This window comes from Syngnathus scovelli, chromosome 18, assembly GCF_024217435.2.
Source record: "Syngnathus scovelli strain Florida chromosome 18, RoL_Ssco_1.2, whole genome shotgun sequence".
Taxonomy (NCBI): Eukaryota; Metazoa; Chordata; class Actinopteri; order Syngnathiformes; family Syngnathidae; genus Syngnathus; species Syngnathus scovelli.
This window is the reverse complement of record NC_090864.1, coordinates 754,728-898,906: the sequence shown is the minus strand read 5'-3', so window position 1 is coordinate 898,906 and position 144,179 is coordinate 754,728. Positions and strand designations below refer to the sequence as shown.

At 47.5% G+C, this 144,179-nt stretch overlaps 1 protein-coding gene, 1 long non-coding RNA gene and 1 pseudogene across 2 annotated transcripts; 1 reads left to right on the top strand and 2 right to left on the bottom strand.

Moving 5' to 3' along the window:
* Positions 1 to 23,451: 23,451 nt before the first annotated feature.
* On the bottom strand, positions 23,452 to 129,579 carry LOC125985993 (janus kinase and microtubule-interacting protein 3-like; annotated as a pseudogene).
* On the top strand, positions 35,405 to 36,715 carry LOC125985989 (janus kinase and microtubule-interacting protein 3-like). Its single transcript, XM_068648780.1, has 3 exons — positions 35,405 to 35,979; positions 36,059 to 36,184; positions 36,552 to 36,715. Exons 1-2 carry the CDS (start codon positions 35,767 to 35,769, stop codon positions 36,173 to 36,175), a joined length of 330 nt encoding a protein of 109 aa, XP_068504881.1. The 5' UTR covers positions 35,405 to 35,766; the 3' UTR covers positions 36,176 to 36,184; positions 36,552 to 36,715.
* A 3,640-nt stretch (positions 129,580 to 133,219) lies between the features above and the next one.
* LOC137839647 (uncharacterized) lies at positions 133,220 to 141,516 on the bottom strand. Its single transcript, XR_011085680.1, has 4 exons — positions 141,395 to 141,516; positions 141,047 to 141,217; positions 134,838 to 134,915; positions 133,220 to 133,310 (listed from the first exon to the last, which is right to left on the bottom strand). It is a non-coding gene; the product is annotated as an uncharacterized lncRNA (long non-coding RNA).
* Between the last annotated feature and the right edge of the window lie 2,663 nt (positions 141,517 to 144,179).

Sequence of the window (144,179 nt, the reverse complement as noted above, 5' to 3'; positions counted from 1 at the left end):
TCAAATTTTAACTTGCAGGTTGACTTTTTTGTCTTATCGGGAAATGGGGTCAGGTTAGGGTTAGGGTTAGGGTTAGGGTTAGGGTTAGGGGTTAGGTTAGGATGGGATAGGACCAGTTTAGGGGACAGCACACAGACGTAACAGGAGCTCGATGGAAACCGGAAACGTGGGGGGGGGGCCACTGGAGGTGGCACAGGCGAGTTAGGATTAGGTAAAGAGTTCCTCCCCCGAAGGAGAGGAACAAAGGCACGGTCCTACCATCCTGGCCCGCACCCCACAACCAGCTCCAGAGCATCCTGCCCGTTGCGGCCGCGCCCGCCATGCTGGCCAGGACTAATTAGGGCTTAATAAAGATCGTTTTTGACCTTTAACACGTGTTTGTGCTTATTGTATGTTTGTTTTTGATTGCTCTTTACCTATCCGGTCGCCTTTGTTATATAATTAATAAGTGAGTCTCGATTTGGCATGTAAGATTGACAGCTGCGCTTGCGTTCAACTAAATATTCGTACCTCGCACCTAATTCATCGACTCCCCTATCTGGGTGGAGCGAGAGCATCTTGCTCTGTGCGGCATCCATGCGCTCTCCTATCTGGGTAGAGCGTGGGTAAATTACTATTTGTTTCCAATTGGTTTTGTACCGGCGTCATTTTGCGCTGAATTTTGTTCATCTGTGTGGCCATCGACAACGTTTCGGCACTTTTGTGCCTTCTTCAGGTCTGGCACACAGGAATTGCATCTAAATTTAGTTTAGTTCCATCACATGGGGAGCTGCTTCCTCCTCCACGGCTGCATCGAGACTTGACCAGCATGACCAGCATGGCTGGCGCAGCCACGACGGACAGGTGCTCTGGGGCTGGATGTGGGACGTGGGCGTGGATGGTAGGACCGTGCCTTTGCTCCTCTCCTTCGGGGGAGGAACTCCCTTCCTAACCCTAACCCTAACCCTAACCAGGATAGGTAAAGAGCAATCAAAAAACAAACATACAATAAGCACAAACACGTGTTCAAGGTCAAAAACGATCTTTATTAAGCCCTAATTAGTCCTGGCCAGCATGGCGGGCGCGGCCGCAACGGGCAGGATGCTCTGGAGCTGGTTGTGGGGTGCGGGCCAGGATGGTAGGACCGTGCCTTTGTTCCTCTCCTTCGGGGGAGGAACTCTTTACCTAATCCTAACTCGCCTGTGCCACCTCCAGTGCGCCCCCCCCCCCACGTTTCCGGTTTCCATCGAGCTCCTGTTACGTCTGTGTGCTGTCCCCTAAACTGGTCATATCCCAGCCCTAATCCTAACCTATCCCCCATCCTAACCTAACCCCTAACCCTAACCCTAATCCTAACCCTAACCCTAACCTGATAAGACCAAAACGTCAACCTGCAAGTTAAAATTTGAAAATAAACAAGTCAAAATTTGAACGTAAACACAAATTTGAACAATAATTGCAAATAAGCGCTATTTGAGACCAAAAGGCAGTTAAAAGTAAATACTTACCTCAAATAAAACCACAATACTCACCCAAAACAAAAAAATGTGCATACCTATCAAATTTGAATGTAAACAATTGCAAATAAGCATTATTTGGGACAAAAAAAAGCAAAAAAAAAGCAGTTAAAAGTAAATACTTACCCAAAACAAAAATATACTTACCTAATCCGGAGATCACAAATCCACGCCCAATCGGTGCCTGCAAGAAAACAAGTTACTATGCTAAAGAAACAAGCGCAAATCGCTGGCTCCGCCCACTTGGAGGAGTGTATATAAGCACCGTTCGGAGCAGGAGCTCTCAGTCTCGATGCGGCCGTGGAGGAGGAAGCAGCTCCCCATGTGATGAAACTAAACTAAATTTAGATGCAATTCCTGTGTGCCAGACCTGAAAAAAGCACAAAAGATGCCGAAACCTTGTCGATGGCCACACAGATTAACAAAATTCAGCGCAAAATGACGCGGTACAAAACCAATTGGAAACAAATAGTAATTTACCCACGCTCTACCCAGATAGGAGAGCGCATGGATGCCGCACAGAGCAAGATGCTCTCGCTCCACCCAGATAGGGGAGTCGATGAATTAGGTGCGAGGTACGAATACTTAGTTGAACGCAAGCGCAGCTGTCAATCTTACATGCCAAATCGAGACTCACTTATTAATTATATAACAAAGGCGACCGGATAGGTAAAGAGCAATCAAAAACAAACATACAATAAGCACAAACACGTGTTCAAGGTCAAAAACGATCTTTATTAAGCCCTAATTAGTCCTGGCCAGCATGGCGGGCGCGGCCGGAACGGGCACGATGCTCTGGAGCTGGTTGTGGGGTGCGGGCCAGGATGGTAGGACCGTGCCTTTGTTCCTCTCCTTTGGGGGAGGAACTCTTTACCTAATCCTAACTCGCCTGTGCCACCTCCAGTGGGCCCCCCCCCCCCCCACGTTTCCGGTTTCCATCGAGCCTCTGATACGTCTGTGTGCTGTCCCCTAAACTGGTCCTATCCCATCCTAACCTAACCCCTAACCCTAACCCTAACCCTAACCTGACCCCATTTCCCGATAAGACAAAAACGTCAACCTGCAAGTTAAAATTTGAAAATAAACAAGTCAAAATTTGAACGTAAACACAAATTTGAACAATAATTGCAAATAAGCACTATTTGAGACCAAAAGGCAGTTAAAAGTAAATACTTACCTCAAATAAAACCACAATACTCACCCAAAACAAAAAAAAATGTGCATACCTATCAAATTTGAATGTAAACAATTGCAAATAAGCATTATTTGGGACAAAAAAAGCAAAAAAAGCAGTTAAAAGTAATAACTTACCCAAAACAAAAATATACTTACCTAATCCGGAGATCACAAATCCACGCCCAATCGGTGCCTGCAAGAAAACAAGTTACTATGCTAAAGAAACAAGCGCAAATCGCTGGCTCCGCCCACTTGGAGGAGTGTATATAAGCACCGTTCGGAGCAGGAGCTCTCAGTCTCGATGCGGCCGTGGAGGAGGAAGCAGCTCCCCATGTGATGAAACTAAACTAAATTTAGATGCAATTCCTGTGTGCCAGACCTGAAGAAGGCACAAAAGATGCCGAAACGTTGTCGATGGCCACACAGATGAACAAAATTTAGCGCAAAATGACGCCGGTACAAAACCAATTGGAAACAAATAGTAATTTACCCACGCTCTACCCAGATAGGAGAGCGCATGGATAACGCACAGAGCAAGATGCTCTCGCTCCACCCAGATAGGGGAGTCGATGAATTAGGTGCGAGGTACGAATATTTAGTTGAACGCAAGCGCAGCTGTCAATCTTACATGCCAAATCGAGACTCACTTATTAATTATATAACAAAGGCGACCGGATAGGTAAAGAGCAATCAAAAACAAACATACAATAAGCACAAACACGTGTTCAAGGTCAAAAACGATCTTTATTAAGCCCTAATTAGTACTGGCCAGCATGGCGGGCGCGGCCGGAATGGGCACGATGCTCTGGAGCTGGTTGTGGGGTGCGGGCCAGGATGGTAGGACCGTGCCTTTGTTCCTCTCCTTCGGGGGAGGAACTCTTTACCTAATCCTAACCCTAACCCTAACCCTAACCCCAAACCCTAACCCTAACCCTAACCCCAACCCCAACCCCAACCCTAACCCTAACCCTAATCCAAATCCCTCCCTGACTCCCATTATGAAAAAAAATTCAACCTGCAAGTCAAAAAATGGAACTTAAGAAGTCAAAAATTTGAACACAAACACAAAACTGAATATAAACTAAAAAGTGGTTGAAAGTAAAAATTTACACTATCAAAAAAACAATACTTACCTGGATAACCTGAAACAGAAAAACACACAGTTATACTTACCTATGCCGAGTTCACATATTCACACCCAATCGGTACCTGCAAGAAAAGAGCAAAAACAACAAGTTAATAAGCTAAAATGAGTAGATGGAAAATTATCCGGAACGAAACGCAAATTGCTGACATGAAACACATATAAGGTCCGCTCGGAGCAGGAAATTCAGTCTCGATGCGGCCATGAAGGAGGAAACAGTACCACATGCAACAAAACTAAATTTAGCTGCAATTCCCGTGTGCCAGACCTGAGGAAGGCACAAAAGATGCCGAAACGTTGTCAATGGCCACACGGAGGAAATAAAAGGGAGCGCAAACTAGCGCCGATAGGAAAACAAGTAGTCAAAGTCAAAGTCAAAGTCAGCTTTATTGTCAATTTCTCCACATGCCAAAGACACACAAAGAAACCGAAATTTCGTTCCCCCCTATCCCACGGTGACAAGATATGGCTCACAACAGACAAACAAGTAAACAAGTATAACAAAAGCGTGCTGAATAAATAATGAATAAATAACTGTCACGGATCAGAGACAGGACAACCAAGTGCACACGATCCTTTATTGAAAAGGGGGAAAAGGGGAAGTGGAACACTGGACTTGCGGTCTGGCGTGGCTGAGCAGCAGAGCACAGCGCGTAGTTGTAGTCGGAGGCAGGCAGGTTGTCAAGATAGGCGGCGATCAGGCGTGGTCGGTCAGTTTACGGAAACAGTTGGCAACAGAGATCGTTCAGGGGACCAAAAGGCAGTGGTGTCAAGGGCAGGGTAAGGAGACGAACTGACAACCACTGGCAGAATGCATAGAGGTTAAGTAGTGGACCTAACGAGCTGTAGCAGGTGCTGGCAATTCCTTGATTGGGGCTTGGCTGGGAGTCCGGTGACGCAGGGACGTGACAATAACACAACAATAAATAAATAAATAAGAGGAGCAGAACAAAAAGGAGCAAGTGCGCGTACAGCAGACATTCCCGAAAATAGCGCAACAGTGCCGCACGCTACGCAGAAGGGGGTAGCGAGTCCAGGGCCCTAACAGCCTGGAGAAAGAAGCTGTTGGCGAGTCTGGTGGTGCGGGAGCGCAGGCTCCTGTACCTCTTCCCAGAGGGCAGAAGGTCAAACAAAGAGTGAGCCGGGTGACTCACATCTCTGGCAATCGAGGTTGCCTTGCGGGCGAGATGGGAGGTGTAAATGTCCTTCAGGGAGGGGAGCGAAGCACCAATAATCTTACCAGCCGTATTCACTATGCGCTGCAGGGCCTTCAAGTTCTGTTCAGTGCAGTTACCACCCCAGACAGCGATGCAACTGGTGAGGATGCTCTCAATGGTGCCACGGTAGAATGTAGACAGGACTGCCTGAGGAGTACATGCACGCCTGAGCTTCCGCAGGAAGTACAGGCGGCGCTGAGCTTTCTTTGCCAGTGACGAGGTGTTTGCGGACCAGGAGAGGTCCTCACTGATGTGCACCCCCAGGAACTTGGTGCAGCTCACCCTCTCCACCACAGCACCATCGATGATCAGCGGCAGGTGTTAGAGATTTGCTCACTCCAACTTATTTTGCAAGAACCACACGGTAGACAAGCAAGTTCTTTTAGACACCTGCAGGTGGAGAGTTCACTCGTTGAAGGAATGAAGTCTAAAAGTCTCCTCCCTGCAAGGGCATATTTATTAGGAGGAACAGAGTGGGGGTGGGAGTTGACAGGTTTGGTGAACCCCTGGCCTCTGATAAGATCAGAGCAGGGGGTGTTTTACACTATTGTGGGAAACAGACTCTGCATTGTAAGGGCCAGACGTGATTGATTTAATTATCACATTGTGAGGGCCAGACGTGGTTGATTTAATTATTACATTGTGAGGGCCAGACGTGATTGATTTAATCATTACAGTCTACATTCCAACATAATCATAGGATCAAACTAACCTGAAAACCCTAACATCTCCCTCCTGATTTATCATATGATTATGCCACCCCAAACAACAACGATAAGCAAGAAAAAAAACATATATACGTATAATGAAGAAAGTAGAATGGTAAAAATAAAAACAACAAACAATGATAGCAACACTTTCCAGTGAAGATGAGGCATTACCTCAACACCCCAGATCAAACTTATTGTGTAAGCGAAAAACCTGCTGGCCAGATGTTATTAGCAGGAAAATTCTTACACGGCCCCGTTGCCACAGGCGGCCAGAATGCTATGAATAACAAAAAATAAAAAGAAAAACACAGAAACAGTACATCATTGTATCCATCACTTGCGAAGCATTTTCGATGGTCAAATCATCAAGTTTCTGTAAAACATGCTCAACAGAACAGCATCTACGCAATCCACGTCTCATTATCATTATCACAACTGTCACGTCTAAGAAGTTGTATATGTGCCCGTGTTTTCGTCAGCTGATGATGTTCTAGTCTGTAGGTGAGGTCAGTCACACACACCGGCGCACACACTCTTGTCCAGTTGGCAGGCAGCATCGGACAACTCCTTGAAAACGGCTCTCTCATCCTGGCACACAGCGGTGATGTCCAAAGCTCCCATCCAGTTTCCTCCTGGAGAGCAGTCGTCGTTAATGCATTTGTGGGTCCTGCAACCTTGGATGCAACATGTGTAGTCAGCAAGACTTGGAATGGTCCCTCCCGTCGTGGCTGGCCCAGTTCTTTCCTTTGATGACCTCGATGTAGACCCAGTCTACTGGATTTATGGGGTTATCGACCTGTGAGGAGGAAAGATCAAGCGGCAGTAAATTTGTCTTTGACACAGTTTGAGCGTCCTGATCATATAATCTGCCAAGGACTGCTCTTCATCTGTTGTTTGCAACTCTCGTAGTCAATTGTAGTGCCCATTTAACTGGCAAATAGGAATGTTTGCGGGAAGAGTTTGAACACTTCCTAATGATTCCCTTTAACCAAAAACTATTTATGACAGGGGCGTTCCCATTTATTGCCTCCTGGTTTAAAAGAGATTGTCTTACCCATGCCTTCTTTCTCCTCACACGCTCGCATCCACACAGGGTGTGAACACACACACACACGCACACGCACCCACGCAGACAAAGAGATTCTAATCCATCTCTCATGTAGCTTCTCTTGATAGAATCTCCTATCGGTAACTGTATAGCAGACGTTTTAGCATATAATCCCATACTCTGCTCTCTCACTTCTACTTTTTCATGTCGGTGCAGTCGTAGGTGGCCCCTATTGCAGTCATTGTCTTGTTAACTGTCGCCGTGTGGCTCCTATGCATGATTGTGTGAATGTCAAAAATTGAACGTACCTAACTTTCTGACCATCCAACCTCCACTGTGGTATAAAAAGAACTTACTATTGTATTGAGTAGGTACATCGAGCAACCTAGCTTCCTCCTGACTGCCAAATGTCCTGTTCTAAAATTTATATAACTCGACCTCTACGTCTTAAGCTTGATGAGCCAAAATATAAGATCTTGCTCTTGTTTCCTACCGTTTTAGCCTATTTGTTATATCCAAATCCGTTCAATCTCTGATTATAATCTGTACCCCTACGTATTTTTCAAATTTTTAATTATTTATTTATCAAATCTCCTCAGTTCTGTCAAACTCAGTGCACAATGAACCTCCCTTCCACTTTGAACCAAGCTTCACCAAATTTGGGAACGCCGTAGCAAGGAGTGCGATTTGGTTGTCAGACACTCCAAGTCCATATCTTTTTGCCGCACTTCACCCTATCAAGTTGGTGTTCTTTTGTTGTTGCTTCAGAGCGACCCCATCCATCACTCTTGAATGAGTCCATTGTTCAAATGAGTCAATTTTCATCATTGTGAGTTCCTCCGCTTTTCACTGTCTTTTCCGTCCCCGAGGATGTTGTATTTCCTCCGGAGTGTACTTGTCCTCCTCCAAGCACAACAGCAGTCTTTTCTTGTCCTTCGCCAAAGGTCAAAGGTGCTTCAGAGCCAGGCACCATTTTGTAGTTGTTCACGGCTGCAGGCGAAGTCTCGGATTGGGTTTCAGGGACTCTGACACTGAGAATGACAGACTGGTTTGAACACTTGTAAGACTATCTCCAAATGTAGCTGCTTCCATCAATTTGCTGGTAATGTTTGTTTACCAAACTTCAAATTCTCCTAATAACAGCGGTCTCGTTTTTATATCGTAAATCCTGCAACTCATCCTATTTTTGAGCTACATTTTATCTATAGTTCCAATTTAATCGGACAGTATGTTGTCTTCAGTATCATTATTGAAAATCAACTCATCGAGGTCTGCTTTCCACATCAAGCCCTGATCTGTATGTCTTGACCTATCACATGTTATTGTCATGCTTGCTCAAAAATGTGACTTAGAGTATGGTGCTGTGAATTCTCAATCTCCCCAATGAAATTGGATCTCCCCTCGTAGTTCTTATCGTTCTCATGTTCCTGTTAGCCTGCAATTGTCCAAATCAAAAATGTTTTCTTTTAACTGTCTTTCTTTTGAACCTCTAAATCTCTCGTGTTGCTAACCTATCTACACCAGAACAAAAAAATTACCACAATATAACACCAAATGTATTCGAAAATTCATTGTCATAAAGTGTTGTATTATTACTATCTTCCACTATCTGTCCTACTCACTCCCCCCCTTTTTGAGGCTTGGCAACGCCCATGCCTCACACCTTGACAAACTTTTTGGGAGAATGTGTTCTTTACTACATACGATTCCATCATTATTTAATTTGACTTTCTTTCCAAAACGCTTCTCAATTTCTCAGTTCACACATCTTCTACATGTGTTACTGGTTCTCCAGTTTTTTTTTTTTTTTCTAGTTAATTATCAATCCAAAAGCTATGTGTTTCTTTCTAACATTCAACCTGCTCAAAATCACTCTTTCATTCAGGCTATCATTCATCAATGTTCATTTGCATCTCACACGCAGTCTCCAAAAAGGAGTCTTTCTATCACATTGGTCCCAATTCATCCAAGCTCACCACACAACATTCATATATCATTTTCAACTTAGCTTTCCTGGTAGAACAATCCACCAATTCAAAAAAAAATTAACTAAAACAAACAACTGGCAAATTAATCTGAATTTTTTCTTTGTTTTTAAATTTGAAGAACTCAATCTCTCAGATTTAGCTTGCATTTAGAGTTTTGTATAATCTTATAACACAACCAATCAATTATTCCTATTAAATGTAGCATTGCAAAATCTTAAATTCACAATTTAGCTTCTTCCAATTCCTGAAAGCATGTTCTGTCGTTTTTTTTTTTTTTTTTCTTCGAATTTCTCATGTGGGCTCGACACTTTACATGCACTAGTGTGGATTAGTTTCTGCTTGCAAACAGATTTCTCTCTTTTTCCTCTTATTTTTATCTTTCAAAATCATTTCTGTTCTGTGGTGCTAATTGGATAGACCACAGTCTAGCAAAATTTTTTTTATACTAAAACTTTAGCCAATGTTCATCATTTTAACATATACGCACACACATGCACAGCTCTCGCATGCAAAAGGTAGTTCCCAGCAACAATGATTCGTCACAGGCTGGCCATTTCCTGTGGTCGATCATGAGCTGGTCCCTCCCATGCACACGAGGACAGCACATTCTAATTTTATTTATTTATCTTCTAGAAGCAAGTTGCATTTCTTTACCACTTGATTTGCATATTTTAACTTCAGTGTAACACAATTTGAGCTCTAGTCATTTGTAATTTGGGCATACAAACAGCATTGTCATACTTCTTGGATGGACAGGACTTCTAATAATCTAAAAAAAATTCTAATAATCTGACAATGACATGTTTTGCTGTCATATGGGCATCTATTCTTTCTTTCTCTGTATGAGCATAAGCGGTCAAAGAGGAGGAAGCTTGTCATGCTAAAAATGAGGCTTTTCCTCTTTTCCTTCCTCCACCCTTTGATTGATATTGTTTTGCAAAACGACACTCTCGTGCGAAGTGTCCTCGTCTCCCACAGTTCCAACAGTTGTCAGAATCTCGTGGGGGTTTTGAATTATATGGCGGCCTGCGACCTTGTTGGCCTCTACCTTTCCCTCTGCCTAGCTGGGACCCTTGGAAGAAGACTGTTGTATCTTCATAAAGTTCATCATCATCATTATCTAGATGAAATACATCAGTCTTTTGCCTTTTTTTTTGATCACTTTTCCAGCATGTCTGGCCCATTGCATAGTTGTTGTCACACTTGCAACATCCACTTCCACCAAATGTTTCCTCACCCAGTTGCCTATTTCAGGGCGGGAATTAATGAGGAGCGCATTTTTAAGCTGTTGTTGATAAGCACTCTCAGCTGTATCATTGAATGGGATGCCACTATGCACCCTGAATTCTTTTACAAATCTCAATTGAATGGCGGCCTCATCACTTTTCAACTTTCTATCTTTTGTCTTTTGGATTTGTTCTCTTCTTTCTTGTGAAGCTTTCAACCACATTTTAGCACAATCCACTTCTTCCACATTTCAAATTTCCTTGTACTCCATACATTTTCTTCCACTTCAGCATGTATTGCATACAATTAAGAAATCTACTTGCCATGAACTTCTCGTTTTAAAGAAGAGCAGAGCAAGAGATTTACCGTTCTTATTTCCCATCTTAATTTTAGTAGCTTAAGGTTTTACAATTTTTTTTTCAATTATTTTTTCTTTGAGGATCCTCAATGCAGGTTTAAATTGACCTTTCAACAAATTACTAGCCTGTATCAATGCTAGAACTGCTTCTTAGTCAACTTATCCTACCAGTCACACACTCAATCACACAAACTCCAGCGCTTTTTTAGGCCTATCCAGGGATGGGTGTAAAACCCTCCCAAACAGCTTTGGAAAAACGGACAAAAGAAAAAATCTACGCCCTTCTTCAATTAAGAAAAAGAAGCTCTGTTTTTCTTAGCCCGTTTCTTCCACTGGGACTTGAACCCAAGCTATTCTTTGGCTTGGAAAAACATACAAAGAAAAATCTACGCCCTTCTTTGATTAACAAAAAAGAAGCTCCGTGTTTCTTAGCACGTTCCTTCCACTGGGACTTTAACCCAAGCCAGATCCCTCAGCTCGGAAAAACAGACAAGGAAGAGTCTACACACTTCTTCGATGAACGAAAAAGAAGCTCTGCCTTTCTTAGCCTGTTTCTTCCACTGGGACTTGAACCCAAGCTATCTCCCGTGCACCTCTATGTGTTACGCGTTTAACAACACAACACAATTTCAAGAACTTACTTGTCCCCTGGTTCGTTGCACTGCCGGGTCCCGTCAATCCACCTCTGTCAGACGAAGGCAGACCTAAGATGCTGGCCCAGCGAAGAATTTCCTTCCCAGGTCTTTCTTTACCAGGTCCGGCTAGTGGACGCTGGCCCGTCGACGGTGTACAGCGCGTCGTCCTCCGTCAGCCAGATGATGGGTATGAGGGTCCCGGGTTTCGGCACCAAAATGTTAGAGATTTGCTCACTCCAACTTATTTTGCAAGAACCACACGGTAGACAAGCAAGTTCTTTTAGACACCTGCAGGTGGAGAGTTCACTCGTTGAAGGAATGAAGTCTAAAAGTCTCCTCCCTGCAAGGGCATATTTATTAGGAGGAACAGAGTGGGGGTGGGAGTTGACAGGTTTGGTGAACCCCTGGCCTCTGATAAGATCAGAGCAGGGGGTGTTTTACACTATTGTGGGAAACAGACTCTGCATTGTAAGGGCCAGACGTGATTGATTTAATTATCACATTGTGAGGGCCAGACGTGGTTGATTTAATTATTACATTGTGAGGGCCAGACGTGATTGATTTAATCATTACAGTCTACATTCCAACATAATCATAGGATCAAACTAACCTGAAAACCCTAACAGCAGGTGTGTTGTGTGACCCTTCCGGAAGTCAACAATGATTTCCTTGGTCTTATTGACGTTCAGCGGGAGGTTGTTGTCCCTGCACCACGTGGTCAGAAGGTCAACTTCCGACCTGTACCGAGTCTCGTCGCCCTTCGTGATGAGACCCAGCAGAGTCGTGTCGTCAGCAAACTTCACTATGCGGTTGTCGCTGTAGGTCGCAGTGCAGTCATGCGTCAGCAGGGTGAAGAGCAATGGACTGAGCACGTAGCCCTGGGGGGCCCCCGTGCTCAGCGTGATGCTGGCGGAGATTTTGTCGCCAACACGCACCACCTGAGGCCTCTGACAGAGGAAGTCCAGTATCCAGTTGCAGAGGGAGGTACTGAGGCCCAGCTCGTCGAGTTTGCAGATGAGTCGCTGGGGCACAATGGTGTTGAAGGCAGAGCTGAAGTCCACAAACAGCAACCTCACATATGAGTCCTTTCTCTCCAGGTGGGTGAGGGCCGAGTGGAGGGCAGAGCAGATGGCATCCTCAGAGGACCGCTTGGCACGGTACGCAAACTGGAAAGGGTCAATGGTGGGGGGGAGAACGGACTTGATGTGCTCCATGACCAGCCGCTGAAAGCACTTCATGATGATGGGCGTCAGTGCCACAGGGCGGTAGTCATTGAAGCAGGACGGTGCAGGTTTCTTCGGCACAGGAACGATGGTGGCAGCCTTGAAACACGAGGGGACAATGGCCTGCTGCAGGGAAACGTTAAAGATGTCCGTGAAGACACCCGACAGCTCCCCAGCGCAGTCCTTCAGCGCTCGCAAAATTAAATACAAATTAAATAAAATTTAATTAAAAATTAATTTAATTTAATTTAAAATTAAATTAAATTAAATTTAATAAAATAAAAAATTAGACGCAAAATTATAATTTACCCACGCTTTACCCAGATAGGAGAGCGCATGGATGCCGCACAGAGCAAGATGCTCTCGCTCCACCCAGATAGGGGAGTCGATGAATTAAGTGCGTGGTACGACTAATTTGACCGCAAATGCAGCTGTCAATCTATCATGCCAAGTCGAGACTCATTTATTACATATATAACAAAGGCGACCGGATAGGCAAAGCGCAAACACAAAAACAAACAACAAATACAAAGCAAATACATGTTTATTAAGCCAACCTTGGCCTGACCAGCATGGCTGGCGCAGCCACGACGGACAGGGTGCTCTGGGGCTGGATGTGGGATGTGGGCGTGGATGGTAGGACCGTGCCTTTGCTCCTCTCCTTCGGGGGAGGAACTCCCTTCTTAATCCTAACTGGCCTGTGCCACCTCCACTGCCACCCCACGTTTCCAGTTTCCATTGAGCTCCTGCTGCGTCTGTGCGCTGTCCCCTAAACCGATCCTACCCTAACCCTAACCTAACCCCTAACCCTAACCCTAACCCCAACCCTAACCCTAATCCAAATCCCTCCCTGACTCCCATTATGAAAAAAAAATTCAACCTGCAAGTCAAAAAATGGAAATTAAGAAGTCAAAAATTTGCACACAAACACAAAATTGAATATAAACTGTCATGCTGTCATGTGTCGTCCGGATCACTTCCTGTTTTATTGTGTGATTTTCCTCTCGTTCCAGTCGGTGTGTCCTTCCCCTGTGCGTCCGGTCACGTGAACCCCTGATTCCAAGTGTGTGCACCTGCGTCAATGACCAACTGTCTTCACCTGTGTTCCCCTCCTGTGTCCATATAACCCGCGTCTTTCCCAGTATCCAGTGCCAGTGCGTCTTGCCTTGTAAGAACACTAGCGATCACGAAACCCTCGAGTTCCACGTAGAAGCCTTGTTTGAGCGACTTTGATCCCCGATGTTAACTTGGTTACATCACTATCTTGTTTTTGTATTTCCCTCGGTTCGAGGCGCTTTGATTTCCCCTTTTTCTCCCTCGGTTCGAGGCGCCTTAGTTTTCCCTTTTGAGGCGTTTTTTGTTCGACTATCAGTGGAGACAATAAAAGCCTTTTTGGACATTGAAATCTCTGCATTCGAGTCCTCTCCCTGCTCTGCACCTGACATTGCGCACTGGCCAGACATGGACTCGGCAGAGACAGCGCAGCTGGTCGCCCAAGTACGCTCCCAGACTTCGCAACTGGGCCAACAGCAGAAGCAGGTAGACGCTCTGAGTGTTGGCGTTCAGGAACTGGTGAAGAACCAGGAAGGCTTCAGAGAGGCGGTGGCCGCCCAGGTGGATTCGCTGAGTCGTCAGATGCAAGACGTCCTCGCTCTGCTGACCACGGGGCGAGCTGTGACGCCCTGTTCCACAGCGGCGCCCCCTGTGGACCACCCGGCGCCCGCGCCTATGGCGAGGGGGATCAGACTGGCTTCCCCGGAACGATATGCAGGTGAACCCGGGCTGAGTCGAGCCTTTATAACGAATTGTGAGATGCAGTTCGAGCGAGCTCCCGGCGACTTCCCAACGGAACGCTCCCGGGTGGCATACACGATCTCCTATTTGACGGGAAGAGCCCGGACGTGGGCGACCACAGAATGGGCCAGGAATTCCGCTACCTGTCACTCGTTTTCCGGATTCATCGAGGCCCTGCGCATGGTGTTCGATCCAGTTCCCACGGACCGAGAGAAGGCACGAGAGCTGTCCCATATCACCCAGGGTCGAGAGACGGTCAGCGACTACGCGATCCGCTTCCGCACTCTGGCCGCGGAAAGCGGATGGAACTCGACGGCTCTGTACGATGCTTTTCTCCGGGGTCTTTCCGGGACCATCCAGGACCAACTCATTCCCCTTGATCTTCCTGTGGAACTCGACGCTCTCATTGCGTTGGCCGTCCGAACTGACAACTGACTACAGGAGTGGAGGAAGCAGCGCGCAAGCCGGGGTGCGATCATTACTCCTTCCGCATCATTGGGCGGGCGGTCATCCCACGAGACGCACCACCAAAGATCGATCCCGGCAGGGCCACTCGCGGGGAGGGAACCCATGCAGCTCGGCAGGGCCAAATTGAGCGAAGAGGAAAGACAGCGTCGACGCCAGGAGGGCAGATGCTACTACTGCGGGGCGCTTGGTCATCTCTTCCTCTCCTGCCCGGAGCGGAGTGCGCTGAGGGTAAGCACCTTCTCCGTGGTCCGGCAGAAGAATAGGGTTCTACCCGTCGGGACGCTAACCTGCCAAGGCAAGGAAATCGAGCTCGGGGTGTTGATTGACTCAGGGGCCGACGAGAATCTGATTGACTGGGCTTTTGCTCGCAGCATAGGTGTAAAGACCGAACCCTTGAACACGACCATAAAGGCTAAGGCACTTAACGGACAAGCCCTTTTTGACGTATCCTATATAACCGAACCCCTCTCATTGTCGTTTGGCACTCATCATGAACTAGTAAGACTGCATGTAGCCACCTCCCCCCTGAATCCGCTTATCCTATCTTAACTTTGCCGTTTCAGATATGCGGGTATTACACCGCGGAAATGACGTCAATAGGCTGAACTCTCGCCAAAATTCAAATCTGTGGGCGCAATGGCCTAGAGCGAGACAACGGATACAAACACGACGATTATCAACAGAAATATCTTTATTTTCTGCTTGCAAGTGGACCGTCTAGAGCGTACACGGTAAGTACAACTCATTGTGTTTAAAAAGATTTACGTTTGTGAATGTTGGTTGAGGCTAAATGTTAATGTTTAATTTCATTCCTTTAGGTTCCACGGTGTTTGTTGGCTGTATGTTTTCCACTGCAAGAAGAGGCTCGTATCATTGACCAGCAGGAGCTAAAATGGTGAGTACCCCTTTCGTCGTCCATTTATGTGAAACACTTCCTATTTCATGTCTAACAGTACTCGATTTAACAAATAACCATAAATAAATACAGTGTGGGCAGTCAAGTTAACATATGTGATTATCCTGCCTAATATGTTTATCACAAATATGTCACTAATCACTAAAATGTTTATTTGTTTATCACAACACCTTTGGACCTTCAGCAATCGATTATTTCCCTTCATCTACATAGAGACAGAACGATGGTGTCTTAAACATCTCATTAATTTCACCAAATAACTTCACGCAGGTGGATAACGGCCGTCTTGGTCACGCTATGTTGTGTGATGCAGTTTTGAAGAACTAAATGCATTTATTCAATGAATAAGTCAAGCTAGATCTATGTTTATGATGTTGTAAGTTACGGTACCGATTGAAGTTGAGTCTGAAGCCAGTGGAAAACAGCACTGCGTTTGTGCGCTCCAGGTACAAATGTTGTGATCTCTGACTGACGACCGGGCGAGACTCGAGTAAGAGATGTCCAATGAGATGTTCAGGCCGCCAATGACGAGCTGAGAGCCAAACTGATGGACGTCCAGTTAGAACTTCAGCAGGAGAAGAACACGGTGAAAACCTCAACAGACAGACACTGCCTGCCTCCCTGCCTGCGTGCCTGCCTGCCTGCCTGCCTGCCTGCCTCCCTGCCTGCCTCCCTGCCTGCCTCCCTGCCTCCCTCCCTCCCTCCCGATGTAGATTTGACATGCGTGTGCCATGACTGTGTCAGCCTACGTCAACAAATGCAGCGAGGACGTCAGCACCACTAAGAATATCATCACCCGGGGCAACCAACGACCCTGGATGACTGAGGAGGTACGTCAAACGCTACGAGCGCCATGACTGTGTCAGCCTACATCAACAAATGCACCGAGGACGTCAGCACCACTAAGAATATCATCATCCGGGGCAACCATCGACCCTGGATGACTGAGGAGGTACGTCAAACGCTACGAGCGCGGAACTCTGCCTTCAAGTCTGGCGACAAGGAGACACTGAGGACAGCGAGAGCCAACTTGAACCGTGCCATCAGGGTAGCGAAGCGAGACCGCAGTCGAAAAATTCAGGATTGTTTCCACGATGCCAACAACAACAGGAGTATGTGGCAAGGCATACGGGCGATTACAGACTACAAATCACCCCCCCCCACCCCAACCCCCCCCCCTAACCCCCCCCCCGGTGGGTGAAGTTGATGCTGACTTTCTAAATGGTCTAAATAACTTCTTTGGGAGGTTCGAAGCACTAAACGGCACTCCAGCAGTTAAAACTGTCCCCCATCAGGAAGAGGAGGTACTCTGCCTTGACTCCGCCGATGTGTAAGACCCTGAGGAGAGTCAACCCCCGTAAGGCCCCTGGCCCCGACAACATTCCTGGGCGTGTGTTCAGGGAATGTGCAAGTCAGCTGGCTGGGGTCATCACAGACATTTTTAACACCTCGCTGGGCCAAGCCACAGTGCCAGCGTGCTTTAAGACTGCCTCCATCATTCCGGTGCCGAAGAAACCTCAAATCACCTCATTTAATGATTACCGACCTGTTGCACTGACTCCGGTCATGATGAAAGGCTGCTTAAAGGTCACATCGTTTCCAGACTCCCCCCATTATTTGACCCGTTCCAGTTTGCCGACCGGCAAAACCGCTCCACTCAGGACGCCATCTCCTCCGTTCTTCACCTGAGCCTGGCTCACCTGGAGTAGAAGAACACCCATGTGCGGATGCTGTTCCTGGACTTCAGCTCAGCGTTTAACACCATCATCCCACAGCATCTGTTAGGAAAATTGGAACACCTGGGCTTCAACACCCCCCTTCGCAACTGGACTGCTAGACTTCCTCACCAACAGACCTCAGTCAGTCCGGGTCGGACAGAACACCTCTGATGTCATCACCCTCAGCACAGGCTCTCCTCGGGGCTGCGTCCTGAGCCCCCTGCTGTTCACCCTGATGACACACGACTGCGTCCCCAGGTTCACCACCAATCACATCGTGAAGTTCGCAGACGACACAACGGTGGTGGGGCTCATCAGAGAAAACAACGACCTGGACTACAGAGAGGAGGTGGAGCAGCTGGTGGGCTGGTGCAGAGACAACAGCCTGATCCTGAATGTGGAGAAGGTGAAGGAGATCATCGTCGACTTCAGGAAAAAACAGCCTCACCACGCTCCACTGATCATCAACAGCTCAGCTGTGGAGGTGGTCAGCAACACCAAATTCCTGGGGGTCCACATCACAGAAGACCTCACCCGCACTATGAACACTATGGCACTGGTCAAGAGGGCACAGAAGCGCTTGTACTTCCTGCGGAGGATGAGGAGAGCCCACCTGCCCCCACCCATCATGAGGACGTTCTACAGGAGCACCATAGAGAGCATTCTGACAAGCTGTCTCTCTGTGTGGTGTGGAGGCTGCACCGCCTCCGATTGGAAGAACGTGAGGAGAGTGGTGAGGACAGCAGAGAGGATCATAGGGGTTCCTCTTCCCTCCATTCAGGACATTTCATCTCAGCGCTGCATGTCCCGTGCCCGTAACATCATCCATGACCCATCACACCCCCACCATGGACTGTTCTCCCTGCTGCCCTCTGGGAAGAGGTTTCGCAGCATCCGCTGCAGGTCCACCAGGTTCTGCAACAACTTTTTCCCTGCTGTCATCAGACTGTTGAACACTAGAACTGTTGAGCTCTAAACTGAACTCTGCATCACACATTCACAGAACTGTACTTTATGACACTACGGACCTCTATCTTGCACTATCTCGCACTACCAACTTTACTGAACTTGTATAAACCCTTTAAATAGAAGTTTAATACATGGTTTAGCATTCCTCTGCACACTCTTGAATACTGTTATGCCTACTTGCACTATTGCATAATTATCACTGCTGCACTTTATACTTATTTATATATATATATATATATATACAGGAATAAATTGGCAGAGCTGAAATTCCAAATTTGTCCAAAAGATGGCGCCAGACCAAAACATGAGACCAAAAAGGGGCCACAATAAGCTAAATTAGTTAAAATAGAAATAAAACAGGAACACGGTGTCGGATTGTGATTTTTACTTTTTGATTTCTTTGCTTGGCTAAAAATGTATTCTGTAACAGCTTAAAGCAATATTGTTAGTCAATTTGATCAAGAGGCCCACCACTATGAGAATAGTGGCGTGACATAAATTGTTTGGAGAAGCACAAATGTGATTTTTACTTTTTGATTTCTTTGCTTGGCTAAAAATGTATTCTGTAACAGCTTAAAGCAATATTGTTAGTCAATTTGGTCAAGAGGCCCGCCACTATGAGAATAGTGAAGTGACATAAATTGTTTAAAGAAATAGATCAAAGGTTTGGATTTTTTTCAGTGCGGCATAATGTTGTTCAGTGCGGGATGGTGTTGTTCAGTGCAGGATGGTGTTGTTCAGTGCGGCATGGTGTTTTTCAGTGCGGGATGGTGTCTTTCAGTGCGGCATGGTGTCGTTCAGTGCGGCATGGTGTCGTTCAGTGCGGCATGGTGTCGTTCAGTGCGGCATGGTGTCGTTCAGTGCGGCATGGTGTTGTTCAGTGCGGCATGGTGTTGTTCATTGCGGGATGGTGTTGTTCAGTGCGGCATGGTGTTGTTCAGTGCGGCATGGTGTTGTTCAGTGCGGTATCGTGTTGTTCAGTGCGGTATCATGTTGTTCAGTGCGGTATCGTGTTGTTCAGTGCAGTATCGTTGTGTTGTCCGTATTGTGTTGTGTTGTTAGTAATGTGTTGTGTTGTTAGTAATGTGTTGTGTTGTTAGTAATGTGTTGTGTTGTTTGTATTGTGTTGTGTTGTTCGTATTGTGTTGTGTTGTTCGTATTGTGTTGTGTTGTTCATATTGTGTTGTTCGTATTGTGTTGAGTTGTTCGTATTGTGTTGAGTTGTTCGTATTGTGTTGTGTTGTTCGTATTGTGTTGCCTTTAACACTTAGCCTCTAACACTTAGCCTCTAGCACCTAGAAGGTAAATAAATAGGAAGGAAGGACTCACCGGTGACGTCTTTGCCCACGTCCAAGCGTTGTACTTTGTATTTTCATCCTTCTGACATTGGAAAACATATAGCCAACAAACACCGTGGAACCTAAACGAATGAAAGAAAACTATCATTTGGCCACAACCAACATTCACAGATACAACACAATGTGACGTGCGGTGGTAGAGGTTAAAGGTTGAGTGAAGGGCCCTCGTTTTAAACTACTTTAATACTAACTTAATATTTAATATTACTTAAAACTTAATATTAAACACTTAGCTTGTTATTATCTTCAAGGTAATCAGATTTGTTTATTATTCTAATGGCCTTTTCAAAACTATTCTGGATTACTACTTTGGATCTATTCTACATTACTTGGCAACAACATACTCTGTAACAGATTAGGCAGTATAATCACATATGTTAACTTGAGAGTGCCCACACTCAATCTATTTATCGTGATGTGTTAAATCAATTACTGTTAGACATTATTTGTCTGATAATCTACCAAATCTTTGAATTGAAGAATTTGTGATTTTTATTAATAGCTTGCTATTATGTTCAGGGTAATCAGACTTGTATATAATTCTAATGGCCTTCTTTTGAAAACTATTCTGAATTACAACTTTGGATCTTATATTACTTTGCAACAATATACTCGGTGACAGATTAGGCAGTATAATCACATATGTTAACTTCAGTGCCCACACTGTATTTATTTATGGTTATTTGTTAAATCAAGTACTGTTAGACATGAAATAGGAAGTGTTTAAGATAAATGTTATGGCTACTCACAATTGTAGCTCGCTCCTGGTCAATGATACGAGCCTCTTCTTGCAGTGGAAAACTTGCAGCCAACAAACACCGTGGAACCTAAAGGAATGAAATTAAACATTAACACTTCGCCTCGACCAATATTCACACGTACAACGCAACGCGGCTACACTTCTGCTAGGGTTAGCGCCTCGGCTACACGTTGCTATTACCGTGAACGCTAGCTACATCGACAACTTTAGTAAATCTACACAAACGTAAATCTCCTTAAACACAATGAGTGTTACTTACCGTGTACGCTCTAGACGGTCCAGTTGCAAGCAGAAAATAAAGATATTTCTGTTGATAATCGTCGTTGCTCAGTGGCTCACGGCCATCGCGCCAACAGATTTGAATTTTGGCGGAAGTTCCGCCAATTACGTCATATCCGCGGCACATGACTGCGAAGTAATACCCGCTTATCTGAAACGGCAGTTAAAAGTAGAGTTACATCAAGTTTTCTTGGAACCTAAACGAATGAAAGAAAACTATCATTTGGCCACAACCAACATTCACAGATACAACACAATGTGACGTGCGGGGTTGAGGTTAAAGGTTGAGTGAAGGGCCCTCGTTTTAAACTACTTTTTTGAAAAGGAGTGGGAACAAGTAAGACGTATTTAATTTATTTAATGGGAAGTAGTAAGACTTATTACATTTATTTAATCTACTTTTCTTCCCAGGCAAAATTTGATGTGCTGCAATTCCAAATTTCCAAAGTGAATGAAGGAATGAAGTCCTTTAAATTATGATTTTGTATAAATACTAGGCATAAACACAAAATCTACGGCACAAAATGGGCAGACTTTACTTGTTTGAAAAGGACTGGTTACAAGACATACTTTTTTAAATTTATTTAATGGGAAGAAGACTTATTTAGTTTAATTGATCTATTTTTGTTCCCTGGCAAAATTCGATTTGCTGCAATTCCAAATTTCCAAAGTGATTAGGCAGTATAATCACATATGTTAACTTCAGTGCCCACACTGTATTTATTTATGGTTATTTGTTAAATCAAGTACTGTTAGACATGAAATAGGAAGTGTTTAACATAAATGTTATGGCTACTCACCATTGTAGCTCGCTCCTGGTCAATGATACTTGTAGCTCGCTCCTGGTCAATGATACGAGCCTCTTCTTGCAGTGGAAAACTTACAGCCAACAAACACCGTGGAACCTAAAGGAAGGAAATTAAACATTAACATTTAGCCTGAACCAACATTCACAGATGTAACGCAACGCAAACTACACAAACGTAAATCTTTTTAAACCTAATGAGTTGTACTTACCGTGTACGCTCTAGACGGTCCACTTGCAAGCAGAAAATAAAGATATTTCTGTTGATAGTCGTCGTGTTTGTATCCGTTGTCTCGCTCAAGGCCATTGCGCCCACAGATTTGAATTTTGGCGACAGTTCAGCCTATTGACGTCATTTCCGCGGTGTAATACCCGCATATCTGAAACGGCAAAGTTAAGAGTAGAGTTAAATAAAGTTTTTAATCAACGCAATCATTTACAACCGTTGACCAGTCGAAATAATCGTCGAAATTCGACGTTCCCCCCAAACGCCACACTCACTCGCTTTTCAGGGCAACAAAAGTACTTATTTTTAAAAACGATGAGTTGTACTTACCGTGTACGCTCTGGACGGTCCAGTTGCAAGCAGAAAATAAAAATATTTCTCTCGTTAGTCGTATGTTACCATCCGCTGTGTCTTTGTCAACATCACCATTTTCCTACTTCCTGTTGCGAGCCACGCCCACGGATTTAAATTCTGGCGGAAGAGCCCGCCCATTGGCGTCGTTTTCGTGTATAGCAAATCCGATTGGTTGGGAAGGGGGCGCGGTTATGCAGCCAAGGGGTCCTGTGATCGGTGGGATGTAAAGTAGGCGTCGACGTCACGTCCGCGTCACGTGACCACGACGTGGCAGACGTCATATAGCAACCGCTGTTTTGTTTAGTAGACTTACAGTTGTTATGCATTGACATAATGGCGCACACTCCAAATGGATTTGAATAAATTAAATAATTCTTCTGCCCACTCCCTTTTAAACAAGTTAACTCTCCCCGCGGATTTGAATTCCGGCGGAAGTTTCGCCCATCGACGTCACGTCTGTCACGTGACCACAACGTGGCAGATGTCATATAGCAACCGCTGTTTTGTTTAGTAGATTTACAGTTGTTATGCATTGGCATAATGGTGTGCACTCAAAATCCATCCATCCATCCATTTTCTGAACCGCTTAGTCCCCACGGGGGTCGCGGGCGTGCTGGAGCCTATCCCAGCCGTCATCGGGCAGTAGGCGGGGGACACCCTGAACCGGTTGCCAGCCAATCGCAGGGCACACAGAGACAAACAATCATTCGCACTCGCACTCATACCTAGGGACAATTTGGAGTGATCAATCGGCCTACCAAGCATGTTTTTGGGATGTGGGAGGAAACCGGAGTGCCCGGAGAAAACCCACGCGGGCTCGGGGAGAACATGCAAACTCCGCACAGGGAGGGCCGGAGGTGGAATCGAACCCGCACCCTCCTAACTGCGAGGCGGACGTGCTACCCAGTGCGCCACCGAGCCGCCGCACTCAAAATAGATTTAAATAAATTAAATATTTCTTCTGCCCACTCCCTTTTAAACAAGTTAACTCTGCCCACGGATTCTAATTTCGGAGGAAGGTCCGTCCATTGATGTCTTGTCTGCGTCACTTGACCACGACGTAGCGACGTCACATAGTAACCGCTGTTTTGATCAGTAGACTTAGTTATTATGCGTTGACATAATGGCGCACTGGTTAGCATGTCCACCTCTTAAGCATGATGTTGCGGGTTCGACGCCTGATCAATGGAGTGAGCTGAAGTGCATGGCGCTGAAGATTTGAATCTTTGAAATGCCCTGAGGTCTGACATATCAGGCAGAATGGTTTGCCATCACGTTCAACAAAAAATAGAAACTTTCCCACTCTGATAAAAACGTCCTGTGTTCATCTACATATTTCCGTTTTGCTGTGCATCTTTTCCCTGCCATTTCGAGAGCCCAATTGACACTAATAGTTTACTGGAATGTGTTTGCCCATCCTACTTTGTGGAATTTCACCACATGCGCTTTAGACCAAAATACCAAATTGAACTCAAGTGAAGCCAACACGCACAACCGCCCCCCCCCCCCACACACACACACACACAAATGTTGATATGAACATAAAAGGGCCGCATGAATCCAAGCAAAGAGCCGCATGCGGTTCAGGAATTGCGGCTTGGCCAAACCTGTACTATACAACTTTATTTGTATAAAATTTTCACAACAGCTGTCACACAAACAAAGCGGGAAAAAACGAAGACGTGCGTGTTCCGCCCACGCTGGATTTATTTGCACCTTTGAAAAGACACTGTATTGCCGCAGATGTGGCAAAGAGTACTTTTGGGCATCTGAGACGGAAGGATGTCCAAAGCATCACGTCACCTGCTCTGGTCGGCATGGTGGTGGGACGTTGAGGTCAACCGCTTTGGGGTTGGCTGAATCTTTGGTCGCAGGATGCCACACACTTGAAGACAGAAGCAGAAAAGCAGAGCTAAATGCAAAATGTACTCACCGGTGACTCCAATTTTTTCCCCCCCTGAAGAAATGGATGGACGGGTGGCCCCGGCTGGCCGGTGGGACTCTTGTTATTCTGACCCTTTTTAGTGCGCGTTTGGGGCAACAACCGTTTTTTGTGGCGCTCTCTTCTGGTTCAAGAGTGCCCTGCATGTGAATTTGCCTTTCCTGCCTTCTGATTGGATGAGCGCCGGTGTGACGCGGTGCCTCTGTCACCGTGGCGGGGGGTATACGTCGGCATCGGAGCGTCTGCCAACGTCTGAGACCGGCTGGCAGTGTATCGGAGGTGTCGAGTGCGGTGCCGCTGGAGCTCACTCACCAGCTGGTGTTAGGGCCACAGAATGAAGGCCAAAGAGAAGAATAGAAAGAGAACCAGAAACTTCTCCTCCAATTGTTTGATTTGTCTCTTCTGAGCTTCGATGAATTCTTTCAGCTCTTTGTTCCTCTAGGACGGACAAATGGAAAGTGGCCTTCAAAAGCCAGTAAGCGTGCAAGTAAGTGCCGGGCTGGCTTTGGGCCCTTACCTGTTGCGCGCTGTGCAGCAGATCCATTCTCTCTTGGAGGATGCAAGCGTCGCGCTCCCTCAACTCGCACATCAGGGCTCGCTTCCATTGGTCCACGGCGCTCCTAAGCTCTTCTCTCTGATCCGCCGTCAGCACGTCATTCACGCCAGCGTGGCTGGCTTTTTCGCCGTCCGTGGCAGGGCAGTCCCGCTGCGCTAGCGCCTTGTACAACATGGCCTCCAGCTCCAGGATCCTCTGGGCCGCAATCCTCGTCCATCAGTGGTCCGGCGGGAGATTTGAGGGCGGCTTACCTTATGAGCCTGGTCCATGGAACGCTTCCTGAAGTCCAACTCTTCATCCAGGTAGCCCTTCTGCTTACAGAACATATCCTAGCACAGCTCAAAGTCAGAATTGTTGGGGCACATTGCCGGAGTTCCCCTTGGCTGATGTCGCGTGTCTGTCTACCTTCTCACTTTCAATGTCCAACATCTACTGTTGAAGTGCTGACTTGGTCACTTTGATGTATTCTAACCACTGAGGAAAGGCTGCTGTCACATAAGCAGAATGCGAGAGCGTGCGTGGACGTGCGCGTTACCTTCTCGGCTAGGGTGAGAAGGGTCCTGGCGTGAATCACGACCACCTGCTCCTCGTTGGTGAGATTCTGCAAGAGCCCAAAGGCACAGCGTCAACAAGCTTCTTTCAGCGCAAAGCCTTCCAAAAGTCACATTTGAGCCGCCGAGTCTCGTGGAGTGCGAACATAAGGAGTTCGACATACACTTACGGCGTTATCGCCCAGGATGTCCAGCTTCTTCATCAGATCACTGATGACGATGTCCGGGGGAAAGGCGCAAGGAGCAATGTAAGGTGTTCTGGGACCTCGGGTTAAGGTTAGGGTTGCGAGGGACGCCTTACGTACGCTCACGCCCTCGGCCTCGCAGTAGATCTGCAAAGGGCTGAGGCCGTCTGGGAAACGGACTTGCAGAAACTTCAAGACGGGGGAGCGCCACTCCCTCTCCTGAAAGGCAGAGGCATGCATCCGTCCGTCCGTCCGTCTGTCACATCTCTGGCCTCAACACGCTTGTGCGAGTCTTCCCACCTCCAGCTCCAGGATGCGGAACTCAAGCAGTTCGTTTTGGTCTCGGATATCCTGGATGTGCTCTTTCAGACGCGCTTCTTCCGCCTCCATCCGCCTGACCTGAAAAGACAGTCAGACCTCATCTGCGGGGCTTCCCGACGGGTGTGACGCCAAGCGACTCCGCCCAGCGCCTTTCTTTCCGTCACCTTTTCGGCCAACTGCTGATTGCTCTGACGCAGCAGCTGCTTCTCCTCCACCCACTTGACATTCTAGAAGAGACAAACGCGTGGACAGCTTTGGAATGTTGTGTCATTTTCATCCACAAATTCTTTGGTTGACTGGAAAATGACATTTGCTTTTCTCCGCATTTTCCCAGCCACGTTCAGGGGGGGGGGGGTTGGTCCAGTAATGCCAGACGAATGAGTGACTGAAGAATGTAGCTATTTTGTCTGAGAAAAAGGTGTGCTCATTGATGAGCTTACCTGTCCTTGTTGCTTCAGCGCTGACTCCAGATCTGCTACTTTGCTTTGATAGTGACCCATTTCTACCATCAGCTTTTCTCTGGTCTGAAAGGAGGAGGAGGGAGGCTCCTCCTCCTCCTTTCAGACCAGAGAACACCCGAGGCTGGGTGAGAACGGGGAGGCTGCGACCCGGCCGGGGGTTGCGGGAAGGGGCGCCACCTTGATCTCCTTCTCGGCGTCGTAGTCCCCTCCGCTGGTCTGGGCGAGCAGAGCGTAGGCTCGTTGCAGCGCTTGATATTCTTGCGTCAGCTGGCGGTAGCGAAGCTCCGCCTCCTCATGCACACACCAATGCAACACAGCACTAGTACCAGAATCAGTCAGACCGGCGACAAAGCACCCGCGACGCAAAGACGAGTCCGATTCCAGGCTGAAGAGGAATGTTTGGCGCCAATACGCTGGCAGAAATGGCGGGCTACCTCTTCGGGTTCCGTGTCGGGGGTTCTGTCGGTGTGAAAAGACAAGGACGATCCGTCCGAGTCCACCAACACGTCTTCGTCGTAGCCGTAAAATGTTTCGATGACCTGCGGGCGCGGAAGCAAACATCTCTCTGAACAAACTGAAGCGACACCTCACGATGAATCGACGAGAGGAACGATAGCGAGAAAAAGGCCATTTCATCTTGCGCAACACCAAGCAGCCGCAAACAAACAGACTCACCTTGCAGGACCTCACGCTTTGTTCCTCCTCAGAGATTTTCGACGTCGGTATCGTAGCAGCAAATCTCTCTCCTGTCGACACAAATAATCCGCCTTTGAGATTCTTTGGATGCAAAGGGAACGAACGGCTCCGGCGCAGAAACAAACGCGACTCACAATGACATTTCTGACATGAGCTCCTGTCTCCAGAGCCTGAAAAACACGTCACCGGCGATGATTGGAGGGACGCTCGTCTTTTCCAAAAGTGACAACTACAGGGTGTGTCAGGGTTTTCCAGATTATCTTTATCGTATGATTATGTTGCTTTGACTTTGACTGCAACCTGTAATAAATAATATTATTTATCCCTTATTTATCCCTATCATAAGCGATAGCAACTTCCTACACAAAGTTGTAAAACACCCCTTGCTATGTTTTGACTAGAGGTCAAGGGCTTTCTCCATTCAATCCACGCTTACACCCACCCTGTTTCTCTTAATAAAAATGCTCGTGCAGGAGCCGAGAGTCAGACTTCATTCGTACAACGGATGGACTCTCCACCTGCAGGTGTCCAAAAGAACTTACTTGTCTCCCGTGTGGTTCTTCCAAAATAAGTTGGAGCGAGCGCAACTCTAACAGGGTGCATTTTGCCGCTAGCTGCCTACGGACAATGACGTCGCGCTCGCGGCTAATGGTTGACGGGCTGAGCAGCCGGGCGAGTCCGTCGTTTTCAGCGCACAGCGAGTGGCAAAGGCGCTGACAAAACGGGAGCTTTGAGCTGCTGAAAACGGCAAAACAAGTCTAAAGCGTGTTCAAACGCGTGCGCACAATGCTCCTGCTTGAAAGGTCGGAATTTAAGGGGCCAATCTTTTGGATGAAGGCCGCCGGCCAAGCTTTGGACGGAAAAGGTTTCCTGGCGACAGCGAGCGAGCGCGGCGCAGCCGTACGTGCACCGAGTCGCCTGCCTGAAGACCTTGGACAAGTCGTCGATGATGTGCCGCTGCTCCACAACTTGAAGGAACTCCATTTCACCGTCCTGCTGGCCGCAACCACGGTCCAGGTCATTGAGCGAACTAGGCCTTCTCTGTGGAACACAAATGCAGTGGACTCTGTTGGCACGCCGCCGTTGTCCACGTCGACTTACCAAGCTTGCCATCTCCTCGTTCTCCTGGGTGACAAAGCGCACTTTGTTTTCAAGGCGACACAGCACCAGCGAGAGTTCTTCATTCTTCCTGCTCAGGCGTTTGTTTTTGTACAGGAGTGGCAGAAACTGGCTTTCTGTTTCTCTCAGTCGCTTTAGCTGCAAGCATGAAGTGCAGGATGTGAAAGACGCACAACACGCGGGCCAGAACGTATCCATTCCTTTTGCATCTGTTTGAACGGAATCGTGGCATTGGCTCCCAATAAAAGACATCTACCAGGCAACCGACTCGCCGCGCCGCTCAACTAATAAGCAAGCGCAATGGGTGCCTCGCTGGATGGCGCGCATCAAACGTAGCGCAAACCTTCAAGCGTGCCGTCAATAAATTACCAGTTCATCGCGCTCTTCAGAAAGCAGGGCGTTTCGATCCTCCAGTTTCCTGATGACTGCGCTGAGCTCAGCGATTTTCAGATGAAACCGTCGCGTGTCCCGATCCTCCTGAGACTGAAAACGCCCCGCAACACACACACACAACCACTCGTTCAAAGTTCAAAACTGTTTTTGTGCTACCTTCCCCCAGCAACGAACTAAGTCATGCGTACTGCAAGTGTGTGATGAGGTGGCTTACGCTATGAAGAGGATTGCTAGTAGCGGCGTTCACCCCACTTCCAGGGTAGTTTAGGCCCGCCCTTTGGGAATCCCTCAGGGCAGCGATCTGCTGCTCGGCAGCCTGAGTCTGCAGCTGAAGGCGGTGGACGTGGCCGGCCCCAGGGCTTTATCCAAAACACTAACCGCTCTGTCTTTCAGCTTGATCTCATCCATCTGGATGTACAAACGGGGAGCGTTCAGGCAGGCGGGCAAACTCAGTTGCCAGAATTGTGACAAAAACAAAGAGAGCAACCGGCCAATTTTTTTCTTGAATCGACTAGAACACCTTTGCTGTGACAAAAGCGAAGCGAGCAACCGGACATTTTCTTCCTGTGAAATAGAATAGAATGCCTTAGGTGTCATTGCACTGCAGGTATACGACGAAATTGGGAACATAGCCACGCACCGCGCATCTGATCAGTCCTACCAGTCAGCGGATCTCCCTCTCGCAGTCTCTCTTGGTTCGGCTCAGCTCCTCCCGATGCTGGTGATGAGCCGATCGGAGCTCGGCCGCTCGGGACTGCCAGGCCTGCTGGGCCGCTGCCAGGGTTTCTTCCGCGCTCCTGGTGGAGGCGACACCGCTCGGTCTCCCGACACCGCCGCGTCTCCTCCACTTCCGCCAGCAAAGCGCCCCCGCTCCTCACCTGAGCAGACATTGCGCCACACCGGGCCGTTGAGACCGCAACGGAGCGCCGCTTACTTGGGACAAGCTACACAATACGGTAGCGGCCGCATCGGAGCCCGACGTGGCGTGCGGATAGTCAGACACGGATTGAGCGGATCACCTTGTCCATGGAGTCGTCCCTCAGGCTGAGGACCAAGGTATTCAGTCGCTGGATCTCTCCATCTTTGATTTTGATCACTCTCATCAGCTCCATTTCATACTGCCGCAGTAATGTCTCCCTGGTAACGGCTAACTCTTTCTGCTTCTCCTCATGGAGTTTGCTTTTGAGTTCCGTCATAGCGGCGGTGGCACGGTGGTGCTCCGCCCGCAGGTCCTGACTTCTCTGTCTCTCCAGACAGCTGACCTGACATGACTTAGACTTAGACAAACTTTATTGTCATCTTGTCTGCACACGGTGCATACAAAACGAAATTTCGTTGCATACGTCTTACAACAAAGTAGTGATATTGCAGTTGAATAGAAGTAACATATCCTATGAAAATATATTGTCAAACGCATCTCTTTCAATAAGGTGCCCCCGGCTTCCCGGTAACGGGTTTGTCTTAGCCGGGTTCGGAGATTCGTCCGTAATCTAACCACCAGAGTTAAATTAACTCCACCGGAATCAATCTAATTTCTGTACGACGCCAATCCCTCTCAAGTCACCCGAAGCTCGAGCCGAGTAACTCAATTCGAGGCAAGACTTCGAAGTGACCGCATCGTATTGATGGCTCCCCGCTAATGTTTGAAGTTCTTATGATGTTACGGATATTTTTAGATGTCTTTGTTAAGGCCTCAGTTAAGGCCGAAGTAAATGTTGATATGGATCCGTTCCACTTGGTCGCTCATGCAGCGAGCCGACCAACTTGTTTATTCGAAAGAGAATCGAATTAATAAAAGTGTGACAATAATAGCATTTAAGAAGAAAATTAATGCACTTTATATTATTAATTCTAACTTCTTATATGTAAATCTAGCACTTAACTGTCGGAGTGCTTCACCCCACTTGATTGCTTTAAAAAGAGTAACAACTTTCTTAAAACGAATAAAAATGTCTTACTCTATTTAGATTTGCCCAGTAATTAAGTTGGAAGGCAAGTCTATTTTTCGATCGTGTCCTGTTTAACTTTTGACGCGGCCCGACAAATTTAGGAACTGGGCCGCGCCCGACCGACAATCGAAATACTTTTATCCTTCACCAATTCTAATAATCTATTTTAACCATCGTCGTTATTTTATTTAGAGGAAGTACATTTTCAAACAAATTCACTTTTAACGAAATTCACTCTTCCCTTAAATATCTACGAAAGTTATTTAATTCTCTAACATGTTCGGAGTTACGTTTTACGCGGCCCGTCAAAAGGGGGAACGGGCCTGCGCCCTTCAAATAATTAAATTACTTTCAGTTCTACACCAAACTAATAATCCAATTTAAACACTTCCGTTAATTTATTCAGACGAAGCAAACTTTCAAATGAATTGAAATTCACTCGTGTCTCAAATAACTACGAAAGTTATTCAATTCTCTACAATTGTCTGATGTTACTTTTATTTATTACGGTCCTATGTTATACCATAATAACCCCCCGCACATTAATCAAATCGTCAAATCAACCCCAAACCATCGATTGCACATTCAGTACAAATCAGAGCACAACCAAGTAAATAATATACGAAACACATTTATTGAAGAAACATGAAATAGAATTACAAATCTCAATTACTCCAGAAACCGAACAATTTCACTCACTGATACCCGTGTTATTAAAATCATTCAATCCCAGAACAATTCGATTGCAAAACACAGTTCATGAAAGAGGGAAAAGGTAGATACCAGCTGCGTGCTATTTTTGGTGGAAGCAAAGTCGAGTGATCAATTCGATCTTACTTCTAAAATCCAAATTAGAGAAACAGGCTGGCCTCGAGGGGGCCGGCGGCCCGATGACTATTCCCCACTCTCGCTAAAATACATAAAAGTCGTTTTCCCTAACATAGTTTCTCCTGTAAAGTTGTCCAGTCCAATTTTTTGGAGTAAATCCAAGTTAATTTCGGACCAGCGATCCTGCGTCTCACACAAAGATCCCGGGACTCTGGAAAAATCTTGAAGCTCCTTCGGGCTTCTTCACGTATTCTTTGGGGGAAAAAGCCTCTTAGCTGCTCCTGCAGGACTTTTTATAGGCTTGTCTGGTACCTATATCCTCTCTATAGGGTAAGACCGCCTAGTTTCCCACGCCTTATAGATTTTGGTCAGTTTTCCCACGCTGTATAGGGTTTGGACAATTTTCCCACGCTCGTACACCTGCTGTCCTTCAGCAGATGTTTCCGCCTTGACCATGCATTACTTTCCACCAATGTACAGCTAGCCCCTGGTAAAGCCTTTCACTTCCCCTTTTCTTCACTTCCTGTTTCATGAAAATAACTTTTTAAAGTTACGCTTCAATTAACTCTGAAATAAAAATCCAAACCTTTGATCTATTTCTTTAAACAATTTATGTCACGCCACTATTCTCATAGTGGCGGGCCTCTTGACCAAATTGACTAACAATATTGCTTTAAGCTGTTACAGAATACATTTTTAGCCAAGCAAAGAAATCAAAAAGTAAAAATCACATTTGTGCTTCTCCAAACAATTTATGTCACGCCACTATTCTCATAGTGGCGGGCCTCTTGATCAAATTGACTAACAATATTGCTTTAAGCTGTTACAGAATACATTTTTAGCCAAGCAAAGAAATCAAAAAGTAAAAATCACATTTGTGCTTCCATGCGTGACTCACAATCCGACACCGTGTTCCTGTTTTATTTCTATTTTAACTAGTTTAGCTTATTGTGGCCCCTTTTTGGTCTCATGTTTTGGTCTGGCGCCATCTTTTGGACAAATTTGGAATTTCAGCTCTGCCAATTTATTCCTGTGAACAATCCATATTTTACCATTTGCACCACCTTTACCCCCCATGTTACATGACAATATATATACATATACTATATATATATATATATATATATATATATATATATATATATATATATATATATATATATATATATATATATATATATATATATATATATATATATATATATATAAGTACAAAGTGCAGCAGTGATAATTATGCAATAGTGCAAGTAGGCATAACAGTATTCAAGAGTGTGCAGAGGAATGCTAAACCATGTATTAAACTTCTATTTAAAGGGTTTATACAAGTTCAGTAAAGTTGGTAGTGCGAGATAGTGCAAGATAGAGGTCCGTAGTGTCATAAAGTACAGTTCTGTGAATGTTCAGTTTAGAGCTCAACAGTTCTAGTGTTCAACAGTCTGATGACAGCAGGGAAAAAGTTGTTGCAGAACCTGGTGGACCTGCAGCGGATGCTGCGAAACCTCTTCCCAGAGGGCAGCAGGGAGAACAGTCCATGGTGGGGGTGTGATGGGTCATGGATGATGTTACGGGCACGGGACATGCAGCGCTGAGATGAAATGTCCTGAATGGAGGGAAGAGGAACCCCTATGATCCTCTCTGCTGTCTTCACCACTCTCCTCACGTTCTTCCAATCGGAGGCGGTGCAGCCTCCACACCACACAGAGAGACAGCTTGTCAGAATGCTCTCTATGGTGCTCCTGTAGAACATCCTCGTGATGGGTGGGGGCAGGTGGGCTCTCCTCATCCTCCGCAGGAAGTACAAGCGCTTATGTGCCCTCTTGACCAGTGCCGTAGTGTTCATAGTCCAGGTGAGGTATTCTGTGATGTGGACCCCCAGGAATTTGGTGCTGCTGACCACCTCCACAGCTGAGCTGTTGATGATCAGTGGAGCGTGGTGAGGCTGTTTTTTCCTGATGATTTGTAGTCTGTAATCGCCCGTATGCCTTGCCACATACTCCTGTTGTTGTTGGCATCGTGGAAACGATCCTGAATTTTTCGACTGCGGTCTCGCTTCGCTACCCTGATGGCACGGTTCAAGTTGGCTCTCGCTGTCCTCAGTGTCTCCTTGTCGCCAGACTTGAAGGCAGAGTTCCGCGCTCGTAGCGTTTGACGTACCTCCTCAGTCATCCAGGGTCGTTGGTTGCCCCGGGTGATGATATTCTTAGTGGTGCTGACGTCCTCGGTGCATTTGTTGATGTAGGCTGACACAGTCATGGCGCTCGTAGCGTTTGACGTACCTCCTCAGTCATCCAGGGTCGTTGGTTGCCCCGGGTGATGATATTCTTAGTGGTGCTGACGTCCTCGCTGCATTTGTTGATGTAGGCTGACACAGTCATGGCACACGCATGTCAAATCTACATCGGGAAAACTGGGAGGGAGGGAGGGAGGGAGCCAGGCAGGCAGGCAGGCAGGGAGGCAGGCAGGGAGGCAGGCAGGCAGGCAGGGAGGCAGGCAGGCAGGCAGGCAGGGAGGCAGGCAGTGTCTGTCTGTTGAGGTTTTCACCTTGTTCTTCTCCTGCTGAAGTTCTAACTGGACGTCCATCAGTTTGGCTCTCAGCTCGTCATTGGCGGCCTGAAGGGCGCCCGTTCACTCCGCCTTGGCCCGCCCTGCCGGAGCTCGTTTGGACATCTCTTACTCGAGTCTCGCCCGGTCGTCAGTCAGAGATCACAACATTTGTACCTGGAGAGCACAAACGCAGCGCTGTTTTCCACTGGCTTCGGACTCAACTTCAATCGGCACCGTAACTTACAACATCATAAACATAGATCTAGCTTGACTTATTCATTGAATAAATGCATTTAGTTCTTCAAAACTGCATCACGCAACATAGCGTGACCGAGACGGCCGTTATCCACCTGCGTGAAGTTATTTGGTGAAATGAATGAGATGTTTATAACACCATCGTTCTGTCTCTATGTAGATGAAGGGAAATAATCGATTGCTGAAGGTCCAAAGGTGTTGTGATAAACAAATAAACATTTTAGTGATTAGTGACATATTTGTGATAAACATATTAGGCAGGATAATCACATATGTTAACTTGACTGCCCACACTGTATTTATTTATGGTTATTTGTTAAATCGAGTACTGTTAGACGTGAAATAGGAAGTGTTTCACATAAATGGACGACGAAAGGGGTGCTCACCATTATAGCTCCTGCTGGTCAATGATACGAGCCTCTTCTTGCAGTGGAAAACATACAGCCAACAAACACTGTGGAACCTAAAGGAATGAAATTAAACATTAACATTTAGCCTAAACCAACATTCACAAACGTAAATCTTTTTAAACACAATGAGTTGTACTTACCGTGTACGCTCTAGATGGTCCACTTGCAAGTAGAAAATAAAGATATTTCTGTTGATAATCGTCATGTTTGTATCCGTTGTCTCGCTCAAGGCCATTGCACCCACAGATTTGAATTTTGGCGAGAGTTCAGCCTATTGACGTCATTTCCGCGGTGTAATACCCGCATATCTGAAACGGCAAAGTTAAGAGTAGAGTTAAATAAAGTTTTTAATCAACGCAATAATTTACAACCGTTGACCAGTCGAAATAATTGTCAAAATTTGGCGTCTGTGGCTGGAAGCAGACGCCAAGTTCGACGTTCCTCCCAAACGCCGCACTCCCTCGCTTTTCAAGGCTACACAAAAAAAAACATATTTTCCAAAACAATGTGTTGTTATTACCTTGTCCGCTCTAGACGGTCAAGTTGCAAGCTGAAAAAAAAATTATTTGTCTTGTTAGTTGTCGTGTTACTAACCGCTGTGTCTTGTTTGCCAGCATTGCCGCTTTCCTACTTCCTGTTGCAAGTCACGCCCACGGATTATAATTTTGCCGTGAGTTCCGCCTATTTACGTCATGTCCTCGTCACATGACTGCGACATAATATAATCTAAAACTGTTTGTGCGGTATTGTGTTGTTCTGTGCGGTATTGTGTTATTCTGTGTGGCGTCGTGTTGTTCTGTGCGGCGTTGTGTTGTTCAGTACGGCGTCGTGTTGTTCAGTGCGGCATGGTGTAGTTCAGTGCGGCATGGTGTTGTTCAGTGCGGCATGGTGTTGATCAGTGCGGCAAGGTGTAGTTCAGTGCGGCATGGTGTTGTTCAGTGCGGCATGGTGTTGTTCAGTGCGGCATGGTGCTGTTCAGTGCGGCATTGTGTTGTTCAGTGCGGCATGTTGTTGTTCAGTGCGGCATGGTGTTGTTTAGTGCGGCATGGTGTTGTTCAGTGCGGCATGGTATTGTTCAGTGCGGCATGGTGTTGTTCAGTGCGGGATGGTGTTGTTCAGTGCGGGATGGTGTTGTTCAGTGCGGCATGGTGTTGTTCAGTGCGGGATGGTGTTGTTCAGTGCGGCATGGGTCAAATGTGACTTTTGGAAGGCTTTGCGCTGAAAGAAGCTTGTTGACGCTGTGCCTTTGGGCTCTTGCAGAATCTCACCAACGAGGAGCAGGTGGTCGTGATTCACGCCAGGACCCTTCTCACCCTAGCCGAGAAGGTAACGCGCACGTCCACGCACGCTCTCGCATTCTGCTTATGTGACAGCAGCCTTTCCTCAGTGGTTAGAATACATCAAAGTGACCAAGTCAGCACTTCAACAGTAGATGTTGGACATTGAAAGTGAGAAGGTAGACAGACACGCGACATCAGCCAAGGGGAACTCCGGCAATGTGCCCCAACAATTCTGACTTTGAGCTGTGCTAGGATATGTTCTGTAAGCAGAAGGGCTACCTGGATGAAGAGTTGGACTTCAGGAAGCGTTCCATGGACCAGGCTCATAAGGTAAGCCGCCCTCAAATCTCCCGCCGGACCACTGATGGACGAGGATTGCGGCCCAGAGGATCCTGGAGCTGGAGGCCATGTTGTACGAGGCGCTACCGCAGCGGGACTGCCCCGCCACGGACGGCGAAAAAGCCAGCCACGCTGGCGTGAATGACGTGCTGACGGCGGATCAGAGAGAAGAGCTTAGGAGCGCCGTGGACCAATGGAAGCGAGCCCTGATGTGCGAGTTGATGGAGCGCGACGCTTGCATCCTCCAAGAGAGAATGGATCTGCTGCACAGCGCGCAACAGGTAAGGGCCCAAAGCCAGCCCGGCACTTACTTGCACGCTTACTGGCTTTTGAAGGCCACTTTCCATTTGTCCGTCCTAGAGGAACAAAGAGCTGAAAGAATTCATCGAAGCTCAGAAGAGACAAATCAAACAATTGGAGGAGAAGTTTCTGTTTCTCTTTCTATTCTTCTCCTTGGCCTTCATTCTGTGGCCCTAACACCAGCTGGTGAGTGAGCTCCAGCGGCACCGCACTCGACACCTCCGATACACTGCCAGCCACTCAGACGTTGGCAGACGCTCCGATGCCGACGTATACCCCCCGCCACGGTGACAGAGGCACCGCGTCACACCGGCGCTCATCCAATCAGAAGGCAGGAAAGGCAAATTCGCATGCAGGGCACTCTTGAACCAGAAGAGAGCGCCACGAAAAACGGTTGTTGCCCCAAACGCGCACTAAAAAGGGTCAGAATAACAAGAGTCCCACCGGCCAGCCGGGGCCACCCGTCCATCCATTTCTTCAGTGGGGGGGAAAATTGGAGTCACCGGTGAGTACATTTTGCATTTAGCTCTGCTTTTCTGCTTCTGTCTTCAAGTGTGTGGCATCCTGCGACCAAAGATTCAGCCAACCCAAAAGCGGTTGACCTCAACTTCCCACCACCATGCCGACCAGAGCAGGTGACGTGATGCTTTGGACATCCTTCCGTCTCAGATGCCCAAAAGTACTCTTTGCCACATCTGCGGCAATACGGTGTCTTTTCAAAGGTGCAAATCAATCCAGCGTGGGCGGAACACGCACATCTTCGTTTTTTCCCGCTTTGTTTGTGTGACAGCTGTTGTGAAAATTTTATACAAATAAAGTTGTATAGTACAGGTTTGGCCAATTCCTGAACCGCATGCGGCTCTTTGCTTGGGTTCATGCGGCCCTTTTATGTTCATATCAACATTTGTGTGTGTGGGGGGGGGGGGGCGGTTGTGCCTGTTGGCTTCACTTGAGTTCAATTTGGTATTTTGGTCTAAAGCGCATGTGGTGAAATTCCACAAAGTAGGATGGGCAAACACATTCCAGTAAACTATTAGTGTCAATTGGGCTCTCGAAATGGCAGGGAAAAGATGCACAGCAAAACGGAAATATGTAGATGAACACAGGACGTTTTTATCAGAGTGGGAAAGTTTCTATTTTTTGTTGAACGTGATGGCAAACCATTCTGCCTGATATGTCAGACCTCAGCGCATTTCAAAGATTCAAATCTTCAGCGCCATGCACTTCAGCTCACTCCATTGATCAGGCGTCGAACCCGCAACATCATGCTTAAGAGGTGGACATGCTAACCAGTGTGCCATTATGTCAACGCATAATAACTAAGTCTACTGATCAAAACAGCGGTTACTATATGACGTCGCTACGTCGTGGTCAAGTGACGCAGACAAGACATCAATGGACGGACCTTCCTCCGAAATTAGAATCAGTAGGCAGAGTTAACTTGTTTAAAAGGGAGTGGGCAGAAGAAATATTTAATTTATTTAAATCTATTTTGAGTGCACACCATTATGCCAATGCATAACAACTGTAAATCTACTAAACAAAACAGCGGTTGCTATATGACATCTGCCACGTTGTGGTCACGTGACAGACGTGACGTCGATGGGCGAAACTTCCGCCGGAATTCAAATCCGCGGGGAGAGTTAACTTGTTTAAAAGGGAGTGGGCAGAAGAATTATTTAATTTATTCAAATCCATTTGGAGTGTGCGCCATTATGTCAATGCATAACAACTGTAAGTCTACTAAACAAAACAGCGGTTACTATATGACGTCTGCCACGTCGTGGTCACGTGACGCGGACGTGACGTCGACGCCTACTTTACATCCCACCGATCACAGGACCCCTTGGCTGCATAACCGCGCCCCCTTCCCAACCAATCGGATTTGCTATACGCGAAAACGACGCCAATGGGCGGGCTCTTCCGCCAGAATTTAAATCCGTGGGCGTGGCTCGCAACAGGAAGTAGGAAAATGGCGATGTTGACAAAGACACAGCGGATGGTAACATACGACTAACGAGAGAAATATTTTTATTTTCTGCTTGCAACTGGACCGTCCAGAGCGTACACGGTAAGTACAACTCATCGTTTTTAAAAAGAAGTACTTTTGTTGCCCTGAAAAGCGAGTGAGTGTGGCGTTTGGGGGGAACGTCGAATTTCGACGATTATTTCGACTGGTCAACGGTTGTAAATGATTGCGTTGATTAAAAACTTTATTTAACTCTACTCTTAACTTTGCCGTTTCAGATATGCGGGTATTACACCGCGGAAATGACGTCAATAGGCTGAACTGTCGCCAAAATTCAAATCTGTGGGCGCAATGGCCTCGAGCGAGACAACGGATACAAACACGACGACTATCAACAGAAATATCTTTATTTTCTGCTTGCAAGTGGACCGTCTAGAGCGTACACGGTAAGTACAACTCATCGTTTTTAAAAAGAAGTACTTTTGTTGCCCTGAAAAGCGAGTGAGTGTGGCGTTTGGGGGGAACGTCGAATTTCGACGATTATTTCGACTGGTCAACGGTTGTAAATGATTGCGTTGATTAAAAACTTTATTTAACTCTACTCTTAACTTTGCCGTTTCAGATATGCGGGTATTACACCGCGGAAATGACGTCAATAGGCTGAACTGTCGCCAAAATTCAAATCTGTGGGCGCAATGGCCTCGAGCGAGACAACGGATACAAACACGACGACTATCAACAGAAATATCTTTATTTTCTGCTTGCAAGTGGACCGTCTAGAGCGTACACGGTAAGTACAACTCATTAGGTTTAAAAAGATTTACGTTTGTGTAGTTTGCGTTGCGTTACATCTGTGAATGTTGGTTGAGGCTAAATAATGTTTAATTTCCTTCCTTAAGGTTCCACGGTGTTTGTTGGCTGTAAGTTTTCTACTGCAAGAAGAGGCTCGTATCATTGACCAGGAGCGAGCTACAAGTATCATTGACCAGGAGCGAGCTACAATGGTGAGTAGCCATAACATTTATGTTAAACACTTCCTATTTCATGTCTAACAGTACTTGATTTAACAAATAACCATAAATAAATACAGTGTGGGCACTGAAGTTAACATATGTGATTATACTGCCTAATCCGTCACCGAGTATATTGTTGCAAAGTAATATAAGATCCAAAGTTGTAATTCAGAATAGTTTTCAAAAGAAGGCCATTAGAATTATATACAAGTCTGATTACCCTGAACATAATAACAAGCTATTAATTAAATCACAAATTCTTCAATTCAAAGATTTGGTAGATTATCAGACAAATAATGTCTAACAGTAATTGATTTAACACATCACAATAAGTAGATTGAGTGTGGGCACTCTCAAGTTAACATATGTGATTATACTGCCTAATCTGTTACAGAGTATGTTGTTGCCAAGTAATGTAGAATAGATCCAAAGTAGTAATCCAGAATAGTTTTGAAAAGGCCATTAGAATAATAAACAAATCTGATTACCTTGAACATAGTAACAAGCTAAGTGTTTAATATGTCCTATGAAGTCAAAATTGGGCACCATCATGTGGTGAAATTTGGAATTGCATCACATCCAATTTTGCTTGGGAACAAACAGATTAAATAAATCTTAGTTTTGAATAAGCCACTCCTTCTCAAACAAGTAAACTCTGGCCATTTTGCGCAGTAGATGTTCTGTTAATATCTAGTATTTATACAAAGTCATAATTTAAATTGCTTTCAACCTTCATTCATCGGTTCAACCAACATTACTCGCTCTTATTACCAATTTGTATTGATTTGACTAAGCGTTTAATACTTCCCATCAGGTCTCAAGTCAAGATTTGGCAAAATACAATTTCAGCAAATCCAATTTTGCCAGGGAACAAAAATAGATGAAATAAACTAAATAAGTCTTCTTCCCATTAAATAAATCAGAAAAGTTTGTCTTGTAACCAGTCCTCTTCAAACAAGTAAAGTCTGCCCATTTTGTGCCGTAGATTTTGTGTCTATGCCTAGTATTTATACAAAATCATAATTTAAACGACTTCTTTCCTTCATTCACTTTGGAAATTTGGAATTGCAGCAAATCGAATTTTGCCAGGGAACAAAAATAGATCAATTAAACTAAATAAGTCTTCTTCCCATTAAATAAATTAAAAAAGTATGTCTTGTAACCAGTCCTTTTCAAACAAGTAAAGTCTGCCCATTTTGTGCCGTAGATTTTGTGTTTATGCCTAGTATTTATACAAAATCATAATTTAAAGGATTTCATTCCTTCATTCACTTTGGAAATTTGGAATTGCAGCACATCAAATTTTGCCTGGGAAGAAAAGTAGATTAAATAAATTTAATAAGTCTTACTACTTCCCATTAAATAAATTAAATACGTCTTACTTGTTCCCACTCCTTTTCAAAAAGTAGTTTAAAACGAGGGCCCTTCACTCAACCTTTAACCTCAACCCCGCACGTCACATTGTGTTGTATCTGTGAATGTTGGTTGTGGCCAAATGATAGTTTTCTTTCATTCGTTTAGGTTCCACGGTGTTTGTCGGCTATGTGTTTTCCACTGTCAGAAGGATGAAAATACAAAGTACAACGCTTGGACGTGGGCGAAGACGTCACCGGTGAGTCCTTCCTTCCTATTTATTTACCTTCTAGGTGTTAGAGGCTAAGTGTTAGAGGCTAAGTGTTAGATGCTAAGTGTTAGAGGCTAAGTGTTAAAGGCAACACAATACGAACAACACAACACAATACGAATAACTCAACACAATACGAACAACACAATACAAACAACACAATACGAACAACACAACACAATACGAACAACACAACACAATACGAACAACACAATACGACCAACACAACGATACTGCACTGAACAACACGATACCGCACTGAACAACACGATACCTCACTGAACAACACCATGCCGCACTGAACAACACCATGCCGCACTGAACAACACCATGCCGCACTGAACACCATGCCACACTGAACAACACCATCCCACACTGAACAACACCATGCCGCACTGAACAACACCATGCCGCAACAGGAGGAGGACAGGAGACCAGACAATTAGATATTAATTTTTGATTTAAAATAAAAAAGGGAAATTTTAATTGAGGAGAAAATTTTGCGTAGGGAGGGTTCTTTTTACAATTTAATATTGTATGTTTTATGTGTGTGTTGTGGGATGACAGTTTGTCTGTAATGCTGTATGAATGTCAAGTCTGTACTTGGGATGGGGTTTGTGTATTGTGAATGGTTAACATGATTCAAGGTTGGGGTGATGTGATCACAGCAGAGGATAACATTCCTCTCACCTGAAAAATATAGAGATACTACAGATTTGAAAAAGCAAGATTGATCAGGGCTCATTTTGGACTAAATATGGGTTTAGGATGACTCTGGGGCACCATTGACAACAAAAGACTTCAATGGAGAAGGCCCATTTCAAGATTGTGACCAGACGTGACTATACCAGCATTGACAGTCAAGACTCTGAGCCAAGACAGTGTATGACAACAACTCTGGACTTGCCTGACAGTGTGACGAAATGTATGTGACGGAATTTGTGATGACTTGCTTTGTTTTGATGTTTTACCTAATTGTATTGCAGCCTCTAACAGCAACCCAGGGAGCAGATTGTGCTTTATTTGTTAAACTTGCTTTACTTTGCAGGTTGTCAACTACAGTCTTGGAGAATTTTGTGTCATGTCTGTGAACATGCATTAACAACTAACCCCTTACTTTTCATAAGGAGTTTGTAAATGTGATTGGTTTCATGACAGGCTCAGCAGGCTCCAATTTTCTATTTCATGTGTTTGACATGCGCCCGTGTGTGGATTATTATTTTTATCATTATGAATTTTATTTGTTGGTATTATGGATGTTTATTGTACGGAGAGCTGCATGCACAGCTACAGGTGGGTGGTGGCTTTTGTTCATACAGCCATGTGAGATGCTGCCAGTCGAGTTTCAGGGACTGAGAATTGGTGATTCCAGGCTAGGATGGCATCTGGAGGTACACCGAAGTCCAGCTGGCGATGGGTATGTCACCATGGACATTGTTATTTTTACTTTATAACCATTGTGACACATTTTTTAGAATGTGTCAAAAGGGGGAGGTAGAAAAAAAAACAAAAAAACAAAAAAAAACAAAGGGGGGAATTGTGAGATTTTAAGTGTTTTCAGATTTGATGTTTTTTAAGTCTTCAACATGCTGGACGGAGGAGAAGAAGCAGCTCGGCAGAAATGAAGTGAATGGGAGACAACATCATGAGATGGAGCCAAAGCCTGGTAACAAGTGTGAAGAGTTTCAAAATAGCTTATAATAAACTGTAGACCTTCACAAGATAGGATCAAATAGGTGGGAGAGTATTAAATGTAAAAAATTAGAACAAGAACATACAGACTCCAAACAAATTGGGAACAGGTGGATTATGAACGTTAAATATAACACATTATTCACGTGATTCATTTGCAGGATAAACAATGGAAGGGATTGATAAACTGAACAAATTTAAGATGATTGCGGAAGTATTACGTCGGAAACAAATAGATTCGACAAGTTTTTTCCCTATAAAATGGTGCCGTTTGGGTTTGAAGTACATAGTCGCTTCAAAGGAGGAAAAGCATGATTTAAGATACGTGATTAATCAATGAGAAGGCTATCCCTTGTACCAGAGGGGTCAAACTCATTTATTCACGGGCCGCAGTGTAGTCATAGCTTCTTTCAGAGGACCGGTATGACTGTCATACCCAAATAAATGTGTGAGCACCTCATATTATATAGAGTAAAAGCTACAAAACAAACTGACAAGTAACTCGCTTTCAAATCAGACAAAAACTGGTCTAATATTTAAAGATAAAATATTATTAAAAGTGAAGACAATTTGCAATTCAAGTAATGACACATGAATAAAAAGCACAATTTGTCTTCGCGGGCCGCATAAAATCATGTGGCGGGCTGCATCTGGCCCCCAGGCCTTGAGTTTGACACCTGTGCCCTATACAAAGGTAAAATAGGATGAGAATTTGATAAAACAGATATGGACATCATCATATTCCATTAGAGTTTAAATTGCTTGCAATACAATTACAAATTAGTTAACACCTGTGTGATTGATTGATTGATTGATTGATTGATTGATTGATTGATTGATTGATTGATTGGTTGAATGATTGATTGATTGGTTGGTTGGTTGATTGATTCATTGAGTGATTCATTGAGTGACTGACTGAAGGGCTGAGTGACCGAATTGGCAATCGTTCGATGTCTGTCTGTCCATATGTATGTACTATATATGTATGTATGTATGTATTTCGTTATTTGTTTTGCGTATGTATTTCGTTATTTGTTTATGTATTTCTCGTTCGCATTTTCTTTCTTATCTTCCACTTCTTTCGGCTGCTCCTGTTAGGGGCCGCGAATGCAGAGCGATCGTTTCCATATCTTTCTGTGCCACCAACCATCTGCATGTCCTATCTTTGTCTCTGCCACACTCTCCATTATTTTGGCCAGTAGATTTCCAAGCCTCGCTTCTAACATTCTTTCCGATAACTTCATGCTTTGCTTAATCAACATAACAACACCTCTGTATGTCACGTGCTGGTGCCACCTGCGGCGGGACCACGCCCCCCCCTGTCAGTGGAATCACCGTCACCTGCCGGGTTCATGGACAGCGCTATATCAGCGCCACAAGCGCAGAACCTAGTGCCAGTCTGTCCCTTGATGCTGCTTCGCTCATCAGTCCCGGAAAAACTTGACTCGCGTGACTATTCGAAACCCCCGCAGAACCGTTTGTCCTCTCCAGCCCGATCGCCGCTCCAGCGCCGGCTGTTCCCATCATCCCCTTCCAATAAAGTCCGTCGTCATGCACTTGGCTGTACTGTCCGATCCTTAACAGTACAGACTGGCCAACGCTATGCAGTCAGCGAACGACGAGACGGCATTGAGCCGACTGGAGCGAGCCGAGACCGCCATCAGCAGCCTGTCCGCCGACATCCGGAACCTGATCGAGGTTGGTCAGCAACAACAGCTGCAGTAGCAGGAGATGGTCCAAGCCCTCCAGAGACTGTCGGTGGCTGCGTCCCCGGCTGTCACGGCACCCCAGCACCGCCCGTCTGCCGAGGCCAGGAGGCTCGCGGACGTCCCGGAGCCCCGCCTCGGCAACATCGAAAAGTTCAACGGCGATCCCAAGTACGTGAGGGCGTTTGTGACCAACTGTCGCATAATGTTCAGCCTCCAGCCCGTCACGTTTGCGTCAGAATCAGCCAAGGTCGGGTTCGTCCTAACCCACCTCACGGGCGAGGCGCGGCTATGGGGTTTGGCAGAGTATGAAAGGATGGCCCCGGCATGCGATTCCTTCGACGCCTTCGCAGAGGAATTGCTCTGCCTGTTCGACCTGGGATCCGCCGCCAAAGACGCCGCAGAGGAACTGGCGACGCTGCGTCAAGGTAGCCGATCGGTCGCGGAGTACGCCCTTAAGTTCCAGACGTTGGCCGGCAGCAGCGGATGGAACGCGCCAGCGCTCGTTAGCACATTCCTAAACGGCCTCGCCGAGTATATGAAAGACGAACTGGTGTCTTACGATCGCCCGCGAACCCTGAAGGGCGCGATGGACTTGGCGGCCCGAGTAGACCGGCGGATCCGGACGCGGCGGCGCGATCGGGAGAGGAGGTCCCCGCGGAATCCGCGTGGCCACATTCCTCCGTCTGCTGGGGACCCGTCACCCACACCACCCGCCGAGCCCATGGATCTGGGAGGGGCTCGGGTTCCCTCGGAGGAGCACCGTCGATGCCTCTCGCTGGGCTTGTGTTTTTACTGTGGGGAGGGGGGCCATCGGGTGGCGGGGTGCCCGTTAAAAGGCCGGAGCTCACGCGGCGTCGGGGGGATCCGCGTGAGCTCGACCAGCACCGGCTCTCCCAGTCCCAGCACGCTCACGCTACAGGCACGTGTCCAGCTTGCGGCGGGCGACCAGAACGTGGCGGCCTTGGTGGATTCCGGCGCGGAGGGGAACATCATGGACATTAGCCTGGCGCGTCAATGGGGTGTCGGCTTCCTCCCGCTGAGCCCGTCCATTCCCGCGCGTACCATTGATGGCCGTCTGATTGGCGAGGTGGCTTTCGTGACGGAACCGGTTAAGGTAATGCTCTCCGGCAATCACCACGAGACCATCCAGTTTTTTCTTCTTTCCCTCCCAGGACAGCAGCTCATCCTGGGGCACCCTTGGTTGCGGCAGCACAACCCGGTGCTGGACTGGGAGGTGGGGGTGGTACGGCAGTGGAGCGAACGCTGCCATCGAGTGTGCCTGAAGGCGGCCACCAGCCCACTCGGCAGAGCCCCGCCCAGGTACAGTCCCGACATCTCCAATGTCCCAGCAGTTTATCACGAACTCGAGGAGGTTTTTAGTAAAGCCAGGGCCGCTTCTCTTCCTCCACACCGGTCCTACGATTGCGCCATCGACCTGTTGCCCGGCACCTTCCCTCCCAAGGGACGCGTCTACTCCCTGTCCGCTCCTGAGCGCCGGGCTATGGAGGAATACATCCGGGATTCCCTGGCAGCCGGTATCATACGGCCGTCCTCTTCACCTGCGGGAGCGGGGTTTTTCTTCGTGAAGAAGAAGGAGGGCACGCTCCGCCCGTGTATCGACTACCGGGGAATAAACGAGATCACCGTAAAGAACCGATGCCCTCTGCCTCTTCTTTCTTCCGCCTTTGAGAGCCTTCAGGGTGCCACCATCTTCACAAAGCTGGATCTTCGCAACGCCTACCACCTGATCCGCATCCGGGAGGGAGACGAGTGGAAGACGGCTTTCAACACCCCGAGCGGACACTACGAGTACTTGGTGGTTCCGTTTGGGCTCACCAACGCCCCAGCAGTTTTCCAGTCCCTGATAAACGACGTGTTACGAGACATGCTGGACAAATTTGTGTTCGTTTATTTGGACGACATCCTCATCTTCTCCCGCTCGCTTCCTGAGCACATCAAGCATGTTCGGGCGGTGCTGCGACGCCTCCTAGAGAATTCGCTCTACGTAAAGGCAGAGAAGTGCGAGTTCCACGCCTCCTCTGTCAAATTCCTCGGCTACGTGGTGCGTGAGGGATCCATCGAAATGGACCCTGGGAAGGTGGAGGCGGTCACGTTATGGCCTGTTCCCGAGACACGCAAGCGGCTGCAACAATTCTTAGGTTTCGCAAACTTTTATCGACGTTTTATCCGTGGATACAGCACGGTGGCCGCGCCACTCACCGCCCTTACCAGCCCCGCCTCTCCATACAAATGGACAGAACGGGCGGAACAGGCATTTCAGGAGCTTAAGAGGAGGTTCACATCCGCTCCCATCCTCAGAGTTCCCGATCCCGACAGACAGTTCGTGGTCGAAGTGGACGCCTCGGACGTGGGTGTCGGGGCGGTGTTGTCTCAACGTAGCCGCCAAGATGATCGTCTCCATCCGTGCGCCTTCTTTTCTCGCCGTTTGTCAGCCTCAGAAAGGAACTATGACATCGGTAATCGGGAGCTCCTCGCCGTCAAGTTGGCTTTGGAGGAGTGGCGACATTGGCTGGAGGGTGCCACCACTCCGTTCATTGTCTGGACCGACCACCGCAACTTGGAGTATCTGAGATCGGCCAAGAGACTGAACGTGAGACAAGCACGGTGGGCTCTGTTCTTTGACCGGTTTGAGTTCTCTCTTTCCTACAGACCGGGTTCCCGTAACGCGAAGGCGGACGCCCTGTCGCGTTTGTTTCCTGGTGGGGAGGAGGGACAGGGTCCGTCTCCCACTATCCTCCCGAGCTCGGTTCGGGTGGCGGCTCTCACATGGGAGATCGAACGCCAAGTGGAAGCCGCATCACACGATCAACCCGGCCCCAGCAACTGCCCGGAGGGTCGCCTGTTCGTCCCTGAAGGCCTGCGATCGGCCGTGCTGCAATGGGCGCACGACTCACGCCTGGCCTGTCATCCCGGCGCTGCACGCACGAGGTACGTGGTGGCACAGCGTTTCTGGTGGCCCACCTGGCAAGTGGACACCAGCGATTACATCAGAGCCTGCTCAATCTGTAACCGCTACAAGACGTCTACTCATCCTCCGGCCGGGCTGCTTCAACCCTTGCCGGTTCCCCAGCGTCCCTGGTCTCACCTGTCAATTGACCTTGTCACAGGCCTCCCCCCCTCAGAGGGAAACACGGTGGTCCTCACGGTGGTAGACCGTTTTAGCAAGATGACGCATTTCATCCCTCTGCCTAAGCTCCCATCTGCGAAGCATACGGCGTCCATCATGGTGCGGGAGGTGTTTCGTCACCACGGTCTTCCACAAGACATCGTGTCAGACCGAGGACCTCAATTTGCGTCCACCTTCTGGATGGAGTTCTGCCGACTCCTCGGCGCCACGGCCAGCCTCTCCTCGGGGTTTCACCCTCAGTCCAACGGTCAAGCGGAGCGCCTGAACCAGGAACTGGCCAGGGCTCTCCGATGCATGGCCGCCGGGGACCAGCGCGGGTGGGTTCAACAGCTTCCCTGGGTAGAGTATGCTCACAATTCCCTTCCCAGCTCGGCCACGGGATTTTCGCCTTTCCACTGCGTCTTCGGGTACCAGCCACCCTTGTTCGCCCACCAGGAGCGTGGTGCGGCGTGCCCGTCGGCCCAGGCTTGTGTCCGCCGTTGTCATCGTGCCTGGGCGAGGGGCCGGGTCACTCTTCTCCGCTCTGTTTCAGGCTACGCCCGCCAGGCGAACAAGCACCGGACGCCGGCTCCGGAGTACAGAGTGGGGCAGCGTGTGTTGTTGGACCGTTCCCTATCCAGAAGGTGATTGGCCCGGCCGCAGTCCGTCTGCTCCTTCCAGACTCCATGAAGGTTCATCCCACGTTCCACGTGTCCCGTGTGCGGCCCATCCATGAGAGCGCGTTGGCGCCGGCGCCCGTTCCGCCGCCCCAGCTCGTCGATGGGGGCCCGGCTTACGCTGTCCGCTCCCTGCTCCGATTGCGGCGGCGTGGTCGGGGCCTACAATATCTCGTGGACTGGGAGGGTTATGACGCGCACCGCTCCTGGGTTCCGAGCCGCTGGATACTCGACCGTTCGCTCATCACGGAGTTCCATCGCTGTCATCCGGACCAACCGGGTCCTCGGCGCGGGCGCCCGAGGAGGGACGAGGGGACCAGGGGTGAGGGTCCGGGGGGGTCTTGCCCACCGGTACCGGGGTCTTCTGCCCCCGCGCCCGTCAAGCCTGCGTCTGGCGAGGTGTCGGAAGTTTCAGCGGTGTGCTGACCCCTCCACCTGGCCGCCCGGGGTATTGCCTTCCTTTTTTTTTTTTGTTGTTTTGTTGTTTTCGGTTCCTGGGGACGTCGGGAGCCGTCCCTTGTGGGGGGGGTTCTGTCACGTGCTGGTGCCACCTGCGACGGGACCACGCCCCCCCTGTCAGTGGAATCACCGTCACCTGCCACGGGTTCATGGACAGCCCTATATCAGCGCCGCAAGCGCAGAACCGAGTGCCAGTCTGTCCCTTGATGCTGCTTCGCTCATCAGTCCCGGAGAAACTTGACTCGCTTGACTATTCGAAACCCCCGCAGAACCGTTTGTCCTATCCAGCCCGATCGCCGCTCCAGCGCCGGCTGTTCCCATCATCCCCTTCCAATAAAGTCCGTCGTCACGCACTTGGCTGTACTGTCCGATCCTTAACACTTGAAGTCACATCTCAATGTAATTTGGCTAATATTGGGGTAATGTGATCAAATTTTCTTGACCGTGAGAGCAGCCTCGCAGCGGCATTTTGCACTAACTGTAGACTTTTGATACTGGACTTAGGAAGACCAGAGAATAATACACTATAGTAGTCCAGGCGCGACGTGACGAACGCATGTACAATAGTTTCCGCATCCTTGGTCGAGAGAATCGGACGAACCTTAGCGATATTACGAAGGTGAAAAAACGCAATCCTGGTTATATTCTTAATGTGTTTTTGAAAGGAGAGCGTTTGGTCAAATATTACCCCGAGATTAGTTACAGTATCACTCTGAGTGATAGTACGGTTATCTATAGTTATAGTGGTTTCCTTAAATAAGTGTTGATAACGAGTAGGACCAATTATCAACATCTCAGTTTTATCTGGGTTAAGACGAAGGAAATTGAGAGACATCCATTGCTTGATCTCCGCAAGGCACGCCTCGAGATTACAACAGTCCCGCGAATCTGTCATCGATAACTATATAACTGGGTGTTGTCCGCGTAGCATTGAAAACTAATATTATATTTACGTATTATGTCCCCAAGCGGAATCATATAAATATTAAATAAGATCGGTCCGAGTACCGATCCCTGTGGGACACCACACGTAACATTATAGAGTTTAGAGGACGTATTGCCATGGACCACACGGTGCGTCCTGTCTGATAGATAGGAATTGAACCAGCTGAGTGCTGACCCTGAGATACCAACACAACTTTTAAGACGCCCTAATAAAATATTGAAGTCTACAGTGTCAAAGGCAGCACTAAGATCGAGTAGTAACAATACAGACAACGTATTTAAATCCATAGCTATGAGGAGATCATTAGTCACTTTAGCAAGTGCTGTCTCTGTGGAATGATTAGCTCTAAAACCAGACTGAAAAGCGTCATATCGATTATTAGCGATCATGTACTCAATAAGCTGCTGCGCTACTACTTTTTCAAGAAGTTTTGCTATGAATGGGAGGTTTGAAACTGGCCTATAGTTACTGAGACAGTCCGGTGGCGGTGACCAGTGAAGCTTTGGCGGGGAATTACCTCCCTCTGGCGGACACGGTGAAAAATTACACCACCTCTCGCACTCAGCGCATATGTGCACTGATAACACCAAACTGCAGTTGGCAAGCAGCAAAACGCGGAATAGATTCTAATCCTGCTCTGTCTTCTCTGTTTGTGTGTCATTTTTTGTGAGCGCTGTCTGCTCAATGTCGTCTGTTTGAGATTGTCTGCGCGTGCAGAGACGTGTGGGATCCCATGTGTGTGTGAGTGTTCCCATGGGTGTGTGTGTGTGTGAGCGTGTGTGTGTGCGCGTGTGCGTGGTCGAGAGTACGAGTGTGTGGGTGTGCTCCTGAGTGCGCACTGTCAAACGCACCTCTCGGATTAAGGTGCCCCCGGCTTCCCAGTAACGGGTTTGTTTTAGCCGGGTTCGGAGATTCGTCCGTAATCTAACCACCCGAGTTAAATTAACTCCTCCGGAATCAATCTAATTTCTGTACGACGCCAATCCCTCTCAAGTCACCCGAAGCGCGTGCCGAGTAACTCAATTCGAGGCAGGACTTCGAAGTGACCGCATCGTATTGATGGCTCCCCGCTAATGTTTGAAGTTCTTATTCGTTACGGATATTTTTTAGATGTCTTTGTTAAGACCTCAGGGATTCGTTTGTATAGCGCACCCAAGCACTAGTTTTGCCGAAGTAAATGTTAATATGGGTCCGTTCCACTTGGTCGCTCATGCAGCGAGCCGACCAACTTTTTTATTCGAAAGAGAATCGAATTAATAAAAGTGTGACAATAATAGCATTTAAGAAGAAAATTAATGCACCCTATGTGATTAATTCTAACTTCGTATACGTAGATCTAGCACTTGACCGTCGGAGTTCTTCACCCCACTTAATTGCTTCGAAGAGAATAGCGACTTTCTTAAACCGAATAAAAATGTCGTGCTGTCTTTAGATTTGCCCAATAATTAATTTGGAAGGCAAGTCTATTTTTTGATCGTGTCCTATTTAACTTTTGACGCGGCCCGACAAAAAGGGGAACTGGGCCGCGCCCGACGGACAATCGAAATACTTTTATCCTCCACCAACTTCACTGATTTATTTTAATCATCGTCGTTATGTTATTTAAAGGAAGTAAATTCTCAACCGAATTCACTTTCAACGAACTCAACTCTTCCGTTAAATATTTACGAAAGTTATTTAATTCTCTAACTTGCTCAGAGTTACTTTTTACGCGGCCCGTCAAAAAGGGGAACTGGGCCGCGCCCGACGGACAATCGAAATACTTTTATCCTCCACCAACTTCACTGATTTATTTTAATCATCGTCGTTATGTTATTTAAAGGAAGTAAATTCTCAACCGAATTCACTTTCAACGAACTCAACTCTTCCGTTAAATATTTACGAAAGTTATTTAATTCTCTAACTTGCTCAGAGTTACTTTTTACGCGGCCCGTCAAAAAGGGGAACTGGGCCGCGCCCGACGGACAATCGAAATACTTTTATCCTCCACCAACTTCACTGATTTATTTTAATCATCGTCGTTATGTTATTTAAAGGAAGTAAATTCTCAACCGAATTCACTTTCAACGAACTCAACTCTTCCGTTAAATATTTACGAAAGTTATTTAATTCTCTAACTTGCTCAGAGTTACTTTTTACGCGGCCCGTCAAAAAGGGGAACTGGGCCGCGCCCGACGGACAATCGAAATACTTTTATCCTCCACCAACTTCACTGATTTATTTTAATCATCGTCGTTATGTTATTTAAAGGAAGTAAATTCTCAACCGAATTCACTTTCAACGAACTCAACTCTTCCGTTAAATATTTACGAAAGTTATTTAATTCTCTAACTTGCTCAGAGTTACTTTTTACGCGGCCCGTCAAAAAGGGGAAGCGGGCCTGAGCCTTTCAAATAGTTAAATAACTTTCCGTTCTACACAAAATAATAATCCGATTTAAACACTTCCGTTAATTTATTTTATTTAAATCGGCCCCAAACCATCGGTTGCATATTTAGCACAAATCCGCGCACAACGAAGTAAGTGATATACAAAACACATTTATTGAAGAAACATGGAATAGAATTACAAATCTCAATTACCCCAGAAACTGAACAATTTCACTCACTGATACCCGTGTTAATAAAATCATTCAATCCCAGAACAATTCGATTGCAAAACACAGTTCATAAAAAAGGGAAGAGGTAATTACCAGCTGCGTGCTATTTTTGGTGAAAGCAAAGTCGAGTGATCAGTTCGATCTTGCTTCTAAAATCCAAATTAAAGAAACAGGCTGGCCACGAGGAATCCGGCGGCCCGATGACTATTCCCCCCTCTCGCTAAAATACATAAAAAATACAAATCCCTCTCACCTATTCCTCCTATAAAGTTGTCCAGTCCAATTTTTGGGAGTAAATCCAAGTTAATTTCAGTCCAGCGATCCTGCGTCTCACACAAAGATCTTCGGGACTTTGGAAAAAATCTTGAAACTCCTCCGGGCCTCTTCACGTATAAGCGCTCTTTTGGGGGAAAAAAGCCCTGAAGCTACTCCTGCAGGACCTTTTATAGACCTCTCCGTCCCCCCCCTCCCCTTTCTTTTCTCCTGTACTTTCCCTATAGGGTAAGACTGCCCAGTTTTCCCACGCCTATAGAAGGGACTGGCCAGCTTTCTCACGCCTATAGAGGGAACTGGCCAGTTTTCCCACGCCCATAGAGGGAACTGGCCAGCCTCCCCACGCTTTGTTATCTGTCGCCTTCAGCAGCTGTTTCCGCCCTGACCACGCAGTACTTTCCACCAAATGCACAGCTAGTGGTAAAACCTTTCACTTCCCCTTTTCACCCTTGACCTACTTTCTGTTACATGAATTGATCGAATTGACAAATAATATTGCTTAAAGCGGTTACAGAATACATTTTTAGCCAAGCAAAGAAATCAAAAAATAAAAATCACATAATAAAAATCTCATTTGTGCTTCTCCAAACAATTTATGTCACGCCACTATTCTCATAGTGACGGGTCTTTTGATCGAAATGACAAATAATATTGCTTAAAGCGGTTACAGAATACATTTTTAGCCAAGCAAAAAAATCAAAAAATAAAAATCACATAATAAAAATTTCATTTGTGCCTCCATGCGTGACTTACACTCTGACACCGTGTTCCTCTTTTCGATTTTAACTGGTTTAGCTTATTCTGGCCCCTCTTTTGGTCTCACGTTTTGGTCTGGCGCCATCTTTTGGACAAATTTGGAATTTCAGCTCTGCCAATTTATTCCTGTGACCAATCCATATTCTACCATTGGCACCATCTCTACCCCCATGTTACATGACACCACCTCCTTGGATTGAAAAACAGGTATAAATTTTCTCTGCTCACTCCCCCCCCCGTTACGAGCTAAGCAGTCATGTCGTCGTCTCCGTCTGAGATATTCACAACCTCAGCGGTTGTTGAAGTAGGGCAGGCCGCTGCCATATCACCTTGTCTGGCGATCTCTGCGAGGGCGTTGATCAGGCGCGACAACCGACCAGAAGCGTTGTCGACGTCAGCGTGGTCCTCCACCGCGAGGGCTCTCAGCACCGGTGGCGTTGAATCCCCTGTGGCCACACTCTCGACATCTGCTTCCTCATCCTCAGCCCCGAGGTCGCTCTCGCGTTCTCCGTCTTGAGCCTCATCGTCGTCCTCAGACTCAGAAGGAGCTGCATCCACATCCAGCGGGCTTATCAGCCGTACGGGGCTGATGGGCGAGTCGAGGGGAGGATCATCATCGTAGCCAGGCCCTCCATACATACGGCTGTCGTCTGAATCCCGACGCCTCATGCAACCCTCGCCTGGCTCTCTGCACCGGACGTAAGACCCATCCGGGGTCCAATGTCCAACACACCGTCCTCCTCCCCGACGCGCAGGCCGGACAAGCCCCACAGGGGCCTCGCTGGGTATCACCATAGGTCGGTGTGCTCCATACTCCGCGTTCGGGTGGGTGTAAAAGTCAGCCGGGAGAAAGCGATGAGGAGCGCTCACCGCCAGACAGCGCCCACATTGCCAATGCGAAGTGACGCATCGAGTGCCGTTCCGTTGACGCCAGGTCATGTGAATCAAAGGCCAGATGGTGCCGTGGGTTCTTCCTGCTCCTTGCGTGAGAACCGTACATGCTGTTAGGGGCCCTCGAGTTGTCTCGAGCAGAGTCGCGGTGATCATCAACTCCGCACATCCTTCCCATCCGAGATGGTCCAAGCTGGACTGCTCTCCCTCTTTTACATACAGACCGTCAGGGACCAGCCAAGTCAAACTAAAGCCGGCCTGATAACAACAGCTTCCCACATAAGATCTCCCGATCACCCAGGCCAATTTCATATGGCTCATTCCGCACAGGATGCATTTAGGTGCATCCCCAAACCAGTGTACAGTCTGTAAAACATGGAAGCACAAATTTTAACATTTTTCATCAAACAATCACCCCTCTGCCAGCCCCTTGGTATACAATAGGGGGGCTTCTCTGCGGCCGTCCTCCCGCCTCTCGGGGCGGGAGGGGAAAAAAAACAGAGTATGTAAAAAACCAGGTTATCATTGTCAATTGGTCCACCACTTCGATCCAAAGTAACACAGACAATGACCCCCATATCACGCACCAGAGTACGAGTTTGGCCGTACGCCATCTCCACGCGACAGAGGTGCGGGCATGCTGGTCAAGTCCGGCTACCATCTTTATAACATACATGGCCATTCCTATCACCAATATCGCTTCCAATATGACAACCCCGAAAACAACATAATAAACAAAAATTGACACCACTTCCAAAACACTCATCGTGTGTCTTGTGTATAAAAATCTCAAAATCAAAACCTTGAATATTGATATGACCAAAATCACAGGGCGAGTGAGTTGTTGCAAATCCCAAGACCCAGAACAGCAATAGGCTGTCCAGATACTGAATAAAACCCAATATTGAACTTCGTTACTCACTCTCATCGCTCCTGGCCTCCCTCTTGGATCTAAAAACCCGCTTGAGCTGTTTGTTGCCATTATTAGTTTTAGTTCCTTTTTTTTTTTTTTTTCTTTTCTCTCTCTTGTAGTCCCAGTCTCTGAGCTGTCAGGCTCGAATGCCCGACGGCTGCCCGACTTCTCCTTTTAATAAGACGTTCCGACCACCCCTCTTGCGGGCCGTCATTTGCCTAACTAGAGACGCCCCTCTTTCGCGGGGGTCGAATAAAATCTTCTTAATGCTTCCTTTTATGGCAATGCACAGAGTCGTTGCTATCCCTATCAATGCAAACCCTACTAGCACCCACGCCCAGATTGGCCCCAGTACCATTTCCAACGCACCAGTGATCACGTCCCCAAAGGCCTCAACCGCGGCACTTGTCGCTGACTGCAGCGCCGCCCCTATCTTCTCATACCAAGTGCAATCATGAATGTTTTCTCCATGACCACATTTTATCCAATGCTCTGACGGGGAGAAACATGTTCCATTATTGAAAATTCTATTGGGGCCAACCCAATCAAAACCTATAAACTGCCGCCCCTCACACAGACTCTTTCGGAACGCACGCCCCTCAGCAATCTGCATCAGCGCAGGCAGCCGATAGGGGATAGACACTGGCTTGCCTAAATTTAGCAATCCTTCATTTTGTACCCAGGTACTACAAGGCACCCGGTCTCTAGCGGGCTGACGCCTCCACCTGTTTTGTGGCGAGACGTACTCCCACAAAGCCCCTTCCACACTCCTGTATCTCTCATCTTGATATTTATCTAAACAATATTCTTTCCAATTAGGCAGTGTAACACATTGTTCACGAGCTAAGGTAATCAAACATTTTGTTTTCTCAGTGTTACAAGTCATCGCCCAGGGCCGAGGATTCACATAGATATATGGGGAATATATTCCTGTGGGCTTGATATCAGTCTCTTTTGAATATACTGTTGACATAAATTGGTATTGAACCCAGTAATTTGTTGTTACGTTTAAACAGGGTATAACCCATTGCTTCATCTCATACCCGTTAAATCCCCACCATGTCTTGGCGGGGTCCCGAACGTTTATCTCAGACCATGCCTGTAAAATTCCTTTCACTGTTTTGTTTACTAAGAGACTGGCACAGTTGTGAACCCACCTGGTGCCCAAGACGGATCGCTTGATCTCATCCAGGTCACATCTTGGTGACTTCCCAACTGTCCAATCCTTCCCATGCAATCCAGCATAAATTTTGCCCACTACACATTGGTCAATTTTATCAAATTCTCCCGGAGTTACCGTCAACAAATCGGCAGGAGTGGGTAACCGTTGAACCCATAAGTGCCTTGCCGATGGGTACAACCGGTGTCTGCCCTGGTCACTGCTGGGCACAGCAATTTGTCTCTGTACCTGCCATAACCATGGAAATGAACTATTTAGCCAAAATTCAAAATCCACTGGTTCCTTATTTGGGTTGAACTTCCTCCCTCCCCTTGTTGACACTGCGACAGGGGACTTCATCTTTTGGAATTCATAGGCCCACATTATCACATGATAATTATTCTCACAAAATTGTCCCACGTTAAAGTAACACGCATTTAACCTACTAAAAACTCTCTGACAGTCCCAAAATACTGGCTTCTGGCTGTCGGACAGGCTTCTCGGCACCCGGTTAAGGCGACGCTTACTTGAATAATACTGAGTTTTTTCACAAACCAAATCTAAACAACTCCAGCACGGCTCCCATCCGGGATAAGTGCCACGGCACGTGGAGTTTTTCATTGGGGCCGGGAATGAAAATTCATCCGGCCTTTTCCCACTCTTTTCCCAATACCCTCCTTTTGATTCGGGCAACGGGACACACGAGGCATTGCTATACCATTCCGCATGCTCCTCGCCCACTTTCAAAATCCAATTTCTTTTAACAATTTTCTCTTCACGTTTGTTCTTGCAAATCAAGCTTATCGTTAGATTAGCAAAGTTTTCTGGCGCTTTGAAGTACCTCATATCACAAGCACTGATGTTACTTATTATTTGCCCTGTCCAATTCACGCGACCCAAATGATCGGGAAAGTGAGTTACTTCACTCACTATTTCCCTTTTTGTCTTATACCGTCTTTCCTCCTCGTCTCCTGCGCGCGGAATTGCTCCTTGTTCCAGTGGCAAGGCGATCATCTTCTCTCGTCGTCGCAGCACCGATGTCCAATATTGTCTGGTAGCGATGTCTGGTGCTATGGATGTATTCCATTTCACGGTGACGCTTCCAAAGTCCACTGCCCAACAGGTTTGATTGAAGAGCTTCGTTCCATCGTACTCGATATTGATCATCTCCATCGGATCATAGCGGGCCGCGCTCTTCCAAAGTGTGAAGCTGAGTAGGATGCCTGTCAAAATGACTGAAAGTATTATAGCTGTCAGCCAATCCGTCATCAGGGTCTTCTTCCATGATATCGCCGGCTGAGGAAAAATAGATGGTCTCCATTCAATTGTGTTCCAATCCATTGGAGGGTTGTCGGGTAAATTCGGTGGTTCGTCGCAAAAAGGCGAAGTGCTGGGAATCTCATACCCGCCGTCCGCACATAAAGTTGTTCTTCGCCTTTCAAAATTTGGCTCTGGATTCCTGCTCACGGGAACTGCATTCGCGTAGATTGGCTCCAGAGCTATCCATTCCCGGTTTGCATAAATCTCTTGCTCCTCCTGCGCAAAAAACGGATTCCTCCCGTTTTTCCCATCGTTGTCTGTGGAAGCCCCGGTCCCGGGGCTCAGCCTACCCGCTGGTTCCACCGGGTTGCAACCAGCGGGATCATTCGTGTAGCCTGGGGGGGCCATTGGTGACTCCCCACTCTCCAGGCTCATTGTTCTCTTTCTCTTGACTCCGCGCGGGAAGTTCATGGTTGGTCACTTCTCAGGGCTGAATGAAGATCTGGTTCTTCTCTCCTGGCTTTATAGGGGATCTTCCAGCCCCTCCTCCTTCCCTGGCTCCTCCCTTGTGCCAAGGAAAACGTCCACCTCCTTGGCCAAGGTGGTCACTCCTTCTGCTGTCCCCGTCAGGTTTTTTTTTTCTGTTATTGGTTATGTACAGTCCATTAATGATACATTGTTATCATACTTTTATATACACATGTATACATACACAATTACATGCCTATCCATTTACATATACACGTATGTACACATTCTTCTCTTTTTTTTTCCTCAGTTGTCTCCCCCCTGGGAATCTGGCCGCCTCCACAGCTTAACCAACCCCTCCACTGCGGCTCGACCCCTTTTTTTCTTTTGAGGGTCTGTCTCTTTAGACCGCAGTGTATAGTAGGAGGCCGCTTGAGCCAACGTTCCTAGCGGCCTATCAGAGGTGGACGGCCCTGGTTCCCCCGGCCTGGTGTCTACCGCATCTTCTGCCATGTTGCTCTCTTGGCCACCGGCTTGTTTTCTGGTTTCGGAGGCTTTGCGCTTCATTTCTGCCAGCACTGGACATGTCTTAAGGGTGCGGTGACGCTCCGGACCCCATCTGGTGTTTCCTTTTCCATCACATCCCGGCGTGGGACACACCTCGAGGCTCCCCACATATACCGGACAAGCTCTAAATGAGCGGTGGTAAGTTGCCCCTGGTCGGGTGCTACCGCTCCCGTCGCAGCCAGGAGTAGAGCAATTTGCCGGATACAACTTCGTCCAATCAAAAGGGGTCCAGTCCAGTAGAATCTTCCCGGGTCGGTCACTTACGCTACCACCTTCCGCCTTTGGAAACAGGTTTTCCTTCTGGACTCCTGTCTCTGGCGGGAGAGAAGTTGTTTGAATTTCCACTTGGACTCCTACTTCTGGTGGGAGAGAAATAGTTGGATTTTCCACTTGGACTCCTACTTCTGGCGGGAGAGAAGTGGTTGGATTTTCCACTTGGACTCCTACTTCTGGTGGGAGAGAAATGGTTGGATTTTCCACTTGGACTCCTACTTCTAGCGGGAGAGAAGTGGTTGGATTTTCCTCCGTCACCAACGATTGGAACATACTTCCTCCAGCTGGACATCCCTGTGTCCACTCCTGGCTGGGACCTTTATCCCATTCTCTTGCTTCCGACCGGTCAAGGTCATCTGTCTCCTTGGCCTTTCCTTGAGGTTCTATCGCCGCTACTGTGCCGTGCTCCTTTCTTGTTTGTATTTGTTCACTAAGAACATTCCGTATCTGGGACCCGGCGTTTCTTATGGCTACAACTTGGCTAAGCCTTTTGGCCTCCAATTTGATTCCCAGTGAATATATTCCTTCGTAAGGAATGATGGCCATTTTCACTGTAATCCCTACCAGTGCTGCTTCACCCTCATTCACTATAAGGACTGATCCAACTTTATTCCCAGGGGCAAAACAGTATATTCCTTTTTTTGTCACATACTGGAAGTCTTTGTTACACATGTCCAAAATACTTCGATAGCAGTACATGTTGCTCACAGTCGGGCTTGTCTCCGCAGGAGCTGCCGCCACTCTGAGCAATGGTGCGTCTTTGCACGCCACTAATTGGGCTATAGCCCGAGCCCAAGTCATGGGCCTCCACGGTCCCTCAAGTAGGTCCCCAAGGACTGCGGTTCCTCCCGCGGAAAGAACCGACTCACGAGCAAACAAAGCCATTTCGTTGGCCTTTTCTGTATAACTGTCGGGGGCAGGCCGGCCGTCTGGCCTTGGCCAAGGCCAACAATGGCCCAAGGCCACATAAAGGTTCCTCATGGCCTGATTATTATCATATGCCGGCCAAGATGCTCCTCCCAACACTGGATAGAGGGTCGCCAGGGGAGTCATTGCCCTGGTGATTTGCCATCCCTCTGCTTCTCCGACTTTCAATAATTTTCCTCTTGCCATGTGTTCTAAACACATGGGGCAATATTCCAGCTCATCGCCGTCCCAAACACACGTGCACGAGCTAATTTGTCGAGCCCGTACATCCGTAGTTGGTCCGATCTCCCACTGTGAAAAGAACACCATTCGTGTCAAAATGGTAATTCGACACTGGTGGCATACCATGGCATCTAACACTTTGACTGGAAGCTTGTCCTCATTCCTCTGGGCAAATTCCAGTTCTCTTACATCGGTGGTCAGTACCGGTGGCATCATGAAGCCTACTCCCGACCACATAGTAGGCAACAGGTTGGGTGTCAAACAAATGACACAAGCTTCGTCGACCCATGTCCAGTGAAAATGTTCTGGTCCACCGGGTGTGCTACCCCGCTTGGCCAATCTCACCAGATTTAGGGCCCTTCCGGTTTGGATCCCATTTGGCGTTCTTCTTACGATGACCGCACCTTTGTGTGCGGCCATGCGCACGAAGGCCGGGATTATTCTGTAGTCCGTTGCCATATGTTATTTAAATTACTTCTTGGCTTGAATCGGGTCGGCCGATAACGGCTTCAGCTGTTCAACTCCTTGGATACCTTTCTTCTTTAGTCGTACTGTGTTCCTGTCCAAGACTTCACTAACGATGTCCGAGCAGTCGTACTTGGCCTTCACTGCCGTGTTGCTGTTCAGGTCCCTTGACTTGATCCACACCTTCTGTCCAACGCTGAACCGACACTTCTCTTTATCCTGGGACGGGCTGTCTTGGGTTCTGCCCACTTCCTGGGACACAAAGAGTCGTTGATTGAGTTCTTCGGACGGGGAGGGCCGGCTGCTCCTACTCCTCCCGTTCAGGTCTGCAACCAAATCAAGTAGTTTAGTACTCCACTCTTTCCCGTTTGCATTTTTCCCCAACCAGGTTTTGACTAGGCCAATACTTCTTTCAGCCACCCCGTTTGCTTGTGGCGTATAAGGGGGCGAATAGACTCTGACTACTCCCCACCTACGACACCACTCGTCTACCTGGGCGTTTTTGAAATGAGTTCCATTGTCTGTTCTCAACTCTTTTGGGATTCCTAGCCACATGCACCCATCTTCTAGTGTCTTGATCACACTGTTTGCATTGGCTTTTCTCACTGCTTTCAGCCCGACGTGTCCTGACATCGAGTCTACCAGCACAACCAGGTATTTTTCACCCTTTGCGCCACTTATTCCCATGGGGCCAGCTACGTCCATACAAACCGAGCCCCACGGCACAGTACTCCTGATCGTCAATCCGTCCGTGCATCGTCCTCTTCGCCCTGCGTTGTATTTGTTGCACGGATTACAATCCCGCAGAACCGCACGAATCATTCGGTCAGGGACCCAGAGTTCCAGCTTCTCTAACTCTTTCCGCGTAGGCAGTGGACCCGCGTGGCCTAGTGCTTCATGCACTGCCGACACGACTTGCCTCACGCTCTTGTCTGGGACCACTTTTCCGCGAGGGGTCTTGTCCCATTTTTCTGCTCCTACAACTATTATTCTTCTTTCCTGGACGTATCGATCAACTTCGTTATTCCCTCTCCAATGAGCTCCTTCTTTTACATGAGATTTCTGGTGAACCACATCCAGACTCAAATTTAGCCGTAACTCGGCTATTTTTTTCCACACTTCATAGTGGGCCACTAGTTTTCCTTTCGCGCCCTCAAAGCCATTCTCTTCCCAAATGGCTAGATCGAATTTGAGAGCTTGCGCGCAATAATGACTGTCAGTTATAAGTCTTACGCGTCCAGCGTGATTTTTTTCTGCTTCTAACAGTCCTTCCAGCACTGCCGTGGCCTCTCCTGCTTGCGCGCTGCCGGGTGTCTTTCCTTTGCGGCGGCAACGCTCCACTCCATTCTGCTTCAGAATAAACCCCCAGTGGGCATTCTGCTCTCCTCCCTTTTTTGACCCATCGGTGTAAAGAGTCCATTCATAGGGCTTCTCTTCATCCATACTCTTTTTGGGTATCGGCTTCTTTGTGGAGGTTGTATTTGGTCCAATTTCCAAGTCGGGGTCTAGTAGGATGTCTTCCCATCTGCCCCATCGGATGTTGGTCGCTTTAGTGCTCTCGATTGTAGTCTTTCTTAGAAAACGATGCACGTTACTTCCGGTCTGGACTTTGATACCTTGTCCCTGGGCCAGGTCTTTTAAATTACTCCAGTACCTTGCCAACACTGCAAGTTCTTTCTCCTCCTGGGGGAATTTTTTCTCGACGCTGGACAGGGTGTAGGTCCACAAGGCCACCAAACCGGCACCTTCGTTGCTGACCGACACCATTGCATCATTTTCTTCGCACTGCACCTTTGCGACCAGTCTTACTGTCAAACTTCGTGGCTCAAGCCGCACGGCTTCTCGGACGGCCTGTTTCAAATTATTCAAGTTCTCATTGTCTTTGTCTGACCACTGCCACTTTGTTGGTTTTTGGCCCTCCGGTGTTTTCTTCAAGCGGCCGTACAGTGGCCTTGCATGTTTCTGATAGTGAGGAACATGATCCCGCACATAATTGCACAGTCCAAGTATTCGCTGCAACTCTGTTTCTGATCTCGGGGGCGAAATCTGTTCAATTTTCTGTCGAAATCCTTCTGAGATTCCTAGGTTCTCAGTCACTTGGAATCCCAAGTAATCCACTTGGAATCGAGCTAGTTGGCATTTCTTGAGATTCAGCTTGAGGCCGGCAGCGGAGACTCGTTCCACCACTTTCTGCAGCAAGTCCAAATGTTCTTCCTCTTCGTCATTTGAAACAAACACATCATCGATGTACACCGTAACATCCAAACCACTCAAAACTTGTAAAACCGCTGATTGAAACACATTTGGGGAGTTTTTGTATCCTTGTGGCAATCTTTGCCACACGTGTGATTTCCCTTTATGCGTGAATGCTGTTTTTCCTTGTGATGTTTTGGCCAGTCGTAGTGAAAAGAACCCGTTTGCTAAATCAATGCATGATTTGTATTTCTTCACTCTTAGCGTCTTTAGGGATGCCTGGGGATTTATGAGGCTCGCTCGATTAGCCACCGTCCGGCGGTTAAGAGCTTTAAAGTTGATAACTGGCCTCCATCCTCCCCCGGACGCCTCTGGTTTTTTCACTGCCTGAATCGGGCTGTTGGTCACTGGATTTGATTCTTCCCGAATGATGCCAAGCTGTAGAAGTTCCTTCACGATTGTTTCCATTTCAGCCACTGCTTCGGGATTCAAGGGATATTGTCTCACCGGTGGATGCACTCCTCCTTCAATTGTGTGGATGTATTTTGATCCAAGGTCACCACAGTCGTTCTTGAAATACGCCACAGCTGCCCTTTCCAATATGGCGGTCAGTTTCTGCTTCCCATCTGGAGACAGGTCGCTGTTTTGGACAAATTGGATCCGGACGGAGTCCACATCCACAGGTTTGTACCACTCATTCAGTGGCATGGTTTTAGTTGGACCCACTCGGACTGTTTTTGCTTTAATATTTTCCAACCTTGCTTTTACTGGCTGACGCTGATGTGCTGTTTTTTTCAGATCTTCGGCGTCTCTTAATGTCAGTAAATTGTGGGGCCCTTTCACCCAAACGATTCTTTTCCAGACTCCAATTGGCATGCTGGTCACTGATCCATCTGCCATCATAACAGTTAGGTGTCCTATCACTTTCAAGGCTTTGCGGGTCATCGACACCTCAGCTCCGGTATCTACTAAATATGGAGCTCCATCAATATCAGTGTAGAGATTGTCTCCCTCTCTGTACACGCCTGACAGGGTGACCCGCGCCTCTTTTTCACTTATTTTCTGGGCCCAGCAGGGGCCGCAGCCTTGCGAGCCTCTGCCAGGGCCTTTCTTTCTTCTGGTGACATTTTGTCATACACATCTTTTGCCACATAACCAGTTGAATTCACTTTACCATAAGGGGGTTTGGGATTCTCTCGGGTGTTTTGTCTCTGATTATCATTAAATTTTTGCCCCTTCCCATAAGTTGGCTGTGGTGGTGGTTTCCGACTTGCTTGTGTATCTTCTGTGCGAGTGCGAGTGCTGCCCGATGGATTCGGCTTTTGTCTCTCCATGTAGTGTTTTGTTACTCTGTCCCATTTCTTTATGGATTCTTCGATTCGTGCCAGAGTTGCCTCCGCACCCAGCTTCACAAAAGTGGTGTCCTTGTCCTCGGTAACTGCTCTCAATACTCGCACGTATCTGTTTGGGCTTATCACTTGTTTCAACTTATGCCACACATTCAGCAAGGTGAGACCCTGTTTTAATGCTTCTTTAGCTCTGGTTATATGTGCATCTTCGTCATCTTCTTCATCATCCACCCACCTCTGGTAGGCTTCCTGGGCTGTCTCATCCCTTCCAATGGGCTCGGCTGTAATATATTGCAGCCACAACTTCTTTGACAACTCTCCGCCCGGACCGTCTTTGATTACTGGCCAAGTTGCCAATAAATATTCTTTGACGCTTTCTTTTTGGTACTTTACGCGTACCATTCCTTTTAAAGTTTTAAAGGCTCGTGTCTCTCTTTCCAGGTCATTTCCGGGCATCCCTGTATTTTCCAGATAAGTCGCTCCCAGTTGTGTGGTGCTCGGCTGAGCTTGTTGGGTGAAGTTTCCAATTATGTTGGTTTGTGTGGACATTGCGGGATTAACAGCGTGTGTGTCCAAATCTTCACACGCTCTTAGTTCTGCTTGAGCGGCATCATACACACCCTGCTTCATCCTCCGCAACAATACGTCATACATTACGGTCACAAAGCCTTCCCTAAAAATTTTTGTCAAATCTGTGTAACTTACTAGGGTGTGGTAGGCTGGTGTGTTTAACACATTCATTGCCTCCCTGTAAGTTAGCTTCACCGGGACGTCTATATTTCCTTCTATTTTTTCCCACCAGGCTGGTGGGAAGGGGTATTCTTTCTGCCTAACTTCTGGGATATAGGTTTTCCTTCCATCCTTGGTTTCCACCCATCCTAATTGAACCTCCCTTGCCAGCCTTTCCGAAGCCTGGAAGATGCTTAACACCGGCTGTTGCTTCTTGAATCCTTTCCGGGTTGCTCCTAGCACAACTCTCGGTGGGGGGTCATTAGGATCAGGAGGGCCTACTGCCGACATCACCGAAGCCTGATTTTCCTCTTCGGAGACCACGTCATCACTCGAGGTGGCCGCCTCCCTGTCTTCTCCCTCTCCATCATTATTACCCTCTTCCTCGTGGGATGTATGAGCATGTTCAGTGGCCCCAACTCCGGTGTTCCTTGATTCTATTTGTTGACGTGGGCCCTGAACCGTGGAGGGTCTATTTTTGGGAGTAGACGTCAGGCGTGCTCGGTAAGAGGTACCAGCCACTTCTCGGTTTGATCTTAAAACCACTCTCCTCTCTCTTTCAATTCTTCTCCCTCTTTCCTGAGGTGGTTTCTCGGGAGCCGGGACCTCAGTTGGTGCCGGATCCGGCCCCCCCGGTTTAGTTATCTCTGGGTTGATTTTGTGGGTCACGGTTTCGTCCTCATCCCCTGTAGTTGGGGATGGTGTCCTGGACCGTACGGTCCTCTTTTGCAATTCTGGGGTAGCACTTGAGGCTGCCCCTTTTTCTTCTTCTGTTCGAATTGTTTTGGCTGATGGATGAGGCAAGACTGTCACCTTACGTTTTGTTTGCTGTTCCATCTTCTGCTCTTTACGAGCCACCTGTAGCGCTTGGTCATATGTGGCTTCCAGGGCTACCAATTCCCTTTCTCTTCTTTGAGAGGCTGATATTGCCAACACCAACTCCAGCCCTTCCACTGCTGTGATCGGGGTGGATATCTGCAGCTTATAAGCTCCTGCAATTGCTGTTTCCGCAATTTTCCATGACATCCGTCCAGATCTAACGCCATTTACTTCCGTAACTATTCTTCTGGCCCCCCTCTCGATGGCAGCATCCACCGCTCTCTCCAGAATTTTTGTCATCATCTTCAGGTAATCCTGCTGGTCCAGGTCCGCACTCCACTTCTGCACGACGGCATGTATTATCATGTGATATTTTGATCTTCCCCCACTTGTGAAGATGAAGGTAAGATCCTCCGGGACATGTTCCATCTGCCGTCTTGCATCTTGTAGGTCCTCAATATATTTTTCACCGGCCATCAACCTCAACCGTGAATCAAAGGTCTGGTTCCAGGCACGGAATTTGTCGTTGGTGAAAACAATGAGGGCGTCTCCTGTCAGTGACCAAATATCTCCGACAAACTGGCACATCAGCACTCCGTTGCCCACAATCACTTTCTTGGTTGATTCTTCCGGTAAAGACGGTAGGGGGTCTTTTCTAATAAGGGGATTGAGCTTTGGTGCAAAGGCGCCTTCGCGCCTGGTGTCCTTGGTCTCCCATACCTCCTCTGTGTCCTTGCTCGTGCCCAACCCTTCTTCCTCTTTAGGCACTTCCTCTTCGTCTTCACTGGAGAATACCGGCTGATCAGTTTTTTTCTCCAAAATACTTCTCATCCTCGCCAGGTGCTGCATGCACTCGTAATAGCGAGGCACTGCCTGCACTTCTCCAGGTAATGGAGTTGCAAGCTCGCTCTGGATGCCAGATTCGTTGGTCAGCATTTTCACTATTGAGTCCAAATCTGTACTTGTACTTATTATTTTTCTCATATTACATTCCTCCACCATTTTTGCCCCCCATTCACACCAGTCAGGTGCTTCTCTTCGAGTGTAGCCCCTTTCAGGGTGGGCTGACACTATTATTGTTAGTCCATCTTCTCCTGGCTGCTCGGCAAAAAATCTTCCATCTTTCTCGATGGCTTCTTCCATTCGCGTTGAGAGGCATTCCGCCTCTATCGACGGGTTAGATCCCACTATGTACTCAGTCCATTTCTGAGGCCACTTCTCCAAGCCTCCTCCATACAATATTACACATGCTGGTTCCTCATGTCGTCTCAGAGGGTCTGGATTAGACCCCTCCTTTCTGGTTCCTTCCATAGGATTACCAGGTTCGAGGTCCAGTCCTCTTCCACCGCTAGCCATCTCTTTAATGAATAGCAGTTTTTTCAGTTGTAGGGTCGAGCTGTCTTCTTTCGAAGCCTTTCCGTGCGCACTCGGAACAGGGACGATACAGCTCTTAGTCACTCAGCGGCGCCCTTTGCGTCGCCTCTACTCAGAACACCAATATGAGAACTCTTGCCTCACTTATTGATGCTCTCAACGGCGGGATGCACGCTTTTTTTTTTTTTTTCTTTCTTTTTTCCCACCAGGTTTTTCTACTGACAGGAAATCCTAACAAGGGTACATTCAACAGCAAATTCTAATTCAAACGTTATTGTAGCGAACAGGAAATGACGACTAATCATCAGCCCGAAGCCCCTCAGCCTTTCAATTCTTGGGAACCTGTAAGCCACAGCGGGTCGCCAACAGTTAAGGGTCATGAACCACACAAGCCTCAGAAGAATCGTTGTGGCCGATTTTTGACTGTCTGGAGAGTATGTACGTTTACTACTCCTGGTGAGCTTCAATTGTCGTCCTCAACAAGCGGAAAAAGGGAAAGGGCGGAAAGAAGAAAAAAATCCTTTTGTGAGTTCAGCGGACAAAAATCTGTAATCCTCTGATGCGTCCGGGAACAAAAATCTTGTAATCCACACAGGTGTCCGGGAACAAAAAAAATTGTAATCCACACAGGTGTCCGGGAACAAAAATCTTGTAATCCACACAGGTGTCCGGGAACAAAAAAATTTGTAATCCACACAAGTGTCCGGAAACAAGAAAATTTGTAATCCACACAGGTGTCCGGGAACAAAAATCTTGTAATCCACACAGGTGTCCGGGAACAAAAAAATTTGTAATCCACACAAGTGTCCGGAAACAAGAAAATTTGTAATCCACACAGGTGTCCGGGAACAAAAATCTTGTAATCCACACAGGTGTCCGGGAACAAAAAAATTTGTAATCCACACAAGTGTCCGGAAACAAGAAAACTTGTAATCCACACAGGTGTCCGGGAACAAAAAAATTTGTAATCCACACAAGTGTCCGGAAACAAGAAAATTTGTAATCCACACAGGTGTCCGGGAACAAAAATCTTGTAATCCACACAGGTGTCCGGGAACAAAAAAATTTGTAATCCACACAAGTGTCCGGAAACAAGAAAATTTGTAATCCACACAGGTGTCCGGGAACAAAAATCTTTGTAATCCACACAAGTGTCCGGAAACAAGAAAATTTGTAATCCACACAGGTGTCCGGGAACAAAAAATCTTGTAATCCTCACAGGAATTCAGCAACAAAAATCTTGTAAGGGGGAAATTAGTATATATTATAAAATGAAATTAAGAAGGAAAAAGGGAAAAAGAAGAGAGGAGAAAAGCCTACTTTTCTTTCTTTTTTATCTTTCAAAATAAAAAGCCCTCTCTTCTGTCGGTCTCCTAACTATCTGCCTCCTCCTCGGCTTTGGTTTTGGCATGAAATCTAAAACATTTGCAGGCTCCTCGTCGACTGGTTCATCTTCTGTATTTATACCCAATATCCGTGCCCATGTACCGGCCCCTCTGGCTTTTGCAAGTTCTGCTGCATACTCTGCGTATACCACAAACATTACTTTCAGCACCCCATACAAGTACAAGCTGTGAAGGAACTCCTCCTTACTCATGCTTAAAGTAATGTGCTGAGGGGCAACGGTCACCGTTTACTATGACACAATACAGTTCTAATCCTCCCGTGCTAATAAGGTTCTTTTCTAGGAAACTCTATTCCTTAAAGAGACTGTACTTATGTCACTCAAGGCCGTTCTGACATTTATTTGTATCAGTGAGCGGAATTAAGACAGTTTCTGGGAAGAAAAAACTGAAAAACTCCACACAGGTTCGTTTTGGAGCTGTGAGCAAAACAAAAAAACAAATGTTCTTCTATTGTCTCATTTTTATTTTTTTTCTAAACTTTTACTCACAACCCCCCTCCTACTCGTTGGGCGCCAAAATGTCAAACGCACCTCTCGGATTAAGGTGCCCCCGGCTTCCCAGTAACGGGTTTGTTTTAGCCGGGTTCGGAGATTCGTCCGTAATCTAACCACCCGAGTTAAATTAACTCCTCCGGAATCAATCTAATTTCTGTACGACGCCAATCCCTCTCAAGTCACCCGAAGCGCGTGCCGAGTAACTCAATTCGAGGCAGGACTTCGAAGTGACCGCATCGTATTGATGGCTCCCCGCTAATGTTTGAAGTTCTTATTCGTTACGGATATTTTTTAGATGTCTTTGTTAAGACCTCAGGGATTCGTTTGTATAGCGCACCCAAGCACTAGTTTTGCCGAAGTAAATGTTAATATGGGTCCGTTCCACTTGGTCGCTCATGCAGCGAGCCGACCAACTTTTTTATTCGAAAGAGAATCGAATTAATAAAAGTGTGACAATAATAGCATTTAAGAAGAAAATTAATGCACCCTATGTGATTAATTCTAACTTCGTATACGTAGATCTAGCACTTGACCGTCGGAGTTCTTCACCCCACTTAATTGCTTCGAAGAGAATTGCGACTTTCTTAAACCGAATAAAAATGTCGTGCTGTCTTTAGATTTGCCCAATAATTAATTTGGAAGGCAAGTCTATTTTTTGATCGTGTCCTATTTAACTTTTGACGCGGCCCGACAAAAAGGGGAACTGGGCCGCGCCCGACGGACAATCGAAATACTTTTATCCTCCACCAACTTCACTGATTTATTTTAATCATCGTCGTTATGTTATTTAAAGGAAGTAAATTCTCAACCGAATTCACTTTCAACGAACTCAACTCTTCCGTTAAATATTTACGAAAGTTATTTAATTCTCTAACTTGCTCAGAGTTACTTTTTACGCGGCCCGTCAAAAAGGGGAACTGGGCCGCGCCCGACGGACAATCGAAATACTTTTATCCTCCACCAACTTCACTGATTTATTTTAATCATCGTCGTTATGTTATTTAAAGGAAGTAAATTCTCAACCGAATTCACTTTCAACGAACTCAACTCTTCCGTTAAATATTTACGAAAGTTATTTAATTCTCTAACTTGCTCAGAGTTACTTTTTACGCGGCCCGTCAAAAAGGGGAACTGGGCCGCGCCCGACGGACAATCGAAATACTTTTATCCTCCACCAACTTCACTGATTTATTTTAATCATCGTCGTTATGTTATTTAAAGGAAGTAAATTCTCAACCGAATTCACTTTCAACGAACTCAACTCTTCCGTTAAATATTTACGAAAGTTATTTAATTCTCTAACTTGCTCAGAGTTACTTTTTACGCGGCCCGTCAAAAAGGGGAAGCGGGCCTGAGCCTTTCAAATAGTTAAATAACTTTCCGTTCTACACAAAATAATAATCCGATTTAAACACTTCCGTTAATTTATTTTATTTAAATCGGCCCCAAACCATCGGTTGCATATTTAGCACAAATCCGCGCACAACGAAGTAAGTGATATACAAAACACATTTATTGAAGAAACATGGAATAGAATTACAAATCTCAATTACCCCAGAAACTGAACAATTTCACTCACTGATACCCGTGTTAATAAAATCATTCAATCCCAGAACAATTCGATTGCAAAACACAGTTCATAAAAAAGGGAAGAGGTAATTACCAGCTGCGTGCTATTTTTGGTGAAAGCAAAGTCGAGTGATCAGTTCGATCTTGCTTCTAAAATCCAAATTAAAGAAACAGGCTGGCCACGAGGAATCCGGCGGCCCGATGACTATTCCCCCCTCTCGCTAAAATACATAAAAAATACAAATCCCTCTCACCTATTCCTCCTATAAAGTTGTCCAGTCCAATTTTTGGGAGTAAATCCAAGTTAATTTCAGTCCAGCGATCCTGCGTCTCACACAAAGATCTTCGGGACTTTGGAAAAAATCTTGAAACTCCTCCGGGCCTCTTCACGTATAAGCGCTCTTTTGGGGGGAAAAAAGCCCTGAAGCTACTCCTGCAGGACCTTTTATAGACCTCTCCGTCCCCCCCCTCCCCTTTCTTTTCTCCTGTACTTTCCCTATAGGGTAAGACTGCCCAGTTTTCCCACGCCTATAGAAGGGACTGGCCAGCTTTCTCACGCCTATAGAGGGAACTGGCCAGTTTTCCCACGCCCATAGAGGGAACTGGCCAGCCTCCCCACGCTTTGTTATCTGTGGCCTTCAGCAGCTGTTTCCGCCCTGACCACGCAGTACTTTCCACCAAATGCACAGCTAGTGGTAAAACCTTTCACTTCCCCTTTTCACCCTTGACCTACTTTCTGTTACATGAATTGATCGAATTGACAAATAATATTGCTTAAAGCGGTTACAGAATACATTTTTAGCCAAGCAAAGAAATCAAAAAATAAAAATCACATAATAAAAATCTCATTTGTGCTTCTCCAAACAATTTATGTCACGCCACTATTCTCATAGTGACGGGTCTTTTGATCGAAATGACAAATAATATTGCTTAAAGCGGTTACAGAATACATTTTTAGCCAAGCAAAAAAATCAAAAAATAAAAATCACATAATAAAAATTTCATTTGTGCCTCCATGCGTGACTTACACTCTGACACCGTGTTCCTCTTTTCGATTTTAACTGGTTTAGCTTATTCTGGCCCCTCTTTTGGTCTCACGTTTTGGTCTGGCGCCATCTTTTGGACAAATTTGGAATTTCAGCTCTGCCAATTTATTCCTGTGACCAATCCATATTCTACCATTGGCACCATCTCTACCCCCATGTTACATGACAGCACGTGTGGGTGTGTGCTTGTAGAAGCAGCAAAAGCTAAAAGGATAGTGAGTTTCTCGGTGCTCTGGGGCACGTGCCCGCCTGCGGTACCCGCTCGGGGAGGGGAATCTGGCTTCGGGGGCGGGGCAGGGAGTGGCCAACCTGTACCTGCCCACCGTGTTTTAAGGCTAGGCACTCCCCGTGTGGGCGATGTTGGGGCGGGGCGCGGGGCCGGAGTTGTGCCCATTTTGGGGCCTACCTTGCTGGTAGCGAGGAAATGTGACAGAATGATGGAGGACGGCATGCTGAAGGAGCAAAAGAATGCATGACCAACAGTGGAGGTCCTGCGGTAACTGCAACCCAGGAGAATTAATGTGCCACAGCTGTCTAACAGCAGAAACAAGAAGCATGGGAATGCTACCTAATACGACACTAATATAGATGTGCATGTATGTATCTCAAGCAAGAGTGTGGCCCCCTCGTAAATAATGAGGGACCCTACTAGGGTCAGCTGGCGCCCCCTAGACCCTCTGGGAGCAATGAGAAATTGGAGTTGAAGAAAAGCCCAACTTGTTAATTTAAATTAAAGACAGAATGATAAAATTGAAAACCAATTATTGATATTGCTCTCTGTGGCTCTCCTCAATACTTCTGATTTTCTGTTTACATAAAAAAACCTGAGACGGCGGATACATCCGTTTCTCCAGGGGGACAAAGAGACACAGACTGAACTTCCAAGTTGTCTGGAGAAGAGTTTCGTGGAGCGTCGCATTCAAATTCTTAAGGCCAGTGTGATTTTGTCCACAAACTCTTGCATTTCACTCTAACCTGGGAACAGGGATTGCATAGCAGACTGACTACAGACTGATCATCGTAAACTTGTGAACAATCGCTTTTCAAACAAGGTGTCATCTCCAACATAAGTTGAGTGCGGGTACAGAAATAGCGTGAGCGGAGTACACCGGATCAAATATCAATTGAGACAGCCGGTCTTAAGGGGCAGAATTCCGATATGTCAGCCATCCTTGAGAAGCTGCCCACCATTCAAGACGGAGCACACCCTTGGATATCCAAATTGGAGGAGTGCATGGTGGGAACCCAGTTCGCGGTAGGAGACATTAAGAGGCTTCTGGCTAACGTGGTAGGAGTTCATACCATGAAAGACATTTTGGGAAAAGCAGGGTTACATCGCTTTGCTACAACATCAGCAAATGACACTGACCGGTTTGCAGCAGTCCGAGGCCAGATGTGGGGAGCACTGAAGGCAGCGTACCCGACCAATGCAAACCCTGATAATATTGTGCTCGAACCCCTGGGACTGACAGAGAACGCACGCTCATACGTGGCAAGAGCATATCAGACTTGGAGACACATCACAGGAAATGATCCAGATACAACCCAAATGGAAAAATCTATCTTGCGGGATAAGATCCAAAAGGGCCTGCCCGTGCAAGTGAGGAGCAAACTGGCTGAAGTGGTGGGACTGGGAAGCATGGCGACTAATGTCTACACTGATCACATCGCTCATCAAGTTGATTGGTTCCGCAAGAAGGAGAGGGCTCAAAAGGAGCAGGACCAAGAAGTGGTGAGGAGGCTGAACCAAGTGCAGCTCGTGGACAATAAAAACGAAAAGAAGCAGACAGTCGTGGTGCAAGCTCCACCGCAACAAATCATACTACAGCCCACGTCCCCGCATGGCCTAACTCCGCAGGCAGCCATGGCGGTGCCCTTCAGCCCAGCCCCTCAAAGGGGAAACAGACCGGCCCATCTCTGGGGAGCCACGGCCCGTGGAGACAAAGGACGGGCAGGAAGGCCTAATCTCCCGGGGGGCCTACAACAGAGACCTAATGCGTGCTATAATTGCGGACGACCAGGCCACATGCCTCGCCAGTGTGATAGGCCTCAGGGCCCGGTAAACCCTTTGGGGGACCAGAGCTTGGATTTTAGGGGTGCCCAGAGTGCCCTAAGGGGGGATGTCAGCTTGTAGTGTCAAGTCCGGAACAGGAGCCAACAATAACAGTGAAAGTAAATGATCAGCCTTTGACAGCTATGGTTGACAGCGGAGCGGCTTTCACTTGTATCCGGCCCGAAGACGCTACACATCTCCCCATGTTCGGTCATTTTGTGCGGACAATAGGGTAAAGTAAAGCTCTGCTGGCAAGACCACACAATAAAAATTCCAGTCCTGGTGTCAAACCGTACACCTATTGCCCTCCTCGGCAGAGATGCCCTGTGTGGATTGAACTGTACCATAAAGTGTTCTCCCGATGGATGTGAGGTTGAAATACCATACAAAACGTGCCACGAGGTGATGACGCAGTCAAGGTCCGGGAAGTCAACGCCCACTGTATTTTGGGTGGGAGATGTCAGCGACAACCTGTTGGAGCCATACAAGAAGTGGGAAAAGTTTATCCGCTCCAATAGACCAGGAGCAAGGACCCTAGAGTACCCATTCCACTGCACGCTACAATATCACAAAGACCTAACGCAGGCACAGGCAGAAGAGTGGTTGTGTCAGCAACCTCAAGAAGTGCAATTGAACGGCACTTGCATTATCCTGGGACCACAGGGAGTGGCCATGAAAATCCAGAGAAACTGATTCATTGACAAGGAATTTAAAGTCAAGAATAGCATCCCACATGTGACTTTGTTGATAGCAGAAGATTGGGAGCAGCAACATGTAGGAGAAATGATGGCGGAGGCGGAAACACTCAAGTTTTCCCCGCTGGGAGGAAACAATGCTCTGTGAGTGTTGATAAACGTTTCATGAAAATCATGGTTTCAGCGCATGGACATGGACAGCCCCAAACGGTGCAGCTGTCGCACGACTCCATCCTCAGTATGACGACAGATCAACTCAAAGAGGACATGCTACAACAGGTCCCTGACTACCTGTGGTCTCGCCATAGTACGGATATTGGACTTGTAAAATCAGCACAACTGGTAAAAGTGGATCTTCGGCCAGGCTGCAGACCTCCATGGAAAACACAGTACCCCCTGAAGGAGGAAGCAGTGCGGGGGATTGAAACACAGATCGAAGGATTGCTCGTGGCAAATGTGTTAAGGATAACGCAGACCCCTCTTAGTAATACGCCAATACTGCCCTTGAAAAAGCCTGACAACACCCATCGGCTAGTACATGACCTTCGAGCCGTGAATGAAGTGGTGATTGACAATTAGCCGATGTGCCAGATCCGCACACCCTGCTGGCACAGATTCCGCCGGATGCGGAATGCTTCTCTGTGGTGGACCTTTGTGGCGCCTTTTTCAGTGTCCCACTCAGTAGCGAATCACAAGGACTGTTCGGGTTCATGTTCAAAGGACAGTTTTATCAGTATCAGAGACTTCCTATGGGTTACAAACATAGCCCTCATGTGTTTAACAAAGTGTTGAAAGATGATCTCGAAGGGCTCGAAAAACAGGTGCAGAGCGCTGTTATTCAATATGTGGACGACATTATTGTCTGTGCAGCGGATGTCGAGACGTGTCACAAAGACTCGATCAAACTGTTGCAAATTTTGGCAGAAAATGGTCATAAAGTGTCTCAAAAGAAATTACAATACTGTCAAAAACAGGTTGACTATTTGGGCCAGAAAATATCGTATGGACAGACGTATCTCAGATGGCCATTTGGAAGCAATACGAACGGCTCCGAAACCCAGAACTGTTCGGCAAATGTTAACCTTTCTGGGAATTGCGGGATATTCGGCCTCTTGGGTCGAAGAATACGCCAAATTGGCAGGGCCGCTAAGAGCTGTGATCAAAGACACAGGCAATAATGATCTCCACGCCACGCTGGATTGGACACAGGATGGCCATGTGGCGTTTGAAACAGTCAAAGCAAGGTTGCAAGAGGCTCCGGCATTGGCTTTACCAGATTGCTCCAAAAAGTTTGTGTTATTCACGTCAAGCTCGGCGGGGGGTAGGTTTGCATGTGCAATTCTTTGTCAGCCTACAGGCACGGGGTCTGGACCCCAACCTGTGGCCTATTATTCGACATCCTACTCCGAGGTGGAGATGGGCCTGCCGCCATGCTATAGAGCTGTGGTTGGAGTCTATTTGATGTATGACAAAGCCTCTGCTATCACCATGGGCTATCCTGTGACAATTCTTACTCACCATAGTCTTCGGAGTCTGTTGAACCATGGCAAGTACACCTTGACAGAGCCCCAGCTCCGGGACTATTACAGGCTTTTGGAGCAAGAGGATGTCACTCTAGCAAGGTGTACTACTGTAAACCCAGCTGAGTTTTTGCCAACTTCAGAGGATGGGGACCCCCACGATTGTTTGCATGAGTCGGAAAAATACTCTAGACTGCGGTCTGATTTGCAAGCCATCCCCCTAAGGGAGGCGGATCTCGAACTTTGGACAGACGGCTCTTGTTATCGAGTCGGGGAAAATTTATGCGCTGGCTATGCGGTCGTGCAAGCGCAGGGACCTGAGTTTGTAACGATCAAAGCCGAAGTGGTGCCACAACCGGCCTCGGCCCAACTTGCTGAACTGGTGGGGTTAACAGAAGCGTGCTTGCTCGCAGAAGGGGAAAGAGTGACAATCTATACAGATTTGGCATATGCGCATAGTGTGTGCCACCTGTTTGATGCTGTGTGGAGGAATCGGGGGTTCAAGAAGACTGACGGTTCCCCCATCCAGCATCATGCGCAGATAATGAAGCTGCTGGTGGCCATGATGAAACCTAGAGAAATAGCCATTGCAAATTGTGCTGCCCACAAGTCCGATGCGTCCAGAGTCACGCAGGGAAATAGAATGGTGGACGAGGCAGCCAGGGCTGTCACGAAAGGCAGCCAGAAGGGGAAAGTTTTGTTAGTTACGCATGAGGTTGACCTCGAAGACAGGGTCACACTCAGAGATGTAATCTTAATGCAAGCAGCCTTTAACCCGATGGAGCAAAGGGGGGCGAGTCAAGACCCTACTGGACTGTGGAGAAATCACGAGGGTCTGGTAGTGGCGCCGCCAGATTTGCTGGGACTGTTAATCCAGGAGACACATGGGTTGGCCCATGTGTCAAGGGGGGAGGTAAAGAGAAAAATAACCGCAGAATACGGGTTTTGGGCGCCATATTTGCTCGAACAAATCGACCAGGTAATTGGAAAGTGTGCAATTTGTTTGAAAAACAATGTGAGAAGAGGGGTAGCCACCCCCACGGGTTACATCCCGACTCCTAATGGCCCCATGAGAGAACTAGTGGTGGATTTTGTCGACATGATACAACCTGTCGAAGGGAAAAGATACATGTTGGTGGTCATAGACCGGTTCTCAAGATGGCCGGAGGCCTGTCCAACTAAACGGAAAGATGCTCAGTCTGTGGCCAAGTTTCTGTGCCGCGAAGTTATCAGCAGATGGGGTCTGCCGGATAGGATTTCTTCAGATAACGGGAGAGAGTTTGTGGATAAAACGGTCAAAATCATAATGCAAAAATTGGGAATTAAACAGCGGCTCGGAGCAGTGTATCATCCACAAAGCCAAGGCATTTGTGAAAAAATGAACGGCGTCATAAAAAATCGAATTTCCAAAATTTGTCAACATACAGGCTTGAATTGGATAGATGCCTTACCACTGGCACTGATGGTTTGCCGGTCGAGTGAACTCCGCGATTTGCATTTGACCCCACATGAATTGGTAACTGGTAGACGCATGCCTTCACCGTTTTTGCGTTCCAGTGGGAAAGGTCCAAGCCTGTCAATTTTGGAGGACGAAATGAAAGCCTATGTCAAACATTTAACCACGCTACATAGGAATATTTCCACCTATGTTGTTGACAGGCAGAAACAAGAAGAAGCACAAGAGAGACTCGAAGCAAATACTAAAGACACAGTTCAGCCAGGAGACAAGGTGTATGTGGCCTAGTAGTAGAGTGTCTGCCCTGAGACTGGAAGGTTGTGGGTTCAAACCCCGGCCGGGTCATACCAAAGACTATAAAAATGGGACCCATTGCCTCCCTGCTTGACACTCAGCATTAAGGGTTGGAATTGGGGGGTTAGATCACCAAATGATTCCCGAGCGCGGCACCGCTGCTGCTCACTGCTCCCCTCTCCCCCAGGGGATGGATCAAAATCACATGGGGATGGGTTAAATGCAGAGGACAAATTTCACCACACCCAGATGTGTGTGTGACGATGATCATTGGGACTTTAACTTTAAGTGTTCCGCCGCAAGTGGTACAACGAAAGAGGGCAGGGGCCATTTGAAGTTGTCCGCTGTACCGGAACAGCGGTGCAAGTAAAAGGGTCGCCAACTTGGTACCATCTGACACACTGCGTCAAGGTGCCCAAAGATGAACCCCAAAGAGGGAGTCGCGGCTGCGAGAACTCCGAACAACTGCCAGAACAAGAGTCGCCCAGGGGCCCACATCGGGATGAAGACGGGCAAGGTCGAGCTGTGGTGGATAACGTGTCTGCTGTATCTGTTCCTGAGGACATCGGGGGCGACACAGCCGACGACCGAGGAAGCCAACAGTTCGACAATGTCAATCTTGACGACGCGCCCTCCCCAGATGCAGGTGACTCTCCTCACCACAGCGACACCGAGCCAACTACCACCGGAGATGGTGTCCCCAATGGACACGGTCACCCTACAGGACCAAGCGACGGACGCCCAGTCCGCCACAGAGTCCGGCCGGAGCATTACATTGAGCAATGTTGAGGGAGTGTTGGGAAGGGCTGTCCTACTGCCATGTAATTGCGCAAGGACAGGAGGGTCCCTGTGCAGACACGCCGCCAAATGGGAAGACAACACCGGTAACATCCTTGCCCTGGCCCAGCGAACACATGTGGACAATGTACTGTTACTAAATACATATAGGCGATTTGAGGTGTTAGGAGATTGCGCTCTATTTCTGACAAAAATTGGCATGACTGATTTTGGAAACTATACATGTACCTGCTTCAAAATGGGAGTGGGAAAAGCAGAACGCATGGGCGACCAAACGACGGTAGACAGTGTTACTTTCGTGACATTGACGGAGAAAAAAGAAATTGATGACGAACAACCAGACAGCCCAGTCACGGAGTATGTTAAGACGGAGAAGGCAGTCACAATCAAAATTAACATTGTATCCATGACAACGATTGGCGACAACATTGAAACACAGTCGGCCGCGTCGGGGACGCTCATGACAACGGTGGAGGCGGTAAAGCCGATGCCTGATGTTCCAGGAACCGTCCACGAAGCGTTTGCGGACTCGGACTGGTCCCCGGCGGAGGTGCGAACCAATTTGCATGCTATGGCAAGACAGGAAGCTGGTTGGAAGGCTTATGGGTTCGATGCTTTGGCATTACTGGGGGTTGACGAATGGGCAGGAAGAAACATGTGGTATCAACTGATGGTGCATTCGATCAAGTCGTTCAAGGCAGTGAGTGGGCCGTACTTGGTAAGGGTAAAATCACCAAGTACGCTGAAAGCTGTTTTTCAGACTGTTCCGGTGCCGGTATCCGACGATTGCCAACTTAGGCTACTGCTTTGGTTGGTGTACGAACAGTCGTGGTAAGCACCTGAAACTGACGCTCAGGTCAGGAAGATTTTTAAGCCCACAGGGGTGTGCGCGTGGATAACTGAACTTCCCTACTTGAATATGCTCGCCGTGCATGAGGACATTCAAGTTGCGGTGCCAGAATCCATAGATGTGCCATCTATAAAGGTGCCCGCCTGTTTTTGCTCTGTGACTCACGGTGGTCCGGGGGTGCCTATGGGGGTGGCAGATTGCGACTATTACTCTATGCAATTCCCAGGTGAAGCATGGGGGGAAAGGGGAGCCATCCATTCGGTGACCTTTCCTCTACCCGACTCCTACAACGCGATTACGGTGATGGTGGAGAATCGCACGGTGCCTGGAAACACAACCATAGGTAACCTTAGAGACATCTGGTGGGTATGTGGGACTAAAGCTTATTTGTTTTTGCCTTATGGATGGTTGGGCTGCTGCTATTCTGCTACCCTAAAGCTCCCGTTTGAGGTGATGACAATAAAGAGGGGCCACAAGCCAGAGGGGGAGACTTATCAGGCGGTCCCAAGCAGGGCCAAGAGGGAGATGGCAGAGTTTCACACTACGGACGCGTACCATTGGAGAATTAGCTTGGGAGAAAAATGGGGCCTTGGGATCTTTCCCTGGTATGGGGTGACATTTTTGGCAGATCACATTGATAATATTACGTATACCCTCCAGGGATTTGCGAATGAGACGATCAAGGGCTTCCGACAGTTGTCACTTACCCAAAAGAGCCATCGGTTAACCCTGCTTAAACATGACATGGCTTTGGATTATATCTTGGCGAGGCAAGGGGGGTTGTGCATAGCCCTAAACTTGACAGATGACGCTTGCTACACTTTGATCCCAGATAACACCGACAACATTACCAGTATCATCGACGCGCTTAAAGTCATTCAAAATTCTTTTGGCCCGTCTGGGGGCTCTGGTTGGTCAGCAATCAGCTGGATACAGGATAGACTGGGACCTGTGGGGACGATAGTGGCGCAGGTGTTGGGGGCGCTCGGGATATCACTATGTGTGATGCTTTGTTTTTGCACTGTGATAATGGCTTGCGCAAAGGCCATGATATTACGGTGGATAGGTGTGGTAATGCCAAGGGACCAGACCCAGATGCCGCTGCTCCCGATCGACTGTAAGACTGATCTGACTTACTCTGATGAAATGATAGTAAATGACAGGTACTCGGATTAAACATAACAAAATGATAAGGGGAGTGCATGGGAGAGGAGAATTAACTTCAGAAAAATACTAAAAATAGAGCTATACATGAAAATGAAAAAACAAAGATAGGGGATGAAGGAGTGGGAACATCGGCGTAGCACCAATTCCTTGGGTTTTCATTTTCCTTTGTGTGTGATGTGTTGCATGATTCCAGTGGAAGGTGGTCCACCGTATGTTGTTGCCCAGCCCGTGACCGGTTTACCATCTTTTTTGTGTCAAAGTTGCATGTGTTTTGCGTTTAGTGCCATTGTCATCACTCGATACTGGTGGTAGTTCTTATTCGTTCCAGAACCTCTGAATGCTGACCGGGGCCGTGCAAGGGACTCTATGGACAGTGACCTGGACATAAGGACTTTGTATGGACAGCAGGCCCTGGGCAGTGATACCCAGCACGTCCTATCGCTGAAGATTCGGGGAATGGACTCTGCCTCGGCACGCACTTACACATGAAGAAGGGGGGCGACGTTTTGGAGGCTTGATTTAATAGCATGTTTTGATACCTCATTACTATATATCTCATTGTTTATTCCAATATTATTTACCTCATTTTGTTACCTGCTGGCATGTTGATCATGTGACGGTACAATTTCACTGTTTGGTGATAGGTGGACATGTCATTCCATTTCCATACTGTTTGGTGAGCTCGTACTGTTTTGTGGATTGTAATGTGCCAGGGCTCCTTACACCTGGGTGACACCAGGTGAGGGGAACCACTGGGGATGGTAGAAAGGGCCTTCCTCTTTTTCCTTGTCATTAGACTGGCGAGGTTTTTTCTTGAGGAAGCGCCGGCAGCTTTTTGGGGCTTCTAACGGGCCACGCCAAATTTGTTACTTCGCATTTTGTCACCGTTGTAGGGGTATTACCTAAGGGGGGTGGTATCGTCATTTGTATAATGTGGACTTCAATTTTCTTTACTTGTGGTTCCTGAGAGGCCTCAGATTGTTGTCAGGGAGCACTTGGCAAACTAAATAGTTTGAGCTTTCCTAGTTAAAATAACCTTACGTAGCATGCCTTGAGCGTGATTTAGGCTGAGGATTTTTGGGCCAAATTGTAGACGTGAGCATATATAAAATTTGGTTGGGGGAAGATGTTTGGACCTTTACCGATGTCATCTTTTGTTGGACCGTTTCCGGCCGGGACTATTACTTTGTCCCGGAAGGGGGTAATGAAGTGTAATTTGGAATTCCCTCTATTTCTGTAGGTGGCCTTAGAATGTCCACCTGGCGTCAGTGATACGATTCTATTCTATATTTGCTGGTCAGGGAGAATTCAGTTTCAGCAATAATAAGGTAAAGTGGCTGTTGTCGTCCATCACCAACAGCGCTGGTCAAGATCTCCTTTTTAGGACTGAAGTAAACTAGTAGATTGAAAACCGCAGCTGGTACACAAAGCCATGACATCACCTCCTTGCCAGGTATAAAAGATACAGGCCTGAGAGGGGTTGGGGGGCTTTTTACATCCATGCCTTGGGGCCACTCAACTTTTTGGAAAGACTTCATTCTGACGTCGGTTGAATAAACTCTTTTCCCAATCAGCCGTGTGTCCCTGAAGTGTTCATTTGTCTGGAGCCAGCCACCGACCACCGAGTGTTTTTTGGAGACCAGCGAAGCAACAAAAACCATATACCACACGCACACTCGCATTGCTCCGCGTCCGATGACACTTTAAGCGGCCAAACGGCGGGTGTAACTATAACTCTCTTGAGGTCGGCTCATTTGACATTTTTTAACGGTTCGTGGAGGCGACCGGCACCACCGGGAAGCCGTGCGCACAAGCGATGTGGCCGAATAATGCTCCAGCAGGCCCGGGTGATTACTATTAGGCTCCCCAGCCGGCGTTATGGAGCTCTGATGGTCCTCCGCGGGACTTGGAGCAGCCGGCGCGCTCACGCGCACCGCCCAGCACCACCGGGAGGCCATGCGCACGAGCCAAGTGGCCGAAAATAGCTCCAGCCGAGCGGCTCGGCACTGTATAAGCACCGCGGAAGAGATCGCGGAGGCTTTTTCGACTTCCGGCGGCCGGCGCACTCACGCGCGCCGCCCAGGACCACCGGGAGGCCGTGCACACGCGCCGGGTTGCCGAAAATAGCTCCAGCCGAGCGGATCGGCACTTTATGAGCACCGCGGATGAGATCGCGGAGCCTCATTCGACTTCCGGCGGCCGGCGCGCTCACGCACGCCGCCCGGGACCACCGGGATGGCGTGCGCATGCGCCAAGTGGCCGAAAATAGATCCAGCCGAGCGGATCGGCACTTTATAAGCACCGTGGATCAGATCACGGAGCCTTATTCGACTTCCGGCGGCCGGTGCACTCACGCACGCCGCCCGGCACCACCGGGAGGCGGTGTGCACGCGCCAGGTGGCCGAAAATAGCTCCAGCCGAGCGGATCGGCACTTTATAAGCACTGCGGATGAGATCGCGGAGCCTCATTCGACTTCCGGCGGTCGGTGCTCTCACGCACGCCAAGTTGCGCCTGAGAGACGGTAAAGGCAGCGTTGTGGATATGTTCCTGATGGAGGCGCTCTATGTGCCATAATCTTCTTTTCTGTTAAATCGGCTACAGCGCAAGGAGCGACAGTCACCTTCAAGGAGGGACAGAACCAGCTCATCTATAAAAATGGTACGGGTTCTGATATTCATATGAATTTGTTTGCTACGACCAAAACAGTTCAGCATATCTTATTTTCTATCCAGAGACAGAGAAAGTAACCAAAGATAGACTGGTGAAGTTTGTTACAAAAAGTTTTATTGAATGTGACACTCAGATGACCTGTATGAACATTTTGAGTCTAGAAAGAGGGTGGAGACCCCACAACCAAAACCGGATGAGACACAACATATCCCACCTGATGTAAAAATAGAGTTTTGTGATTCAAACTTAAAATGTGATGGTGAGAGCAGCCAGAGTGGTCGTTATCCAAAGCGAGAGGAGAGCCCCTCTATATTATTCAGATTGTGATTATGAGGTCAAATGTGATGAAGCATTCACAAGTACTGATTATTGTTATCGTGTGACTTGTGATGCCCTACGAACCCCAAAGAAGCTTTGAGCTCTTTTAAATCAAAGCAGTGGGCCACAGCTATGAAAGAGGAAATTGAGTCTCTAATAGAGAACGATACTTTTACTTTGACGAGCAGGTTACAGTCAAGTGGCAGGATTAGACTATAAGCAGTGGGCCAAAGCTATGAAAGAGGAAATGGACTCTCTAATAGAGAACGATACTTTTACTTTGATGACTTTACCAGATATGTAGCAAAAGGTTGTGGTCAAGTGGCAGGATTAGACTATAATGAAACCTTCTCACCAACTGCTGATATGACTTCTGTTCCTATTTTGATGCAGCTCGCAGTACAGTACAATTTAGTGCTACATTTGATGAATGTTAAAACAGAAGTTCTCCATGCTCTACAGACTGGACTGTGTGATTTACATGGAGCAGCCTGAAGTGTTTGAGGTTAAATCTAAAACAGGAGAGAAACTAGTGCGTAAGATCAATAAGACACTGTATGGTTTGAAACAGTCAAGATGAAACTGAAATAGGATGTTACACAATTTCCTTATTGAAAATGGTTTTGTTCAAAGTATTGCTGACTATTGTTTTTACTGTAAAAATGTTGGAAATGACAGAATCCTGGTGATTATTTGGGTTGACGATTTTCTTGCAGTGAGTAATGTTGTGAAGTTTTGTTGTTGGTAAATTATCCCAATACTTGTCTGAACTTAAAGAACAGCACTGGGTGGCAGCTAAACATGTTCTGAGATGTTTGAAATGCACTCTGGACCAGGAGTTGTGCTATAAAAAGCAAAATGTAAACTTGAAGCTTGTTGCCTATAGTGATGCAGACTGGGCAGCTGACCAGAATGACCGGCGCAGTGTTACTGGTTACTGCTTTAGTTTGTCTGAGGCTGGGGCTATTGTTTCCTTGAAATCTCAGAAACAGCCCACAGTCGCCTTATCTACCTGTGAGGCCGAATACATGGCTCTGTCTGCAACAACTTATATCTGGTTAATCTATTGAAAGGAATGGACAATACTTTGAACTTTATACCTGTGACTGTTTTTGAGGACAATCGGGGTGCTATTGCTCTCTCCAAAAACCCTGTGTGTCGACAGCGATGCAAACATAATGACATCAGATACCATTTTGTTCGCTCTGTTATTTCAGAAGGCACAATTATTTTTCTCTATTGCCCTACGGGTGATATAGTGGCCGATGTTTTTACTAAGTCTGTTGATAAAGTCAGGATGGAGAAATTTGTATGTTTTCTATTTGGTAACTGAACTATGGACTATGGATATGTCATGTCCCTAATTGACCCTGTGATCCAGTGAGTGTGGGTGTGGTTACACACTTGTGTGCAATCCATAAATGGCAGGAGCTCATTCACAAAGGTGATCACATGCAGGCCAAACCAAATTCATGTCTATGCCTTATATTTGTCCTCCGTATTTATCCGTCTGCACCGGCTCTTACCGCGATGGCTGGGCCAAAAATAGTTCATGTATTATATGCTTATAAAAAGCATTTAGATTTTTGATGCTCCAGACAGTTATTTCTTTTTTTGGAGGGGGGGGGTGTCAATATGGCTCTTTGAACATTTTGGGTTGCCGACCCCTGATCAAGGCGGTCAAAGACACGCTCCAGACAGACAGGTCCGCCAGGAAGTTAACCCAGAATGAAGCCAAACAGTACCACATCCATCAAGGTTTTGTGGTTTAATGCAGAATGTGCACAATATTAGAGCAAATCTTTAAAGAAAATGACTGGAGAACAGCGGCAGAAAGACGCACCAGCGTTCGCTCACATCCGGTTTGCTCCAATATACTTACTGTTACGGTCAAACCTCGGTTTTGGAATGTCCCGGTTCTCGAACAAATCAGAATTCAAACGAAAAATTCGAGATTTCTTTGCTTCGGTTGTCAAACAAAATCCGGCGGTCGACCCTCGCGAGATGAGCTGAAAGGACCCGAGAAAATCGGACTGCACGGCCCGGATGCAGACGGACTCCGCTCGTTATTGTATTTTCGTTACTTTGAGGATTGTATTAAACTCCAATCATGCCTCTAAAGAAAGCAAGTGGGAGCAGTAAAGCCATCCTGAAACACAAAGATGCTCTTAAAGCAATGCGACAGATAGTGCCCGGCGCACTGCGGTTGCCTGATCAGACCAAATTAAGCTCCCTGCACCCTGAGGTCGACTTAAATTTTGGTTTGTACATAAGGACTTTAAGAATATTTGTCTTATTTTCTTCTTGAATAATGCAGTGTTGCCGTCGGCGGCGTCCTAAGGTTGCGCGTTTGGTGGTGCGCTGCAGTTGCGTGATCGGACAAAATAGTCCAACTTAAAACATGCTTAAAAAAGGTGTTTTGTTTTAGTCTTGGAACGGATTAAATCTTTTTCCACTATTTGTAATGGGAAAAATAGATTCGGAATTTGACCAATTCACTTCTCGAACCGCCTTCTGGAACGGATTGTGCTGCGCTGAGACAGCGCTGCGCCGAGTCGGCGCTGCGCTGGCCAACTCGGCGCGGCGCCCTGTCGGCGGGGCGCGCGGGCCGTTTTGGCGCAGCGCGCGCACCCTCTCGGCACAGGGCCCTCTTGGCACTGCGTCTTCTCGGTGCCGGGAGGGTGCGCGCGCGTGCTGCGCCGAGGCGGCGCAGTGCCGAGTTGGCGCTGCGCCGAGAAGGCGGAGAGGAGGCCGTAAGGGCGCCCCGAGGGTGCTGCAAAGCCTGGAGGGCGCCCCAAATGGGCGACACCCTCATGGTGCAGCACCCTCATTGCGCGTAGTCCTCTCGGCGGAGCGCCAACTCGGCACGGCGCCTTGTCGGCGGAGTGCGCAGGCCCTTGTGGCACAGCGCGCGCGCCCTCTAGGCGCGGGGCCCTCCTAGCACTAGGTCCTCTCGGCGCCGAGAGGGCGCGCGCGCGTGCTGCGCCGAGACGGTGCTGCGCCGAGTTGGCGCTGCGCAGAGACGGAGATGGTGCCACGAGGGTGCTGCAAAGGGTGCCGTGAGTGCACCGCGAGGGCGCCCCAAACGGGCAGCGCCCTCATGGCGCAGCACCCTCATGGCGGGTAGTCCTCTCACCGCAGCGGCAACTCGGCGCGGCGCCCTGTTGGCGGAGCGTGTGGGCCCTTTGGCGCATCATCCTCTCGGCGGAGCACGCGAGCTCTCTCGCCGCAGTGCCCACTTGGCGAGGCTCCCTCTCGGCGCTGTGCCAAGAGCGCTACGCCGAGTGGGCAATGAGCCGGGAGGGCACATGGGCTGCACCGAGAGGATAATGTGCCGGGTCTCGCCGCGGCGTCCTCTTGGCGCGGTGTGACGCAGTGCCTTTTTGTCGCAGCGCTGCAAGCGCCGCGCTAGCAGCTCGTGCTCCCTCTCGCCGCAGTGCTGAGAGGGCCCTGCGTTCAGAGGGTGCACGCGCTGCGAGCGCTGACCTGCAAGCGCTGCGCCGAAACGGCACTGCGCGGCGCCGAGAGGGCGCAGCAGCTAGAGGGCCCGAGCGGTGCGCCGAGGGGGTTCGCGTCGAGAGGTCGCCATGCTGCACCGAGAATGAGCCGCACCGTGGCGATGGGCCTTGGGGCGAGAGACACCGCACCTAGAGACCGCGCGCCGTGAGGGCGCCACGCTGAGAGGACGCTGCATCCAGAGGGCCCTCGACCAAGAGGGTGCTGGACCGAGAGGGTGCGCGTGCTGTTAGTGCTGCGCCTAGAGGGCGGGCCCAGGGTGCGCCAAGATGGCGAACGCGTGCTGCAGCAGGAGTGCACTGCGTCGACAGCACAGGCACGCTGTGCCGAGTGGGCACTGTGCTGACAGGTCAAGCGTGCTGCGCAGAGTATGCGCTGCACCCAGAGAACGCGCGTGCGCTGCGCCGGGAGGGCACGGTGTTTAAAGGGCGCCGTGCCGCACCAGGAAGGCGCCACGCTGCTCCGACAGGGCACCGTGTCACGCCGCGCCGAGAAGGCGCCGTGTTGCGTCAAGGGTGCGCCGCTCTGGTTGGACACTGCGCTGAGAGGACGCCGCACCGAGAGGGTGCCGCACCGACAGGGTGCGAACTGCGCAGAGAATACACGAGCGTTGCACGCGCTCCGCGCGCTGCGCCGGCAGAGTGGGCCGAGGGTGTGACGCGCCGAGAGGGCGTTGCGCTGAGAGGGCACCGTGCAGAGAGAGCGCTGTGTCGCGCCGAGAGAAAGCTGTGTCACGCCGAGAGATTGATGTGAGGATGCCGAAAGGTTGCTGCGCCGAGAGGGCGCCCTGCTGCGCCGCGCCGAGAGAGAACCGCGCCAATAGGGCGCCGCGCCATGGTGGAAGGGTGTGGCAGGGCGCCACGAGGTTGCCGTGGATAGAGGGCACCGCCACGAGAAGGCGCCTCGTCGAGAGAGCGCACGGCAAGAGAGTGCCGCACCGAGAGGGTGCCGCGCTGCGTCGAGGAGGCGCGCGTGCTGCATGCGCTGTGCGAGATATGCGCGCTGTGCACACTGCGCTGTGATGGCGGGACGAGGGTGCATTGCGGCGAGAGGGAGCTGTGCGGCAAGAGCGCTGCGCCGAGAGGGTGTTGCGCAAAGAGGACGCTGCGTCAAGAGAGCGCTGCGACGAGAGGGATCCCGCGCTGTGAGCGCTGCTGCGAGAAGCCGCGCCAAGTGTGCGCCGAGAGGACACGCACGCACTGCGCCGAGAGTCCGCTGCGCCGAGAGGGTGCGTGCGCTGCACCGAGAGGGTGCTACAGCGAGTGGGCGCCGTGCCCCGCCAAGAGGTACCTGGGATGACAGGGCGCCCCCCTGTGCCGAAAGGGTGCTGCACCGCAGCGTTTGGGCGCTGTGAGGGCACTGCGAGGGCGCCCTCTCGCGGCACATGCAGTCGCCTTCTTGGCGCGGCGCCCTCCCGCCGTGACCTCTCTCGGTGCGGCGCCTTCTCGCAGCGGCTCCCTCTATCCGCGGCGTCCTCGTGGCGCCGTGCCGCACGCTTTCGCTATGGTTCGGCACCCTATCGACGCGGCTCTCTGTCGATGTGGCGCAGCACGGCACCCTCGGCGTGGCAACCTTTCGGCATCCTCGTGTCACTCTCTTGGCACGACACAGCTTTCTCTCGGCGCAACGCGGCACTCTCTCGGCACGTTGCCTTCTCAGCGCGGCGCCCTCTCGGTGCGTTACACCCTCGGTCCACTCTGCCGGCGCAGCACGCGAAATGCGCGCAGGGCTCGTGTCTTCTCTGCACAGTTCGCACACTGTCGGTGTGGCGCCTTCTCGGTGCGGTGTCCTCTCAGCGTGTCGTCCACTCAGAGCTGCGCTCTCTTGACGCAACATAGCGCCTTCTCGGCACGGCGAGACGCGGCGTCCTGTCATCGCAGCGTGGCGCCTTCTTGATGCAGCACGGCGCCCTCTAGACACTCGCAACGCAGCGCGCGCACATTCAATGAGCGCAGCGCGCCCTCTCGGCGCAGCGTGCCTGTGCTGTCGACGCAGTGCACTCCTGGTGCAGCACGCGTGCGCCGTCTTGGCGCACCCTGGGCCCGCCTTCTAGGCGCAGCGCTAACAGCACGCGCACCCTCTCGTTCCAGCACCCTCTTGGTGCAGGGCCCTCTGGGTGCAGCATCCTCTCAGCGTGGCGCCCTCACGGCGCGTGGCCTCTAGGTGCGGTGCCTTCTCGCCGTGTGGCCCGTTTTGCCGCGGCACAGCTCCCTCTTGATGCAACACAGCGACCACTCGGCGCGCGCCCTCTCGGCGTACTGCCGAGAGGGCCCTGCGCCGAGAGGGCCTTGCGCCGAGAAGGTGCGCGTGCAGTGTCGAGGGGTTGCACCAAGAGGGTGCCGCACCAATAGGCAGCAGCGCCGAGTGGGCGCTGCTCTCTCCTCGCGGCATCCTCTCGGAACAGTGCCCTTCCGCACAGCGCACGCGCGCGCCCTCTCGACACGTTGCCCTCTCGGTGCAGCGCCCTGTCATCGCAGCGCGGTGCAGCGCAGTGCAGCGCAGTGCAGCGCGTTACAGCACCATAGCGCGGTGCAGCGCGGTGCAGCGCGGTGCAGCGCGAAGCACTTCATCATGATCGGAGTCAGTGCAACAGGCCGGTAATCATTAAATGAGGTGATTTGAGGTTTCTTCGGCACCGGAATGATGGAGGCAGTCTTAAAGCACGCTGGCACTGTGGCTTGGCCCAGCGAGGTGTTAAAAATGTCTGTGATGACCCCAGCCAGCTGGCTTGCACATTCCCTGAACACATGCCCAGGAATGTTGTTGGGGCAAGGGGCCTTACGGGGGTTGACGCTCCTCAGGGTCTTTGTTGGATTAATTTTAAGTGAAGCCTTGGCCTGCCAGACCTGGAGGCCTCGCCTTTACGAGTTTATCTTTCCTTTTATCTAGGTTCTTCCTTTTATGTGATAGGGATGTCTTTTGATCCCTGTCAGCCATTTGTATCCTTCCTGTCCTTATGTTGTCTGTGTGTTTTTGTTCCCGTAAGAGGCCTCCACTAACAATAAGCAGGGCTTATTTGCATAGGTGCCATGTTCTTTGTTTGATTCACAGGAACTTCATTCCTTTTCATTTAGCTGTAGGTTTGGTTCATAGATTGCAGACCTGTTTTTCTTTGTTAAGGGTTATATACAGTTAGAAGTAGTTGCATAAAAGTTATCCCATATTTACTCAATGTTTGTTTAAAGAACTGCATACCAGTTACCTCACGTTTGCTTAAGGTGTGTTGAGGTGTTTAGGACAAGTTACTTATTGTTATTGTGTGTTAATTTACCAAGTAGATAAAGTTAGCAAAGGTTTAGTTGCATTTGTTCGGCAGCAAAGCGGCAATCAACGTGCTTCAAGGTATTTGATCACAGTCGAGGACGAGTCAACCAACTGTGAGAGAAGACGGCTGGTTGAGGAAAGGGAACGACCTCTGCGGGGTGTCATGTAACATGGGGGTAGAGATGGTGCAAATGGTAGAATATGGATTGTTCACAGGAAGAAATTGGCAGAGCTGAAATTCCAAATTTGTCCAAAAGATGGCGCCAGACCAAAACGGGAGACCAATAGAGGGGCCAGAATAAGCTAAACCGGTTAAAATGGATATAAAAAAGGAACACGGTGTCAGACTGTGAGTCACGCATGGAAGCACAAATGTGATTTTTATTGTTATTTCTTTGCTTGGCTAAAAATGTATTCTGTAACCGCTTTAAGCAATATTATTTGTCAATTCGATCAAGAAACCCGTCACTATGAGAATAGTGGCGTGACATAAGTTGTTTGGGGAAGAACAAATGTGATTTTTATTTTTATTTCTTTGCTTGGCTAAAAATGTATTCTGTAACCGCTTTAAGCAATATTATTTGTCAATTCGATCAAGAAACCCGTCACTATGAGAATAGTGGCGTGACATAAATTAGGTCAAGGGTGAAAAGGGGAAGTGAAAGGTTTTACCACTAGCTGTGCATTTGGTGGAAAGTACTGCGTGGTCAGGACGGAAACAGCTGCTGAAGGCCACAGATAACAAAGCGTGGGGAGGCTGGCCAGTTCCCTCTATGGGCGTGGGAAAACTGGCCAGTTCCCTCTATAGGCGTGAGAAAGCTGGCCAGTCCCTTCTTTAGGCGTGGGAAAACTGGGCAGTCTTACCCTATAGGGAAAGTACCGGAGAAAAGAAAGGGGAGGGGGGGGACGGAGAGGTCTATAAAAGGTCCTGCAGGAGCAGCTTCAGGGCTTTTCCCCCCAAAAGAGCTCTCATACGTGAAGAGGCCCGGAGGAGTTTCAAGATTTGTTTTCCAAAGTCCCAAAGATCTTTGTGTGAGACGCAGGATCACTGGACTGAAATTAACTTGGATTTACTCCTAAAAATTGGACTGGACAACTTTAAACGAGAAATTGGTGAGGATGACCGTTTTTATGTATTTTAGCGAGAGGGGGGAATAGTCATCGGGCCGCCGGCGTCCTCGTGGCCAGCCTGTTTCTCTAATTTGGATTTTAGAAGCAAGATCGAACTGATCACTCGACTTTGCTTCCACCAAAAATAGCACGCAGCTGGTATTTACCTCTTCCCTTTTTTATGAACTGTGTTTTGCAATCGAATTGTTCTGGGATTGAATGATTTTATTAACACGTGTATCAGTGAGTGAAATTGTTCAGTTTCTGGAGTAATTGAGATTTGTAATTCTATTCCATGTTTCTACAATAAATGTGTTTTGTATATTACTTACTTCGTTGTGCGCGGATTTGTACTGAATATGCAACCGAAGGCTCAGGCCCGCTTCCCCTTTTAGACGGGCCGCGTAAAAAGGAACTCCGAACAAGTTAGAGACTTAAATAACTTCCGTAGTTATCTGAGCCACGAGTGAATTTCGATCCGTTCGAAAGTTGTTTCGTCTGAATAAATTAAAGGAAGTGTTTAAATCAGATTATTGGTTTTGTGTAGAACGGAAAGTTATTTAACTATTTGAAAGGCTCAGGCCCGCTTCCCCTTTTTGACGGGTCGCGGAAAAAGTAACTCCGAGGAAGTTGGAGAATTAAATAACTTTCGTAAATATTTAAGGGAGGAGTGGATTTCGTTAAAAGTGAATTGTTGGAAATTTACTTCTTCTAAATAAAATAACGACGACGGTTAAAATAAATCATTGGAGTTGGAGGAGAACAAAAGTATTTCGATTGTCCGTCGGGCGCAGCCCAGTTCCTAAAATTGTCGGGCCGCGTCAAAAGTTAAACGGGACACGATCAAAAAATAGACTTGCCTTCCAAATTAATTATTGGGCAAATCTAAACAGAGCACGACATTTTTATCCGGTTTAGGATAGTTGTTATTCTTTTTAAAGCAATTAAGAGGGGTGAAGAACTCCGACGGTTAAGTGCTAGATTTGCGTATACGAAGTTAGAATTAATCATATAAAGTGCATTAATTTTCTTCTTAAATGCTATTATTGTCACACTTTTATTAATTCGATTCTCTTTCGAATAAAAAAGTTGGTCGGCTCGCTGCATGAGCGACCAAGTGGAACGGACCCATATCAACATTTACTTCGGCAAAACTAGTGCTTGGGTGCGCTATACAAACGAATCCCTGAGGTCTTAACAAAGACATCTAAAAAATATCCGTAACGAATAAGAACTTCAAACATTAGCGGGGAGCCATCAATACGATGCGGTCACTTCGAAGTCCTGCCTCGAATTGAGTTACTCGGCACGAGCTTCGGGTGACTTGAGAGGGATTGGCGTCGTACAGAAATTAGATTGATTCCGGTGGAGTTAATTTAACTCGGGTGGTTAGATTACGGACGAATCTCCGAACCCGGCTAAAACAAACCCGTTACCGGGAAGCCGGGGGCACCTTAATCCGAGAGGTGCGTTTGACAGGGGGGTTACGAGCCAACAATGAACTGCTAATTCACACCACACTACATTATTTAGCTAATCAGCGTTGCTACAGACACAATCTCCCCTCCCTTAGTGTAGCAACGCATCTGTAACCAGGGGAACCATAACATTAAAAAGAGGGGCACGTGGAGTAAGGACTCAGAACTGATGGCGGTTGTAACTGAGATTGCTTTCTCTATCGTTCTCCTCGCGAGTAAACCTGTTCTGGTTGTCTTCTCCTCTTCATTCCAGCGAGTGATTTAATGTCTAATCGTATTTAGACCCAACAGTCTTCAACACATCGGCGGAGTCAAGGCAGAGTACCTCCTCTTCCTGATGGGGGACAGTTTTAACTGCTGGAGTGCCATTTAGTGCCTCGAACCTCCCAAAGAAGTTATTTAGACCATTTAGGAAGTCAGCATCAACTTCACCCACCGGGGGGAGGGTGAGTTGTAGTCTGTAATCGGCCGTATGCCTTGCCCCATACCCCTGGTGTTGTTGGCGTCGTGGAAACGATCCTGAATTTTTCAACTGTGGTCTCGCTTCGCTACTCTGATGGCACGGTTCAAGTTGGCTCTCGCTGTCCTCAGTGTATCCTTGACGCCAGAGTTGAAGGCAGAGTTCCGCGCTCGTAGCGTTTGACAAACCTCCTCAGTCATCCAGGGTCGTTGGTTGCCCCGGGTGATGATATTCTTAGTGGTGCTGACGTCCTCGGTGCATTTGTTGATGTAGGCTGACACAGTCATGGCACACGCATGTCAAATCTACATCGGGAAAACTGGGAGGGAGGGAGGGAGGGAGGGAGGGAGGCAGGCAGGCAGGGAGGCAGGCAGGGAGGCAGGCAGTGTTTCTCTGTTGAGGTTTTCACCTTGTTCTTCTCCTGCTGAAGTTCTGACTGGACATCCATCAGTTTGGCTCTCAGCTCGTCATTGGCGGCTTGAAGGGCGTCCGTTCGCTTTGCCTTGGCCCGCCCTGCCGGAGCTCGTTTGGACATCTCTTACTCGAGTCTCACCCGGTCATCGGTCAGAGATCACAACATTTGTACCTGGAGAGCACAAACGCAGCGCTGTTTTCCACTGGCTTCGGACTCAACTTCAATCGGTACCGTAACTTACAACATCATAAACATAGACATAGCTTGACTTATTCATTGAATAAATGCATTTGGTTCTTCAAAACTGCATCACGCAACATAACATGACCGAGACGGCCGTTATCCACATGCGTGAAGTTATTTGGTGAAATGAATGAGATGTTTAAGACACCATCGTTCTGTCTCTATGTAGATGAAGGGAAATAATCGATTGCTGAAGAGTTGAGTAGAAGTACGTTTGCGAGGACTAACAGGCAGGGAGGATAAAATTTTCTCCACAACTAAACAGCTGGGAGCTGTTAAGAGGTGTTGTTAAGATGGTGTTGTGACAAACAAATAAACATATTAGTGATTAGTGACATATTTGTGACAAACATATTAGGCAGTATAATCACATATGTTAACTTGAGTGCCCACACTGTATTTATTTATGGTTATTTGTTAAATCGAGTACTGTTAGACATGAAATAGGAAGTGTTTAAATAATTTGAGGACGAAAGGGGTACTCACCATTGTAGCTCCTGGTCAATGATACGAGCCTTTTCTTGCAGTGGAAAACATACAGCCAACAAACACCGTGGAACCTAAAGGAATGGAATTAAACATTAACATTTAGCCTCAACCAACATTCACAGATACAACGCAACGCAAACTACACAAACGTAAATCTTTTTAAACACAATGAGTTGTACTTACCGTGTACGCTCTAGACGGTCCACTTGCAAGCAGAAAATAAAGATATTTCTGTTGATAATTGTCGTGTTTGTATCCGCTGTCTCGCTCAAGGCCATTGCGCCCACAGATTTGAATTTTGGCGAGAGTTCAGCGTATTGACGTCATTTCCGCGGCACATGCCTGCGATGTAATACCCGCATATCTGAAACGGCAAAGTTAAGAGTAGAGTAAAATAAAGTTTTTAATCAACGCAATAATTTACAACCGTTGACCAGTCGAAATAATCGTCGAAATTTGGCGTCTGTGGCTGGAAGCAGACGCCGAGTTCGACGTTCCTCCCAAACGCCACACTCCTCGCTTTTCAGGGCTAAAAAAAACGTATTTTTCAAAACAATGAGTTGTAATTACCTTGTACGCTCTAGACGGTCAAGTTGCAAGCTGAAAACGAAAATATTTGTCTTGTTAGTCGTCGTGTTACTAATCACTGTGTCTTGTTTGCCAGCATTGCCGCTTTCCTACTTCCTGTTGCAAGCCACGCCCAAGGATTATAATTTTGCCGCGAGTTCCGCCTATTGACGTCATGTCCGCGTCACAAGACTGCGACGTAATATTATCTAAAACTGTTTGTGCAGTATTGTGTTGTTCTGTGCGGTATTGTGTTGTTTTTTGCGGTATTGTGTTGTTCTGTGCGGTATTGTGTTCTGTGCGGTATTGTGTTCGTGTTGTTCAGTGCGGTATCGTGTTTTTCAGTCCAGTATCGTTGTGTTGTTCGTATTGTGTTGTGTTGTTCGTAATGTGTTGTGTTGTTCGTATTGTGTTGTGTTGTTCGTATTGTGTTGTGTTGTTTGTATTGCGTTGTGTTGTTCATATTGTGTTGTTCGTATTGTGTTGAGTTGTTCGTATTGTGTTGTGTTGTTCGTATTGTGTTGCCTCTAACACTTAGCCTCTAATACTTAGCCTCTAGCACCTAGAAGGTGAATAAATAAGAAGGAAGGACTCACCGGTGACATCTTCGCCCACGTCCAAGCGTTGTACCTTGTATTTTCATCCTTCTGACAGTGGAAAACATATAGCCAACAAACATCGGTGAACCTAAACAAATGAAAGAAAACTATCATTTGGCCACAACCAACATTCACAGATACAACACAATGTGACGTGCGGGGTTGAGGTTAAAGTGCTAGAGACATCCCTTTTTTTTTTTTCAATTAGAACGGAATTTGATAGAATGTATAAAGTGAACACATTTGCCGCATTGGAAATTAAAAATGGACACCGATTACTAAGAATACAGCTGAAATGAAATGCCAGTTCATCGATCGGGTCCCGCACGAAGCCAAACTGGCGGCGCCATTACTGTGACGTCACAAGTTGTACATCTGGATGTCAACAAACCCAAACAACATGGCAGATGATAGCGACAGCTCCGTTTCTAGCGGCAATATTAGCATCATTTTATCCGATTCAGAAACCTCTTTTGACGCAGAATATGATGAATCTAGCAGTTCACTTGGGCTGAGCTGAGCACATTTTCTGAATTGTGCCCCTCCCGTCACTCTGGTTAGGTTTTTTATTTTCACTCTTTGGCACACTCTGTACTGGGAATCCCAAGTACACTTTCCACTCGCTCACGGACATTGGTCACCAAGCACGGATACCTATTTCAAGTGACTTTCACCGCAAGCACAACATCCCAGACGAGATTGCGAGACCGCCGGGGTCTCCGTGGATTGTTGTCGGGTCTGGGAGGCGACGCAGGCGGAGAAGAGAGAGGAAGCAAAAGCGAGGCCGTCGGTCTGGCCTAATGCTAAGGCTACGTAAACAACCGCACAAGCCACCTCTCCCGAGCCTGTTTCTCTCCAACGCCAGATCCCTGCTGCATAAAATGGACGACCTGGATCTACAGCTCACGGGAAACCACTACGTCCGGGACTGTTGTGTGATTATTATAACCGAAACCTGGCTGCGCCCGGATATCCCCGATGCTAGCATGCAGCTAGCAAGCCGCTCCCTGCTACGCGCGGACAGAACATTGGACTCCGGTAAACGCAGAGGTGGGGGGCTTTGTATGTATGTGCACGAAAACTGGTGCAACAATGCGACCATCGTAGGCAGCCACTGCTGTCCGGACCTCGAGTACATGGCAGTCAGGTGCCGGCCTTTTTTCCTCCCGAGGGAGCTAGCTGTTGTTATCGTCATTGCTGTTTACATTCCACCCGACGCTGACGTAAGCACGGCACTCTCTCTCCTGCTGAGAGCTGTGAGTGAACAACAACGGGCTCACCCTGATGGCTTCCACATTGTAGCGGGGGATTTTAACAAGGCCAACTTAAAGACTGTTCTGCCGAATTTCCACCAGCACGTAAAGTGTGCTTCACGAGGTGAGAACACCCTGGACCATGTCTACACCAACATCAAACATGCATACAGAGCTATCCCCCTCCCCCACCTCGGGAAATCAGACCATCTGTCCCTCCTGCTCTTCCCTGCCTACACCCCCCTCAGACGCAAACTCAGACCCACCTTAAGGACCATCACCTCCTGGCCTGAGGATGCACTCCACAAACTCAAAGACTGTTTTCAACGGACAGACTGGGACCTGTTCGACCACCAGGAGCTGGGGACACACACAGACACAGTTCTGGGCTACATCCAGTTCTGCGCCAGCAATGTGACTGTGACCAAAACCATCCGGGTCTTCCCTAACCAGAAACCCTGGATGTGCAGCCAGGTCCGCTCTCTCCTCAGAGCCCGCGACACCGCCTTCAGGTCAGGAGACAGAGCTCTGTACAGCGCTGCCAGAGCTGAGCTGAGGAGAGGAGTCAAACGGGCGAAAGCGGACCACAGAAAACGCATCGAGTCCCACCTGTCCAGCAACAATGGCCGCAAGGTGTGGCAGGGCATCCAGGAGATCACCAACTTCAGGGGCAGTGCCGCTCAAGTCGAAGACCAAGGCGCACAGCTGGCAGAGGAGCTAAACAGCTTCTTTGCTCGGTTTGGAACATCCCAGCAGCACTCCCCTGTCCCTGCCCTGCCCCCTCCCCCACCCAGCTCTGACATCACTCCACTCACTGTTCAGGAGCACAAGGTCAGAAAGGTGCTCCTTACAGTGAATCCCAGAAAGGCCACAGGCCCGGATGGGGTCCCCGGCAAGGTGCTGAGGGCATGCGCTGAGGAGCTCGCCCCCACCTTCACCACAATCTTCAACCGCTCCCTGGCCCTAGCAACCGTCCCGCCCTGCCTGAAAACCTCAACCATCATCCCAGTGCCGAAGAAGTCGGCCATCTCTAGCCTGAATGATTACCGGCCAGTGGCCCTCACTCCGATGATCATGAAGTGCTTTGAGAGGCTGGTTCTTCAGCACATCAAGGATTATCTTCCCCCACACCTCGACCCCCACCAGTTTGCATACCGGACCAACAGATCCACAGAAGATGCCATCGCCGTAGCCCTCCATTGTGCGGTGAACCACCTGGAGCAGCAGCAGAGCTATGTCCGGATGCTCTTTGTGGATTACAGTTCGGCATTCAACACCATCCTCCCGGACAGACTCACCACAAAGCTGGACACTCTCGGACTCCCCTCTCTCACATGTGCCTGGATTAATGACTTTCTGACCAACCGACTCCAGGCTGTGAGAGTTGGCTCCCGCCTCTCCTCCACCCGTACGCTGAGCATCGGCTCCCCACAGGGCTGTGTGTTGAGCCCCCTCCTCTTCTGCCTCTACACTCATGATTGCAGACCGGCTCACAAACACAACCGGATTGTCAAGTTCGCCGACGATACCACTGTGGTCGGTCTCATCTCCAATGGCGATGAGGTAGCCTACAGAGAGGAGGTCCTGGAGCTGGTCGACTGGTGCTCTGAGAACAATCTCGCTCTGAACACCAAGAAGACCAACGAGCTCATCATAGACTTCAGAAGACACAGCCCTGAGCCAACTCCCCTCTTCATCAACGGCGAGCAGGTGGAGAGGGTCCACAGCACCAAGTACCTGGGCGTCCACATCTCTGACCGGATCTCCTGGTCAGAGAACATCACCACCATCGTCAAGAAGGCTCAGCAGCGGTTACACTTCCTGAGAGTCCTCAGGAGGTACAACCTCAACACCGACCTGTTGCTGACCTTCTACCGATCTTCCATCGAGAGTCTACTGACCTACTGCATCGTAGTATGGTTCGGCAGCTCCACCGCCGCTGACAGGGAGAAGCTGCAGAGAGTGGTGAAGGCAGCCCAGAGGATCATCGGCCGCCCTCTCCCCTCCCTTACGGACATCTACACTACCCGCTGCCTCAGCAGGGCTAAGGCCATCTCAGCGGACAGCTCCCACCCTGGCTCCGCCCTGTTTGACCTGTTGCCCTCTGGAAGACGCTACAGGCAAATGAAGACCAGGACAAACAGACTCAGAAACAGTTTCTTTCCCCAAGCCATAGCCGCCCTCAACTCCAGCCGACACTGATGACACTTTCCTCCTGCACTATTACTGCACTTTGTCCGCACTACTGTTTCTGATTATTTCATCTACTTTTCTACTAATCGATTACTTACCTACTTGTGTCTACCTCATGCACTGGATGGAGGTCTCCAATTTCATTGTACTATGTAGAATGACAATAAAGGTTTTTCTGATTCTGATTTCTGATTGGCATAGTAAAAAGTAAAAAGTGCTCTTGGGGGCTTTAGAGTGCCGAGTTGATCTCGGCACATGAAGACATGACCACCTGCAACGTTTGGTTTAGGTTTTATAAGCATTTTTAATTTTATTGCTTAAATCGCATTTTCTCGACGAGCTGAGCACGTTTTCTGAATGGTGCCTCACTGTGGTTAGGTTGGCATAGTAAAAAGAGTAGAGTGCCGAGTTGACCACTGCGAATGAAGAAATGAACATCTGCAGCGTTTGGTTCAGGTTTTAGGCGCATTTTTAATTTTATTTCTTAAATCGCATTTTTTTCGACGAGCTGAGCACGTTTTCTGAATTGTGCCCCTCCCGTCACGCTTCGACATACTTTTCAAAGTCAAAGTCTCAAAGTCTCCTTTATTGTGAATTCCTCCGCATGTCAAGACACACAAAGAGATCGAAATTACGTTTCTCACTATCCCAGGGTGACAAGACAGCGTTCACAACGCACATACAAGTAAACAACACAGGAAAAATAAAACAAGAAGATGAACAATAAGAGTGATAGCCCGCTAGCCGCTCCCGATGCACAGCAGAGTCCGGAAAGATAAGACAGAGTTCACAACGCACATACAAGTAAACAACACAGGAAAAATAAAACAAGAAGATGAACAATAAGAGTGATAGCACGCTAGCCGCTCCCGATGCACAGCAGAGTCCGGAAAGATGAGTCAACCAGGCCACTGTGAACACGAGCACACAGCAGGCACACACTGTCCGGTTCGTGGATCCTATTAGGCGAACTCAACCCATCTTGTCGTCCCGCGAACGAACGTACGCCAGGATAATGGAAGGCACGGCTAGGCGAGCTGGGTTGGCCGCAAACCTGGCCCGACATCTCCGCGCTGGCCCCTCTTCTCTTTTTGTTTACATTCACTGAAGCTAAACGCGTACAACTTGAGACGTCATGAGACGTCACTTCCGGCTGGCGGCTCGATCCGGTCAAACTCGTCTGTGCGGCAAATTTAAATTATATTTTTCAGAGCAACAGCTTCCTTTTCGTTGTTTCGAGCGTCAATTTATATTTATAAGCCCATAAGCTAACTAAAACCGATTTATACATATACCGGTGTCTCTAGCCCTTTAAAGGTTGAGTGAAGGGCCCTCGTTTTAAACTACTTTTTTGAAAAGGAGTGGGAACAAGTAAGACGTATTTATTTAATGGGAAGTAGTAAGAGCTATTGAATTTATTCTATGTATTGTATTCTATTGTATTGTATTCTGTTGTATTCTTTTGGATTGTATTCACACGAACCCCACTAAAACTTCAGCCCACAAAAACTAGCCTCTGGCACCTAGCCTCTGGCACTTAGCCTCTAACACTTAGCCTTTAACACTTAGCCTTTAACACTTAGCCTGGAAGGTGAATAAATAGGGTTAAAGGTTGAGTGAAGGGCCCTCGTCTTAAACTACTTTTTTTGAAAAGGAGTGGGAACAAGTAAGACGTATTTAATTTATTTAATGGGAAGTAGTAAGATTTATTAAATTTATTTAATCTACTTTTCTTCCCAGGCAAAATTTGATGTGCTGCAATTCCAAATTTCCAAAGTGAATGAAGGAATGAAGTCCTTTAAATTATGATTTTGTATAAATACTAGGCATAAACACAAAATCTACGGCACAAAATGGGCAGACTTTGCTTGTTTGAAGAGGACTGGTTACAAGACAGACTTTTCTGATTTATTTAATGGGAAGAAGACTTATTTAGTTTATTCAATCTATTTTTGTTCCCTGGCAAAATTGGATTTGCTGAAATTGTATTTTGCCAAATCTTGACTTGAGACCTGATAGGAAGTATTAAACGTTTAGTTAAATGAAAGCAATTTAAATTATGACTTTGTATAAATACTAGATATTAACAGAACATCTACTGCGCAAAATGGGCAGAGTTTACTTGTTTGAGAAGGAGTGGCTTATTTAAGACTAAGATTTATTTAATGTGTTTCCAAATTTCACCACATGATGGTGCCCATTTTGACTTCTTAGGACATATTAAACACTTAGCTTGTTATTATATTCAAGGTAATCAGATTTGTTTATTATTCTAATGGTCTTTTCAAAACTATTCTGGATTACTACTTTGGATCTATTCTACATTACTTGGCAACAACATACTCTGTAATAGATTAGGCAGTATAATCACATATGTTAACTTGAGAGTGCCCACACTCAATCTACAGTGGAAAACTTACAGCCAACAAACACCGTGGAACCTAAAGGAATGAAATTAAACATTAACATTTCGCCTCGACCAATATTCACACGTACAATGCAACGCGGCTACATTTCTGCTAGTGCTATTACAGCGAATGCTAGCGACATCGACAACTTTAGTCAAACTACACAAATGTAAATCTCCTTAAACACAATGAGTGTTTGTTAGAGATTTGCTCACTCCAACTTATTTCGCAAGAACCACACAAGAGACAAGCAAGTTCTTTTAGACACCAGCAGGTGGAGAGTTCACACGTTGAAGGAGTGAAGTCTGAAACTCTCCCAAATGCAAGGACATATTTATTAAGAGAAAGCGTGGGGGCATGAGTGGACTGAATAGGAAGCCCTTGTGCTCTAGTCAAAACATATCAGGGGGTGTTTTACGACCTTGTGTAGAATGGGACAAGTTATCTTATTCATTACCGGTTGCATTCCAACATAATCATACGATAAGGATACTCTGTAAAACCCTAACAGTGTTACTTACCGTGTACGCTCTGGACAGTCCAGTTGCAAGCAGAAAATAAAAATATTTCTCTTCTTAGTCGTCGTGTTACCATCCGCTGTGTGTTTGTCAATGTCGCCATTTTCCTACTTCCTGTTGCGAGCCACGCCCACGGATTTAAATTTTGGTGGAAGTTCCGCCCATTGGCGTCGTTTTCGCGTATAGCAAATCCGATTGGTTGGGAAGGGGGCGCGGTTATGCAGCCGAGGGGTCCTGTGATCAGTGGGAGGAAAAGTGTGCACGGTGTCGTCGATTTGAAATGCTGCCTTCCGATTAGCGTTGTCAGGCCAAGTTCAGCTGCGCTCTGATTGGTCAGACTGAATTTGGGCTGAGGTAGGAGGCGGGCAAAGTGGCACTTAGGTTTTAGTTTTTGAAGGCACCTTTCACTCTTGAGGTGAGCGTGTGTTGCTCTGCTGTCACTGCCATAGTCACGAGTCTTTGGTCGAGTGGTAACGTTAGTACCTCTGGTACGAAGGAACAAGTGTTCGAGACCTGCCCTTGGGCTGTACTGTGTCAATTTTCTCTCACTTCTGCATAAAGTTTGTAACTGTTTCCCCCCCCCCCTGTAATTTGGCCTCGGAATGAGGGAACCTGTTCAAATTTGCCACACTACCTGAGCAGACCCCAGGAAGACAGAAAAAAAAACAGTCGATGTCCAGGATTCACCATTCTCAAAATAAGGGGGGGGGGGGGGACATATCCTCACGGGGCCGCCGTGAGGATATGTTCCCCCCCTGTAATTTGGCCTAGGAATGAGGGAACCTGTTCAAATTTGCCACACTACCTGAACAGACCCCCAGGAAGACAGAAAAAAAGCCAGTCGATGTCCAGGATTCACCATTCTCAAAATAAGGGGGGGGAACATATCCTCACGGGGCCGCCATGAGGATATGTCCCCCCCCCCTGTAATTTGGCCTAGGAATGAGGGAACCTGTTCAAATTTGCCACACTACCTGAACAGACCCCCAGGAAGACAGAAAAAAAGCCAGTCGATGTCCAGGACTCACCGTTCTCAAAATGGGAGGGGGGCACAAATATTCACGGCTTGACATTTTTTATAGCGTTCCTGTTACAATTTTTATCCCACCACCTTTCACTTTGCTTGGGACAAAAGGAGCCTTCAGAACTGAAATTTCTTCTCAATTATTCATTCAAATCAATTCACTCAAATCATTCTCGTTATGAAAGATTTGATTACAAAATGTGTGTGGCTTTTTCTTAAATGAACACATTTGACATTGCTATAGTGTCACCTTTTAATTATATTGTGCTGTCATTTTAAAGCAAGTTAATGAATGCAACAATATTAATTTGCTTTGAAAATACCTGAGTAATAAAATGGATGGTGTTGGATTTTGTCCACAATTTAGGGAGCGCGTTATCTGCGCCTCACGGCAAAAGCCTTTGCCAATCACCTGTTATCCAATTTACTCACTGCATGCTCGTTTGATTTCTTCAGATTTAGGAAAATGCAAAGACACTGAAGCAGAAATTAGACTTACACAGATTGGTTGAGTTCAATCACAATTCTTGTTCAAAAAGCTCTGTTTTCAGGAAAGTACAATACAGCGCTGGGCCCTTCAAGAGCGGAAAGTCTCCATTCAGAAAAGGCAAAGTCCAAGGTTCTTAGATCAGTTTTATATTCAGTAGCACATTGTGGGCCGGGATTGATGGGCGATGAGTCTTCGGGGTGGGGCAAGTTCGAAGGAGAGTCTGCTTCCATGGGAGTGGTGCTGGTTATGGGCGATTCGGTGTGTAGGTAGGGGGCTGTTGGTGTGTGTGTGTGGAGGGGGGCTGTTGTCTTCTCTCCCGTCTTTCGGCCTTGGCGATCATCTTTGGCCGAGTCTTTGGGTGGCTCCTTCTGGCACCTTCTGGTTTTATCTCCACGTGACCTTCCTGTGAACATTCTTCTCCAATCTTGGACATACACTGTCGTACCTCATTCAACCATATCTTTTCTTTGTTAGGCAAACTATTTCCCTCTGTGCAGAGAGCGTTCAGTAGTAATCAAAAACTGGCGTCTAGCATTAGTCAAAACATAAGATACAATCAAGTACTGAACGGTCAAGACGACTCTGGCCGTGTCCATGATTCAGAGAAAAAACATCAGGCATGCATTCCACAGTTCCTTAAGGGTCATTAAGCTATTTAGGCAATATATCAAAAGTCATTTGTTATTTCAAAGTCCTCAGAAATATATCAGATCATAAAGTTATAAAAACCTTTCTCATCACCACTTATCAAAAATGTCTAGTTATGTCTTCTTTATTGATTTGGTGAGTAGGTATAATTATATGCTTAAAATGGTTATTTTATTTATTTAATATGTGAATATACTTGTCTGCTTATGTACTTTATTCAATGAGGTTTGAGGATATCTGTTTTTGTAGCGAGGCAGGACTTTTTGTATTTCGACCTCATTCCTTCACTCCCTCTGTTGACCTCAGTTTTACTGAGGTCACCAAAATCGTTGATGCCACCAGGGTCCCTCTGATGGCACACCACGTCCCTCTGTGGAGCCGCTACAAGTCCCTCTGTGGGGCCGCCAATGAGTGAGAAAAATAAATATAGATAAAATTCATACCCAGACATTTGTAAAAGATGGAGAGTGGAAAGGCAATTGGCCTAGATGACATCCCAGTGACAGCATGGAACTATCAAGGAGAGATGGCAGGGGAGATTCTTAAAAAGCGAGAAGTTCCCCGGAAAGGTGTTGACTTCTATTTCTTATTTCAGACCACGGCGATGCACAGAACTGTAGTAGCTACAGTGTTAAGGATCGGACAGTACAGCCAAGTGCGTGACGACGGACTTTATTGGAAGGGGATGATGGGAACAGCCGGCGCTGGAGCGGCGATCGAGCTGGAGAGGACAAACGGTTCTGCGGGGGTTTCGAATAGTCACGCGAGTCAAGTTTCTCCGGGACTGATGAGCGAAGCAGCATCAAGGGACAGACTGGCACTCGGTTCTGCGCTTGCGGCGCTGATATAGCGCTGTCCATGAACCCGTGGCAGGTGACGGTGATTCCACTGACAGGGGGGGGCGTGGTCCCGTCGCAGGTGGCACCAGCACGTGACAGAACCCCCCCCACAAGGGACGGCTCCCGACGTCCCCAGGAACCGAAAACAACAAAACAACAACACAAAAAAACAAAAAAACAAAAGGAAGGCAATACCCCGGGCGGCCAGGTGGATTGGTCAGCACACCGCTGAAACGTCCGACACCTCGCCAGACGACGGCTCGACGGGCGCGGGGGCAGAAGACCCCGGTACCGGTGGGCAAGACCTCCCCGGACCCTCACCCCTGGTCCCCTCGTCCCTCCTCGGGCGCCCGCGCCGAGGACCCGGTTGGTCCAGATGACAGCGATGGAACTCCGTGATGAGCGAACGGTCGAGTATCCAGCGGCTCGGAACCCAGGAGCGGTGCGCGTCGTCATAACCCTCCCAGTCCACGAGATATTGTAGGCCCCGACCACGCCGCCGCGATCGGAGCAGGGAGCGGACAGCGTAAGCCGGGCCTCCATCGACGAGCTGGGGCGGCGGCGGCGGAACGGGCGCCGGCGCCAACGCGCTCTCATGGATGGGCCGCACACGGGACACGTGGAACGTGGGATGAACCTTCATGGAGTCTGGAAGGAGCAGACGGACTGCGGCCGGGCCAATCACCTTCTGGATAGTTTTGGAATAATTTTAAGTAAAGCTTTGGCCTGCCAGAGCTGGAGGCCTCGCCTTTACGAGTTTATATTTTCCTTTTATCTAGGTTCTTCCTTTTATGTGATAGGGATGTCTTTTGATCCCTGTCAGCCATTTGTATCCTTCCTGTCCTTATGTTGTCTGTGTGTTTTGGTTCCCGTAAGAGTCCTTCACTAACAATGAGCGGGGCTTAATTGCATAGGTGACATGTTCTTTGTTTGATTCACAGGAACTTCATTCCTTTTATATAGATGTAGGTTTGATTCATAGATTGTAGTTTATCAGACCTGTTTTTCTTTGTTAAGGGATACATACAGTTAGAAATAGTTGCATAAAAGTTATCCCATATTTACTCAATGTTTGTTTAAGGAACTGCATACCGGTTACCTCACGTTTGCTTAATGTGTGTTGAAATGTTTAGGACAAGTTACTTATTACTATTGTGTGTTAATTACCAAGTAGATAAAGTTAGCAAAGGTCTAGTTGCATTTGTTCCACAGCAAAGCGGCAATCAACGTGCATCAGGGTATTTGTTGACCTCGAGGACAAGTCAGCCAACTGTGAAGGAAGACAGCTGCGGACGGCCTCTGCGGGGGGTCAAGAGCCAACAGCGAAGTGCTAATTCACACCACACTACATTCTTTTTCTAATCAGCGTTGCTACAGACACAATCCCCCCTCCCTTTAGTGTAGCAACGCCTCTGTAACCAGGGCAACCATAACATTAAAAAGAGGGGCACGTGGAGTAAGGACTCAGAACTGGTGGAGGTTGTAACTGAGATTGCTTGCTCTATCGTTCTCCTCGCGAGTAAACCTGTTCTGGTTGTCTTCTCCTCTTCATTCCAGCGAGTGATTTAATGTCTAATCGTATTTAGACCCAACATGCCCAGCAAGCTAAATCTGAGAGATTGAGTTCTTCAAATTTAAAAACAAAGAAAAAATTCAGATTAATTTGCCAGTTGTTTGTTTTAGTTAAGTTTTTTTTGAATTGGTGGATTGTTCTACCAGGAAACTTGAGTTGAAAATGATATATGAATGTTGTGTGGTGTTCAGTGCTCAGCTCGTCGAGAAAATGCAATTTAAGCAATAAAATTAAAAATGCACCTAAAACCTAAACCAAACGTTGCAAATGGTCATTTCTTCATGCGCAGTGGTCAACGCGGCACTCTCTAGCTGCCAAGAGCACTTTTTAATATGCGCACCCAACCAGAGTGACGGGAGGAGCACATTTCAGAAAACGTGCTCAGCTTGTCGAGAAAATGCGATTTAAGCAATAAAATTAAAAATGCACCTAAAACCTAAACCAAACGTTGCAGATGGTCATTTCTTCATGCGCAGTGGTCAACGCGGCACTCTCTAGCTGCCAAGAGCACTTTTTACTATGCGCACCCAACCAGAGTGACGGGAGGAGCACATTTCAGAAAACGTGCTCAGCTCGTCCAGAAAATGCGATTTAAGCAATAAATTTAAAAATGCACCCAAAACCTAAACCAAACGTTGCAGGTGGTTATTTCTTCATGCGCAGTGGTCAACGCGGCACTCTCTAGCTGCCAAGAGCACATTTTATTATGCGCACCCAACCAGAGTGACGGGAGGAGCACATTTCAGAAAACGTGCTCTGCTCGTCGAGAAAATGCGATTTAAGCAATAAAATTAAAAATGCACCCAAAACCTAAACCAAACGTTGCAGATGGTCATTTCTTCATGTGCAGTGGTCAACGCGGCACTCTCTAGCTGCCAAGAGCACTTTTTACTATGCGCACCCAACCAGAGTGACGGGAGGAGCACATTTCAGAAAACGTGCTCAGCTCGACGAGAAAATGCGATTTAAGCAATAAAATTAAAAATGCACCCAAAACCTAAACCAAACGTTGCAGGCGGTTATTTCTTCATGTGCAGTGGTCAACGCGGCACTCTCTAGCTGCCAAGAGCACTTTTTACTATGCGCACCCAACCAAAGTGACGGGAGGAGCACATTTCAGAAAACGTGCTCAGCTCGTCGAGAAAATGCGATTTAAGCAATAAAATTAAAAATGCACCTAAAACCTAAACCAAACGTTGCAGGTGGTTATTTCTTCATGCGCAGTGGTCAACGCGGCACTCTCTAGCTGCCAAGAGCACTTTTTACTATGCGCACCCAACCAGAGTGACGGGAGGAGCACATTTCAGAAAACGTGCTCAGCTCGTCGAGAAAATGCGATTTAAGCAATAAAATTAAAAATGCACCCAAAACCTAAACCAAACGTTGCAGATGGTCATTTCTTCATGCACAGTGGTCAACGCGGCACTCTCTAGCTGCCAAGAGCACTTTTTACTATGCGCACCCAACCAGAGTGACGGGAGGAGCACATTTCAGAAAACGTGCTCAGCTCGTCGAGAAAATGCGATTTAAGCAATAAAATTAAAAATGCACCTAAAACCTAAACCAAACGTTGGGGGTGGTTATTTCTTCATGTGCAGCAGTCAACGCGGCACTCTCTAGCTGCCAAGAGCACTTTTTACTATGCGCACCCGACCAGAGTGACGGGAGGAGCACATTTCAGAAAACGTGCTCAGCTCGTCGAGAAAATGCAATTTAAGCAATAAAATTAAAAATGCACCCAAAACCTAAACCAAACGTTGCAGGTGGTTATTTCTTCATGCGCAGTGGTCAACGCGGCACTCTCTAGCTGCCAAGAGCACTTTTTACTATGCGCACCCAACCAGAGTGACGGGAGGAGCACATTTCAGAAAACGTGCTCAGCTCGTCGAGAAAATCTGATTAAAGCAATAAAATTAAAAATGCACCTAAAACCTAAACCAAAGGTTGCAGATGGTCATTTCTTCATGCGCAGTGGTCAACGCGGCACTCTCTAGCTGCCAAGAGCACTTTTTAATATGCGCACCCAACCAGAGTGACGGGAGGAGCACATTTCAGAAAACGTGCTCAGCTCGTCGAGAAAATGCGATTTAAGCAATAAAATTAAAAATGCACCCAAAACCTAAACCAAACGTTGCAGATGGTCGTTTCTTCATGCGCAGTGGTCAACGCGGCACTCTCTACCTGCCAAGAGCACTTTTTACTATGCGCACCCAACCAGAGTGACGGGAGGAGCACATTTCAGAAAACGTGCTCAGCTCGTCCAGAAAATGCGATTTAAGCAATAAAATTAAAAATGCACCCAAAACCTAAACCAAACGTTGCAGGTGGTTATTACTTCATGCGCAGAATACATAATAAAGCCCCTGGCTACAAAGTTTCCTGACGTAGACACCCTCAGCTGTAGCAATGCTTGGTTGCTGTACGGTGCGTGCAAGCCCAACGGCACGGCGTACACCGTTACAGGCCAGTATGAGGCCAACGGGCGACCCGTCGAGGGAGCGCCATGGGATGGCTACCGCTTCCCGAGCTCGGGCAACCTGGCCGTCGGCCCTGACGAGGCGCCCGTTACGCTGTTGGGCAAGATGCTGTCGGTCGTGCCGTACGGTCGCTTCAGGTACAAGCGTAGGCTCGTGTGCACCGTGTCCCAAGCCCCGCAGCAGCAACAGCGGCTCTTGCAGCAGCCCATGGAAATAGAGACGCCCGCCCCTCAGGACAGAACGAGGTTTACGGACATCGAGCGTTTGGTGAATATGCTGCCCGAGCGCGCGGCTGAAGACCGTAACGTGTGGCTCAAGGTAGGCTTCTGCCTCCACCAGCTCACTGAGGGCAGCCAGGACGGCCTGCGGCTGTGGATGTCCTTCAGCGCTAGATGTGCTCGAAAGTTTGATGCGGGTACGTGCCATGACATGTGGGAGCGTCAGATGAGGCCCAATATGTACACAATAGGCACACTGCGGTACCTGGCCAAGCAGTACAGTTCCCAGGAGTACGACGAGTGGACGCACCAGAGATGGATGGCCACCGACAGGCTCAAGCTGACACACGTGGGGCTGGCAAATATCATGTACAGTGCTCTGGCCACACACTATGTGTGTGCCAACATCAAAACCGAAGTGTGGTACAAGTTCCAGGGCTCTGTGTGGAACGAAAAGGGTATGAACGTGGTGCGTAGCCTAATATCGTCTGAGACAGGCCCCATACACACGGTGCTTAACAAGTACCTGTCCATGGTGGCGGCTGAGTTGGTGCCGCAGCCCGACGAGGGGTACCTCAAAGCGCTTCACCGCACCACTGCACAGCTGGGTTCGTCACCGTTCAAGTCGAGCGTGATGCGCGAGTGCGCTGAACTGTTTTACGTCGAAGCGCCTCAACACAAATCCCAACATCATAGCCTTCTGTAACGGCGTGTTTGACTTCAAGAACAGGGTGTTCAGGCAGGGTGAACCCGAGGACATGCTGTCGCACACCCTGCGTGGTCAGGGCGGAAACAGCTGCTGAAGGCCACAGATAACCAAGCGTGGGGAAACTGGCCAGTTCCCTCTATGGGCGTGGGAAAACTGGCCAGTTCCCTCTATAGGCGTGAGAAAGCTGGCCAGTCCCTTCTATAGGCGTGGGAAAACTGGGCAGTCTTACCCTATAGGGAAAGTACAGGAGAAAAGAAAGGGGAGGGGGGGGACGGAGAGGTCTATAAAAGGTCCTGCAGGAGCAGCTTCAGGGCTTTTTCCCCCAAAAGAGCGCTCATACGTGAAGAGGCCCGGAGGAGTTTCAAGATTTTTTTTCCAAAGTCCCAAAGATCTTTGTGTGAGACGCAGGATCGCTGGACTGAAATTAACTTGGATTTACTCCCAAAAATTGGACTGGACAACTTTAAACGAGGAATTAGGTGAGGATGACCGTTTTTATGTATTTTAGCGAGAGGGGGGAATAGTCATCGGGCCGCCGGCTTCCTCGTGGCCAGCCTGTTTCTCTAATTTGGATTTTAGAAGCAAGATCGAACTGATCACTCGACTTTGCTTCCACCAAAAATAGCACGCAGCTGGTATTTACCTCTTCCCTTTTTTGTGAACTGTGTTTTGCAATCGAATTGTTCTGGGATTGAATGATTTTATTAACACGGGTATCAGTGAGTGAAATTGTTCAGTTTCTGGAGTAATTGAGATTTGTAATTCTATTCCATGTTACTACAATAAATGTGTTTTGTATATTACTTACTTCGTTGTGCGCGGATTTGTACTGAATATGCAACCGAAGGCTCAGGCCCGCTTCCCCTTTTAGACGGGCCGCGTAAAAAGGAACTCCGAACAAGTTAGAGACTTAAATAACTTCCGTAGTTATCTGAGCCACAAGTGAATTTCGATCCGTTCGAAAGTTGTTTCGTCTGAATAAATTAAAGGAAGTGTTTAAATCAGATTATTGGTTTTGTGTAGAACGGAAAGTTATTTAACTATTTGAAAGGCTCAGGCCCGCTTCCCCTTTTAGACGGGCCGCGTAAAAAGTAACTCCGAGCAAATTAGAGGATTAAATAACTTTCGGAAGAGTGGATTTCGTTAAAAGTAAATTCGGTTGAAAATTCATTTTTTTTTTTTAAATAACATAACGACGACGGTTAAAATAAATCATTGGAGTTGGAGGAGGATAAAAGTATTTGGATTGTCCGTCGGGCGCGGCCCAGTTCCTAAATTTGTCGGACCGCGTCAAAAAGTTAAACGGGACACGATCAAAAAATAGACTTGCCTTCTAAAGTAATTATTGGGCAAATCTAAATAGAGCACGACATTTTTATCCGGTTTAAGAAAGTTGTTATTCTTTTTAAAGCAATTAAGAGGGGTGAAGAACTCCGACGGTTAAGTGCTAGATCTACGTGTACGAAGTTAGAATTAATCATATAAAGTGCATTAATTTTCTTCTTAAATGCTATTATTGTCACACTTTTATTAATTCGATTCTCTTTCGAATAAAAAAGTTGGTCGGCTCGCTGCATGAGCGACCAAGTGGAACGGACCCGTATCAACATTTACTTCGGCAAAACTAGTGCTTGGGTGCGCTATACAAACGAATCCCTGAGGTCTTAACAAAGACATCTAAAAAATATCCGTAACGAATAAGAACTTCAAACATTAGCGGGGAGCCATCAATACGATGCGGTCACTTCGAAGTCCTGCCTCGAATTGAGTTACTCGGCACGAGCTTCGGGTGACTTGAGAGGGATTGGCGTCGTACAGAAATTAGATTGATTCCGGTGGAGTTAATTTAACTCGGGTGGTTAGATTACGGACGACTCTCCGAACCCGGCTAAAACAAACCCGTTACCGGGAAGCCGGGGGCACCTTAATCCGAGAGGTGCGTTTGACATTTTGGCGCCCAACGAGTAGGAGGGGGGTTGTGATTAAAAGTTTAGAAAAAAAATAAAAATAAGACAATAGAAGAACATTTATTTTTTTGTTTTGCTCACAGCTCCAAAACGAACCTGTGTGGAGTTTTTCAGTTTTTTCTTCCCAGAAACTGTTTTAATTCCGCTCACTGATACAAATAAATGTCAGAACGGCCTTGAGTGACATAAGTACAGTCTCTTTAAGGAATAGAGTTTCCTAGAAAAGAACCTTGATAGCACGGGAGGATTAGAACTGTATTGTGTCATGGTAAACGGTGACCGTCACCCCTCAGCACATTACTTTAAGCATGAGTAAGGAGGAGATCCTTCACAGCTTGTACTTGTATGGGGTGCTGAAAGTAATGTTTGTAGTATACGCAGAGTATGCGGCAGAACTTGCAAAAGAAAGAGGGGCCGGTACATGGGCACGGATATTGGGTATAAATAAAGAAGATGAACCAGTCGACGAGGAGCCTGCAAATGTTTTAGATTTCATGCCAAAACCAAGGCCAAAGAGAAGGCAACCAATTAGGAGACCGACTGAAGAGAGGCCTTTTTATTTTGAAAGATAAAAAGAGAAGACTTGTCTCCCCTCTTCCTTTTCCTTTTTCTTTCTCAATTTAACTTTATAATAAACCTTCATTTCTCCCTTGCAAGATTTCGTTGTTCCTGGACACATTGTGTGGATTACAATTTTTTTTTTTTGTTGTTCCCGCACACCTGTGTGGATTACAAATTTTTTGTTCCCGAACACCTGTGTGGATTACAATTTTTTTGTTCCCGGACACCTGTGTGGATTACAAATTTTTTGTTCCCGGACACCTGTGTGGATTACAATTTTTTTTCCTGGACACCTGTGTGGATTACAAATTCTCTTGTTCCCGGACACCTGTGTGGATTACAAATTTTTTGTTCCCGGACACTTGTGTGGATTACAAATTTTTTGTTCCCGGACACCTGTGTGGATTACAATTTTTTTTTTTTTTGTTGTTGTTCCCGGACACCTGTGTGGATTACAAATTTTTTGTTCCCGGACACCTGTGTGGATTACAAATTTTTTTCCCGGACACCTGTGTGGATTACAAATTCTCTTGTTCCCGGACACCTGTGTGGATTATAATTTTTTTGTTCCCGGATGTTAGAGATTTGCTCACTCCAATTTATTTTGCAAGAACCAAACAGGAGACAAGCAAGTTCTTTTAGACACCTGCAGGTGGAGAGTCCATTCGTCGCTGTCTGAACAGCGATTATCGAATGAAGTCTGAAAAGTCTCCTTCCTGCAAGGGCATATTTATTAGGAGGAATAGAGTGGGGGTGAGAGTGGACAGGTTTGGTGAACCCCCGGCCTCTGGTAAGATCAGAGCAGGGGGTGTTTTACGATGTTGTGGGAAACAGAACAACTTTGATTGCTTCCTCTGCAGCTGGTCACTCAAGCAGAGGAAGCAACCACTTTACTTTACTACGTTGTGAGAGCAAGACAAGATTGGTTAATCATTATAGTCTACATTCCAACATAATCCTACGATAAAGATAACCTGGAAAACCCTAACACCGGACACCTGTGTGGATTACAAATTTTTTGTTCCCGGACACCTGTGTGGATTACAAATTTTTTGTTCCCGAACACCTGTGTGGATTACAAATTTTTTGTTCCCGGACACTTGTGTGGATTACAATTTTTTTGTTCCCGGACACCTGTGTGGATTACAATTTTTTTTTTTTTTTTTGTTCCCGGACACCTGTGTGGATTACAAATTTTTTGTTCCCGGACACCTGTGTGGATTACAATTTTTTTTCCCGGACACCTGTGTGGATTACAAATTCTCTTGTTCCCGGACACCTGTGTGGATTACAAATTTTTTGTTCCCGGACACCTATGTGGATTACAAATTTTTTGTTCCCGGACACCTGTGTGGATTACAAATTTTTTGTTCCCGGACACCTGTGTGGATTACAAATTCTCTTGTTCCCGGACACCTGTGTGGATTACAAAGATTTTTGTTCCCGGACGCATCAGAGGATTACAGATTTTTGACCGCTGAACTCACAAAAGGATTTTTCTTCTTTCTGCCCTTTTCTCTTTTTTTTTTTTTTCCTGCTGTTGAAGACTACAATAAAGGCTGACCAGGAGTAGTAACTGTACTTACTCTCCAGGCAGAAGAAAAACAGCCAAGATAATTCTTCTAAGGCTTGTATGGTACATGATTCTTAACTGTTGGAGACCTTCTGTGACTTACAGGTTCCCAAGAATTGAAAGGCTGAGTGGCTTCGGGCTGATGATTAGTCGTCATTTCCTGTTCGTTACAATAACGTTTGAATTAGAATTTGCAATTGAATGTACCCTTGTTAGAATTTCCTGTCAGTAGAAAACCTGGTGGGGAAAAAAGAAAAAGAAAAAGAAGTGCATCCCGCCGTTGAGAGCATCAATAAGCGAGGCAAAAGTTCTCATATTGGTGTTCTGAGTAGAGGCGACGCAAAGGGTGCCGCTGAGTAACTAAGAGCTGAATCGACCCTGTTCCGAGTGCACACGGAAAGGCTTCGAAAGGAGACAGCTCGACCCTACAACTAGAGAAACTGCTATTCATTGAAAAGATGGCTAGCGGTGGAAGGAGATCGGATCCCGAACCTGGAAATCCTATGAAAGGAACCGGAAAGGAGGGGTCTAATCCAGACTCTCCAAGACGACATGAAGAACCAGCATGTGTAATATTGTATGGAGGAGGCTTAGAGAAGTGGCCTCAGAAATGGACTGAGTACATAGTGGGATCAAACCCGTCGATAGAGGCGGGATGCCTCTCGACGCGGATGAAAGAAGCCATCGAAAGGGATGGAAGATTTTTTGCCGAGCAACCAGGAGAAGATGGACTATCAATAATAGTGTCAGCCCACCCTGAAAGGGGCTACACTCGAAGAGAAGCACCTGAAGGGTGTGAATGGGGGGCAAAAATGGTGGAGGAATGTAATATGAGAAAATTAATAAGCACAAGTACAGATTTGGACTCAATAGTGAAAATGCTGACCAACGAAGCTGGCATCGAGAGCGAGCTTGCAACCCCATTACCTGGAGAAGTGAAGGCAGTGCCTCGCTATTACGAGTGCCTGCAGCACCTGGCGAAGATGAGAAGTATTTTGGAGAAAAAGACTGATCAACCGGTATTCTCCAGTGAAGAAGAAGAGGAAGTGCCTAACGGAGAAGAAGGACTGGGCACTAGCAAGGACACAGAGGAGGTGTGGGAGGCCAAGGACACCAGGCGCGGAGGCGCCCTTGCACCGAAGCTTAATCTCCTCTTTAGAAAAGACCCCCTACCGTCTTTGCCGGAAGAATCAACCAAGAAAGTGATTGTGGGTAATGGAGTGTGGATGTGCCAGTTTGTCGGAGATATTTGGTCACTGACAGGAGACGCCCTCATTGTTTTCACCAACGACAAATTCCGTGCATGGAACCAGACCTTTGATTCACGACTGAGATTGATGGCCGGTGAAAAATATATTGAGGACCTACAGGATGCAAGACGACAAATGGAGCATGACCCGGAGGATCTTACTTTCATCTTCACAAGTGGGGGAAGATCAAAATACCACATGATAATACATGCCGTCGTGCAAAAGTGGAGGGCAGACCTGGACCAGCAGGACTATCTGAAGATGATGACAAGAATTCTGGAGAAAGCGGTGGATGCTGCCATCGAAAGAGGAGCCAGAAGAATAGTTACGGAAGTGAATGGCGTCAGATCTGGACGGATGTCATGGAAAATTGCAGAAACAGCAATTGCAGGGGCTTATAAGCTGCAGATAGCCACCCCGATCACAGCAGTGGAAGGGCTGGAGTTTGTGTTGGCAATATCAGCCTCTCAAAGAAGAGAGAGGGAATTAGTAGCTCTGGAAGCCACATATGACCAAGCGCTACTGGTGGCTCGGAAAGAGCAGAATATGGAACAGCAAACACAACAGAAGTTGACAGTCCTGCCCCATCCATCGGTCAAAGCAATTCGAACAGAAGAGGAAAAAGTGGCAGCCTCAAGTTCTACTCCAGTATTGCAAGTGAGGACCGTACGGTCAAGGACACCATCCCCAACAACAGGGGATGAGGACGAGACCGTGGCCAACGAAATCAACCCAGAGATAACCAAACCAGGGGGGCCGGATCCGGCACCAACCGAGGTCCCGGCTCCAGGGAAACCACCTCAGGAAAGAGGGAGAAGAATTGAAAGGGAGAGGAGAGTGGTTTTAAAATCAAACCGAGAAGTGGCTGGTACCTCTTACCGAGCACGCCTGACGTCTACTCCCAAAATTAGACCCTCCACAGTTCAGGGCCCACGTCAACAAATAGAATCAAGGAACACCGAAGTTGGGGCCACTGAACATGCTCATACATCCAACGAGGAAGAGGGTGATAATGATGAAGAGGGAGAAGACAGGGAGGCGGCCACCTCAAGTGATGACGTGGTTTCCGAAGAGGAAAATCAGGCTTCGGTGATGTCGGCAGTGGTCCCTCCTGATCTTAATGACCCCCCACCGAGAGTTGTGCTAGGAGCAACCCGGAAAGGAGCCAAGAAGCAACAGCCAGTGCTAAGCATCTTCCGGGCTTCGGAAAGGCTGGCAAGGGAAGTTCAATTAGGATGGGTGGAAACCAAGGATGGAAGGAAAACTTACATCCCAGAAGTCAGACAGAAAGAATACCCTTTCCCGCCAGCCTGGTGGGAAAAAATAGAAAGAAATATAGATATCCCGGTGAAACTAACTTACAGGGAGGCAATGAATGTGTTAAACACACCAGCCTACCACACCCTGGTAAGTTACACAGATTTGACAAAAAAATTTAGGGAAGGCTTTGTGACCGTAATGTATGACGTATTGTTGCGGAGGATGAAGCAGGGTGTGTATGATGCCGCTCAAGCAGAACTGAGAGCGTGTGAAGATTTGGACACACACACTGTTAATCCCGCAATGTCCACACAAACCAACATAATTGGAAACTTCACCGAACAAGCTCAGCCGAGCACCACGCAACTGGGAGCGACTTATCTGGAAAATACAGGGATGCCCGGAAATGACCTGGAAAGAGAGACACGAGCCTTTAAAACTCTAAAAGGAATGGTACGCGTAAAGTACCAAAAGGAAAGCATCAAAGAATATTTATTGGCAACCTGGCTGGTAATCAAAGACAGTCCGGGCGGATAGTTGTCAAAGAAGTTGTGGCTGCAATATATTACAGCCGAGCCCATTGGAAGGGATGAGACAGCCCAGGATGCCTACCAGAGGTGGGTGGATGATGAAGAAGATGACGAAGATGCACATATAACCAGAGCTAAAGAAGCATTAAAGCAGGGTCTCACCTTGCTGAATGTGTGGCATAAGTTGAAGCAAGTGATAAGCCCGAACAGATACGTGCGAGTATTGAGAGCAGTTACCGAGGACAAGGACACCACTTTTGTGAAGCTGGGTGCGGAGGCAACTCTGGCACGAATCGAAGAATCCATAAAGAAATGGGACAGAGTAACAAAACACTACATGGAGAGACAAAAGCCGAATCCATCGGGCAGCACTCGCACTCGCACAGAAGATACACAAGCAGGTCGGAAACCACCACCACGACCAACTTATGAGAAGGGGCAAAAATCTAATGAAAATAAGAGACAAAACACCCAAGATAATCCCAAACCACTTTATGGCAAAGTGAATTCAACTGGTTATGTGGCAAAAGATGTGTATGACAAAATGTCACCAGAAGAAAGAAAGGCCCTGGCAGAGGCTCGCAAGGCTGCGGCCCCTGCTGGGCCCAGAAAATAAGTAAAAAGGAGGCGCGGGTCACCCTGTCGGGCGTGTACAGAGAGGGAGACAATCTCTACACTGATATTGATGGAGCTCCGTATTTAGTAGATACCGGAGCCGAGGTGTCGATGACCCGCAAAGCCTTGAAAGTGATAGGACACCTAACTGTTATGATGGCAGATGGATCAGTGACCAGCATGCCGATTGGAGTCTGGAAAAGAATCGTTTGGGTGAAAGGGCCCCGCAATTTACTGACATTGAGAGACGCCGAAGATCTGACAAAACCAGCACATCAGCGTCAGCCAGTAAAAGCAAGATTGGAAAACATCAAAGCAAAAACAGTCCGAGTGGGTCCAACTAAAACCATGCCACTGAATGAATGGTACAAACCTGTGGATGTGGATTCCGTCCGGATCCAATTGGTCCAAAACAGCGACCTGTCTCCAGATGGGAAGCAGAAACTGACCGCTATATTGGAGAAGGCAACTGTGGCGCATTTCAAGAACGACTGTGGTGACCTTGGATCAAAATACATCCACACAATTGAAGGAGGAGTGCATCCACCGGTGAGACAATATCCCTTGAATCCCGAGGCAGTGGCTGAAATGGAAACAATCGTGAAGGAACTTCTACAGCTTGGCATCATTCGGGAAGAATCAAATCCAGTGACCAACAGCCCAATTCAGGCAGTGAAAAAACCAGAGGCGTCTGGGGGAGGATGGAGGCCAGTTATAAACTTTAAAGCTCTTAACCGCCGGACGGTGGCTAATCGAGCGAGCCTCATGAATCCCCAGGCATCCCTAAAGACTCTAAGAGTGAAGAAATACAAATCATGCATTGATTTAGCAAACGGGTTCTTTTCACTACGACTGGCCAAAACATCACAAGGAAAAACAGCATTCACGCACAAAGGGAAATCATACGTGTGGCAAAGATTGCCACAAGGATACAAAAACTCCCCAAATGTGTTTCAATCAGCGGTTTTACAAGTTCTGAGTGGTTTGGATGTTACGGTGTACATCGATGATGTGTTTGTTTCAAATGACGAAGAGGAGGAACATTTGGACTTGCTGCAGAAAGTGGTGGAACGAGTCTCCGCTGCCGGTCTCAAGCTGAATCTCAAGAAATGCCAACTAGCCCGATTCTAAGTGGATTACTTGGGATTCCAAGTGACTGAGAACTTAGGAATCTCAGAAGGATTTCGACAGAAAATCGAACAGATCTCGCCCCCGAGATCAGAAACAGAGTTGCAGCGAATACTTGGACTGTGCAATTATGTGCGGGATCATGTTCCTCACTATCAGAAGCATGCAAGGCCACTGTACGGCCGCTTGAAGAAAACTCCGGAGGGCCAAAAACCAACCAAGTGGCAGTGGTCAGACAGTGACAATCAGAACTTGAATAATTTGAAACAGGCCGTCCGAGAAGCCGTGCGGCTTGAGCCACAAAGTTTGACAGTAAGACTGGTCGCAAAGGTGCAGTGCGAAGAAAATGATGCAATGGTGTCGGTCAGCAACGAAGGTGCCGGTTTGGTGGCCTTGTGGACCTACACCCTGTCCAGCGTCGAGAAAAAATTCCCCCAGGAGGAGAAAGAACTTGCAGTGTTGGCAAGGTACTGGAGTAATTTAAAAGACCTGGCCCAAGGACAAGGTATCAAAGTCCAGACGGGAAGTAACGTGCATCGTTTTCTAAGAAAGACTACAATCGAGAGCACTAAAGCGACCAACATTCGATGGGGCAGATGGGAAGAAATCCTACTGGACCCCGACTTGGAAATTGGACCAACTACAACCTCCACAAAGAAGCCGATACTCAAAAAGAGTATGGATGAAGAGAAGCCCTACGAATGGACTCTATACACCGATGGGTCAAAAAAGGAAGGAGAGCAGAATGCCCACTGGGGTTTTATTCTGAAGCAAAATGGAGTGGAGCGTTGCCGCCGCAAAGGAAAGACACCCGGCAGCGCGCAAGCAGGAGAGGCCACGGCAGTGCTGGAAGGACTGTTAGAAGCGGAAAAAAGTCACGCTGGACGCGTAAGACTTATAACTGACAGTCATTATTGCGCGCAAGCTCTCAAATTCGACCTAGCCATTTGGGAAGAGAATGGCTTTGAGGGCGCGAAAGGAAAACTAGTGGCCCACTATGAAGTGTGGAAAAAGATAGCCGAGTTACGGCTAAATTTGAGTCTGGATGTGGTTCACCAGAAATCTCATGTGAAGGAAGGAGCTCATTGGAGAGGTAATAACGAAGTTGATCGATACGTCCAGGAAAGAAGAATAATAGTTGTAGGAGCAGAAAAATGGGACAAGACCCCACGCGGAAAAGTGGTCCCAGATGAGAGCGTGAGGCAAGTCGTGTCGGCAGTGCATGAAGCACTAGGCCACGCGGGTCCACTGCCTACGCGAAAAAAGTTAGAGATGCTGGAACTCTGGGTCCCTGACCGGACGATTCGTGCGGTCCTGCGGGATTGTAATCCGTGCAACAAATACAACGCAGGGCGAAGAGGACGATGCACGGATGGATTGACGATTAGGAGTACTGTGCCGTGGGGCTCGGTTTGTATGGACGTGGCTGGCCCCATGGGAATAAGTGGCGCAAAGGGTGAGAAATACCTGGTTGTGCTGGTAGACTCGATGTCAGGACACGTCGGGCTGAAAGCAGTGAGAAAAGCCAATGCAAACAGTGTGATCAAGACACTGGAAGATGGGTGCATGTGGCTAGGAATCCCAAAAGAGTTGAGAACAGACAATGGAACACATTTCAAAAACGCCCAGGTGGACGAATGGTGTCGTAGGTGGGGAATAGTCAGAGTCTATTCGCCTCCTTATACACCACAAGCAAATGGGGTGGCAGAAAGAACTATTGGTCTGGTCAAAACCTGGTTGGGAAAAAATGCTAACGGAAAAGAGTGGAGTACTAAACTGCTTGATTTGGTTGCGGACCTGAACGGGAGGAGCAGAAGCAGCCGGCCCTCCCCGTCCGAAGAGCTGAACCAACGACTCTTTGTGTCACAAGAAGTGGGCAGAACCCAAGACGGCTCGTCCCAGAATAAGGAGAAGTGTCGGTTCAGCGTTGGACAGAAGGTGTGGATCAAGTCGAGGGACCTGAACAGCAACACGGCAGTGAAGGCCAAGTACGACTGCTCGGACATCGTTAGTGAAGTTTTGGATAGAAACACAGTACGACTAAAGAAGAAAGGTATCCAAGGAGTTGAACAGCTGAAGCCGTTATCGGCTGACCCGAATCAAGCCAAGAAGTAATTCAAATAACATATGGCAACGGACCACGGAACAATCCCGGCCTTCGTGCGCATGGCCGCACACAAAGGTGCGGTCATCGTAAGAAGAACACTAAATGGGATCCAGACCGGAAGGGCCCTAAATCTGGTGAGATTGGCCAAGCGGGGTTGCACACCCAGTGGACCAGAACATTTTCACTGGACATGGGTCGACGAAGCTTGTGTCATTTGTTTGACACCCAACCTGTTGCCTACTATGTGGTCGGGAGTAGGCTTCATGATGCCATCTGTACTGACCACCGAAGTAAGAGAGCTGGAATTTGCCCAGAGAAATGAGGACAAGCTTCCAGTCAAAGTATTGGATGCCATGGTGTGCCACCAGTGTCGAATTACCATTTTGACACGAATGGTGTTCTTTTCACAATGGGAGATCGGACCAACCATGGATGTACGGGCTGGACAAATTAGCTCGTGCACGTGTGTTCGGGACGGGAGTGAGCGCTCCTCATCGCTTTCTCTCGGCTGACTTTTACACGCACCCAAACGCAGGATATGGATTACACCGACCTATGGAGATGCCCAGCGAGGCCCCTGTGGGGCTTGTCCGGCCTGCGCGTCGGGGAGGAGGACGGTGTGTTGGACATTGGACCCTGGATGGGTCTTACGTCCGGTGCAGAGAGCCATGCGAGGGTTGCATGGGGCGTCGGGATCCAGACGGCAGCCGTGCGTATGGAGGGCCTGGCTACAATGACGATCCTCCCCTCGACTCACCCATCAGCCCCGTACGGCTGATAAGCCCGCTGGATGTGGATGCAGCTCCTTCTGAGTCTGAGGACGACGATGAGGCTCGAGACGGAGGACGCAGGAGCGAGGCTGAAAATGAGGATGCAGATGTCAAGAGTGTGGCCACAGGGGGTTCAACACCACCGGAGCTGAGAGCCCTCGCCGTGGAGAACCACGCTGACGACGACAACGCTGCTGGTCGGTTGTCGCGCCTGATCAACGCCCTCGCAGAGATCGCCCGACAGGGAGACATGGCAGCGGCCTGCCCTACTTCAACGACCGCTGAGGTTGTGAATATCTCAGACGAAGACGACGACATGGCTGTGTCGCTCTTGGGGATCAGGGATAATTTATACCTGTTTTCAATCCAAAGAGGGGGTGTCATGTAACATGGGGGTAGAGATGGTGCAAATGGTAGAATATGGATTGTTCACAGGAATAAATTGGCAGAGCTGAAATTCCAAATTTGTCCAAAAGATGGCGCCAGACCAAAACGTGAGCCCAAAAGAGGGGCCAGAATAAGCTGAACCGGTTAAAATAGATATAAAAAAGGAACACGGTGTCAGAGTGTGAGTCACGCATGGAAGCACAAATGTGATTTTTATTTTTTTTTTATTTCCTTGCTTGGCTAAAAATTTATTCTGTAACCGCTTTAAGCAATATTATTTGTCAATTCGATCAAGAGACCCGTCACTATGAGAATAGGGGCGTGACATAAATTGTTTGGAGAAGCACAAATGTGATTCTTATTTTTTTATTTCTTTGCTTGGCTAAAAATGTATTCTGTAACCGCTTTAAGCAATATTATTTGTCAATTCGATCAAGAAACCCGTCACTATGAGAATAGTGGCGTGACATAAATTGTTTAGAAAAGTAGGTCAAGGGTTTGGATTTTTATTTCAGAGTTAATTAAAGCGTAACTTTAAAAAGTTATTTTCATGTAACAGAAAGAGAAGAAAAGGGGAAGTGAAAGGTTTTACCACTAGCTGTGCATTTGGTGGAAAGTACTGCGTGGTCAGGGCGGAAACAGCTGCTGAAGGCCACAGATAACCAAGCGTGGGGAAACTGGCCAGTTCCCTCTATGGGCGTGGGAAAACTGGCCAGTTCCCTCTATAGGCGTGAGAAAGCTGGCCAGTCCCTTCTATAGGCGTGGGAAAACTGGGCAGTCTTACCCTATAGGGAAAGTACAGGAGAAAAGAAAGGGGAGGGGGGGACGGAGAGGTCTATAAAAGGTCCTGCAGGAGCAGCTTCAGGGCTTTTTCCCCCAAAAGAGCGCTCATACGTGAAGAGGCCCGGAGGAGTTTCAAGATTTTTTTTCCAAAGTCCCAAAGATCTTTGTGTGAGACGCAGGATCGCTGGACTGAAATTAACTTGGATTTACTCCCAAAAATTGGACTGGACAACTTTATAGGAGAAATCGGTGAGGATGACCGTTTTTATGTATTTTAGCGAGAGGGGGGAATAGTCATCGGGCCGCCGGCTTCCTCGTGGCCAGCCTGTTTCTCTAATTTGGATTTTAGAAGCAAGATCGAACTGATCACTCGATTTTGCTTCCACCAAAAATAGCACGCAGCTGGTATTTACCTCTTCCCTTTTTTATGAACTGTGTTTTGCAATCGAATTGTTCTGGGATTGAATGATTTTATTAACACGGGTATCAGTGAGTGAAATTGTTCAGTTTCTGGAGTAATTGAGATTTGTAATTCTATTCCATGTTACTACAATAAATGTGTTTTGTATATTACTTACTTCGTTGTGCGCGGATTTGTACTGAATATGCAACCGAAGGCTCAGGCCCGCTTCCCTTTTTAGACGGGCCGCGTAAAAAGGAACTCCGAACAAGTTAGAGACTTAAATAACTTCCGTAGTTATCTGAGCCACGAGTGAATTTCGATCCGTTCGAAAGTTGTTTCGACTGAATAAATTAAAGGAAGTGTTTAAATCAGATTGAATGATTTTATTAACACGGGTATCAGTGGGTGAAATTGTTCGGTTTCTGGAGTGATTAAGATTTGTAATTCTATTTCATGTTTCTTCAATAAATGTGTTGTGTATATTCATCTACTTTGTTGTGCGCTGATTTGTACTGAATGTACAATCGATGGTTCGGGGTTGATTTGACAATTTGATTAATGTGCGGGGGGTTATTATGGTATAACATAGGACCGTAATAAATAAAAGTAACATCAGACAATTTTAGAGAATTGAATAACTTTCGTAGTTATTTGAGACACGAGTGAATTTCAATCCGTTTGAAAGTTTGCTTCGTCTGAATAAATTAACGGAAGTGTTTGAATCGGATTATTGGTTTGGTGTAGAACTGAAAGTAATTTAATTATTTGAAGGGCGCAGGCCCGTTTCCCCTTTTGACGGGCCGCGTAAAAAGTAACTCCGAACATGTTAGAGAATTAAATAACTTTCGTAGATATTTAAGGGAAGAGTGAATTTCGTCAAAAGTGAATTCGTTTGAAAATTTACTTCCTCTAAATAAAATAACGACGATGGTTAAAATAGATCATTTGAGTTGGTGAAGGATAAAAGTATTTCGATTGTCCGTCGGGCGCGGCCCAGTTCTTAATTTTGTCGGGCCGCGTCAAAAGTTAAACAGGACACGATCGAAAAATAGACTTGCCTTCCAAATTAATTACTGGGCAAATCTAAATAGAGTAAGACATTTTTATTCGTTTTAAGAAAGTTGTTATTCTTTTTAAAGCAATCAAGTGGGGTGAAGCACTCCGACAGTTAAGTGCTAGATCTACATATAAGAAGTTAGAATTAATAACGTAAAGTGCATTAATTTTCTCCTTAAATGCTATTATTGTCACACTTTTATTAATTCGATTCTCTTTCGAATAAACAAGTTGGTCGGCTCGCTGCTTGAGCGACCAAGTAGAACGGACCCATATCAACATTTACTTCGGCAAAACTAGTGCTAGTGTGCGCTATACAAACGAATCCCTGAGGTCTTAACAAAGACATCTAAAAATATCCGTAACATAATAAGAACTTCAAACATTAGCGGGGAGCCATCAATACGATGCGGTCACTTCGAAGTCTTGCCTCGAATTGAGTTACTCGGCTAAGACAAACCCGTTACCGGGAAGCCGGGGGCACCTTATTGAAAGAGGTGCGTTTGACACTACCATCAGCTTTTCTCTGGTCTGAAAGGAGGAGGAGGGAGGCTCCTCCTCCTCCTTTCAGACCAGAGAACACCCGAGGCTGGGTGAGAACGGGGAGGCTGCGACCCGGCCGGGGGTTGCGGGAAGGGGCGCCACCTTGATCTCCTTCTCGGCGTCGTAGTCCCCTCCGCTGGTCTGGGCTAGCAGAGCGTAGGCTCGTTGCAGCGCTTGATATTCTTGCGTCAGCTGGTGGTAGCGAAGCTCCGCCTCCTCATGCACACACCAATGCAACACAGCACTAGTACCAGAATCAGTCAGACCGGCGACAAAGCACCCGCGACGCAAAGACGAGTCCGATTCCAGGGTGAAGAGGAATGTTTGGCGCCAATACGCTGGCAGAAACCTGTAATAAATAATATTATTTATCCCTTATTTATCCCTATCGCTTATCCCTTCCTACACAAAGTCGTAAAACATCCCTTGCTATGTTTTGACTAGAGGTCAAGGGCTTTCTCTATTCAATCCACTCTTACACCCACCCTGTTTCTCTTAATAAAAATGCTCGTGCAGGAGCCGAGAGTCAGACTTCATTCGTACAACGGATGGACTCTCCACCTGCAGGTGTCCAAAAGAACTTACTTGTCTCCCGTGTGGTTCTTGCAAAATAAGTTGGAGCGAGCGCAACTCTAACAGGGTGCATTTTGCCACTAGCTGCCTACGGACAATGACGTCGCGCTCGCGGCTCATGGTTGACGGGCTGAGCAGCCGGGCGAGTCCGTCGTTTTCAGCGCACAGCGAGTGGCAAAGGCGCTGACAAAACGGGAGCTTTGAGCTGCTGAAAACGGCAAAACAAGTCTAAAGCGTGTTCAAACGCGTGCGCACAATGCTCCTGCTTGAAAGGTCGGAATTTAAGGGGCCAATTTTTTGGATGGCGGCCGCCGGCCAAGCTTTGGACGGAAAAGGTTTCCTGGCGACAGCGAGCGAGCGCGGCGCTGCCGTACGTGCATCGAGTCGCCTGCCTGAAGACCTTGGACAAGTCGTCGATGATGTGCCGCTGCTCCACAACTTGAAGGAACTCCATTTCACCGTCCTGCTGGCCGCAACCGCGCTCCAGGTCATTGAGCGAACTAGGCCTTCTCTGTGGAACACAAATTCAGTGGACTCTGTTGGCACGCCGCCGTTGTCCGCGTCGACTTACCAAGCTTGCCATCTCCTCGTTCTCCTGGGTGACAAAGCGCACTTTGTTTTCAAGGCGACACAGCACCAGCGAGAGTTCTTCATTCTTCCTGCTCAGGCGTTTGTTTTTGTACAGGAGTGGCAGAAACTGGCTTTCTGTTTCTCTCAGTCGCTTAAGCTGCAAGCATGAAGTGCGGGATGCGAAAGACGCACAACACGCGGGCCAGAACGTATCCATTCCTTTTGCATCGGTTTGAACGGAATCGTGGCTTTGGCTCCCAATAAAAGACATCAACCAGGCAACCGACTCGCCGCGCCGCTCAACTAATAAGCAAGCGCAATGGGTGCCTCGCTGGATGGCGCGCATCAAACGTAGCGCAAACCTTCAAGCGTGCCGTCAATGAATTACCAGTTCATTGCGCTCTTCAGAAAGCAGGGCGTTTCGATCCTCCAGTTTCCTGATGACTGCGCTGAGCTCAGCGATTTTCAGATGAAACCTTCGCGTGTCCCGATCCTCCTGAGACTGAAAACGCCCCGCAACACACACACACAACCACTCGTTCAAAGTTCAAAACTGTTTTTGTGCTACCTTCCTCCAGCAACGAACTAAGTCATGCGTACTGCAAGTGTGTGATGAGGTGGCTTACGCTATGAAGAGGATTGCTAGTAGCGCCGTTGACCCCACTTCCAGGGTAGTTTAGGCCCGCCCTTTGGGAATCCCTCAGGGCAGCGATCTGCTGCTCGGCAGCCTGAGTCTGCAGCTGAAGGCGGTGGACGTGGCCGGCCCCAGGGATTTATCCAAAACACTAACCGCTCTGTCTTTCAGCTTGATCTCATCCATCCGGATGTACAAACGGGGAGCGTTCAGGCAGGCGGGCAAACTCATTTGCCAGAATTGTGACAAAAACAAAGAGAGCAACCGGCCAATTTTTATCTTGAATCGACTAGAACACCATTGCTGTGACAAAAGCGAAGCGAGCAACCGGACGTTTTCTTCTTGTGAAATAGAATAGAATAGAATGCCTTAGGTGTCATTGCACTGCAGGTATACAACGAAATTGGGAACATAGCCACGCACCGCGCATCTGATCAGTCCTACCAGTCGGCGGATCTCCCTCTCGCAGTCTCTCTTGGTTCGGCTCAGCTCCTCCCGATGCTGGTGATGAGCCGATCGGAGCTCGGCCGCTCGGGACTGCCAGGCCTGCTGGGCCGCTGCCAGGGCTTCTTCCGCGCTCCTGGTGGAGGCGACACCGCTCGGTCTCCCGACACCGCCGCGTCTCCTCCACTTCCGCCAGCAAAGCGCCCCCGCTCCTCACCTGAGCAGACATTGCGCCACATCGGGCCGTTGAGACCGCAACGGAGCGCCGCGACGCTTACTGGGGACAAGCTACACAATACGGTAGCGGCCGCATCGGAGCCCGACGTGGCGTGCGGATAGTCAGACACGGATTGAGCGGATCACCTTGTCCATGGAGCCGTCCCTCAGGCTGAGGACCAAGGCATTCACTCGCTGGATCTCTCCATCTTTGATTTTGATCACTCTCATCAGCTCCATTTCATGCTGCCGCAGTAATGTCTCCCTGGTAACGGCTAACTCTTTCTGCTTCTCCTCATGGAGTTTGCTTTTGAGTTCCGTCATGGCGGCGGTGGCACGGTGGTGCTCCGCCCGCAGGTCCTGACTTCTCTCTCTCTCCAGACAGCTGACCTGACATGACTTAGACTTAGACAAACTTTATTGTCATCTTGTCTGCACATGGTGCATACAAAACGAAATTTCGTTGCACACGGCTTACAACAAAGTAGTGATATTGCAGTTGAATAGAAGTAACATATCCTATGAAAATATATATATACATATACTGTATATATATATTACAAATAAGTATAAAGTGCAGCAGTGCTAATTATGCAATAGTGCAAGTAGGCAAAACAGTATTCAAGAGTGTGCAGAGGAATGCTAAACCATGTATTAAACTTCTATTTAAAGGGTTTACACAAGTTCAGTAAAGTTGGTAGTGCGAGATAGTGCAAGATAGAGGTCCGTAGTGTTATAAAGTACAGTTCTGTGAATGTGTGATGCAGAGTTCAGTTTAGAGCTCAACAGTTCTAATGTTCAACAGTCTGATGACAGCAGGGAAAAAGCTGTTGCAGAACCTGGTGGACCTGCAGCGGATTGTGCGAAACCTCTTCCCAGAGGGCAGCAGGGAGAACAGTCCATGGTGGGGGTGTGATGGGTCATTGATGATGTTACGGGCACGGGACATGCAGCGCTGAGATGAAATGTCCTGAATGGAGGGAAGAGGAGCCCCTATGATCCTCTCTGCTGTCCTCACCACTCTCCTCACGTTCTTCCAATCGGAGGCGGTGCAGCCTCCACACCACACAGAGAGTCAGCTTGTCAGAATGCTCTCTATGGTGCTCCTGTAGAACGTCCTCATGATGGGTGGGGGCAGGTGGGCTCTCCTCATCCTCCGCAGGAAGTACAAGCGCTTCTGTGCCCTCTTGATCAGTGCCGTAGTGTTCATAGTCCAGGTGAGGTCTTCTGTGATGTGGACCCCCAGGAATTTGGTGCTGCTGACCACCTCCACAGCTGAGCTGTTGATGATCAGTGGAGCGTGGTGAGGCTGTTTTTTCCTGAAGTCGACGATGATCTCCTTCATCTTCTCCACATTCAGGATCAGGCTGTTGTCTCTGCACCAGCCCACCAGCTGCTCCACCTCCTCTCTGTAGTCCAGGTCGTTGTTGTCTCTGATGAGCCCCACCACCGTTGTGTCGTCTGCGAACTTCACGATGTGATTGGTGGTGAACCTGGGGACGCAGTCGTGTGTCATCAGGGTGAACAGCAGGGGGCTCAGGACGCAGCCCTGAGGGGAGCCTGTGCTGAGGGTGATGACATCAGAGGTGTTCTGTCCGACCCGGACTGACTGAGGTCTGTTGGTGAGGAAGTCTAGCAGCCAGTTGCGAAGGGGGGTGTTGAAGCCCAGGTGTTCCAATTTTCCTACTAGATGCTGTGGGATGATGGTGTTTAACGCTGAGCTGAAGTCCAGGAACAGCATCCGAACATGGGTGTTCTTCTCCTCCAGGTGAGCCAGGCTCAGGTGAAGAACGGAGGAGATGGCGTCCTGAGTGGAGCGGTTTTGCCGGTCGGCAAACTGGAACGGGTCAAATAATGGGGGGAGTCTGGAAACGATGTGATCTTTAAGCAGCCTTTCGAAGCACTTCATCATGACCGGAGTCAGTGCAACAGGCCGGTAATCATTCAATGAGGTGATTTGAGGTTTCTTCGGCACCGGAATGATGGAGGCAGTCTTAAAGCACGCTGGCACTGTGGCTTGGCCCAGCGAGGTGTTAAAAATGTCTGTGATGACCCCAGCCAGCTGACTTGCACATTCCCTGAACACACGCCCAGGAATGTTGTCGGGGCCAGGGGCCTTACGGGGGTTGACTCTCCTCAGGGTCTTCAACACATCGGCGGAGTCAAGGCAGAGTACCTCCTCTTCCTGATGGGGGACAGTTTTAACTGCTGGAGTGCCGTTTAGTGCCTCGAACCTCCCAAAGAAGTTATTTAGACCATTTAGAAAGTCAGCATCAACTTCACCCACCGGGGGTGGAGGGTGAGTTGTAGTCTGTAATCGCCCGTATGCCTTGCCACATACTCCTGGTGTTGTTGGCGTCGTGGAAACGATCCTGAATTTTTCGACTGTGGTCTCGCTTCGCTACCCTGATGGCACGGTTCAAGTTGGCTCTCGCTGTCCTCAGTGTCTCCTTGTCGCCAGACTTGAAGGCAGAGTTCCGCGCTCGTAGCGTTTGACGCACCTCCTCAGTCATCCAGGGTCGTTGGTTGCCCCGGGTGATGGTATTCTTAGTGGTGCTGACGTCCTCGGTGCATTTGTTGACGTAGGCTGACACAGTCATGGCACACGCATGTCAAATCTACATCGGGGAAACTGGGAGGGAGGGAGGGAGGGAGGGAGGGCGGGAGGGAGGGAGGCAAGCAGGGAGGCAGGCAGGCAGGGAGGCAGGCAGGGAGGCAGGCAGGGAAGCAGGCAGGGAGGAAGGCAGTGTCTGTCTGTTGAGGTTTTCACCTTGTTCTTCTCCTGCTGAAGTTCTAACTGGACGTCCATCAGTTTGGCTCTCAGCTCGTCATTGGCGGCCTGAAAGGCGTCCGTTCGCTCCGCCTTGACCCGCCCTGCCGGAGCTCGTTTGGACATCTCTTACTCGAGTCTCGCCCGGTCGTCAGTCAGAGATCACAACATTTGTACCTGGAGAGCACAAACGCAGCGCTGTTTTCCACTGGCTTCGGACTCAACTTCAATCGGTACCGTAACGTACAACATCATAAACATAGATCTAGCTTGACTTATTCATTGAATAAATGCATTTGGTTCTTCAAAACTGCATCACGCAACATAGCGTGACCGAGACGGCCGTTATCCACCTGCGTGAAGTTATTTGGTGAAATGAATGAGATGTTTAAGACACCATCGTTCTGTCTCTATGTAGATGAAGGGAAATAATCGATTGCTGAAGGTCCAAAGGTGTTGTGATAAACAAATAAACATATTAGTGATTAGTGACATATTTGTGATAAACATATTAGGTAGGATAATCACATATGTTAACTTGACTGCCCACACTGTATTTATTCATGGTTATTTGTTAAATCGAGTACTGTTAGACATGAAATAGGAAGTGTTTAACATAAATGGACGACGAAAGGGGTACTCACCATTGTAGCTCCTGCTGGTCAATGATACGAGCCTCTTCTTGCAGTGGAAAACATAGAGCCAACAAACACCGTGGAACCTAAAGGAAGGAAATTAAACATTAACATTTAGCCTCAACCAACATTCACAGATACAACGCAACGCAAACTACACAAACGTAAATCTTTTTAAACACAATGAGTTGTACTTACCGTGTACGCTCTAGACGGTCCACTTGCAAGCAGAAAATAAAGATATTTCTGTTGATAATCGTCGTGTTTGTATCCGTTGTCTCGCTCAAGGCCATTGCGCCCACAGATTTGAATTTTGGCGAGAGTTCAGCCTATTGACGTCATTTCCGCGGTGTAATACCCGCATATCTGAAACGGCAAAGTTAAGAGTAGAGTTAAATAAAGTTTTTAATCAACGCAATAATTTACAAACGTTGACCAGTCGAAATAATCGTCGAAATTTGGCGTCTGTGGCTGGAAGCAGACGCCGAGTTCGACGTTCCTCCCAAATGCCACACTCCCTCGCTTTTCAGGGCTACAAAAAAACATATTTTTCAAAACAATGAGTCGTAATTACCTTGTACGCTCTAGACGGTCAAGTTGCAAGCTGAAAACAAAAATATTTGTCTTGTTAGTCGTCGTGTTACTAACCGCTGTGTCTTGTTTGCCAGCATTGCCGCTTTCCTACTTTCTGTTGCAAGCCACGCCCACGGATTATAATTTTGCCGTGAGTTCCGCCTATTGACGTCATGTCCGCGTCGCATGACTGCGACGTAATATTATCTAAAACTGTTTGTGCGGCATGGTGTTGTTCTGTGCGGTATTGTGTTATTCTGTGCGGCGTCGTGTTGTTCTGTGCGGCGTAGTGTTGTTCAGTGCGGCGTCGTGTTGTTCAGTGCGGCATGTTGTTGTTCAGTGCGGCATGTTGTTGTTCAGTGCGGCATGGTGTTGTTCAGTGCGGCATGGTGTTGTTAAGTGCGGCATGGTGTTGTTCAGTGCGGCATGGTGTTGTTCAGTGCGGCATGGTGTTGTTCAGTGCGGGATGGTGTTGTTCAGTGCGGCATGGTGTTGTTCAGTGCGGCATGGTGTTGTTCAGTGCGGCATGGTGTTGTTCAGTGCGGCATGGTGTTGTTCAGTGCGGCATGGTGTTGTTCAGTGCGGCATAATATTGTTCAGTGTGGCGTAATGTTGTTCAGTGGGGCATGGTGTTGTTCAGTGCGGCATGGTGTTGTTCAGTGCTGCATGGTGTTTTTCAGTGCGGCATGATGTTGTTCAGTGCGGCATAATGTTGTTCAGTGCGGTAAATTGTTGTTCAGTGGGGCATAATGTTGTTCAGTGCGGCATGGTGTTGTTTAGTGCGGGATGGTGTTCAGTGCGGCATGGTGTTGTTCAGTGCGGCATGGTGTTGTTCAGTGCGGCATGGTGTTGTTCAGTGCGGCATGGTGTTGTTCAGTGCGGCATGGTGTTGTTCAGTGCGGCATAATGTTGTTCAGTGCGGCATAATGTTGTTCAGTGCGGTATAATGTTGTTCAGTGCTGCATGGTGTTGTTCAGTGCTGCATGGTGTAGTTCAGTGCGGCATGGTGTAGTTCAGTGCGGCATGGTGTTGTTCAGTGCGGCATGGTGTTGTTCAGTGCGGAATGGTGTTGTTCAGTGCGGGATGGTGTTGTTCAGTGCGGGATGGTGTTGTTCAGTGCGGGATGGTGTTGTTCAGTGTGGGATGGTGTTGTTCAGTTTGGCATGGTGTTGTTCAGTGCGGCATGGTGTTGTTCAGTGCGGCATGGTGTTGTTCAGTGCGGGATGGTGTTGTTCAGTGCGGGATGGTGTTATTCAGTGCGGGATGGTGTTGTTCAGTGCGGGATGGTGTTGTTCAGTGCGGCATGGTGTTGTTCAGTGCGGCATGGTGTTGTTCGGCATGGTGTTGTTCAGTGCGGCATGGTGTTGTTCAGTGCGGCATGGTGTTGTTCAGTGCGGGATGGTGTTCAGTGCGGGATGGTGTTGTTCAGTGCGGGATGGTGTTGTTCAGTGCGGCATGGTGTTGTTCAGTGCGGCATGGTGTTGTTCAGTGCGGCATAATGTTGTTCAGTGCGGCATAGTTTTGTTCAGTGCGGCATGGTGTTGTTCAGTGCGGCATGGTGTTGTTCAGTGCGGCATGGTGTTGTTCAGTGCGGCATGGTGTTGTTCAGTGCGGCATGGTGTTGTTCAGTGCGGCATGGTGTTGTTCAGTGCGGCATGGTGTTGTTCAGTGCGGCATGGTGTTGTTCAGTGCGGCGTCGTGTTGTTCAGTGCAGCATGGTGTTGTTCAGTGCGGAATGGTGTTGTTCAGTGCGGCATGGTGTTGTTCAGTGCGGCATGGTGTTAAGTGCGGCATGGTGTTGTTCAGTGCGGCGTAATGTTGTTCAGTGTGGCGTAATGTTGTTCAGTGGGGCATGGTGTTGTTCAGTGCGGCATGGTGTTGTTCAGTGCGGCATGGTGTTGTTCAGTGCGGCATGGTGGTGTTCAGTGCGGCATGGTGCTGTTCAGTGCGGCATGGTGTTGTTCAGTGCGGCATGGTGTTGTTCAGTGCGGCATGGTGGTGTTCAGTGTGGCATGGTGTTGTTCAGTGCGGCATGGTGTTGTTCAGTGCGGCATGGTGTTGTTCAGTGCGGCATGGTGTTGTTCAGTGCGGCATGGTGTTGTTCAGTGCGGCATGGTGTTGTTCAGTGCGGCATGGTGTTTTTCAGTGCGGCATAATGTTGTTCAGTGCGGCATAATGTTGTTCAGTGCGGCATAATGTTGTTCAGTGCGGCATAATGTTGTTCAGTGCGGCATAATGTTGTTCAGTGCGGGATGGTGTTGTTCAGTGCTGCATGGTGTTGTTCAGTGCGGCATGGTGTTGTTCAGTGCGGCATGGTGTTGTTCAGTGCGGCATGGTGTTGTTCAGTGCGGCATGGTGTTGTTCAGTGCGGGATGGTGTTGTTCAGTGCGGGATGGTGTTGTTCAGTGCGGCATGGTGTTCAGTGCGGCATAATGTTGTTCAGTGCGGCATAATGTTGTTCAGTGCGGCATAATGTTGTTCAGTGCGGCATGGTGTTGTTCAGTGCGGCATAATGTTGTTCAGTGCGGCATAATGTTGTTCAGTGCGGCACCTAGCACCTAGAAGGTAAATAAATAGGAAGGAAGGACTCACCGGTGACGTCGTCGCCCACGTCCAAGCGTTGTACTTTGTATTTTCATCCTTCTGACAGTGGAAAACATATAGCCAACAAACACCGTGGAACCTAAACGAATGAAAGAAAACTATCATTTGGCCACAACCAACATTCACAGATACAACACAATGTGACGTGCGGTGTTGAGGTTAAAGGTTGAGTGAAGGGCCCTCGTTTTAAACTACTTTTTTGAAAAGGAGTGGGAACAAGTAAGACGTATTTAATTTATTTATTGGGAAGTAGTAAGACTTATTAAATTTATTTAATCTACTTTTCTTCCCAGGCAAAATTTGACGTGCTGCAATTCCAAATTTCCAAAGTGAATGAAGGAATGAAATCCTTTAAATTATGATTTTGTATAAATACTAGGCATAAACACAAAATCTACGGCACAAAATGGGCAGACTTTACTTGTTTGAAAAGGACTGGTTACAAGACAGACTTTTTTAATTTATTTAATGGGAAGAAGACTTATTTAGTTTAATTGATCTATTTTTGTTCCCTGGCAAAATTCGATTTGCTGCAATTCCAAATTTCCAAAGTGAATGAAGGAATGAAGTCGTTTAAATTATGATTTTGTATAAATACTAGGCATAGACACAAAATCTACGGCACAAAACGGGCAGACTTTACTTGTTTGAAGAGGACTGGTTGCAAGACAGACTTTTCTGATTTATTTAATGGGAAGAAGACTTATTTAGTTTATTTAATCTCTTTTTGTTGCCTGGCAAAATTGGATTTGCTGAAATTGTATTTTGCCAAATCTTGACTTGAGACCTGATAGGAAGTATTAAACGCTCAGTTAAATCGATACAAGTTGGTAATAAGAGCGAGTAATGTTGGTTGAAGCGATGAATGAAGGTTAACAGCAATTTAAATTATGACTTTGTATAAATACTAGATATTAACAGAACATCTACTGCGCAAAATGGGCAGAGTTTACTTGTTTGAGAAGGAGTGGCTTATTTAAGTCTAAGATTTATTTAATCTGTTTGTTCCCAGGCAAAATTGGATGTGATGCAATTCCAAATTTCACCACATGATGGTGCCAAATTTTGACTTCATAGGACATATTCAACACTTAACTATTATGTTCAAGGTAATCAGATTTGTTTATTATTCTAATGGCCTTTTCAAAACTATTCTGGATTACTACTTTGGATCTATTCTACATTACTTGGCAACAACATACTCTGTAACAGATTAGGCAGTATAATCACATATGTTAACTTGAGAGTGCCCACACTCAATCTACTTATCGTGATGTGTTAAATCAATTACTGTTAGACATTATTATTCTGATAATCTACCAAATCTTTGAATTGAAGAATTTGTGATTTAATTAATAGCTTGTTGTTATGTTCAGGGTAATCAGACTTGTATATAATTCTAATGGCCTTCTTTTGAAAACTATTCTGAATTACAACTTTGGATCTTATATTACTTTGCAACAATATACTCGGTGACAGATTAGGCAGTATAATCACATATGTTAACTTCAGTGCCCACACTGTATTTATTTATGGTTATTTGTTAAATCAAGTACTGTTAGACATGAAATAGGAAGTGTTTAACATAAATGTTATGGCTACTCACCGTTGTAGCTCGCTCCTGGTCAATGATACGAGCCTCTTCTTGCAGTGGAAAACTTGCAGCCAACAAACACCGTGGAACCTAAAGGAATGAAATTAAACATTAACATTTCGCCTGGACCAATATTCACACGTGTTAGGGTTTTCCAGGTTATCTTTATCATAGGATTATGTTGGAATGCAACAGGTAATAAATACCTTACCTTGTCCTCCTTATCACAAGATCGTAAAACATCCCCTGAGATGTTTAGACTAGAGGACAAGGGCTTTCTATTCAGCCCACTCATACCCCCACTCTGTTCCTCCTAATAAATATGCCCTTGCAGGAAGGAGACCTTTCAGACTTCATTCGATAATCGCTGTTCAGACAGCGACGAATGGACTCTCCACCTGCAGGTGTCTAAAAGAACTTGCTTGTCTTCTGTTTGGTTCTTGCAAAATAAGTTGGAGTGAGCAAATCTCTAACATTTTGGTGCCGAAACCCGGGATCCTCATACCCACCATCTGACCGGCGAAGGAGGACGTGCTGCATTGTCGACAAGCCAGCGTCCATTAGGAGGACCTGGAAAAGAAAGTCCTGGGAAGAGAATTCTTCGCTGGGCCAGCATCTTAGGTCTGCCTTCGTCTGACAGAGGTGGATTGACGGGATCCGGCGGTGCAACGAACCAGGGGACAAGTAAGTTAAAGCGCTAAAGATACGGCTTTGGTTTGTCCGGGCTATGAGATTCGGCTTTGGTTTGTCCGAGCTATGAGATTCGGCTTTGGTTTGTCCGAGCTATGAGATTCGGCTTTGGTTTGTCCGAGCTATGAGATTCGGCTTTGGTTTGTCCGAGCTATGAGATTCGGCTTTGGTTTATCCGAGCTATGAGATACGGCTTTGGTTTGTCCGAGCCATGAGGCCTAAAAAAGCGCTGGAGTTAGTGTGATTGAGTGTGTGACTGGTAGGATAAATTGACTAAAAAGCAGTTCTAGCGTTGATCCATGGCAATAAAACAGGCTAGTAATTTGTTGAAAGGTCAATTTAAACCTGCATTGAGGATCCTCAAAGAAAAAAAAAAAAAATTGAAAAAAAATTGTAAAACCTTAAGCGACTAAAATTAAGATGGGAAATAAGAACGGTAAATCTCTTGCTCTGCTCTTCTTTAAAACGAGAAGTTCATGGCAAGTAGATTTCTTAATTGTATGCAATGCATGCTGAAGTGGAAGAAAATGTATGGAGTACAAGGAAATTTGACAAAGAATTCAGGGTGCATAGTGGCATCCCATTCAATGATACAGCTGAGAGTGCTTATCAACAACAGCTTAAAAATGCGCTCCTCACTAATTTCCGCCCTGAAATGGGCAGTTGGGTGAGGAAACACTTCGTGGAAGCGGACACTGCTTGGTTTACAAAAAACATGCAGTGGCCCGGAGACGCTGATAAAGGGATTGAGAAAGGCAAAAGTTCTGATGTATTTCATCTAGATGATGATAATGATCTAAATGAAGATACAACGATCTTCTTCCAAAGTTCCCAAAGGGGCAGAGGAAGAGTTAGATACCAACAAGGTCGCAGGCCGCCATATAATTCAAAACCCCCACGAGATTCTGAACTGTGGGGGACGAGGACACTTCGCACGAGAGTGTCGTTTTGCAAAACAATATCAATCAAAGGGTGGAGGAAGGAGCAGAGAAAAAGCCAAATTTTTAGCATGACAAGCTTCCTCCTCTTTGACCGCTTATGCTCATACAGAGAAAGAAAGAATAGATGCCCATATGACAGCAAAACATGTCATTGTCAGATTATTAGAATTTTTTTTAGATTATTAGAAATCCTGTCCATCCAAGAAGTATGACAATGCTGTTTGTATGCCCAAATTACAAATGACTAGAGCTCAAATTGTGTTACACTGAAGTTAAAATATGCAAATCAAGTGGTAAAGGAATGCAACTTGCTTCTAGAAGATAAATAAAATTAGAATGTGCTGTCCTCGTGTGCATGGGAGGGACCAGCTCATGATCGACCACAGGAAATGGCCAGCCTGTGACGAATCATTGTTGCTGGGAACTACCTTTTGCATGCGAGAGCTGTGCATGCGTGTGCGTATATGTTAAAATGATGAACATTGGCTAAAGTTTTAGTATAAAAAAATGTTGCTAGACTGTGGTCTATCCAATTTGCACCGCAGAACAGAAATGATTTTGAAAGATAAAAATGAGAGGAAAAAGAGAGAAATCTGTTTGCGAGCAGAAACTAATCCACACTAGTGCATGTTAGTGTCAAGCCCTCATGAGAAATTCGGAGTTAACAAAACAACGGAACATGCTTTCAGGAATTGGAAGAAGCTAAATTGTGAATTTAAGATTTTGCAATGCTACATTTAATAGGAATAATTGATTGATTGTGTTATAAGATTATACAAAATTCTAAATGCAAGCTAAATCTGAGAGATTGAGTTCTTCAAATTTAAAAACAAAGGAAAAAATCAGATTAATTTGCCAGTTGGTTGTTTTAGTTAAGTCTTTTTTGAATTGGTGGATTGCTCTACCAGGAAACCTAAGTTGGAAATGATATATGAATGTTGTGTGGTGAGCTTGGATGAATTGGGACCAATGTGATAGAAAGACTCCTTTTTGGAGACTGCGTGTGAGATGCAAATGAACATTGATGAATGATAGCCTGAATGAAAAGAAATTACAGGTTGAATGGTTGAAGTTGTTGGCGACTACTATAGAAAATTAGTAGAGCGACTTTGATGAAAGAGTGATTTTGAGCAGGTTGAATGTTAGAAAGAAACACGTAGCTTTTGGATTGATAATTAACTAGAAAAAAAACTGGAGAACCAGTAACACATGTAGAAGATGTGTGAACTGAGAAATTGAGAAGCGTTTTGGAAAGAAAGTCAAATTAAATGATGATGGAATCGTATGTAGTAAAGAACGCATTCTCCCAAAAAGTTTGTCAAGGTGTGAGGCATGGGCGTTGCCAAGCCTCAGAAGGGGGGGAGTGAGTAGGACTAGGACAGATAGTGGAAGATAGTAATAATACAACACTTTATGACAATGAATTTTCGAATACATTTGGTGTTATATTGTGGTAAATTTTTTGTTCTGGTGTAGATAGTTTAGCAACACGAGAGATTTAGAGGTTCAAAAGAAAGACAGTTAAAAGAAAACATTTTTGATTTGGACAATTGCAGGCTAACAGGAACATGGGAAAGATAAGAACTACGAGGTGGGATCCAATTTCATTGGGGAGATTGAGAATTCACAGCACCATACTCTAAGTCACATTTTTGAGCAAGCATGACAATAACATGTGAGAGGTCAAGACATACAGATCAGGGCTTGATGTGGAAAGCAGACCTCGATGAGTTGATTTTCAATAATGATACTGAAGACAACATACTGTCCGATTAAATTGGAACTATAGATAAAATGTAGCTCAAAAATAGGATGAGTTGCAGGATTTACGATATAAAAACGAGACCGCTGTTATTAGGAGAATTTGAAGTTTGGTAAATAAATGTTACCAGCAAATTGATGGAAGCAGCTACATTTGGAAATAGTCTTACAAGTGTTCAAACCAGCCTGTCATTCTCAGTGTCAGGGCCCCTGAAACCCAATCCAAGACTTCGCCTGCAGCCGTGAACAACCACAAAATGGTGCCTGGCTCTGAAGCACCTTTGACCTTTGGCGAAGGACAAGAAAAGACTGCTGTTGTGCTTGGAGGAGGACAAGTACACTCCGGAGGAAATACAACATCCTCGGGGACGGAAAAGACAGTGAAAAGCGGAGGAACTCACAATGATGAAAATTGACTCATTTGAACAATGGACTCATTCAAGAGTGATGGATGGGGTCGCTCTGAAGCAACAACAAAAGAACACCAACTTGATAGGGTGAAGTGCGGCAAAAAGATATGGACTTGGAGTGTCTGACAACCAAATCGCACTCCTTGCTACGGCGTTCCCAAATTTGGTGAAGCTTGGTTCAAAGTGGAAGGGAGGTTCATTGTGCACTGAGTTTGACAGAACTGAGGAGATTTGATAAATAAATAAATAAAAATTTGAAAAATACGTAGGGCTACAGATTATGATCAGAGATTGAACGGATTTGGATAAAACAAATAGGCTAAAACGGTAGGAAACAAGAGCAAGATCTTATATTTTGGCTCATCAAGCTTAAGACGTAGAGGTCGAGTTCTATAAATTTTAGAACAGGACATTTGGCAGTCAGGAGGAAGCTAGGTTGCTCAATGTACCTACTCAATACAATAGTAAGTTTTTTGCACCACAGTGGAGGTTGGATGGTCAGAAAGTTAGGTACGTTCAATTTTTGACATTCACACAATCATGCATAGGAGTCACAAGGCAACAGTTAACAAGACAATGACTGCAATAGGGGCCACCTACGACTGCACCGACATGGAAAAGTAGAAGTGAGAGAGCAGAGTATGGGATTATATGCTAAAACGTCTGCTATACAGTTACCGATAGGAGATTCTATCAAGAGAAGCTACATGAGAGATGGATTAGAATCTCTTTGTCTGCGTGGGTGCGTGTGCGTGTGTGTGTGTGTGTGCTCACACCCTGTGTGGATGCGAGCGTGTGAGGAGAAAGAAGGCATGGGTAAGACAATCTCTTTTAAACCAGGAGGCAATAAATGGGAACGCCCCTGTCATAAATAGTTTTTGGTTAAAGGGAATCATTAGGAAGTGTTCAAACTCTTCCCGCAAACATTCCTATTTGCCAGTTAAATGGGCACTACAATTGACTACGAGAGTTGCAAACAACAGATGAAGAGCAGTCCTTGGCAGATTATATGATCAGGACGCTCAAACTGTGTCAAAGACAAATTTACTGCCGCTTGATCTTTCCTCCTCACAGGTCGACAACCCCATCAATCCAGGAGACTGGGTCTACATCGAGGTCATTAAAGGAAGGAACTGGGCCAGCCACGACGGGAGGGACCATTCCAAGTCTTGCTGACTACACATGTTGCACCCAAGGTTGCAGGATCCACAAATGCATTAACGATGACTGCTCTCCAGGAGGAAACTGGATGGGAGCTTTGGACATCACCGCTGTGTGCCAGGATGAGAGAGCCATTTTCAAGGTGTAAGGGCTCTACTACCAACATGGCTGCACCATCGGACGGGACCTACTTCATTCAGAAGTTCAGAGGCACTGCCTCACCTGCATCCTATGAGTGCACGTGCCTGTTCAGTACGGATCATGGTTTTGTGGTCACGAGAGTTGTCCGATGCTGCCTGCCAACTGGACACGAGTGTGTGCGCCAGTGTGTGTGACAGACCTCACCTACAGACTAGAACATCAGCAGCTGACGAAAATGCGAGCACATATACAACTTCTTAGACGTGACAGATGTGATAATGATAATGAGACGTGGATTGCGTAGATGCTGTTCTGTTGAGCATGTATTACGGAAACTTGTTGATTTGACCATCAAATATGCTTCGCAAGTAATGGATACGCTGATGTACTGTTTCTTTGTTTTTCTTTTTGTTTTTATTGATAGCATTCTGGTCGCCTTAAGGCAAAGGGACCGTGTAAGAATTTTCCTGCTAATAACATCTGGCCAGCAGGTTTTTCGCTTACACAATAAGTTTGATCTGGGGTATTAAGGTAATGCCTCATCTTCACTGGAAAGTGTTGCTATCATTGTTTGTTGTTTTTATTTTTCCTATTCTTCTTTCTTCATTATACATATATATGTGTTTTTTTCTTACTTGTCTTTGTTGTTTGGGGTAGCATAATCATATGATAAAACAGGAGGGAGATGTTAGGGTTTTCCAGGTTATCTTTATCATAGGATTATGTTGGAATGCAACAGGTAATAAATACCTTACCTTGTCCTCCTTATCACAAGATCGTAAAACATCCCCTGAGATGTTTAGACTAGAGGACAAGGGCTTTCTATTCAGCCCACTCATACCCCCACTCTGTTCCTCCTAATAAATATGCCCTTGCAGGAAGGAGACCTTTCAGACTTCATTCGATAATCGCTGTTCAGACAGCGACGAATGGACTCTCCACCTGCAGGTGTCTAAAAGAACTTGCTTGTCTTCTGTTTGGTTCTTGCAAAATAAGTTGGAGTGAGCAAATCTCTAACAACACGTACAACGCAACGCGGCTACACTTCTGCTAGCGCCTCAGCTACACGTTGCTATTACAAACGTAAATCTCTTTAAACACAATGAGTGTTACTTACCGTGTACGCTGTAGACGGTCCAGTTGCAAGCAGAAAATAAAGATATTTCTGTTGATATTCGTCGTTGCTCAGTGGCTCACGGCCATCGCGCCAACAGATTTGAATTTTGGTGGAAGTTCAGCCAATTACGTCATATCCGCGGCACATGACTGCGACGTAATACCCGCTTATCTGAAACGGCAGTTAAAAGTAGAGTTACATCAAGTTTTCTTTTTTAATCAACGCTATCATTTACAACCGTTGACCAGAAAGAATCGTCGAAATTCGACGTTCCCCCCAAACGCCACACTCACTCGCTTTTCAGGGCAACAAAAGTACTTCTTTTTAAAAACGATGAGTTGTACTTACCGTGTACGCTCTGGACGGTCCAGTTGCAAGCAGAAAATAAAAATATTTCTCTCGTTAGTCGTATGTTACCATCCGCTGTGTCTTTGTCAACATCGCCATTTTCCTACTTCCTGTTGCGAGCCACGCCCACGGATTTAAATTCTGGCGGAAGAGCCCGCCCATTGGCGTCGTTTTCGCGTATAGCAAATCCGATTGGTTGGGAAGGGGGCGCGGTTATGCAGCCGAGGGGTCCTGTGATCGGTGGGATGTAAAGTAGGCGTCGACGTCACGTCCGCGTCACGTGACCACGACGTGGCAGACGTCATATAGCAACCGCTGTTTTGTTTAGTAGACTTACAGTTGTTATGCATTGACATAATGGCGCACACTCCAAATAGATTTAAATAAATTAAATAATTCTTCTGCCCACTCCCTTTTAAACAAGTTAACTCTCCCCGCGGATTTGAATTCCTGGACTATGAACACTACGGCACTGGTCAAGAGGGCACAGAAGCGCTTGTACTTCCTGCGGAGGATGAGGAGAGCCCACCTGCCCCCACCCATCATGAGGACGTTCTACAGGAGCACCATAGAGAGCATTCTGACAAGCTGACTCTCTGTGTGGTGTGGAGGCTGCACCGCCTCCGATTGGAAGAACGTGAGGAGAGTGGTGAGGACAGCAGAGAGGTTCATAGGGGCTCCTCTTCCCTCCATTCAGGACATTTCATCTCAGCGCTGCATGTCCCGTCCCCGTAACATCATCAATGACCCATCACACCCCCACCATGGACTGTTCTCCCTGCTGCCCTCTGGGAAGAGGTTTCGCACAATCCGCTGCAGGTCCACCAGGTTCTGCAACAGCTTTTTCCCTGCTGTCATCAGACTGTTGAACACTAGAACTGTTGAGCTCTAAACTGAACTCTGCATCACACATTCACAGAACTGTACTTTATGACACTACGGACCTCTATCTTGCACTATCTCGCACTACCAACTTTACTGAACTTGTGTAAACCCTTTAAATAGAAGTTTAATACATGGTTTAGCATTCCTCTGCACACTCTTGAATACTGTTTTGCCTACTTGCACTATTGCATAATTAGCACTGCAAGTTTGTCTAAGTCATGTCAGGTCAGCTGTCTGGAGAGAGAGAGAAGTCAGGACCTGCGGGCGGAGCACCACCGTGCCACCGCCGCCATGACGGAACTCAAAAGCAAACTCCATGAGGAGAAGCAGAAAGAGTTAGCCGTTACCAGGGAGACATTACTGCGGCAGCATGAAATGGAGCTGATGAGAGTGATCAAAATCAAAGATGGAGAGATCCAGCGACTGAATGCCTTGGTCCTCAGCCTGAGGGACGGCTCCATGGACAAGGTGATCCGCTCAATCCGTGTCTGACTATCCGCACGCCACGTCGGGCTCCGATGCGGCCGCTACCGTATTGTGTAGCTTGTCCCCAGTAAGCGTCGCGGCGCTCCGTTGCGGTCTCAACGGCCCGATGTGGCGCAATGTCTGCTCAGGTGAGGAGCGGGGGCGCTTTGCTGGCGGAAGTGGAGGAGACGCGGCGGTGTCGGGAGACCGAGCGGTGTCGCCTCCACCAGGAGCGCGGAAGAAGCCCTGGCAGCGGCCCAGCAGGCCTGGCAGTCCCGAGCGGCCGAGCTCCGATCGGCTCATCACCAGCATCGGGAGGAGCTGAGCCGAACCAAGAGGGACTGCGAGAGGGAGATCCACCGACTGGTAGGACTGATCAGATGCGCGGTGCGTGGCTATGTTCCCAATTTCGTTGTATACCTGCAGTGCAATGACACCTAAGGCATTCTATTCTATTCTATTTCACAAGAAGAAAACGTCCGGTTGCTCGCTTCGCTTTTGTCACAGCAATGGTGTTCTAGTCGATTCAAGATAAAAATTGGCCGGTTGCTCTCTTTGTTTTTGTCACAATTCTGGCAAATGAGTTTGCCCGCCTGCCTGAGCGCTCCCCGTTTGTACATCCAGATGGATGAGATCAAGCTGAAAGACAGAGCGGTTAGTGTTTTGGATAAAGCCCTGGGGCCGGCCACGTCCACCGCCTTCAGCTGCAGACTCAGGCTGCCGAGCAGCAGATCGCTGCCCTGAGGGATTCCCAAAGGGCGGGCCTAAACTACCCTGGAAGTGGGGTCAACGGCGCTACTAGCAATCCTCTTCATAGCGTAAGCCACCTCATCACACACTTGCAGTACGCATGACTTAGTTCGTTGCTGGAGGAAGGTAGCACAAAAACAGTTTTGAACTTTGAACGAGTGGTTGTGTGTGTGTGTTGCGGGGCGTTTTCAGTCTCAGGAGGATCGGGACACGCGAAGGTTTCATCTGAAAATCGCTGAGCTCAGCGCAGTCATCAGGAAACTGGAGGATCGAAACGCCCTGCTTTCTGAAGAGCGCAATGAACTGGTAATTTATTGACGGCACGCTTGAAGGTTTGCGCTACGTTTGATGCGCGCCATCCAGCGAGGCACCCATTGCGCTTGCTTATTAGTTGAGCGGCGCGGCGAGTCGGTTGCCTGGTAGATGTCTTTTATTGGGAGCCAAAGCCACGATTCCGTTCAAACCGATGCAAAAGGAATGGATACGTTCTGGCCCGCGTGTTGTGCGTCTTTCGCATCCCGCACTTCATGCTTGCAGCTTAAGCGACTGAGAGAAACAGAAAGCCAGTTTCTGCCACTCCTGTACAAAAACAAACGCCTGAGCAGGAAGAATGAAGAACTCTCACTGGTGCTGTGTCGCCTTGAAAACAAAGTGCGCTTTGTCACCCAGGAGAACGAGGAGATGG

What these genes read in the sequence shown, in the direction of transcription:
- LOC125985989 (XM_068648780.1), top strand. Translation starts at nt 35,767, where the DNA reads ATGTTGTACGAGGCGCTACCGCAGCGGGACTGCCCCGCCACGGACGGC. An exon ending in TGCTGCACAGCGCGCAACAG is followed by an intron (nt 35,980 to 36,058) that starts GTAAGGGCCCAA and finishes TGTCCGTCCTAG; the next exon opens with AGGAACAAAGAGCTGAAAGA.